At 40.9% G+C, this 144179-nt stretch overlaps 2 protein-coding genes and 1 long non-coding RNA gene across 10 annotated transcripts; 2 read left to right on the top strand and 1 right to left on the bottom strand.

The window, feature by feature from the left end:
* Positions 1-7065: 7065 nt before the first annotated feature.
* LOC147375443 (uncharacterized) lies at positions 7066-8220 on the bottom strand. Its single transcript, XR_015160109.1, has 2 exons — positions 7582-8220; positions 7066-7268 (listed from the first exon to the last, which is right to left on the bottom strand). It is a non-coding gene; the product is annotated as an uncharacterized LOC147375443 (long non-coding RNA).
* A 6425-nt stretch (positions 8221-14645) lies between these two features.
* TACSTD2 (tumor associated calcium signal transducer 2) lies at positions 14646-16824 on the top strand. Its single transcript, XM_086390217.1, has one exon. The coding sequence runs from the start codon at positions 15132-15134 to the stop codon at positions 16089-16091; it is 960 nt and encodes a 319-aa protein (XP_086246343.1). The 5' UTR covers positions 14646-15131; the 3' UTR covers positions 16092-16824.
* Positions 16825-36629: 19805 nt separating this feature from the next.
* OMA1 (OMA1 zinc metallopeptidase) lies at positions 36630-128116 on the top strand. 8 transcript variants are annotated; one of them, XM_086390212.1, is made up of 9 exons: positions 36630-36767; positions 47317-47835; positions 51057-51285; positions 56958-57131; positions 57246-57353; positions 59957-60085; positions 63803-63877; positions 81145-81294; positions 101298-101750. In XM_086390212.1, the coding sequence occupies exons 2-9, from the start codon at positions 47336-47338 to the stop codon at positions 101502-101504; spliced, it is 1572 nt and encodes a 523-aa protein (XP_086246338.1). In that variant the 5' UTR covers positions 36630-36767; positions 47317-47335; the 3' UTR covers positions 101505-101750. The 8 variants fall into 8 exon arrangements, with proteins under 8 accessions (XP_086246338.1, XP_086246339.1, XP_086246335.1 ...); XM_086390213.1 differs by lacking the exon at positions 101298-101750 and adding an exon at positions 127958-128116 and having other exon boundaries at positions 36762-36823; XM_086390209.1 differs by having other exon boundaries at positions 36762-36823.
* Positions 128117-144179: the final 16063 nt, after the last annotated feature.

The raw sequence follows: 144179 nt of genomic DNA, 5'->3' as shown, positions 1-144179 counted from the left end.
GAAGAGATGGGGAGGGGTGTCAAAGACAGGCCACCATCTTTAACTCACCGCCCCATGTGTCCCACCCTCTCAGGGCTGCTGCGAAGACGTCGAAAGATGGCATGCTCCAAAGTCATTAGTGTAATCATGAAAGAGACGTGAGGTTACTGTTTCAGATCCACCCCTTCCTCTCTGTCCTAAATCAGGACCTCATCCTCTTTATTCTGTACTGGGAGCCTTCAGAGCCGACTCTTGTCTCCCCATCAAATGCATCCTTCATAAATGCCACCAGCCTTAGTGATCTCTCCAAATCAAGAGTGCATCTACATCTTTACTCTAGTGGAAAACTGTCATCAGCCCAGGGCCCTCTGTGCTGTGGCTCTCGCTTACCTGTGCAGCCTTGGCTGTACTCCAAACCCCACAGTCAAACTATTCCGTTCCCCACTTCAGTAGCTCGTGCCTTGGCCTACACCATTATTTCACCCCACAACTCCCTTCTCTTTGCACCTCTGCCCAAATCCCCACCTTTCAGGTAACAATTACTCCTAATTTAAAAAAAAATTTGGGCCACACCATGTGGCATGTGGGATCTTAGTTCCCTGATTAGGGACCGAACTCACACTCCCTGCATTGGAAGTGCAGAGTCTTAACCACTGGATCACCAGGTAAGTCCCTACTCCTAATTTTAAGATTCCCTTCAAAGTCACCTTCTCCAAGAAGACTGACACCAACTCTTTCCTTCTACTACTGTCCCATGTATCGGTTGGATTCAAGCATCCCTTCCATGTTCAGTGTCTACGTGGTGCCATGTGGCAGCTGGCTTGCACCAGCTTGCAAGAGCCATAGTGTGCATCTTTCTCAATCAGTGTTCTAACATGCCAGGTTGGTAGCTTGAAATTAGTCATGAGGAGAGTATTTTCAACAAGAAAATAACCAAATGCTGCATATTATGGTTCTCTTTTTCTGCAGAACCTGTTGCTACACTTCTACCAACACACTCTGCTGTGCTGTGCTTAGTCACTCAATGGTGTCTGACTCTTTGCTACCCCATGGACTGTAACCCACCAGGCCCCTCTGTCCATGGGGATTTTCTCCAGGCAAGAATACTGGAGTGGGTTGCCATGCCCTCCTCAGGGGGATCTTCCCAACCCAGGGATTGAACCCAGGTCTCCCGCATTGCAAGCAGATTCTTTACTGTCTGAGCCACCAGAGAAGCCCAAGAATACTGGAGTGGGTAGCCTATCCCTTCTCCAGGGGAACTTCCCAACCCAGGAATTGAAACCAGGTCTCCTGCATTGAAGTCAGATTCTTTACCAGGGAAGCCCACCAGCACATTACTGTATATATATTTTTGTTTTGTTGTTTATCTCCTGTACTAGATTATAATTTCCATGAAGGTAGAGCCTTTATTAATTCTGTATTCCCAGCATCTGTTGCAGTGCCTGATAAAACATGTATATTTAATAATGTTTGTTGAATGAATGAACAAATGCACAAACCAACTACTGAGTAACAATAATCACACTGAACTGTGAGCTGAGGTCCTTGAAAGCAGAAACTGGCTCTTTTTTCATCTTTTGCATCCAGTACAGAGCCTAGCCCATAGAAGGAGATCAGGAAATGTTTATAAACAAGAGAATACAGTCTGCAAAGGGCTGGATCCATGTTGACTTCAGTTGCACTCTGACGAGCACCAAAAGACTGGACTGGACAACTGCTCTGGTAGTTTCCATTATGAGCCAAAAATAGAAACCAGCACTAATGCAGGCAGGGGGAAAGCACTGACCTGGAAGGCAAGGCTAAAGTTTTCTAATCCCATTGTAGCTATCTGATCTTGTTGCAAGTCACTTCCCCAACCCAGGGCATAGTTTTCCTATTGGTAAAATGAAGCAGCTAGGAGTAGGTGATGGGGTCCATTCTAACTCACCAACTGTGATTGAGTTTGTGTCTGGAGCTTCCCCAGGAAAGGCTGCTCTAAAGTAGGGTAGGTGTGGGAAGAAGGTGGCTGACCTGGCAGAAATGCCCAGAAACCAAGGCCTGTGGTCCCCATTCCAGCCCCTCTTACCTTTCTCTGCTTCGTGATGGTGGCATCTGGCTTGAGGCTTCCCTGAGAATAATTATAGAGTGTTGGCCATTTTGCCTACTTAAGCTGGACGTGGATGGGGTCTCCTGCACTGGGGAGGAGCAGGAGACTCTACACACCTGGAAACCTGGGCTCGTTTGTGACAAACGTCTTGGCCGAGTTGGTCGCCCAGCCCTGTGTTTCCTGTTGCCATTTATGCTCCATAGAGGAGACCCTGGCCGCTGAAAGAGCCCTGAGTTGGATTAGGCTGAAGAGTAGAAGCTGGCACTCATTGAGGACACACTGCGTTCCAGGTGCTGCTCTAAGCTAAGGGTTGGCAAACTATAAATCTGTGACCAAATCCTGTTTTTGTGTGGGTATTTGTTTTTGTATGGTACATGAGCTAAGAATGTATTTTACATTTTTAAATAATTCTATATTATCATGTTAGTTGCACAGTTGTGTCTTTGCGACCCCATGGACTATAGCCTGCCAGGCTCCTCTGTCCATGGAATTCTCCAAGCAAGAATACTGGAGTGGGCTGCTGTGCCCTCCTCCAGAGGATCTTTCTGACCTAGGAATTGAACCCATGTCTCCTACATCTCTTGCATTGGAGGCAGATTCTTTACTGTCCGAGCCACCAGGGAAGACCAAATAATTCTATAGATGTCTTTAAAACAGCCTTGAATTTTGCTCCTCAGCCCACAAAACCTAAAATACTTAACATCTAGCCTTTTACATAAACAGTTTGCTCACCCCAGCTCAAAATTTTAATTTGGATGAACTCTTAGTCCTCACAATAACCTTATGAAGTAGGTTCCTATTATCCCCATTTTACAGATGAGAAAACAGGCATAAAGAAGTAAAGTGGTTTACTGAAAGTCAAGTAGCCAAAAAAATGCTCAACCTAAAAGCTGAGCATTAAGTTTTATTAAGTTAAGCATTAAGTTAAGTTTTATTTGGGAATCTTAATGAAGACTGTAGCCTGGCAGACAGCCTCTCAGATAGCTCTGAGGAACTGTTCCAAAAAGGTAAGGGAAGAGTTAGGATAAATAGGAGTTTTTCGTGGGAAAGAAAAACAAACAATAAATAAAATCCCAAAAAACATGTAGTTGAACATCAAAAGATTAGCCACACACACACACACACAAAACAGAACCTCAAATGAATGATTTCAGTGCTTTTCTGTGTATGGGAAGATGTACAGTAAGAATCCGGGCTCGTTGGAATAATTTCATAGATACAATGTATGCATCTTAACCACCTAGGGCCAGCATCCATGGCACAGACTGCTTCCTGTTTTTTTCCATCCTGAATTCCCCTCGGGGTGCACTGTGGGTGTGTGTGGGAGGGTGGCTGCAATAGCTGGTGGCTTGATGGGGTGTAGGGTGCAGGGACAGACATTCATTGTTTACTGGAACGGCAGGCAACATTCCCTTTCTACATGGTGAAGTCGGTATTTGATCCCAGGCAGCTGGTTTTTAAGTTCTTTCTCAAAATGAAACTGCCTGATGTTTTCACTAACCGGCACTGTGAGCTTTAAGAAGTCATTCCACTGTTTGTTAAACGAGGTGAGGGCACTGAACTCTACAGAAATTCTAAACTGAGAATGGGAGAGTCCTTGAGAGGAATAAACTCAGGGACTCTGTGGCCTCCACTGGAAACTACAAAGTTTAGTGTTTCTGCCTTTGTGCACAGCTATATTTATTTGAGGAGAAAACCCGCCACTTTTCTCAGACATAGGACTCCACAATTTAAAATAGATTAGAACGACTGGACTGGCTGCCTCGGAAACTCATTTCCAACTTCAACATCCTTTGATGTTCTTAATTAGGGCTGTCATTTTTGTGCCTCAAATGTTATCCCTTTAGGTTGTCTTTTATGACCACATGTTATTTATTTCAGGTGCCTTTTTAATGCAAATATTATCTATTAGATTATGTTTTTCTCCTTACCCTCAAAGCATTACATGTTCATCATTGACAAAAATGAGAAAAGTGGGAATTCCCTGGTGTTACAGTGGTTAGGTTTGGACTTGGCATTTCCACTACTGTGGGTCTGGGTTGATCCCTGATCTGGGAACTAAGATCCCACAAGCTATTTAGCACAGTGAGAGAGAGAGAGAGAGAGAGAGGCATACAAACGTAAGAGAAAGTTAGGTTTTTCTATTGAGGTATTCAGCAATTCTAGGTGCATAATCCATATAAGTGGAGAAGGCAATGGGACCCCACTCCAGTACTCCTGCCTGGAAAACCCCATGGCAGAGGAGCCTGGTAGGCTGCGGTCCATGGGGTCGCTAAGAGTCAGACACGACGGAGCGACTTCACTTTCACTTTTCACTTTCATGCATTGGAGAAGGAAATGGCAACCCACTCCAGTGTTCTTGCCTGGAGAATCCCAGGGACGGAGGATCCTGGTGGGCTGCCGTCTATGGGGTCGCACAGAGTCGGACACGACTGAAGCAACTTAGCAGCAGCAGCAGCAATCCATATAAGTGGGAAGGACAGGAACTGTGCTTTATAATCCTTTACTGTAATTATTCATATGTTTTTATGATATTTATTCAATATATTTGCATTGAGCCCCTGCTTGGCAGCCATAACTGTGTGGACTGTGAGCTCCTGAGAGTCAGGAGTTAGCTGCTATTTGTCTTTTATCCTCCCAGCCTGGTGCAGGGATGGTACATGGTGGGCACTCAAAGGGTTTGGAATGAATTAATGATGGCTGACTGACTGGCTGAATGGACGGTGAATGGATGTACAGGAAACCAGTCACATGGGTGGGAAAAGGAGGTGCCGGGTCCCGAGCAGGCTGGTTCTGTTGGCTCCCAGTTGCCTTCTCATCAGCAGACTCCATGTTCTTGGAGAAGCTGTTGAGGGCAGACCTCATTTTCCCATCAGTCATGATTTGAAAGGTTATAGCTGAAGTTTAGCTGACAGAGCCAGGACTTCCCACATGAATCCAAAGAAATGAGTCCAATTTCTTGCATCCTACTTAGGCCAGAGGAACAATGAGGGCTTTCTGGCCCTTTGTCTTGGACCCGTACATCCCCACACTGGAAAACAATGAGATCGCCTCTGTCCTGCCTGTACTTTCTCCTTCAACTTCTGAACTTTTCCCTTGTCCCACTCCTCCTCGCCTCTACTTCCGTCCCTGGTGTGAGTCGTGACTCACAACTGCTGAGAGCATACTCAGCTCCTGGGACAGACATTTGCAAATGATACATCCCCTGATAAGGGGTTAATACCCAAAATATACAAAGAAAGTCGGCATAAAAAAAAATTGAAAAATGGGCAGAGGATCTGAATAGACATTTTTACAAAGAAGACATACAAATGGTCAACTGACACACGGAAAGACGCGCCACATCACCGACATCAGGGAAATTCAAATCAAAATCACAGTGAGATACCACTTCACATCAGTCAGAATGGATACTGTCAAAAAGATGACAAATGTTGGCAAGGATGTGAAGGAAAGAGGCCCTGTGCACTGTTAGTGGGATTTTAAATTGGTTCAGCCACCATGGAAAGACAAATGGAGCCACCTCAAAAAATTAAAAATAGAACTACCACATAATCCAATAGTTTTACTTCTGGGTATTTACCCAGAAAAAACAAAAACACTATTAAAAAGATATGTTTTCCAATGTTCGTTGCATTGTTTACAATAGCCAAGATATAGAGGCAACCTAAGTGTCCATGGATATGAGCATGGACACTTAGTGAATGGATAAAGAAAATACGTTTTATATACATATAATATAGGTATATACACAATGGAATATTACTCAAGAATAATAAAAGAAGAAAATCTTGCCATTTTTAACAACATAGATGAACCTGATGGGTGTTATACTAAATGAAACAAGTCACATAGAGAAAGACAAAACTGCATAACCTAAATTATGTGGAATCTAAAAATATCTTAAAACAACAGGGACTTCCCTGGAAGTCCAATAGTTAAGAGTCTATGTTCCCAATGCAGAGTTCAATCCCTGGTCCAGAAACTAAGATCCCACCTGCACAGCCAAAAAAAATTACACAAAAAATAAAACAAAACAGAAAACCCAGTGAAAATGGACTCATAGAATCAGAGAATAAGCAAGTCGTTGCCAGAAGAGGGGGAGAGGGGCAGGTGAATAAAATAGATACATGGGATTAAGTGGTACAAACCTCCAGTTATATATTAAGTCATGGGGATATAATATATGGCATAAGAAATAATACTATAATAACTTTATATGGGGACAGATTACTAGATTTTTCATGGTGATCATTTCATTATGTATGCAAATATAAAATCATTATGTAATATAGTTGAAACTAACATAATATTGCATGTCAACTATATTTCAATTAAATTTTTTTTAAAAAGACAAATAGGCAGGGAGAAGCAGAAGTACAGACAACAGAGAAGACTGGGTACTTGAAGCTGTAGAAAGGACAGCACAAGAGCCAAGAAGAGCATCTACGGCTGGGAGGAGCGGAAGGTTCTGTCCTGCACTCTAGCTTTGGCCACCAACATGCTCTAGGCTGGACTTTCTTCACCTGCACAGTACTGATAATGTCTTATCTGTTTTTCTATAAGGGTGAATTCAGCCAAGATGTCAGAGCACAAAATTGTCTGCTGTTGGATAAAATCTAAGCCATATCATTACTTGGATTCAGTTGCGGGACAACTTTTTTTGTTTAAGTATTTTTTAAAATGTGGATCATTCTTTATTGAATTTGTTATAACATTGCTTCTGTTTAATGTTTTGGTTTTTTGGCCCTGAGGCATGTGGGATCTTAGCTCCCAAATCAGGGGTCGAACTCACAACCCCTGCATTGGAATGCAAAGGGGGAGTCCCTGAGAGACGATTTTGATGCCTTCATTTGGCAGCTGTAGAAGAACAAGAGGTTGGGATGTAGTTTGAACTTGTACATTAAGTGTGGTGGATTTTGAAAACCTGTGGGTTTGGGAAATTCACACGCTCTATAGCAGCTCGGTGTAAAACAAAGAGCATAATCTCAGAGCCAAAAGAATGTGAATTCCGGCTTTGCCGTTTACTGTTTATGCATTCTTGGGAAAGCCCCCTTTTGCCTGAGTTTTCATAAGTAAGAATAACAGAACATACCTCATTTAGATGTTGCAAGGATAAAGATAACACATGTTGAGAAGCTGACCATGACAGCCTCTCAATAAATTGCTGATATTATAAACACTGCCCAGGAATCATGTGTTCCTAGAAAAGAGGAAATTGGTAGCTGAGTAAGGGACAGTTTGAATTACACCCACCTTCCTAATCAGAGAGGTTAGACAACAGGAACAAGCCCTCCACACAGCTTCCCAGGGATCCTCTGCTGGCAGCAACCCAGTTACATGACATCATTTGCTGAACTGGACCACTGATGGAAACATCACAACCCAGGGGGTGAGGCTGGCACAGAGGCAAGGATGGGGGAGGAGGGATGTCTGTCCTAGACAAAGGCAAGGGAAGAGGCAGAAAGAGGCAGGAGGAGAACTGGGGGACAGAAGAGCTGGCTTCAAATCCATACCTGAGGAACGATGAAGTGGAGGGTGGAAATCATTTACTCTGTAGTGCTCTGAGTATGGAAATTTGGATCAGTCTGTGAAAATTACAGAGGCATAGAATTTTCCTAAATACGATGAGGAACTTTCTCATAAAGATTCTCAGGGCTGGAATGAGTTGTCTTGTGGGGGAGAATGGATGATTCACCGGCCCAGGTAATGCTTAAGCACCTGTTAGGGATTTGGAGAAGAGATTTCTCTCTTTGGGTGGGAGACTGGGATAAATGACCTCTGAAATCCTTTTCAATAATTCTAAGAAGCAGCACTTGGACCAGGCTTGCCCAGAAAAGCAGGTTAGTGTGGGGGTGAGACCTCGCACCACCTGCCTCCAACTCCAGAACAGCTAGAAGTGCTAAGAAACAGCATACACCTGCATTCCCCTCTGTGAGGAATCAGACATCACCTGGCCAGCTCAAGGAAAGGAAACGCCAACACCGTGATTCATAAACGTGGGGTCTGGGAAACCTGGCTGCCTGGGGAATGTTGTGACAACATTGCCCAATCACTCCTCATTTGTTGCCAAGTCTCACCGGAAACTGATGCACTCAAAAGCCAGTGAGATTAACTACACAGTTACTAAACATAGAACTACCATATGATGCAGCAGTTTTACTACTGGGCACATACCTTGAGAAAACCGTAATTCAAAAGGACACATGCACCCTTGTGTTCACAGCAGCGCTATTCACAATAGCCAGGAGATGGAAGCAACCTAAATGTCCATGGACAGATGATGGATAAAGAAGATGTGACACATATATACAAGGGACTATTACTCAGCCACTAAAAGGAACAAAATAGAGTCATTTGCAGAGATGTGGATGAACCTAGACTGTCATACAGAGTGAAGTAAGTCAGAAGGAGAAAAACAAATATCTTATATTGATACATATGTGTGGAATCTAGGAAAATAGTAGAGATGAACCTATTTCCAAGGCAGGAACACAGATGAAGACATAGAGAATCAACATGCGGACACTGGGTGGGAAGGAGAGGCAGGGATGAATTGGGAACTGTGATTGACATATATACATACCACGTGTGAAACAGCTAGTGGGAACCTGCTATAAAGCACAGGAGCCTCAGCTCAGTGCCCTGTGAAGATCTAGATAGGCGGAATAATTGGGGGCTGGGAGGGGTGGGAGGGAGATTCAAGAGGAAGGGGGTATATGTATACACATAGCTGATTGACTTCACTGTACAGCAGAAACTAAAACAACAGTGTAAAGCAATTACATTCCAATTTAAAAAAACAAAGTTACTAGGTGACTTTTCTCCAGTGCTAAAGCCCTGGGGGAAGAAGTCAGCTACCTCTAGAAGAAGAGACCAGAATGAGACGGGAGCCACTTAGGGTTTGCAATTTGTGGCATGGATATCATGACAAGATCATGAAAAGAAGACGGTTAGTAGCAGATACAGAAATGACCATGACACAGACTTTTCGGGTGAGAATGCAGTCAAAAAACAAGCAGAACCACAGACGTCATAGCCAACCTCTCTCCTAAGAAAAGGAGTTAAGCCCCACCCAGATGCGCACACGCAAACAGAGAAATATGTTGTCTTGCCAGAAAAGTGAGACATCAGATTCCATTCCCTAGGCAGCTGGGTCCCAAAACACACTCAGTTCGCTAGCCCAACATCTTCAAACTACTCTCACTCATTCAAGACTTCAGAAAGAGCCCAAACTGTGCCATGGAAAAGTGCAGATCATGTTCAAACCCCTCCCCTACTGATTTCTCGCTGAGTGACCTTAAGCCTCAGCTTCCTAATCAGATGAATGGGGATGAGAATAGTTCATAGAATTGTTGGGGGGATTATACGGAATTTATTTATAAATAATAAATAAAAGCATAAATAAATAAAAGCATTAAAGTGCCTGACACCATGTTGGTGATAAATAAGTGCTGGTTCATATTAATAAGAAAAACTATGGAAATGGAAAAAAAAACAAGTAGAAGCAAAAACAGAAAACTGTACTCCAAATATTTCCTCCAAAACTTAATTTGAGGGATTAACTAGATTTAAAATTTTTTATTATAAACATTTTCACAATAACAAACAAGAAAATACAGAGTTCCCATTGCCTGGCTCTTTTGAATTCTAATAGTCTGCAATACTTGAGTTGCATTTTTAAAAAAATGAAGCACTGAAGACTCTTGTCTATTTGCTTCTCTGCATCTTGTCCCCAGCCCTTGGATGACTCCCCGTTCTTTCTATGGTTTGTTTCTTGGAGCCTCTGTCCTCTTTCTGCCTAGTGACCATCACAGCCACCTTCTCTCTGTAGTTTCTGCATTCTGGCTGGCAGGACCACTTGATTCCTCCAGGACTCCAAGCTCCCTCCGAGGAAGAAGAGGAACCCTGACCAACCTTCAGGCCCTGTCCACCATTTCAATGGCTGCTCCTTATGAAGCCTAAAGCTGACGCTGGTCAGGCCAGAAATAAGAGTGAGGGCTCTTCCCAGCATGGTGCTAGGCAGCACCACAGACATTACACCACTGAATCCTCAAAGCTCTAAGACGCAACCATTGTCCCTGTTCTATGAGGGAAATACAAGGTGAAGCACCTGCTGGTAGCCTAGCAGCCCAGAATTCAAATGGAGGCCGCTTTTTCAGCAAAGCAGAGACATCAGGGACCACTTTCACTCCAGTGTGGGAGGAACGAGTGATTAGCAGACTAAGCCCTAGCGTTTCCAGGTATGAGCTCAACTGGTGTGCCCTACACAATTTTAATAGCTATTTTGTGCTCTTCACAAACCAGAACTTTCTAAAAAGTGTTTGTATAGTTAAGGGAAAGAAAAATAATAAAAGACAACCCAAGGAACATGAGATGAGATTCTAACCCCTTCATGCTTTCAGTTCCCTTCCATCTTAATTAATTGACATGTACATCTGTAGTCAGGAGACCTGGATTCTAGGCCTGGCCTCTCTACCTATAAGCCTGTGACCATGAACAAGCCCTCTTCCCCTCCACAGGTCTCTGTTTCCACATCAGTAAAATGGGGATAATAATATCTTCGCTACCTACCCCTAGGGTGTTGTAGGTATTCCAACAGAAAATGGGAGTAGAAATGCTAACACACTCTAGATCCTCTCTAGATACTTTCCGTATTCCTGCATCCGGTGGGGGCGGGGGAATGATAAGGGTTCTCGGGCAGCTCCCCTCCCTAACACCCAGCTCCTGTCAGCAATCCGCACAATCACCAGCTTTGTGCTTTTATGATCTCAAAGCATCCTCACATTCCAGAGAGGGCTGATAATAATAGCTAAGCTTAATTCCACCTAGAATATGCTAAACACTCTGTTGGGTTTTTTTTTTTATATTCTTTATCTTGAATCATTAAAATAATTATGGATGGTAAGTATTTTACTAATAAACACACTTTTATTTTTGTGTTTTGCTTTTGTGAATCACCTCCTTGAATATAAAACTGATGTGTTGGTATTGGTCTAATACCAAGGAAAACCAGAACATCAACAACAGATTAGAAAAGAGAGTACAAGAATAGATGAAGTATGAAGTTCAGTGGAGGGGGAAAGCATGTTCTCCATAATAAGATGGGAAATCATCCTTTTCCCAGATGTTGGGGAAATGTAGGCATTATTATCCCCATTTTATAACTAAGGAAATTGAGACTCAGGGAGGTGAAGTAATACACAGACAGTAAGTGATGTAAAACCAGAATTGGAGGCAAAGTCTTACTATAGAGCCAAAGCTCATTTTCTTTCAATCATACTACACTGATTGCCTCGAGAATCCTTGTCTATTCTAACCCTCATCAGACTAAACCTTCCTTCCTACAGTTATTAAATGTCTGAAAGTGAAGCTGGTCAGTTGTGTCCGACTCTTTGTGACCCCATGGACTGGGGCCTGCCACGCTCCTCCATCTATGGGATTTTCCAGGCAAGAATACTGGAGTGGGTTGCCATTTCCTCCTCCAAGGGATCTTCCTAACCCAGGGATGGAACCCGGGTCTCCGGCACTGCAAGCATTCTCCTTGCCATCTGAACCACCAGGGAAGTGTATTAAAAGCCTGGGATAAGAGCAAAAATAACACTCAGGTATCATTACCTGGTCTTCCTTGAAATGAGGTGCTAGGAAGGTAGGTTATGGTGAGGATAGAGGTTTGTGGCTGGGGTAGGTGATGAGAATTGGCCCAGAAGGGAAATACTGAATTGGTCAACGGGAACATTCCTAGGAGTATATGTTGATACTACAATACTCTGGGCACAACTCAACATTAATTAAGCCAATAAATATATTACTGAACACCTAACACATGCTGGCGCTGGGGCTACAGTGCTCAGATGTGGTTCCTGCCCTGATATACTCTTGTGAATCCTGAATTCATAGAACCCTTTTGTTAAATATTTAAAAATTAAAAAAGAAAAAACAGAACTAAAGCTAACACATGGTATTTTGCAGACCTAGGTGGGAAACAAAGAATGAAGCGGGTATCAGAGCTGGGGCTTCTCTTAATAAACCCATCTTGGTATTTGTGTGCTTGTTAGGAAAAGTCTGCCAGAACCATAGAATTTAAGAAAGTGTGTGTGGGGTGGGGAATAGGACAGGGGGCAAGTTGTCTTTGCTTCTGTCCATCTTCCATAGAAGTTACTGAGAATGGACTCCCGTTTATCCCCTTCTTTCCAACACGTGACACGGCTGGAAAAGCCAGAGGTTTGGAGACGCAGCACTAGCCCAAATAAGGCCCAGGCATTGGGGCTGTCCTAGCTAAGTAGACACCATTGTATACATTCTGCAGCTCTGAGACCCTTTTCCCTTCAGCTTTCCTTTTGCTGGTCTGGGAACCATTGGAATATCAAGCAGGTGGCTTTCAGTTATAGGGGATTGTGGCTACCTAGTCAGTAGTTGGAAGAGTGAGAAGATAGATATTTAAATACTAAAAAGGCAATCTACTATTTTTATAGTGTCTTACAGCTTATAAAGCTTTGGCATCTACCATCTCATCTATTTACACTGGATCCTCAGGATGACTTATGAAGTAGAGAATTGCTATTATCTCCATTTTAGCGGGGGGATCACCAAGCCCAGAAAAGTTGGTGTTGCCATTCTGGTGTTAGAGGAATTACTAAAGCACAGAGAAGGGGCATCATCCTGACTGCAGCAAGAGATCAATCAGGGAAGGCTTCCTGGAGGTGACCCAAGAGCTGAGTGTTAAAAAAAAAAAATCCACAAAATAGGTGAAGGAGTGGAGAGTCCAGGTAGATGACTTCACAAAGGTTTGAAAATATGACGAAGCCTGGAGAGGCAAGACGAAGCAAGATAAAGATGGTGATGGTGGTGACCATGACAATAGCTAACACCTGTCTATGCTTACCAAGTTTGGATACTGTTAGAACACACACTGTCCTAAGTGGTTTATTTAGGCTTATTTACATTAATTCTCACACCTATCTTGTTAGGTAGATACTTTTATTATCCCATTTTATTTACAGATGAGGATAGGTAACTAAGGCACAGAGAAGTTACATAACTTGAGAAATATGGCCAAAATCACATATGATCTTGTGTGCTAACTTAAGAAGTACGAGTTTCATCCTAAGAGCCAAGGGCACCTCCCACTCTGTGCATGAAAGATTCTCAGCAGAGAGAAGATGGGCACAGGTTTGTGATGTAGAAATCCTTCTCTTGTTCAGGGTGGACTGGGTGTTGGGGAGGGGAAAACTGAGGAGGATCCTGGTTCAAGAACCTAAACAGAGACAGTGGGAGTAGAGAGCAGAATGCCAGTTTCTTGTGGGTAAGAAACTGACCCCCACATGTTTCTGCTTTCTCTGCCTGTAAAGGCAGAATAATATATATCCACCTACTCCGCCTCAGGAATTGCTAGAAAATTAATGGGGTAGAAACCTGACTGGCTTTCATGTGTTAAACAACACCCTGAACCACTGCTGGTGTTCTTTAAATGCTGAGCATATAAAATGTGCTCTGACTGGAGGAGCCGGGAATAATTATAGCTTGCTAATCATTGTTAATTTTACCACAGATTTGAAATCCTGAACTTTCTCAATGATTCAAAAAAGAGATGGCAACACTTGCATCCCATCCCAGTAGCCACACAGAAGCAGACAAGTAATTTCTCACAAGCTCCATTCGTTATTTGCAGTGGTTCAGCTACTTACATGAGGCGTAGTGAAAGAAAAGCAATAATTTGTTCTTTTAGAATCAAATTATACAAGGAACTCCTTATAGTCTTGCTGGTTCTTTGAAAGAATGTGTTCCTTTTCATCTCCCTATATTGACTATGTGCATAAATATTCCCAGTTTGTGGTGTTTGAAGAAGAGGCGGGGAAAGTGTTTAACAGAACTTCTAATATCCTGGCCACCAGGACACTTGGGTTTTAACTGTGATATGGTAACAGACCTGTTTCTAAACCTTCCTTCAGATTCGGCACCACTATTTCCATAAGCACTTACTTAAGGTCTCAGAACAGCCAGGCAGAGTTGCAAAGGCATCTCCAAGGAATCTGAGGAAACTGTTGGCCCGGTGACTTAAAATTCTCTAAGCCTCACCTACACCACCTATGGAATGGGTCTGATAGACAGTGAATACCTGTCAGGACCTGACGTGAGGATGAGATAATGTTTGTGTACTGTAAACTATATGCTGCTGCTAAGTCGCTTCAGTCGTGTCCAACTCTGTGGGACCCCATAGATGGCAGCCCACCAGGCTCCCCCGTCCCTGGGATTCTCCAGGCAAGAACACTGGAGTGGGTTGCAAACTATATAAATCCATGCTATTAAGGGAACTGTAAGACTTAAGGGGGTTCGATCCCTAGGTGGGGAAGAACCCATGGAGGAGGGCATGGCAACCCACTCCAGTATTCTTGCCTGGAGAATCCCATGGACAGAGGAGCCTGGTGGGCTCCAGTCTACAGAGTTGCAAAGAGTAGGACGCGACTGAAGTGACTTAGCACGAAAGCAAGGGACTGAGAAAAGAAGTGAGGAAGTGAAAGAACTTAAAGGAGGGACAAGGGCTGGAACAAAACCTGACAGTCCCACGCCATCCTTCTCAATACAATTTCTGAGAACTCCAGCCCCGGAGAGCAGCCTGGACGCCCAAGGTTCTGGGCTGGAGGCCGCGCCTAGGGCGGGTCCCTTCTCGGGTGGGGCCGCGCGGGCCGGGGGCAGTACTCCGCTCCCCCCTCACCCACCACCCCCGCCCTCAGCCGAGTATCGGTTTTCCTTTCCCAGGCTTTCGGTCCAGAGGAGACGGGACAGCCTCCGCCTCCCTGATCCTATCACGGGAGGCGCAGGCCCGGCTGAGCCTTTAGTGAGAAGGGGACGAGAGCTCGGGAAGGGGCGGGCGGGGTATCTGTCACCCAAATACCAGTGGGTGAGTCGGCGGCCAAACCAGCCCGGCAGGTCCGGCGAAGTATAAGAGCTGGAGGGAGCGGCGGGCGGCAGACGCCTGGATACCGTCTCACACGCCGGAGCCGGAGCCCTGCGGAGTCTCCAGTCCTCGCCAGCCCGCGCCGGGTTCTCGCTCCTCCGCCCCACCATGGCCCGGGGCCCAGGCCTCGCGCTGCTGTCGCCGTGGCTCCTGATGCTGGCGGCGGTGATCGGCCACGCGGCCGCGCAGAACCAGTGCGTGTGTCCCACCAACAAGATGACCGTGTGCGACGAGCGCGACCCGAGCGGCCGCTGCCAGTGCCGCGTGCTCGGCTCGAACCAGGCGGTCAACTGTTCCACGCTCACGTCCAAGTGCCTGCTGCTCAAGGCGCGCATGAGCGCCTCCCACAGCGGCCGCTCGCTGGTGCGGCCGAGCGAGCACGCGATCGTGGACAACGACGGCCTGTACGACCCGGACTGCGACCAGCAGGGGCGCTTCAAGGCGCGCCAGTGCAACCAGACGTCGGTGTGCTGGTGCGTGAACTCGGTGGGCGTGCGCCGGACCGACAAGGGCGACCTGAGCCTGAAGTGCGACGAGGTGGTGCGCACCTACCACATCCTTATTGACCTGCGCCACCGCCCGGACGCCCCCGCCTTCAACCACTCGGACCTGGACGCTGAGCTGCGGCAGCTCTTCCAGCAGCGCTATCTGCTGCAGCCCAAGTTCGTGAGTGCTGTGCACTACGAGCACCCTACCATCCAGATCGAGCTGCGCCAGAACTCGTCGCAGAAGGTCGCCGGCGAGGTGGACATCGGCGACGCCGCGTACTACTTCGAGAGGGACGTCAAGGGCGAGTCGCTGTTCCTAGGCCCCCGCGACCTCAACTTGCGCGTGGGCGGACAGCCCCTGGTCCTGGAGCAGATGCTCATCTACTACCTGGACGAGAAGCCCCCCCAGTTCTCCATGAAGCGCCTCACCAGCGGCCTCATCGCCGTCGTCGTGGTGGTCGTGGTGGCGGTGGTCGCCGGCGTGGCCGTCCTGGTGATCACCAATCGCAGAAAGTCGGGAAAGTACAAGAAGGTGGAGATCAAGGAACTGGGGGAGATAAGACAGAAACCCAGCTTGTAGGTACCGGCGGGGCTGGGGTGGGGTAGGGTATCGTATTTCAGCAAGTTTCCAGACCCAAGTGAGTCAGTCACCTTCTTGATTCTTGGCCCCCCGCAGGAGACATTTCTCCTCTCACATTCCTGCCTCTCCCCACCGCCACCATATTTAATAGATCCTGTTCTCAGGGTTACCTCGCTTTCTGACTTCTGTCCTGAAGAAAGCATTTCTAAAATTCCTTCCCTTTCGGTCCAACCAGAAACCTGACTCCAAGAGTTAAGGGAAGTTTGGCATAGGGTTATGTATAAGAATCAAGTGTCTGTATGACAACCCAGCCTGGTTTACAAATGCGGAAATCCATGCTGAAGGCTTAAACGCTTTTAGCTGGGAAACAGCTGCTGTCTTGGGTTTAAGTTATTTCATTAGCTCCACTTGTCTCCTGGCCTTCCTGATGAGGAGTTCGCTAATTGGGCCCATGCTGTATCTTCATTTCCCATCGTTTGTATTACTGACCACACATCCTTGTCACCGGGAAAGAAGCCTGTCTGAGCTGCCTGCACATTTTAGATGTCTTTATTTGAGGGCAGACTTTGGCCCAGAAACTCAGCATCTGTTCCTCAACTTGCCCTTATTACAGCTGATACTAGTAATGTTTCTTTTGTAAAATGTTTGTACATAGGTTGTCTTTGATAATGCTGTTGTGATTTTTTTTAAAAAACATGAATTTAATAAAATATGGAAAAGGCACAAACCAAAAGATGGAATTTGTGAAAACTTGCTCCATATTTAATATGATTTGGGACTGCTCTAATTTCCTATGACTCAGATTTCTTATTTCAAATTCTAACACTTCTTAGCAGGATGGGCCTTTTCCCATAGCCACTCTGGTGTTTCTGAGATCCCTGAGCTGGCAAGTGTAAACACAGGTGTTTCTAAATAAGGTTGTTTGGAAACCCACTGCTTGAGGGTAGGTCTGAGGGAACTGCCTAGAACCAGGCAGTGTTGTCAGGAAAGGGGACCAGCCTAAGGTTATCACCAATGAGAATTCTCCCCTGAGAAAACTCTACCTTTGTCTCTGAGTTAAATGACTTTCCCGCATGGCCACAGCCAGTCTGTAGCGGGCTCCTGCTCTGGCTGTGTGTGTGCATGTGCCCACATAGTCTGTTTTCCTAAGATTTTACTAGTAAGGTGCTTTAAAAACTTACTGCGTTTTAGCTGCCAAAAATCTTGTCTCACATTTATCTTCTTGTTTTTACTCATTCACGCTTATTTATGTGAAACAGGGTGTGTTAGAAGGTCACAGTGGGGTAGCCTAGTGGTAAACAAGTTACTGCAATTCTGGGAGTTGCTGCAAGCACGGGCATGTTCGAGGATGGAGTGATACATCCAACCCCAGATAGCTAGGTCTAGGACCTCAGTTTCTTCCCCAGAATACATCTCACATTCCTCCTCTGACTTGCACTCTGGTCTATGCCTGCTCCTCAGGAATGAAGCACCAGTAAGATTTGGGGTGAGAGAGCTCTAAGCTGCTGCCTGGGCAGCTTGGCGCCGTGACGGGTGTGTGTTGAAAGAATGATACCTTTTGGTCCCCAGAGTCTCTTCAGCCTGCAAGCACTCCTGCTAAGGGAAGGCTTCAAACATCCTTTCAGGTGAAAATAGGGCTTAAAAAGCGGAGAAGGCTGATGTAGGCTGGCTGTGGAAAGGACAGCTGACGTGCCTGAGGTTAGAATGAGAACCTTAACAACGAGTGAAACAACTCTCAGGCCACCTTCCCACCCCTCACCCACCCTCCGCACCCCCACTCCCCCCATCACTGAAATACCTTAGCTAAAGAGACCTTGGCAATCACTTCTATCCTAACCTCTCATCTTACGGATGAAAGGGTGAGTGACTTCTCAAGATTAATGTTTCTGTGACCCAGCTGAAACTAGACAGATTCTTGATTCCTCATCCAGTATTCTTTTCACTGCATCACACTGCCATTGTTTCGAGAGTCACTTCAGAAAACTATCACTTGACTGCCCAGAAAGTAAACAGATTAAGGACTGAGTGGGCGGCTGAACAAAGGACAAAGTTCTGAGCAACCCCATTCTTCATCAGAATGTGGCTTTTGGATAATTTCTGAATGTCTGCATTAATTCTGGGCTGAGTCATTGATTGCACTTTATTTACAGTTTGTAAAGCACTTTCGCTTGTATCATCTCTGAGGCGCTGGGTTACTGACAATCAAGTGTTGACAAACCTGGGTTCAAATCCTGCTTTACTGGGCAATAAGTCACTTAACTCTCCAGTTTCCTCATCTGCTGAAAACTACAAATCTCTATTATAAAAATTAAATGAAGGTAATTGATAGGAGTGCCTAGAACTTGGTGTTCAGTTTTTCCCTCTCTTATAGATTAGGTCCCCCGTAGCTCAGTTGGTAAAGATTCTGCCTACAAACGATTCCTGGGTTGGGAAGATACCCTGGAGAAGGAAATGGCAACCCACTCCAGTATTCTTGCCTGGAGAATCCCACTGACAGAGGAGCCTGGCAGGCTACAGTCCATGGGGTCACAAGAGTCGGGCACAACTTAGGACTAAATCACGATGGATTATGTTCATTTCACATGTCAGAAAACAGGTCCACAGAGGCTGAGGCTGAGTGACTCATGATCACACATCCTCCATGTGCCAAAGCCAGAATGTAGAACCCTTGTTTCAGCTTTCTAGCCCAGGTTTCCACCCCAGGCACCAAGCAGGTTCCATGCCTGTGTGCTCAGTCGCTAAGTCATGTCTGATTCTTGGTGATCCCATGGACCGCAGCCCGCCAGGCTCTTCTGTCCATGGGATTTTCCAGGCAAGAATACCAGAGTGGGTTGCCATTTCCTCCTCCAGGGGATCTTCCCCACCCAGGGATCGAAGCCAGGTCTCCTGTGTCTCCTGCATTGCAGGTGGATTCTCTACCCACTAAGCCACTTGGGAAGCTCCAGCAGGTTGAGACATCTTTCCTATTCACTTCTTCCAAGGAAGAGCTCCTCATACTCTGTTCTGTACTCAGCTCACTTCTGTCAGTCACAGAACTATACTATCCAGAATTGGCTCTCTCCAGGGGTTATAGCCACCACCGGATTCCTCCTTCCCACCCCCCTACCCCAACTTAACATTTACTATTTTGAGCTCTGGCCTGGGGCTGCTTTTGACAGGAATGTGAAGAGCAGGTATGATTCACCTTGCAGGTCACAACTTGTCTTCTGAGCCCTGCCGGAGGTTTCATTTGATTTCCTTGTTTTGGTCACCAGGGCTGTCTCCACTCTCGCTATTTCCTTAATTAGAGCAATTTTTTTGGACCCACCTCATGGCTTGTGAGATCTTAGCTCCCCAACCAAGGATTGAACCCATGCCCTCAGCAGTGAGAGCATGGAGTCCTAACCACCTGTACCACCTGGAAATTCCAAGAGCAGTTATTTAAATCACATACTTTTTACCTGCTTACGTACTTTTGGCGTCACCGTTTTTCGAATAGAATCACAACGTCAGAGCTGGAAAGAGGATCATTTAGTCCAAGAGTTCATTTTCTGGATGAAGAAACTGAGGCCCAGAGAGGAGAATGGGTTTAACCAAGTCTTGCAGATAGTGGCTGAGCTACCCTATAGCTCCAATACCCTGACTTCTGTCTTGTCTAATGTCTGTTCCACTTGTCTCCCTAGTCTCCTCTTCATTTTCACTCTATCATTTCTGTTTTTAAATTGTTGTGCGTTTCCTTTAGTTTCTTAATATCACTTAAATGGGAGCGATACTTTGGTCGAGTGTAAAATGTGTGGGTTTTGAATTTACCTGGCCTTTCAGACCTCTTTTTTTCTTGTTTGTAAAACAAGTGAGTCTTGTCTACTATGCTTGGTTTTAAAGATTAGACATAAGAAAAGATTGAGTACATATTTAGTAAATGATCAGTCTTGATAGAATGACAGCAAGACCCCTCAAGATCCAAAAAACTAACTAGTCACGGTTGAACTCTCTCCAATGCAATGCAAACAGCACTTTCAGCCTGCTTCCCTAAAGGGACTTCTCTGTCCATAGGCGTTTGCTCTCAGGGAGATGAGAGCAAACTTTGAGGTTACCTGTTTATAGAGGTGAAGTCACAGTCTGCCTGGTTTGTATGAAATGGCTGCCAAAGCTGAGTGAGATGCCTTCGACTCTGATGTGAGAAAGAAATAAATGCTTTTGTTTTTAAATTATGTCATTGTTGGGTCTCTGTAAGAGTCTTTTATTTTAGCATAATCTTTTACCCAAACAAGTATTGGTGGCCATATTATTATTCCTGTAACAGACAAAGGGAAAAAAAAAAGACATTGAAAGTTAAATTACTTGCCTGTAGTCACACATCTAATAAGTGGCATATCTGAGTTTAGAGCCCAGGCAATGCTGCTGCTGCTGCTGCTGCGTCACTTCAGTCGTGTCCGACTCCTATCGACCCCATAGATGGCAGCCCACCAGGCTCCCCTGTCCCTGGGATTCTCCAAGCAAGAACACTGGAGTGGGTTGCCATTTCCTTCTCCAATTCATGAAAGTGAAAAGTGAATGTGAAGTCGCTCAGTCATGTCCGACTCCTAGCGACCCCATGGACTGCAGCCTACCAGGCTCCTCCGTCCATGGGATTTTCCAGGCAAGAGTACTGGAGTGGGTTGCCATTGTCTTCTCCCAGAGCCCAGGCACATTGGCTCTTAAACCCAGGTTCTTAACCAATGTATTATACTGTCTCCTAGGGTTTATAAATTTGCTAGCCAGAGTATACTAGCTTCTGTTACAACATATTACTGCAAATCTAGTGGGTTAAACAGTACACATTTATACATAGTTATTACCTTACAGTTCTCTAGATAAGAAGGCTAGAAAGGACACAGGTTTCCTTAGGCTAAAATCAAGATATCGGCATGTTGCATTCCTTTCTGAGGGTGCCAGGGGAGATTTTGTTTCCTGCTCATTCAGTTTATTGGCAGGATTCAGTTCCTTTTCAGTTATGGGACCTAGATGTTTGATTTCTTCTCACAGGCTGTAAACGAAGTGCTTTCCCCAGTTTGTAGTGGCAGCCTATGTTTCTTACCTCATGCCCCACTTTCTTCATCTTCAAAACCAGTGATGGCAAGTAGAAACTTCACACTGAATCTTTCTCCATTGTCCCATCTTTTTACGAAAAATGTCTCACTTGTGAGGACCCACGTGATTAGGTCAGGTCACCCACACAGTCCAGGATAAGATTATCTTCCCTCAAGGCCTCTAACTTTAATCATATCTGCATAGTCCCTTTTGCCATTAATGTAACATATCCACAAATCCTGGGAATTAATTTGTGGGCACCTTGACTGGGGAGGGCATTATTCTGTCTACCCCTCAGAGAATGCCCTGTTCCCCACAAATCCATGCTCTTAACCATTATACTCTACTGCCTCTGTAAAATTTCAGGCCTGAGTGCAATTCTGTATTTTGTGATAAAAGAGCTCTTTCCCCCATGACCCTCTGCTTTGTCCCTTTTTGAACAAAGCCTTCACAAGGAGCAAAATGAACTCTTGGGAGAATTATTCCTATATCACACATGGGGTCATGCAAGATGCCTAGCTCTGAATAGGCTCTCAAGAAATGTGTGTTGAAATGAAACCATACCAACTACTGGCATTTACTGAACATGTATAATGTGCCAGACACTGTCCTACAACTTTACAATGGATTATCTCATCCATTTCACAACAATCCCATGAACAGAAGATATGTTCTGTTGTTCCTGCTGAGGAAACCAAGGTATTAGTAAGTGACTTGCCAGAAATCACATTGCTGGTAAGGAATACAGCTAGAATGTAAATCCAGGGCTACCTTCCCCAGAGTCTGTGCTTCTATCACCACGCTCTACAATACCACAGGGTAAAGAACCATGTTCCGTGCCAAAAAGAGATGATGCAAGTTGAGAAGCTTATTCTCAGGGACCCAGAGGGAATCCCCTGAAGGACCACTTAGGAATGTAACACATTTCTTTTACAATCAACAGCATACCCTGATGGGCATCTTCCAGTTGTAATTTCCCTCCTGGAGCCATTCTCTGTCATTGCTAAACACCATCGGCGGTGTCGTTACTGCTCTGTATGATGAACTCTAGGAAGGAATTACTGGAAAGGTGGGGATACATAAAGGGTTCTAGTTTCATTCAGCGTTAGGAATTCCACTGAGCTCAGGAGAACTGTGTCCCCTGATTCCACAGTAAGCTAAGATATCCTCAATGTCAGTGGAAACTCTCAGGTCCATGCTATACCAGGAGGGGATGGAGGGGAAGAGAAATGTCCCAGAGCAGCAGTCTGAACACTCAGCTTACCAACACATCATGTCTTCTTGGACAGACAGGGCCAAGAGTCTCTTGACTAGATCAGTTTAACATTTCAGTAGCCTTAGGTCCTCGTGGCTCCCACTCTGGAGCATCGCAGCCCCTTTGGGGTCCCACTACTCTCAACTCACTGGTTGGTTGGTACTGTTGGAGGAAATGTTCCGATCACCCAACATTTTGATGGGAAGCACATTATCACGTGCTATCGAAACACAGCTTGATACAGGTGTCAGTTCAACTAGGTCAGCAAGGAAGCTTGATGTCTTGGTTCTCTCTTTTTAGCCCTGTGATCTTGAATCTGGTAGTTTACCTCCCTGGTCCTCACATTTACATCGTCTAATGGATCTAATAATATCCAGTCACTCTGGTTCATAGCACTCTTGTCTTCTAATCTCACCTCAATGGGACTAAGGTAAGTGTGACCAAGAGGCTAAGTTTGGCCAGTACTAGCCAAACTAGTACTAGGGAAGAGGTCTTGAGTAACTGTAAGTGTTACCTGGACGCCCTCCCAAATTGGACGACCTATGTCCTTAAGGATTCTGAAGTTTTATCATTCACTCATTCTCTCAAATTTTTTTTTGTCTTATTTTATGCCAGATATTGTACTAGCTTTTGGAGTGTTTGATGCACTGAATAGACATGGTTTCTCTGGTGTTTGTTTTTTGCTTGACTGGCAACCCTGCAACCTTCTCAATGAGGAGACACACCCATTATTATGTGAGTCTTGGTGAGAGGCTCAGTGGTCCTGCTCCTGGCTGATGGAATACGCGTGTGTGACCTGGCTTAGTCAACTGAACTCTCCTGCCTGGGACATTGATCTAGAGGACAGGAAGCCATCCATCAGCCATCCATCACCTGATAAATTAGTCCCAGCAGCGTTAACTTTGCCAACTGTACAACCGCTTTATAGATGTCAACTGTCCAGTAGCAGCATACCAGTGGGCCATACTGATTAGACTGTCCCATTGCTTGCCTCTGGCTGTATTCCTACTGCCCAGCCAACCTACTTCCTGACCATTTTCTGAATCTGGTTCTCCAGTCTTCCCACTGATTCTGTATATTTACCCCAAACCCTTCAATAAATTACTTTTATGCTTGCGTTTAGCCAGAATCAGTTTCTGTTGTTTACAACCAACAATCCAAGGTAGAGTCCCTGACTTTGTATAACTGAAAGTCCAGAGACCAAGACAGTCTTTAAGTATATGATCATAAAGGTAAGGGCACAATTGAAAAATGAGATAAGTGCTCTGAAGACAAACAGCACATATGGAAGTTCTGACTCTGCCTTAGAGGGAGTCACATCCTTAAGGAATTGATGCTTGATCTAAGAGTATGGGTAGATGTTATTTATGCAGGGAAGGAAGAATTTTAGCAAAGGAAAGTAGCAGGTGGGAAGGTCCTGAAGCAGAGGGAATATGGCTTATCTGAGAACCTCAGAGTAGACCGGCACCCTAGAATGTAGATAGCAAGGAGAAGGGTGGTGCTGCTTGAGGCTGGAGAAGCAGGCTGGGGACAGACTTGTTTAGTGGCTCACTTGTGTCCAACTCCTTTGCAACCCCTTGGGCTATAGCCCACCAGCTCCTCTGTCCAGGGGATTTCCCAGGCAAGAATACTGGAGTGGGTTGCCATTTCCTTCTCCAGGGGCTCTTCCTGACCCAGGGATGGAACTCATTCTCCTGCATTGGGCAGCAGATTCTTCACCACTGAGGGAAGCTCCAAGGACACACTAAGAAAGGCCTTTCAAGTGAATATTTTGAACTTTGTGCAAATTAGTATAGGGCATGCCTCTGTACAGATAAGCAGAAACGGGCTTCCTGTCTAGTTGGACTTGTAGTGAAGGGCTTGACAAATGGGTGAGTGGGGACCTTTGTATGAAGAAAAAGGGGCTCCCTTCTCCCTACTGACACCACCTTATCCCAACCCCATTCAAGAGTAGCAATTTTACAATGTATTGTTGTTCAGTTGCTCAGGCGTGTCTCTTTGCAACCCCATGGAATGCAGCATGCCAGGCTTCCCTGTCCTTCACCATCTCCCAGAGTTTGCTCAAACTCATGTCCATTAAGTCAGTGGTACCATCCAACCATCTTATCCTCTGTCATCTCCTCTTCCTCCTGCTTTCAATCTTTTTCAGCATCAGGGTCTTTTCCAAGGAGTTGGCTCTTCTCATCAGGTGGCCAAAGAATTAGAGCTTCAGCTTCAGCATCAGTTCCTCCAGCGAATATTCAGGATTGATTTCCTTTAGGATGGACTGGTTTGTTCTCCGTGCTGTCCAAGGAACTCTCAAGAGTCTTCTCCAACACCACAGTTCAAAAGCATCGGTTCTTCATCACTCAGCTCTCTTTATGGTCCAACTCTCACAGCCATACATGACTACTGGAAAAACCATAGCTTTGACTAGGCAGACCTTTGTTGGCAAAGTAATGTCTCTGCTTCTTAATACACTGTCTAGATTTGTCATAGCTTTTCTTTCAAGGAGGAAGAGTTTTTAAATTTCATGACTGCAGTCCCTGTCCACAGTGATTTTGGAGCCCAGAAAACAGTCTGTCACAGTTTCCCCATCTATTTGCCATGAAGTGAAGGGACTGGATGCCATGATCTTCATTTTTTGAATGTTGAGTTTTAAGCCAGGTTTTTCACTTTCCTCTTTCACCTTCATCAAGAGACTCTTTAGTTCCTTCTTTGCTTTCTGCCATAACGGTGGTGTCATCTGCATATCTGAGGTTTACAATATATACTAAACATCAAATCATTATGTTGTATACCTGAAACCAACAGAAGATAGAAAAGCCCAGAAAGTAAACGTACATTTCAAACAAAAATAAGTAGGGTTCCATGAAAGTTTTGTTTCTACTGTATTTATGTGTATAGGTGGGTAGGAGAGTTGGCTGACAATGTAAATTGTATTTTGTCTTGTGGATTTCTTGTTCAAAAGAGTCTAAATCCTTTGATATAAAGCTTCTTAAATTCCTGTGCAAAGTGACACATGAGCTGCATTAGTAACACAGGACCATGTAGTTCATAATGTGTTCAATAAGCAATTCATTTAGTGAAAAAAAAAAAATAAGTGTAGTAAAAATCATTGAACATGGAGAAGGAAACAGCAACCTACTCCAGTATTCATGCCTGGAAAATCCCATGGACCAAGGAGCCTGGTGGGCTACAGTCCATGGGGTCGCAAAGAGTTGGACACGACTGAGCGACTTCTATGTTTTTGAAGCTCAAAGGGATATGGGCCACTGAAAAGGATATAAACCAGGGCAGAATTTCTTAAAGAAGTAACAGATTAGTTAGTTACAACATCAAGATAAATGGAATTGAAAGAGAGATGCTACCAAGAGAGTTGGGCAGTACTGCTTAAATAATGCTCAAGAGTTTCTATTCTTAAATTGTTTCCTCTTGAGAGAAGATGAGCAGCACTGGGCCCACTCACCTCTGCCTTTTTTTTGTTCCCCACTTTGGTTATGTGTTGTTACTTTCAGAATTGCACTTTTTTCACCTTGTCATAGTAGCTGCCAAAGTGTGTTTTTATAAACATGGGGTTCTAGAGCGCTGGATTCCTGGGGCAGAGGAAAGAAAGAAATACGTGTTGTACAAAATCAGTACGTTCATATGTTTAATAAAATAGTTCTGTTATTGAAAAAAAATAAAAATAAAAATCATTGAACATACATATATATGTGTACACACACACACACACACACACACACACGTTTACACAGATGTGACATGGGCTGCCATCCATGGGGTCGCACAGAATTGGACACGACTGAAGCGACTTAGCAGCAGTAAACATAATCCAATTTTGGGAAAAAAAATCACTCTGGCTGGAGTCTGGAGAATAGACTGAAAAGGAACAAGAGTAGAGGCAGGGAAACAGGAGAAGACCAGATTCTCAGGTGAGAGATAAAGGTAGTTTAGACTGAGAACAAGTGTAGAGGATAGTGATGGTGATGGAGAGGAATTAGTGTATTGGAGGGATACCCAGGTCACAAAATCAGTAGGAGTTGGGGCTGGAGTCCACCTGGTGGTGAGGAAGTGGGAGGTGTCAACAACAGTTCTCTGGTTTCAGGCTTTCATGACTGGTTGGAGATAACATTACCCACGATAGAGGACTCAGGAAAGAGAATGTGTTTGGTGGGAGGAAAATAATGTGTGCTATTGGATATGTTGAGTTCAGTTAGGAGTTGGATATAGATGTCTGACATATTATGTATGGGCAGCAGATGGGGATTTGGGAGAAGCTGGCATATAGGTTTTGGGAAGCACTAGTATGTAGGTACGGAGAAGGCAATGGCACCCCACTCCAGTACTCTTGCCTGGAAAATCCCATGGATGGAGGAGCCTGGTGGGCTGCAGTTCATGGGGTCGCTAAGAGTCGGACACGACTAAGTGACTTCACTTTCACTTTTCACTTTCATGCATTGGAGAAGGAAATGGCAACCCACTCCAGTGTTCTTGCCTGGAGAATCCCAGGGACGGGGGAGCCTGGTGGGCTTCCGTCTATGGGGTCGCACAGAGTCGGACACAACTGAAGAGAGTTAGCAGCAGCAGCAGTATGTAGGTAGGACAAAAATCTATAATCACAGATGTAAGTGGCTAGAGGAAAGCGATAAATGGAAAAAGGGGAGAGAACTAGTTCCAGGCCTCTGAAGACTTCAGCGCTTCAGGACATGAAAGAGGAGGATGAGCTGGCAAAGGAACCAAGAATGGTCAAAACCAGGCATTGAGATAAAAGGACCAGCCCAGTTTGGCCTCAGGAGATGAGACTGAGTCAGAAAGTGGTGGCTACTGAACAGATGGTTGAAGGGAGCATTGGTGGGAGCAAAAGCCCAGATCAAGAGAGACCTGAGTGTCTGACACTTACAGTTTTTGTCCACCAGCTGCCTGGTCTTTGGGGACAGCTATATGGGAAAAAGGAGAGGTTTTGAGCAGACAGTTCAAGAGACTAATCTGTGAGCTGCTTGGAGGGACACAGGAGGCTGAGATTGCCAAATGCAGCTTCTGGTAAAGTTCCTTTTCAGCATATGATCTTGGACCAAATCGCTTAAACTTCCTGAGTGTCATTTCCTTACTTGTAGAAGGGCTTCCCAGGTGGCTCAATGGTAAAGAATCCTCCTGTAATGCAGGAGACCTGGGTTTGATCCCTGGGTTGGGAAGATCCTCTGGAGAAGGGAAAGGCAACCCACCCTAGTATCCTGGCCTGGAGAATTCCACGGACTGTATAGTCCATGAGGTCACAAAGAGTCAGACATGACTGAGCAACTTTCACTTCACTTCACCCCTTGGCCTTGGCGTAGCACATACACAGAATAACTTTACAAGATGGCCTGTTTTCAGTAAAAAAAAAAAAAAAAAAAGACAAAGGTCACAAATAGACAATTCTGGAAGAGAAACTAGAAATGATAATAAACATGTTTTAAAAATATTGCTAGGACTTCACTGGTGATGAAGATAAAATGGAGGAAGTCCTGTTCAGGTTTCAGAAGCAGGAGAGCAGAACTTTGAACTTGCTTCTGACCTGCTTGGACACAGCCCAGATTCTGTGCCTGCCCGCAAGCACAGCTAGCCAGGCGACACTTTAGATAAGAGAGAAATGGAGTGTGTCTTGGAATTCTTGAGCCCCTGGAGGCCTAGCCAACCCCCCAGGATCTAGTGAAATCCTATGACTTAAAAGGTGAAAAAAACAGCATTGTAAAAATGTTACAGGAAAACCAGAGCTGCATTTTTGCACGCAAGATCCTTGGGTCAGGAAGATTCCCTGGAGAAGGGCATGGCAACCCACTCCAGTATTCTTGCCTAGAAAATCCTATGGACAGAGGAGCCTGGCAGGCTATAGTTCATGAGGTCACAGAGTCGGACACGACTGAAGTGACTTAGCATGCATGCACAAAGGTTTACATATAAGACATGTTCCCTGCAGCAATTTTATAATAACAAAAAGCTGAAAATAATCGAAATATCCAACAACAAAGGGACGGTTATACACATCCACGACTCTGAGATCCAATGTGTTTCAGAATCTTTGAATTTTCAAAAAATAATTTTGTGCATATACTATTTAGCATTCTCAATAAGGTCTGGAGCAACATCATCAACACATCCAGATTTCTGCCATGAAACTTACTAATAGCCACACTAATTGGTATAAATAGACCATAAATAGCTATAGGCCACTTCTGGTCATTGGTCATCAAATGAGTTGGCACTAAATTTTCAAAAGTTTTCAGAGCATTCTGAATTTGTGGATAAGGGATTGGGGATCTGTATAAATTATAGTATAATCTTTTAGGACTTTTTAATATGAAGAAATGATTACAATATATTGTTAGCTGAAGGAGCGAGGGAGGGGAGAGAGTACCAAAGTGACACAGTGGCCCCTCTCCACTTTAAAAGAGAAAAATGGGAACAAATTTGTTCATTTAAATGCAAAATTGGCTGTTTTAAATCCAAACTGACCACAGCTGCTTTTGTTTTCCTCTTTTTTCTTTCTGTTTTTAATCTTCAAGAGCAATAGTATAATTTTTATCAGTGTAGAAATCAGTCATTACTTCACTCAGCTTTCTTTGACTAATTTTTCTCTTTTGGCCCCAGTGCCTGGCAATATAGAACTTCTCTGACCAGGAATCAGATCCATGCCCCTTGCAGTGGAAGCACAGAGTCTTAGCCACTGGACCACCAGGGAGGTTCACTGGTTTTCTTTGAACGGTCTGCTGGGGCGGGAGGAAGGGAATCCCTCCATCCCATCTCCTACTTGGTGAAGCAAAGGATAAGGTCAGCTAGTAAAGAATCCACCTGCTGTGCAGGAGACCAGGGATTGATCCCTGGGTCGGGAAGATTCCCTGGAGAATAGAATGGCAACCCACTCGAGTATTCTTGCCTGAAGAATCTCCTGCACAGAAGAGCCTCGTGGGCTACAATCTATGGGGTTGAAAAGAGTCTGACATGAGTGAGTGACTAAACCCTTGCTCCGAGGACTGGAAAAAGAAACTAAATTGCTTTGCACAAAGAAGTGGGAGGAAATCTGGAGGCATTGAGTGGAAGCAGGGGGGTGAGTGTGGGGGTAGAGAGGGTGGAGAGGTGGGGAGAGGAGATCACTCAGCATGGGGTTGACCCGTGTATTAGTTTCCTGGGGTTGCCATAATTATGCACAATAAATGTAGTGGCTTAAAATAATACAAAGTAAATTTCTCACAGTTGTAGAGGCTAGAAGTCTAAAATCAAGGGGTCAGCTGGGCCGCATTCTCTCCGAAGCCTCTAGTGAAACAGCCTTCCTTGCATTCTCTAGCTTCTTTGTTCCTTAGCTTACGGCAGCATAATTCCAGTCTCTGCCTCCTTCCCACACCTGTCTTTCCTCTGCGTGTGCTGTGTTGTGCTCAGTTGTGTCTGACTCCTTGTGAGCCTGTGGACTGTAGCCCACCAGGCTTCTCTGCCCATGGAATTTTCCAGGCAAGAATACAGAAGTGGGGTGCCATTTCCTTCACCAGGGGATCTTCCCCACTCAGGGACTGAACCCACATCTCTCGTGTCTCCTGCGTTGGTGGATGGATTCTTTACCACTGCTGCCACCTGGGAAACCTCTCTTCTGTGTGTGTGTCTGTGTCCAAATTTTTCTCTTCTTATAAGACACCAGGCATTGGATTGGGCTGTGCTGCAATTTAGTATGACTTCATCTTAACTTGATTGCATCTATGAAGAGCTTACTTCCAAATAAGAGAACATGTACAGGTTCAAGGTGGGCATGAATTTTGGGGGGATACTTTCCAACTTCATCCAGACTACTAGTGTGTGATTTGGCTAAGGAATGGAAGTTCTAATATTCCATTTTTAAACGGAATGAATGAATGAATGATAAATATGGAACTGTGATATAAAATTTCTCTTTGTCTTTACCCCCAGATTTTTAGGGTAAGTTGGCTATGCAAGTGTGGAAATCAAGGAAAAGGCATCTCTCTGTTTCTGTGAGATAAGAAGGGGACACACATGAGAAGTGAAATCAGGAATGCTGGAGGGGGGATCCTGAGAAGGTAAGGCCAGGAAAGTCCCTGGGGACAAGAGCCAGGATCTGAACTGATATCTGGTTACAGACATGCAGAGAAATAAAACACAAAGATTCATCAGTGGGGATAATGGGGCTTCTCATTTTCTCCAACTGTACTTCTATGTATATTCCAAATTTTGTATGATGATTATAATTTGTTTCAACAATCAGGGAAAAAAGCAAAAGTTATTTAAAAGAAGCCCATTCAAGGTAATGGATTATTTAGATTTAAATTCAGATCTTCAGAAAATGCCTAAAGAACTGCAAACTGAGTTCTTCCTTTCTTTAAGTCTCATCAGACGGCTCAGTATTATTAAAGCCGTAATCTTCATCCTCCGTGAGTATAATTATCCTTTTCAAATTATTCCCTTTGATCAGCTTGGGAGTTTTCAAGAAATTATTATGATGATTTTATTAAGAAATCCCTAAGTTAAAGCAATTAGTAGTTTCCATACTAAAAATTAATCAGGACATATTACAGTTGTCCAGTAGCCACACAGACACACAGACACACACATGAAGTAGCTATGACTTATAATTGGTCATAGTCTATTTTACTTTGAAAAACAAATGAAGATTGAAGTTGTGAATGAACAGACAATAATCACCTACTACTTTTCATCACTATGCTAGAAACTGGAATATAGCAATAAACAGAATTTTTTTCTGTTCTCAAAGGTCTTACATTTCAGCACAGTGGAAGTGTTAGGATTGTTGTTGTTTAGTTGCCAAATCGTGTCTGACTCTGCAGCTCCATGGACTGTAGCCCACCAGGCTCCTCTGTCATGGGATTTCCCAGGCAAGAATACCAGAGTGGGTTGCCATTTCCTTCTTCAGGGGATCTTCCCTACCTAGAGATCAAATCCACCTCTCCTGCACTGGCAGGCGGGCTCTTTACCACTGAGTCACCAGGGGGAGGGGGGGGGCAACAGAGGATGAGATGATTGGAGGGCATCACCGATTCAATGGACATGAGAGCGCAAACTCCAGAAGACAGCGAAGGACAGGGAAGTCTGGTGTGCTGCAGTCATGGGGTCGCAAAGAGTTAGACATGACTTAGTGACTGGGCAACAACAACCAGGGAAGCAACCTTAGGATCGGGGAATAAATTAAACAGACAATTACAAGGACATGGTATAAGTGTTATGATAAAGGAGTGCCAGGCTATGAGAACATCCATCTGGTAGAACTGATGTAATCTGGGGTGGAGGCGGGGGAAGTTTAGGGAAGGTCTACTCCAGAAAGTTTGAACTGAGCTCTAAAGATAAATAGGACTTTGTCAGGTATAAGAAGAGAAGGGAAAGCAGATCCATCAAGGAAGAAATTAAATGTGTAGTACTTGATTGTATTAGTAAGTAAGAACTGTTTCAGTTGCTGGTGTTAGTGACTCAAACTAGTTAAGCAAAAGGAATTTGTTAATTCATGTAACTTGAAGGTGAAGAGGAAGTGTTAGCTTCACGCGTGTCTGGATCCAAGGGCTCAAATAATGTCAGGTTTCTGTTTCTCTCTTTATATCTTTATTATGCTCATGACTTGGCATCATTTTCTAGGGCAGCTTCCTCCTCATCTGGAGCAACAGGGCCACTAGCAGTTCAGTCTCTTATTCTACTAATTCAAGAACCACACAGAATGTTTTCTCCTTCCAATTTCCACTGGAAATAGTCTTTGTAGATGTTAACTCCTCTTGGTGATGTTAACTCTGGGAGATGGTGAAGGATAGGGAAGCCTGACATGCCGTAGTCCATGCGGTTGCAAAGAGTCAGATACAACTGAGCAACTAAATAAGAGCAACAACTCCTCTTGAGAGGAGATCATCCTGACCGAAGGAGGGCCCTAAATCCAATGACTGGTGTCCTTATAAGAATAGAGGACACAGAAACACAGAGAAAACAGTGGTATGAAGACAGAGGCAGAGCTTGGAGCTGTGTCTCTACATCCAAGGGGCTCACTTGTATGGGAGCATGTTAGTGGTTTCATCCTGGGGTTTGGAGTCAGGAGCCAATTTGGGTCTCAGAGCCACTTACAATCTCTTAGTAGGAGAGACATGAGAACAAAGTGCTGCTGGTGCACAGAAAATGGCGCAACTCACCAGGCTGGCTGCATAGGCACGCGGGACTTTTCAGAGGGTGACTTCTGCCCTGTGTTCTAAAGAATGAATTAGCTGGGTGACAGTAGAAAAGGCATTGGTAGCAGATGTTAGTGGTGCCCACTTACACCTCCCTGGATGTTGCTGCCTGGCCCAACAGGTGTATTTCTGCACATGCTCATTATACTTGCAAAAATCAGCATCTGAACGCCTCTGCTTGAGACTTCTGGACCTCCCAGAAACATATGCAAGAGGCTGGAAGTGCAGAGAATTAATCAGCCTCGGGACAACTTTCCCTCAGTGACTGGTTAGAGTTGGTAGATAAAAAACCAAGCAAATTCATCCTTCAGCTGGGAAAATTCTGAGTGTGTGTTACATAGTACCCCCATACTCATTAGAGAAACTCCGCTTCATTTGACTCCATCTGTAACCAGTTTGTTAATGCATCATTTATTGGCTTCCCTTCCTTTCCCTGCCTCACTTTTCTGCTTTGAACCTCAACTGGTACTTCCTGGGATGGTCTTCCAAATAAATCACTTGCATTTGATTTCTTGTCTCAGGGTATCCTTCTGAGGGAACCCCAAATTAGATAACATTCCACACAGAAAGGACAGCATGTACAAGAGTGTGAGAATGTAAGCATGGACATCTCACAACATATTTAAGACATTATCCCAATTATTTGAGAATTTGCTGCCTGGTCTTTTGGTCTAAAGTGTAAAGAATTATCCGGAGCTTAGAAATAAATGTGTACCATGTTATAACGACCCCTCTTTAATTCTGGAAATTGTTGGAGTCCAAAAGAAAAGCTGGGGATTGTTCATTTTCCCTGGAGCCCTCAGACCTACACAGGGCCCAGCACATGGTGTGCACTCAGTAAGTATTTTTTAAAAATACTGTATTGTTGATTGACTGATTTTTGGCTGTGCTGGGTCTTTGTTGTTGTGCGTGGGCTTTCTCTGGTTGCCGTGAATGGGGGCTATTCTCCAGGTGTGGCGTACGGGCTTCTCATTGCAGTGGCTTCTCTTGTGGACGCACAGGCTCTACGCATGCAGGCTTCAGTAACTGCAGCTTGGATGATCCAGAGCGCGGGCTCAGTAGTTGTGGCACATGGGCTTAGTTGCTCTGCAGCATATGGGATCTTCCCAGACCAGGGATCAAGCCCCCATCCCCTGCATTGGCAGGTGAATTCTCAATCACTGGACCATCAGGGAAGTCCAATAAGTATTTTTGAAGTGATGATTTTATTGTGCTGAAATTGGGGTATTGCAAAATTCCAGTGCTTAGTATACAATCAGATCAGATCAGATCAGTCGCTCAGTCGTGTCCGACTCTGCCTACTATACCCATCTGATAAATACTTTTTGAACAGAACTAAAGTTCACTTTTCACTTTCGTGCATTGGAGAAAGAAATGGCAACCCACTCCAGTATTCTTGCCTGGAGAATCCCAGAGACGGGGGAGCCTGGTGGGCTGCCGTCTATGGGGTCGCACAGAGTCGGACACGACTGACGCGACTTAGCAGCAGCAGCAAAGGACTCTTAACAGCCAAAAAAATTTTAAAAAAGCCTTTCTTTGTCAGGCATTGTGCCACCTAGTGGTGACTTTGAGGAGGGGGACTTTGCAGGCACTGGTTGTGTGGTCTAGACTCTCAGGAACTTCGATTTTAGTTAGGGTGCAAAGTTGTAAACTGAGTTCTTTGTAAGATCAAAACAATAGAAATAGTTAAATGTCCACAACAAGGGAATAATAAATTAAATGATGCAATATCATTTCCATAAAACATTACGCAATGATTAAAATGAATTAACTTGATAAGAAATTTCTCCAAGACTTGCTATTCAAGTGATAAACTGAAGTCACAGAAAATACATATAATATGATGTCACCATATCAAAAAAACTCACCAAAATACACCCCATATCTTTGCTTGTTTGATTGAGTGGGGTGATGAGATGATTTTTAAGTCCTTTCCAGTTCTGAGATTCTGTAATTTTAAGACAAGTCAAAGTCTATAGTTTCTTTAAAAAACATACTGCTTTGACCCATCATATAAGAAAACTGTAAAACTTTACGGAGGGACATAAAAGAAGATCTGTATAAATGGAGACACATGCCAGTTTCCTAGATTGATAGAGTCAACACTGCAAAGATATACTTTTTTTTTCAAAATTAATATAAATTTAAAAACACAGTGATAACAAAACCAAAGTCTCAATGCACTTTTGATGGAGAAGACTTGAAAAAAGTTCTAAAGTTCATCTTCAAGGTCAAATGTATAAGAAGGGGCAGAAAATATTTGAAAATAAAATCTGTATTGTAACGTTAGAATAATTAGAATTGTATACTAGTGCCAGAACAGACAGACAAGGGAACAAAGAGAAAGTCCAGAAACAGATGCAGGTATTTATGAAAATTTCGTATGTATCAAAAGTAACACTTCAACTGAGTCAGGAAAGGATGGGCTACTCAGAACTGTTGGGACCACAGGTATCTTGGTGGTCCTTACCACAAGAAGGGCATATGCATGTGTTTGTAAAAGCTCCACGGGCCTAATCATTCAGAAAATATTTTAGAATATTTTCTAAATATTCTAGCCAACTGGTTTCTGCTTAATATCTATGACCAGAAAAACACAAGAATGGAGGAAGAGGAGTCTCAGTGTGGTTATCCAAATAAAAAGTCATGTTCCTTTCTTAACTCTCATATCTGAGTAAATTTTCAGACCTAGACCATGGAACCCATTGATCAAAGGAGGTGGCTAGGTCCCTAGGAAGAAGGACCCTGCAACACTGAGACAAGTATACTGGGGAAAGAGGAACATCCAGATATTTCTCAGGATTTGAAAGGATCTTGTTACCCAGAAATACAAAGTACCACCATGGCTCCTCTGTAAGAAAGGGGACTTCTGAGTGTCAGGTAATGAGCAGAGTCCTTGATAACACAGAGCTTACAATGGTCCCTGGGCCTACAGACCCACCCATTTCCCCACTCTTGAATTCACAATTGGGAATATAAATTGGGCAGTTGGAGCAAGCCTGCACATTAGGTTCTTGGCCTTTAGTTCTCATGTGGGGAAGTCCAAGTGAACACCTTTGAAACTATCCCTTCTCTATCAAGTTGAAAAAATAAAATAAAATCAATATTTCATCCAAGGGGATGTGGAGGTGACGGTGGAATTAATGCTGCCATGAACAGCCTAAAGGATGCAGGAATGGTCACCCCGTAAGTGGTCACGTTTCCATTTAGTTTGCCTGTCAGCCCTCTTCAGAAACCAGGAGGATGGCTTACAAACTACTGCAGACCTAACCATGTAGGAGCCCTGATCACAGCCATCCTGTCAGCTCTGTGACCAACATAATACAGAATCTGGACCACTTGGGCATGCCACAGAACACAGAACACCTGTTTCACTGATGACATGATGCTAATCAGGCAGAATGAGCAAGAGGTGGCTAGTATATTGGAAGGATATTTCCTTGGTAGAAAACATGCCCTTCAGAGGGTGGGAGATAAATCCGTGAAGATTCAGGGAACTGCCACTTCAATTTTCAGGGAACCAGTGGTTAGAGATATGCCAACATAGTTCCTTTGAAGCAAAAGGCAAACTACACAATACAGACAAGCAAGATAAAAGAAAAAATTATTTTAAAATGCTCTAAAAGTGATACCTAAAAATAGTGTTTCTATCCTTTAAGATGTTCTTCACTGTGCATAGAATATAACAGACTAAATTTGTAATTAAAGTATATCACTATCTGGTATCTTGAAGTCTACTATACACATCACTTTGTAGCCAGTTATTTTCAACTAACTTCCAGATGCCGCAGGTTATCCCTCATCTTCCTTAAAACGTGCCATGTGAAAGCAGACAGATCTCACACTCCGAAGACTACTTCTATCTGTGCAACTTCTGAACCAAGAAACCTTAGCGTTATGGTAGCCTTCGAATCACTTTCCTTTCGGCCAGCACAGCAGGCCGTATCTACAGCAGGCACACCCTTGACTGGATCACACTAGTGAAGATGTTCCTAGGCAAGCGGCCTAGCCCATAGTCACGTCCCTCCTCCAGCCACGCGGGGGCACTAGAGCGCCATAGTTCACACGGGACCCCGGCCCTCTGGGAGGACGATCTGGGCGGGTGTGTTGACTGCCCGGTGTGGGCGGAGCAAAAGGCGTCCCGGTCCTTGCCGAAGGCAGGAAGTGAAGAGGCCGGGCTTCTCTGGGGAGGTGTGCGCGTGCGCATAGGTCGAGTCGGCGGACTCTTCGCTTTTGCTACTGCTGGGGTCTGTCCTGGTGGGGACGCTTTTGCTATAGAGTGGGCCGGGCGCCGGGGAGGGGACAGAGTACTGGAGTTGGGCCGGAGAGAGCTTTCAGGGGCGCTGAGGTGCGGAGCGAGGACCCTGTGTACCCGGCGGGGTGGGGATGGCGAGGCCTGGGGTAGGGGAGGGACGACAGGGCGCCCGGGCGGGAATAGAGGGGGCGGCGTGTGGAGTCGGGGAAGAGGGGCGAGGGGGAAAGGAGGACGTGGGAGTAAAGCCTCCTCTCCCGCCTGGTCCCCTTTTGGTGTGAATTGCAGGGACTCCAGGGCGCTGCCGTGTAGCGCGGGAGTTCAAATAGACAGGTGGCTGTATTTCCGGCAAGATAACCTCCCTCTCCCAGCCTTCTCGTTTAGGCGTCCCTTTTTAAAAGTTGTGTTTCTAATTAACGTAATATGGCTCACAGTAACACCTTCTCCTGTGGAAAACTGATTCCAATCGATTTAGGCATCTTGAGACTCAAACCTCTTGTACTTCCTCACTCTTAAAGTAGAGAAAAGTTTTCCTACCTAAAGCCCAGTGAAAAATAGGAAATTCCCTGTCTGAACAGCTGTAGGGTATTGAAACAATTTCTTCATGAACTTGTCTACAAAAATCACTTTTTGTGCTCTTTAAATAATGTCTCTTGTTTGTGTAATGTGGAACAACAGTTAACAATGTGCATGAGAAATTTTAGTCCAGGGAAATGAAAATACTTGCATTGAGAATTCAGGGATTGATCAGCTATAGTGGCTCCAACCAAAGCAATCAAATCCTCACTAAAAGGATTTGGGTTCGTATCCATCATTCTCAGCTGTGGTGAAAGGATGTAGGCTGACATTTGGAAGCCTAAGAACCAAGTCTGTTGCCTTCCTATTTATTATTATTTTTTTAAGCCTTCCATCATGTGTGTACTTTGCTTGAATGATTATTTTAAAGTACATGTCCTATTTTTGCCGATCCGACAGCTGTTGCCATAGAAACTAGAGAAGAAATAGTCATTTTCAGCAGAGTTGTTAAAACTGTCTTCTAGGCTTCAGCTGTGAGTGCCAGTGAGGGCTGTACTTGTGCATTCTGAGATGGTACTTAAAGAATTAAGGATCTGAAATGTTCTTAGAGGCTAACAATCCAAATTGTTTAATTTCCTCACATCATTAATTTAATAATCCTAGAAGTTTGCCAGCTATGTTTGTTGACCTGCTGCTGTTCTTTGAAGAGGATATGTAAGCCCGGATTCTTCTGCTCTGTGTAGTCTAGTCATTGGCTCTTTGAAAATGTATAAATAGACTCCTTCTCCCATTCTCTATCCTTTCTTAAGGATAAAGCAGGGATTACAAACTATCAGGCACTATTTCTGTTCTAAGTGACACTTGTCGGTGATATAAATGATAGTGTTTTTGCTTGTATGTGTAATAGGTATGGTGTTGGGTTTTTGCTTATACCTTCTGTGTCAGTAGAACACTTTACATTTCACGGAAGTCGAGAGTGATGAGCAGGAGTTTGCTTGACATATGAGCAGAGCTAAGCAGTGTAAATAGATACGCGCAGACAGAGATGAGAGGTTTTTTTCTTTCTTTCTGCTGAGAGGTGTAAGTAAATCCGTGGGTCTGGAACTTAGGAGTTGGTGAAGAAAGGGTGGGGAAGGTGCCTGGAGAAATAGTGGGAAGTGGTAATTTGCAGGGTTCGGTCCACAATATGTAGGAGTTTATTGAAGTGCATGGAAACCAATGAAAATTACAAATACAGTTGGCTTTATTGGCTTGAGGCTTACAACAGTAGTCACACATTCTGTAAAAATGTAAATAGCACAGAAATACAGAAGATGGGAATGCTGAATCCTTACAACCATCATCCTGCCACTCCAGATAACCACTGTGAATGCTTTGGTGTATATTCCTTTAGATTTATTTATATTTGTGTATACTGCCATATTTTAAGCTTTACTATTTTTGCAAATTAGGTAGTGATTTTTGTCTGGTTTGTTTTCTGTGGTATCCCTGGCATTCAGAAAGGTATGTGGTATGGCATGTAGCAGGCACTTATTAAATATTTAATGTATGAATGAATAATAAATAATAAATAATTCAGAGGTCAGAATCAAAAGGGACAAACATGGCAGTCTAGGCCTATGCCCCAAATTTAGGCTGTAGAGTGTACTTAGAAAAAGGGAGTGTGGTTGATAAGTGACTGAAACTGGTCCCCCAGAGTAATGAAAAGAGAATGTTTGTTTTTGCAGTTTGGACTTTTGGTAGAAGACGTTCTATATATAAACCTTAAGTACACTTTCATATTTGAAATCTTAAATTTTTTTTTATGCATCTGCCCAAATGGTGTGCATAATAATTGCCTTCCTGAACTATTTTGCTACTCAAAGATATACTTTCTTTTTTAAAATTCATACAGTGTATGGCACTTAAGGCCATGTTTTACTGTCCTTTAATAGTCTTACTAAAGTACTTTCCCCCCAGTCCCAACTAGATTATAACCTCTGTGAGGTCAGGGATTGAATTTTATGCTGTGTCCATAACTCACATACCACCTAGCCAATGAAGAATCTTCCTAGCTACCCAAATACTAATTTTAAAATGATTTCCAGGCCTAAAATATTTTACCACTTTTCAGTTAGGTTCAAAGGAGAAGAAAACTAGAAAATATCTTGTTATTAATATTAAACTATTATATACAATATCAGCTTCAACTCTACTGATTTAGAATTGGTAGGAATTCAAAAAGGGTTAACTAGAAGTTAACACTTGCTTAGCATGCTCTTTATTCAGATTATACATTAATGCAAGGGCAGAATGTATAAAGTATGTAAAAATGTTGAACAGTATTCAAATAGTTTGATATATAGATAATACTATTTATGAAAATTGATGTTCTGAAGCATCTTTCCAGATAATAGTATATTAACCTAGATGAATTAGATTTATGTATTTTTACCTTCAAGTTTTATTGGGCTTCCCCAGTGGCTCAGCTGGTAAAGAACCTGCCTGCCAATGCAGAAGATGCAATTTTTATTATGAAGATTTTGAAACACTAAAGAAAACTGAAAAACAAATTTAATGGCACATATATAACCACCACTTTACACAAAGATTGCTACCATTTTTAGTATATCAGCTTTGTGTCCTGTGTGTATGTATGTAGGTAATTTTATTATAAAATTTGGAAGTTTCATTCATGATGAAGAGAGTGTTCAGCAAGTATTTCAGGTATAAGATACTCACCTCCATAACCACATCTTTTGTCAACTAAGAAAATAAGCAGTACTTACCTAAAAGAATCTAAAAGCAAATTCATATTCAGATTATTCCAGTAGTTCCAATTGTCTTCTAAGGCTAATTTTTTTCTTTCAAAGTAGGATCTAATCAGAGTTTACACATTGTGTTTGGTTGCCTCTTTTTAGTATCTTTTAAAAAATATCTTAATTGTATAGTTTATACACAGTAAATTGGACATATTTAAACTGCATATGTTTGGACTTAGTGTATATTTATGAAATCAGCAACACAATCACAATAGTGAGCATTTTAATTGTCCCCCAAACTTTGTAATTCCTCCTCTTGCCCCTCTTTACCTCTCCAACCTCTGATTTCTCTGTAACTATAAATTAGTCTGCATTTTCTACAGTTAATATTATAAAGCTGGAATCATAGAGTATGTTTTTTGGAGGGAGAGTAGTGTTTTTTCCTGTGTATGGGTCTGGCTTCTCTCACTTGCTAGTATGGAGAAATAAAATTGTTTTTGTGTACTGCTCTTGTATTCTGCCACCTTAAGCTCATTCTAATAGTTATTTTATTTATTTATTTTTTTGGTTTGGTTTCTAGATTTCTTTGGATATTTTGGATAGACAGTCATGTTATCTAGGAATAAAGATGATATATATTTCTTATCTGGATGCCATTTATGTACATATTTACTCAATTCAATCACACTCACCAACATCTCCAGTAAAATGAATAGAAGTGGTGGGAGTGGACATCTTTTTCCTTGGTCGTGATCTTAGGAGGAAAGTATATCCTTTACCAGCAAACATACTGTTGGATATGCTGCTGCTGCTGCTGTCACTTCAGTCGTGTCCGACTCTTGAGACCCCAGAGACGGCAGCCCACCGGGCTCCCCCGTCCCTGGGATTCTCCAGGCAAGAGTACTGGAGTGGGGTGCCATTGCCTTCTCCACTGTTGGATATAGATACCTGTAAATATCTTAGTTTACTGAGTGTTTTTAAAAGATTGGTTGTTGACCTTTTTGGGGGCTGTGTTGGATCTTCGTTGTTTTATTCTAGTTGCAGTGAACAAGGGCTGGCTCTTCTCTTGTTGCAGTGTGTGGGCTTCTCATTGCAGTGGCTTCTTCTGTTGCAGAGCACGGGCTCTAAGGCCTGCAGGCTCAGTGTTGCGGCTCCCAGGCTCTGGAGCACAGGCTCAGTGTTGGCGGCTCCCAGGCTCTGGAGCACAGGCTCAGTGTTGCGGCTCCCAGGCTCTGGAGCACAGGCTCAGAAGTTGCGGCTCCCAGGCTCTGGAGCACAGGCTCAGAAGTTGCGGCACGCAGCCTCTGTTGCTCCTTGGCATGTGGGATCCTTCTGGGTAAGGTATTGAACCCATGTCTCCTGTGTTGGCAGATGAATTCCTTATCACTGAGCCACCAGGGAAGCTCCTGGTTGTTGGGTTTTATCAAATGCTTTTTCTGTGTCTTCTGAGATGATCACGTGGTGTTTTTTCAGTTAGGGTGAATTACTTTGATGTATGAATTTTTATTCAGCCTTACATTCCTGGGACAGATGTTGCTTGGTCATGATGTATTGTCTTTTTAATATATTGTTGAGTTACAATTCCTAAAATATTAAGAATTTTTGTATCTATACTCATGAGGGTTATTATTTTGTGGTCTTTTTGTAATTATCCTTTTTTTTTCTGTCTTTGTTATCAGGTGATGCTGGTCTTAAGGAATGGGTTGCAAAGTATTCCTTTTTAATTTCCTGAAAGAGTTTATATAGAATTGTTATTTCTTCTTTAAATACTTAGTAGAATTCCCCAGTGAAGCCTTTTCGTTCTGAAACTTTCATTGTGGGAAGGTTTTCAACTACAAACTCAATTTAAAGATCGTGTATAAGGTTCTTTAGGTTATTTATTTCTTCTTGAGTGAGCTCTGGTAATTTGTGTTTTTCAGGGAATGTGTCCATTTAATCTAAGGTGTCAAATTTAAGATTTTCTCTTTCATTGGTTTTAAGAAATTTTATATACCTTGGAGTAATTTTCTTTGTGTTTCCAGTGTGTGTGATTTGTTAAACTTCTTGATTTGCAGGTTTACAATTTTCATCAAAATTTGGAAAATTTTCAGTCAGTCAGTCACTTTAGTCGCTCAGTCGTGTCTGACTTTGAGACCCCATGGACTGCAGCACACCAGGCCTCCCTGTCCATCAACAACTCCTGGAGTTTACTCAAACTCATGTCCATTGAGTCAGTGATACCATCCAACCATCTCATCCTCTGTTGTCCCCTTCTCCTCCCACCTTCAGCCTTTCCCAGCATCAGGGTCTTTTCAAATGAGTCACTTCTTCGCATCAGGTAGCCAAAGTATTGGAGTTTCAGCTTCAGCATCAGTCCTTCCAGTGAATATTCAGGACTGATTTCCTTTAGGATGGACTGGTTGGATCTCCTTGCAATCCAAGTTACTCTCAAAGGTCTTCTCCAACACCACAGTTCAAAAGCACCAATTCTTCAGCACTCAGCTTTCTTTATAGTCCAACTCTCACACCCAGACGTGACTACTGGAAAAACCATAGCCTTGACTAGACAGACCTTTGTTGGCAAAGTAATGTGTCTGCTTTTAAATATGCTGTCTAGGTTGGTCATAACTTTTCTTCCAAGGAGCAAGTGTCTTTTAATTTCATGGCTGCAGTCATCACATGCAGTGATTTTGGAGCCCCCCAAAATAAAGTCAGTCACTGTTTCCATTGTTTCCCCATCTGTTTGCCATGAAGTGATGGGGCCAGATGCCATGATCTTAGATTTCTGAATGTTGAGTTTTAAGCCAACTTTTTCACTCTCCTCTTTCAGTTTCGTCAAGAGGCTCTTTGGTTCTTCTTTGCTTTCTGCCATAAGTGTGGTGTCATCTTCATATATGAGGTTATTGATATTTTTCCTGGCAGTCTTGATTCCAGCTTGTGCTTCATCCAGCAAGACATTTCTCATGATGTACTCTGCATATAAGTTAAATAAGCAGGGTGACAATATACAGCCTTGATGTACTCCTTTCCCTGTTTGGAACCAGTCTATTGTTCCATGTCTGGTTCTAACTGTTGCTTCCTGACCCGCATACAGATTTCTCAAGAGGCAGGTCAGGTGGTCTGGTATTACCATCTCTTTCAGAATTTTCCACAGTTTGTTGTGATCCACACAGTCAAAGGCTTTGGCATAGTCAATAAAGCAGAAAGGGATGTTTTTCTGGAATTCTCTTGCTTTTTCGATGATGCCACAGATGTTGGCAATTTGATCTCTGGTTCCTCTGCCTTTTCTAAAACCAGCTTGAACATCTAAAAGTTCACGGTTCACGTACTGCTGAAGCCTGGCTTGGAGAATTTTGAGCATTACTTTACTAGCGTGTGAGATGAGTGCAATTGTGCAGTAGTTAGAGCATTCTTTGGCATTGCCTTTCTTTGGGATTGGAATGAAAGCTGACCTTTTCCAGTCCTGTGGCCACTGCTGAGTTTTCCAAATTTGCTGGCATATTGAGTGCAGCACTTTCACAGCATCATCTTTTAGGGTTTGAAATAGCTCAACTGGAATTTTATCACCTCCACTAGCTTTTTTCATACTGATGCTTCCTAAGGCCCACTTGACTTCACATTCTAGGATGTCTGGCTAGGTGAGTGATCATACCATCGTGATTATCTGGGTTGTGAAGATCTTTTTTGTATAGTTCTTCTTTATATTCTTGCCACCTCTTCTTAATATCTTCTATTTCTGTTAGGTCCATACCATTTCTGTCCTTTATTGAGCTCATCTTTGCATGAAATGTTCCCTTGGTATCTCTTAGAATTTCTTGAAGAGATCTCTAGTCTTTCCCATTCTATTGCTTTCCTCTATTTCTTTGCATTGATCACTGAGGAAGGCTTTCTTATCTCTCCTTGCTATTCTCTAGAAAATTCTGGCCATTATTTTTCAAGTGTTTTTCCCTGTGTGCTATCCCTTCCCACTTTTCTTGGAGTCCATTTACTCCTTTTGAGTTATCCCACACCTCATTGATGCTTTATGCATTTCTTACAGTTTATTTTTTCTCTGCATTTGATTTTCGATGGGTTTTATTGTTATTTCAGGTTCATAAGTCTTTATTTCTACAGTGTCTAATTTGCTGTTAGTCTCATCCAGGGTAATTTTTATTTAAGACATTGTATTAATAGTTTTCCTATCTGGAAATTCAATATCAGTCTTTTGAAAAATTATATTCTTTGTCTCTATATAACATGCTCAAACTTTCCTTTAAGATTTAACACATGTGCAGTGTATATAACTACTTTAATATCCTTGAATTCCCATCTTCATCTCTTTGATTTTGGAGGACCATTGGGCTGCGCTAGGTTTTACCTTTTTGCGTAGTGGTCTCCAGGCAGGAGATTGGGGTGGCCATGAGGTTCCTTTATCTGTTTTCTCCCTGTCTCTCAGGGATGACTGGTCTTCATTGCCTAATGTCCATATGGTGCAACCTTTGTTTTCAGTTCGGTCGCTCAGTCGTGTCCGACTCTTTGCTACCCCATGAACGGCAGCACGCCAGGCCTCCCTGTCCATCACCAACTCCCAGAGTCCACCCACACCCATGTCCATTGAGTCAGTGATACCATCCAGCCATCTCATCCTCTGTCGTCCCTTTCTCCTCCCGCCCTCAATCTTTTCCCAGCATCAGGGTCTTTTCAAATGAGTCAGTTCTTCGCATCAGGTGGCCAAAGTATTGAAATTTCAGCTTCAACATCAGTCCTTCCAATAAACACCCAGGACTGATCTGGTTTAGGATAGACTGGTTGGATCTCCTTGCAGTCCAAGGGACTCTCAAGAGTCTTCTCCAACACCACAGTTCAAAAGCATCAGTTCTTCGGCGCTCAGCTTTCTTCACAGTCCAACTCTCACATACATGACCACTGGAAAGATAGCTTTGACTGGACAGAACTTTGTTGACAAAGTAATGTCTCTGCTTTTTAATATGCTGTCTAGGTGTCATAACTTTCCTTCCAAAGAGTAAGCGTCTTTTAATTTCATGGCTGCAGTCACCATCTGCGGTGATTTTGGAGCCCAGAAAAATAAAGTGTTCCACTGTTTCCCCATCTATTTCCCATGAAGTGATGGGACCGGATGTCATGATCTTAGTTTTCTGAATGTTGAGTTTAAGCCAACTTATTCACTCTCCTTTTTCACTTTCATCAAGAGGCTTTTTAGTTCCTCTTCACTTTCTGCCATAAGGGTGGTGTCATCTGCATATCTGAGGTTATTGATATTTCTCCTGGCAATCTTGATTCCAGCTTGTGCTTCATCCAGCCCAGCATTTATCATGAAACCTTTGTTTTATTTACTCTTTTTAAAAATTATTGAGGTATAGTTGATTTACAATATTGTGTCAGTTTCAGGTATACAGCAAAGTGGTTCAGTTATATATGTATATTTTTTTTTTCAGATTACCTTCCATTGTAGTTTATTACAAGATATTGAATGTAATTTCTTGCACTATATAGCAAGTCTTTGTTGATTATCTGTTTTATGTATGGCAGTTTATAACTGTTAATCCCATACTGATAATTTATTCCTCCCCTTTCCTCTCCCCAATAATCTTCAGTTTGTTTCCTGTGTCTGTGAATATGTTTTTGTTTTGTATATAGACTCATCTGTATTGTTTTTTTAAGATTCTGAATATACGTGATGTTATGTAATATTTATCTTTCTCTGTGTGACTTATTTCACTAATATTCTGTAGGTTCATCCATGTTGCTGCAAATGGCAGTATTTCATTCTGTTTTATGGCTGAGTAGTATTTCATTGTGTATACATATATATACCACATCTTCTTAAGCCAGTTATCTGTTGATGGGCACTTGGGTTGTTTCCGTGACTTGGCTGTTGTAAATAGTGCTGCTGTGGGCACTGGGGTGCATGTATCTTTTTTCAATTAGAGTTTTTTCTTTTCTGGATAAATAGCCAGGAGTGGAATTGCTGGATCATATGGTAGCTCTATTTTTAGTTTAAGGAAGCTCCATACTCTTTCCCATAGTGACTGTAACATTTATATTCCCACCAACAGTGTAGGAGGGTTCCCTTTTCTCCACACTGTCTCCAGCATTTATTGTTTGTGAACTTCTTAATTATAGTCATTCTGAGCAGTGAATGGTGATACTTCATTGAAGTTTTGATTTGCATTTCTATAATAATTGGTCCTTGTTGAAAGGACTGATACTAAAGCTGCAGTATTTTGGTCATCTGATGTGAACAGCTGACTCATTGGAAAGTCCCTGATGCCGGGAAAGATTGAGGGTAGAAGGGAAAGAGGGTGTCAGAGGGTGAGATGGCTGGATGGCAGCACCGATACAATGGACTTGAACTCGGGCAAACTTTGGGAGATGGTGACGGGCAGGGAGGCCTGGCATGCTGCAGTCCGTGAGGTCACAAAGAGTTGGATGTGACTGAGTAAACAACAACAATAATAATTATCAGTGTTGAGTACCTTTTCATGTGCTTGTTGGCCATCTGTATGTCTTCTTTGGAAAAATGTCTATTTAGGTCTTCATATTCTGTTCTTTCAGTTGTTTTCAGTGAGAAGATAAGTCCCTTTCCCTCTGTCTTGACCTGAATCAGAAGTGTCAGCATAATATTTGAAAGGAACAAATTGGTATTTTAAAAAATACATTTTGTGTTAGACTTTAGTATTCCATTAAATGCTCTTTGACCTGGTTACTACCAATTACTGAAACTTTCCCTGGTGGCTCAGCTGTTAAAGAATCCCCCTGCAATGTGGGAGACCTAGGTTCAATCCCTGGGTTGGAAAGATCCCATGAAGAAAGGAAAGGCTACCCATTCCAGTTTTCTGGTCTGAAGAATTCCATGGACCGTGTACAAGTCCATGGATTTGCAAATAGCTGGACACGACTGAGCGACTTTCACTTTCTTTCAGTCTTGTTTTTGTTTAATCTATTTCTTGTTCCCCAAATAATTTAGCTGTTAAAATAAAAACAGACTTCTTTCAACTAAAATTAAAAAAATGAAAAGAAGCAAAAAGGTCAGATTTGTTGGACATTGGAGGTACATGTTGCTGAGTTTAAAAAAGTTAGTAAAACCTCTGGTTTTTGTTGTTAAGAGGAATTGCTGCGTGAGTGGTGAGTAGAAACCCAAGGTAATTTGGTTGGAGACGTGTTGAAGGAAGAACTTTTCAATGTGTTATATTTCCAGTTTGGTAATAAATATTTTGCTGGGATTATTTATAGTTTATATTTTGTGTTCCAGATAATCAAGTAAAACAAAAATGAGCTTCATCTATGGACTGCAGTCTGCTGCTAGAAACTGTTTTTTCTTCCGATTTAATTTACTGACCAACTGGAGAAAATGTAACACACAAGCTGTAACCTCACGAGACTTTCATCAAGTGAAAATTAACCATATAGTAAATAAATCTCTGGGCCTGGGAGTAAATCACGGTGATAGATGGACTCCTTTGCCTGAAAACTTTCTCTTCTATAGGACTTTTAATACCAAAAGAAAAGGCTGCCTTTTGAGTTCCAGAAGTAAGGAAATTTGGATGATTAGCCGAAAATGTACTGCATGGACTGACTCTTTTTCAAGACAGCTACCGATGAAGAATGTTCCCGTAGTTCCTGCTCATTCAATGTCGCATCCCTTGAACTGTTTACCCACAAGAGACATCAGGAGTTTCCACACTTCTCCACGGTGCCAAGCTGCTCCTGCTCCTCTGTTGTTGATGATTCTTAAGCCAGTGCAGAAACTGCTTGCAATCATTGTGGGCAGGTAAAATGCTTTTCAAAATATAAGCTTTTATATTAAAAGTTTGTAAAACTGTACTTTTAAAGAACAATTGGTAGATTTCCCTCCCATGATTAGCTCAGTTCAGTTTCTAAATAGTTGGTGTGTATATATATATATATATATATGCCTTAATAATCTTGAAATCATTTGCTGCATATATAATACAGAAATGTGATCTGTAAGAATTATTCTTATATATATTATCTAGACACTATTTTAAAGATCTTATAATTACAAAAATCAAAAATATTTATTACAGTTCATGTGTAAGAACCGTACTTAAAACATTCCTTTTTAGTTCATGAAATTTGAAGCAATGAATCATGAAACTGAAGAACTTTGCTCATTTAAGAAAGAACTCCTAGCCAAGTTAACTCTTAATTAGTATTTGTTTATTTTTCTATTCTGTTTCCAACAAATCTTTATTTTCTTTTGGTGATCCTTTATAGCATTTAATGTTTTTAAAGCTAAATAATGCTTCGTATTTAACTTAAAACTCCTCCCTCATAATTAATCTTGTTTTCTCTTATTTGCTCCATGAAGATTGAAGAAAGGTAAAGTTAAGCATTGTCTCCCTATAAACTTATTTCATATTTGATAGCTATGAAGTGCCTTCTAGCTTTTTTACTTCCATAATTATCCACCCAGTTTTCTTTTTATCCAAAATCGAGAACTTGTACTCTAATTTATTGTGTTCTTTATGACTAAGCTTTGGCACTCAGAAAATACACAGTTAATTTAGCTCTCAATTTAAGTATGACTTCGAAGAAAGCTAGGGTTAGGCAGTAGTCAAAGAAGTAAAACCAGCTTTTATTCAGAACTTTTGTGGTAGGAGAAAAGAGACCTCAGTATAGAACCAGAGTCAGTTTTGAATACACCATGGGCTGTGCAGGTAGTGTGGTGGTTGGTAGATGGAAAACTACAGAGGAAACATCAGGAGCCAGGAGGGATTCTACTCAATCTGGTCTACCAGAGTTACTGCCGAAATAGGTGAGAGTGATCAGATACCACCCAACCATGGTGCCTATCCATGGCCTGTTCAGAAATACAACTTCACAGCAAGAGGTGAGCAGTGGGTGAACAAGCAAAGCTTCATCTGTGTTTAACAGCTGCTCCCCATCACGTGCATTACTGCTTGAGCTTTGCCTCTTATTGGATCAGCAGCAGGATTAGATTCTCATAGGAGCATGAGCCCTACTGTGAACTGGGCATGTGAGGGATCTAGGTTGCGTGTTCCTTATAAGAATCATCCCGAAACCATTCCCTCACCACCACCCCAGGTCCATGGAAAAATTGTCTTCCACAACACCAGTCCCTGGTGCCAGAAGGGTTGGGGACCACTGACCTGGGGGATACTGGAGAAGGCAATGGCACCCCACTCCAGTACTCTTACCTGGAAAATCCATGGACGGAGGAGCCTGATAGGCTGCAGTCCATGGGGTCGCTAAGAGTCGGACACGACTGAACGACTTCACTTTCACTTTTCGCTTTCATGCATTGGAGAAGGAAATGGCAACCCACTCCAGTGTTCTTGCCTGGAGAATCCCAGGGACTGGGGAGCCTGGTAGGCTGCCTGTGTATGGGGTTGCACAGAGTCGGACACGACTGAAGCAACTTAGCAACAGCAGCAGCAGCAGACCTTGGAGATGATGAACGATAAGTAACAGGTTAGATATCACGAGTAATCAGATATGGAGGATGAGGGATTCTGACTTAACTGACCTGTGCAGAGATGAACACAGGAGTCTCGAAGTCAAAACATTCATGGGCGTCTAAGTAGAGTTTGGTCCAGGAGAGAATCTTTGTCACAACTCAGCCCAGGCTCTTGGGCTGATAGATCTTTTTCCTCTTTTAAATTATTTAACTTTTTGTTATTACCATTATAAATCACCTGACATTTTGTTTTAGGTTATGTTTTCATACATTTTAAATAATGGTGTCATAAATTTTTAAATTGGAAATAAGTATACTTCATAGCTTGATCTAAGTCTTTTTAGGTTGAAACACTTTAAGGGCCTTTTAGGTATATCACTTAGCAGGACTAAAATAACTTAAATTGTTTTATAGAATAAATTTTGTCTAGAGAATGATGTATATATTTTAAATATTTGTTGTAATTTCACAGATGAACTCATGGGGGAAATTTTTTGTTCAGGTACTGAAAACAGCATTATTTTTAGTTGCTAAGTCGTGTCCAACTCTGCGACCCTGTTGATTGTAGCCCGCCAGGCCCCTATGTCCATGGGTTTTCCCAGGCAAGAGTATTGGAGTGGATTGCCATTTCCTTCTCCAGGGGATCTTCCAAACCCAGGGATTGAATCTGGGTCTCCTACTTTGGCAGGCAGGTTCTGTACCACTGGGCCACCCAGGAAGCTACTGAAAACATTACTGGTTGTCACAATGTCTGTGAATCCTAGGAAGCAGCAGAGAACGTTGTTGCCTGGTAGAGTTGGACCTCCTCAGATGTTATCATAAAATCTCTGATTTCTGTGTTTACAGTGCCTGTGCTCTTATTACCTCTCCTTTGTCGTGTTCTCTGTAGCTTAGTGGAGTTTCTGCTACTGTGCAATATTTGTTTCTAAAATCAGTGCTGAGATAGTTTCCCTTGCATCTGACTGAAGTACTGGCAGATTGTGCCAGATGTCTGATGTCTGATGAGCAGTGGGGGGACTGGTGGTTAAAGGTGAAGATTCATTGTACCATAAGCCTTCAGTTGTTTATTTGCAAAGTTCATCCCTATTATCACATTGCCTTCCTGATTTTCCTCTTATTAACTCTGTGACCTTGGATAAGTTGTTTAACTTCTCTATGCCTCAGTTTTCTCTTCTGTAACAGGGTTATTATGAAGATTAAATGAGATGACATATGTACAGCAATTAGAAGAGTACCTTGAATGTGCTCATTAGTCAATAAATGTGAACTAATGGTAGAGTAAAACAACTTCTCACTTAGCTCGTTTAAAATAACCGAAGAAGAAAATTCAAATGAACATTAGAATTTTTAACTATAGCTCTGTATAATTGATTGCTTTTTTATCATTCGGCTAAGAATTTTATAAACTGGAAAAAAACCCATCTATACAGAGATATATGAAAATTCAAGCCTTTGATGACAAAATTTTAGCATAAGCATAAAGTTTTGGTGGTATGTACTGATTTTGTTATCAGAACTTTTTGTTATCAGAATTTTTCTTTTTGCTCTAGGGGCATAAGAAAATGGTGGCAGGCACTTCCTCCTAACAAGAAGGAACTATTTAAAGAAAGTTTAAGGAAGAATAAATGGAAGCTCTTCCTTGGCTTGAGTAGTTTTGGATTGCTTTTTGTAGTGTTTTATTTTACACATCTGGAAGTGAGTCCAGTCACAGGAAGGAGCAAGCTACTGATATTGGGGAAAGAACATTTCAGACTTTTATCAGAACTGGAATATGAAGCAGTAAGTAGAAAGACTCATTTTTTAATTAGATTGCTTGATATAATATTCAAAGCAGGAAAGTTTCTTAAACATGAACAATGCACTACTTTTTAATTTTAATTTCTGATGGGGAATTAGCCTTTTTTCCAAAAAGTCTCAGACCTTTCATGCTTTGTATTCCTGCCATCTACATTGCCTTTCCTCACAACCACCCAGCCAATTCCTGATTGCAACATGTCACCTTAAATGTCACTTTCTCAGGAAAGCCTTCCTCGATTATCCTGACTGGGTTAAGCAGTGAGGCTGTGTTAGGCCCTGGGGGGCATCCTTCATAACAGACTGCATTATGAATCAGTCATTTGTAGCTTGATCACTGCTTGGCTATATTGGGGCTAGGTATCCTACTTTTATTTTCTCTTTGCATACTGTACTTTCCTTTTAAAAACCACTTATCATGAGGGTAGAAGCATCATAATTATTTGCATAATTATCTATTTGCTGATCTGTCTCCCTTGCTAGACTAACTCCAGGGGTTCAAAGAGCCTGTTTTTTCTGTTTATCATTTTATTTTAAGTACTGGTACAGTGTACAAAGTATGCTTACTATGTATTTTTTTTTAACAAATAGATCTATAATTTGAATTTTTGTATCTTGAAAATTAAGTAGAATAACATAGTTCCCCATCCCCTAAACATCAATTGGGGCAGTTTATTATGTATATATTTTCTTTTTCATTAAAAAAAAAAAAAATCTAATCATCTGTTGGTTCCCTGGGCCTTCACTGCCGCATGAGGGCTTTCTCCAGTTGCAGCAAGTGGGAGCTACGCTCTAGTTGCAGTGTGCAGGCTTCCCACTGAGGTGGCTTCTCTGGTTGTGGAGCACAGGCTGTGGGTGCACAGGCTTCAGCGGTTGCTGTGTGGGCTCAATAGTTGGAGCTCCTGGACTCTAGAGCACAGGCTTCTGTAGTTGTGGCCATGGGCTTAGCTGCCTCGTAGTGTATGGAATCTTTCCAGACCAGGGATCGAACCCATGTCCCCTGCAATTGGCAGGCAGACTCTCAATCACTGGGCCACCAGGTTGCCACAGTTTATTATGTTCTTTTTAAAAGTTTTTTAAAAATTATATTCTTTGAATACAAAATAAAGTTGGATTTCAGAAGCCTTAACTCCTTGGAAAGTATAGTAACTCAAGTGAACATCTTACACCCTTAGTGAGTTCCTTGAGGGCAGATCATCTTTCTGTCCCTCATGCTTAGCACACATACGGTATACACACTTCATTTTATTGTGATTTGCTTTATTGCACTTTGCAGATACTGCATTTTTAAACTTAGGAGATTTGTGGCAACCTTGTGTCAAGCAAGTCTGTCGGCTCCATTTTTCCAGCAGCATTTGCTCACTTCCTATTTGTGTCACTTTTCAGTGAGGCAGTATTTTGAGTCTTTTCATTATTATTTGTTAGGCAAAAGAGATTATGTCTCTCCCAAGGCCTAGGTGATGCTTAACATTTTTTTTAAGCTATAAAGTGTTCTTTAAGGTGTGTGCATGCACACAATAAACAGTGGGAAACCGAAAATTCTTGTGACTCGCTTTACTAAGACATGCACTTTGTGGTGAATATCTCAGCAAAGATATTGAGAACTGGAACTGAACCCACAATATCTCCAATGTGTGCTATATATGCTAAATTAATATTTGTTGAATTTATAGCCTCACTTGACAACTTTGCTGTGGTTAGATTTTTATATATCAATATTTTTATTAATATATAAAAATACTTATTTATTTTTATTGATATATAAAAATATTTATATATTTTATAATATTGAGCTTCTGAGTTTGTCAGTGGAAAGTTACCATAAAAAAGAAATAACAGATTTTTCGCTAAAAAGATTGTTCGATTGTTCTTAATAAAGATAAGACCAATCTCTTTTATACAGGTTATACAGAGATTTGAGATGTTTCTTAGAATAGTCTAGTCAGAAGCAAGTTTGACAAAAGTGTTTTATTAAGGTTGATAAAGGCCTAGTGTTAAATTAGTGTATGTTCTACCATTTATATCACTAAGAAGTTAAAAAAAATTACATACATGTACATATATTTTTAACTTATTTTTAGCCTATGCATGTAATACCTGCTTGATATGAAAATTCAAGCACATATTCTTATGGGATTATTATAAAGTACTGTAATTACATATAATCTTGTTGTATCTACTTCAGTAGTGTTCTTTTAAGACAGTTTACATTGGTGACTTGTGCTTTTAGAAAATACTATGTAAAGATTTTAAAATTCATATTCTGTAAAATCTTGTTTGTAATGTATTATCAAGGTTACAGACTTCTTAATTCATATATGAAAGAAATTACACTTTTTTGGAAATTTAGTAGTTTCAGAACATCCTTAATTTTCAAATGGATGTCTGAGGAACTTTACAAATAGCTGCTGCTGCTAAGTCGCTTCAGTAGTGTCCAACTCTGTGCAACCCCATCGACGGCAGCCCACCAGGCTCCCCCGTCTCTGGGATTCTCCAGGCAAGAACACTGGAGTGGGTTGCCATTTCCTTCTCCAATGCATGAAAGTGAAAAGTGAAAGTGAAGTCGCTCAGTCGTGTCCGACTCTTAGCGACCCCATGGACTGCAGCCTACCAGGCTCCTCCGTCCATGGGATTTTCCAGGCAAGAGTACTGGAGTGGGGTGCCATTGCCTTCTCAGTACAAATAGCTGAGGAAAGAAGAAAAGCGAAAGACAGAAGAGAAAAGGAAAGATATACCCCTCTGAATGCAGAGTTCCAAAGAATAGAAAGGAGAGATAAGAAAGCCTTCCTCAGCAATCAATGCAAAGAAATAGAGGAAAACAATAGAATAGGAAAAACTAGAGATCTCGTCAAGAAAATTAGAGATACCAGGGGAACATTTCATGCAAAGCTGGGCACAATAAAGAACAAAAATGGCATGGACCTAACAGAAGCAGAAGATATTAAGAAGAGGTGGTAAGAATACATAGAATAACTATACAAAAAAGATCTTCATGACCCAGATAACCATGATGGTATGATCTCTCACCTAGAACCAGCCATCCTGGAGTCTAAAGTCAAGTGGGCGTTAGGAAGCATCATTATGAACAAAGCTAGTGGAGGTGATGGAATTCCAGTTGAGCTATTTCAAATCCTAAAAGATGATGCTGTGAAAGTGTTGTACTCAGTATGCCAGCAAATTTGGAAAACTCAGCAGTGGCCACAGGACTGGAAAAAGTCAGTTTTTATTCTAATCCAAAAGAAAGGCAATACCAAAAAATGGTCAAACTACCACACAATCACACTCATTTCACATGTTAGTGAAGTAATGCTCAAAATTCTCCAAGCCAGGCTTCAAGTACGTGAACCGAGAACTCCCAGATGTTCAAGCTGGTTTTAGAAAAGGCAGAGGAACCAGAAATCAAATTGCCAACATCTGTTGGATCATCGAAAAAGCAAGAAAGTTCCAGAAAAACATCTGCTTCATTGACTACTCTAAAGCCTTTGACTGTGTGAATCACAACAAACTGTGGAAAATTCTTAAAGAGATGGGATGCCAGACCACCTTACCTACCTCCTGAGAAATCTGTATGCAGGTCAAAAGCAACAGTTAGAACCGGACATGGAACAGCAGACTGGTTCCAAATTGGGAAAGGAGTTCGTCAAGGCTGTATATTATCACCTGGCTTATTTAACTTCTATGCAGAATACATCATGAGAAATTCTGGAGTAGACCAAAACAAGCTGAAATCCAGATTGCTGGGAGAAATATCAGTAACTTCAGATATGCAGATGACACCACCCTTATGGCAGAAAGCAAAGAGGAACTAAAGAGTTTCTTGATGAAAGTGATAGAGGAGAGTGAAAAAGCCGACTTGAAACTCAACATTTAAAAAACTAAGATCATGGCATCTGGTCCCATCACTTCATGGCAAATAAATGGGGAAACAAAGGAAACAGTGACAGACTTTATATTCTTTGGCTCTAAAATCACTGCAGATGGTGACTGCAGCCATGAAATTAAAAGACACTTGCTCCTTAGAAGAAAAGCTATGACCAACCTAAACAGCACATTAAAAAGCAGAGACATCTCTTTGCTGACTAAAGTCCGTATAGTCAAAGTTATGAATTTTCCAGTAGTTGTGTGTGGATGTGAGAGCTGGACCATAAAGAAAGCTAAGTGCCAAAGAAGTGATGCTTTTGAACTCTGGTGTTGGAGAAGACTCTTGAGAGTCCCTTGGACTGCAAGGAGATCAGACCAGTCAATCCTAAAGGAAATCAATCCTGAGTATTCATTGGAAGGACTGATGCTGAAGCTCCAGTACTTTGGTCACCTGATGCGAAGAGCCAACTCACTGGAAAAGACTTGATGCTGGGAAAGATGGAAGGCAGGAGGAAAAGGGGACTACAGAGGATGAGATGGTTGGATGGTATCACCGACTGAATGGACATGATTTTGAGCAAGCTCTGGGAGATTGTGAAGGACAGGGAAGCCTGGTGTGCTGCAGTCCGTGGGGTCACAGAGTCAGAGATAACTGAGCGACTGGAACAGCAAAATTTTTCAAAGTATACTTGGAAGAATCTCTCATGCATATAGCTTCAGAAAAAATGTCTTTGTATGGTGGTTAGTCTTAACACAGTAAAAAGAAAATGATATGCTCATTAGTTCTACAGTTTCAGTAATTTCCTTTCAGTCGGTGTGAATAAGACATTTTAAAATTAATGAAATGTTGTCCTTTTTCTGGTAGAAGTTTAGCTTTCTTATTAAGCATAGGGTGTTTTATGTTATGAAAGAAAGTTTTCATTAATTTTTATTGGAGTATAGTTGGTTTACAGTGTTGTGTTAGTTTCTGCTATATAGTAATTTTTTGTGTGTTTTGCTTTCTTATATAAAATCTTTATGTTCTCTAGGAAATGCTTTGTTTTCTAAAATATTTAGGAAAGTAGAAATAATATTTAAGCATTTTATTTGTTTATAAGCTAATAGAAAAGATGAATGAAATTTTTATTTCAACCAATTTATAGGAAAAATCTTAAGTTATTAGAACTTACTCCATTTGTGAAAAGCCAAATTTTTGCCTTTGCATAAATAATTCAAATTTGAAAAATTTGAGTATTTACTATATGCAGATTTTTCCATATTTAAAAATTAAAGTATTCAACAACATAGTGCATATAAATCACTCCTTAAAATAAAGGCTTCCCTAGTGGCTCAGTGGTAGAGAATCCACCTGCCATTGCAGGAGTTGAGGGTTCCATCTCTGGGTTGAAAAGATCTCCTGGAGAAGGAAATGGCAACCCACTCCAGTGTTCTTGCCTGGAGAATCCCAGGGACAGGGGAGCCTGGTGGGCTGCCGTCTATGGGATAGCACAGAGTTGGACACGACTGATGGTACTTAGCAGCAGCAGCAGTGGCTCAGTGGTAAAGAAACCTGCCATTGCAGGAGATGAGGGTTCCATCTCTGGGTTGAAAAGATCTCCTGGAGAAGGAAATGACAACCCGCTCCAGTGTTCTTGCCTGGGAAATCCTATGGACAGAGGAGCCTGGTGGGCTACAATCCATGGGGTCGCCAAGAGTCGGGTACAACTTAGTGACTAAACAAACAACAATAAAAGCAATATAAACATTTTGTAGAGCTAGCACTCTCTTAGAGACTACTTTTCTTTTTAACCTTTCAGTGGATGGAAGAATTTAAAAATGATATGCTAACTGAGAAAGACGCCCGATATGTGGCTGTTAAAGCAGTGGTTCATCATTTAATTGAATGCAATCAAGATATTCCAGGGATCTCTGAGATCAATTGGATTATCCATGTGGTTGATTCCCCAGATATAAATGCCTTTGTACTTCCAGTAAGTAAATGTTACCCAGCCTAATTTTTAATTGTTAAATTTAATGTCCTTATTTGTTTGTTTTTTTTTTTAAATGGTGTTCTCATTGCTTGCATTATTTTCATTATGGTGCAGAATGGACAAGTGTTCGTCTTCACTGGACTTTTAAATAGCGTGACTGATATTCATCAGCTTTCCTTCCTTCTGGGCCATGAAATAGCACATGCAGTACTTGAGCATGCTGTAAGTATCTGAAGTGAATGTTCAGTTATTGAAATACTCCTTTGAAGTTAGCAAATTAAATCTTTTAGAGAACTGCATCTTTTCAGTTTTTTTAAATTGATGGTATTTTAGTTTTTAGTAATTGACTTATTCTGTTGCCTCAAAAAGTATGACTGGCTAATTTTGAGAATTTCTATGGTCTTTAGTGTTTGATTCTGAATAATTAGTGTTTCTCTTAAATACTGTTTTTATCACCTGTCTTTTTTGGTAAGAAGTAATTATTCTCAACATCTAATTATTTCAAATTAGATTTTAAACTTTCCATAATTATTAACATACTTACAATCTAGTCAGAAAATTAACTGTAGGAAAGTGATATTACTATTTAAGTGGTAAGTCAGTTTTCTTGCTTTTCAGAGAATAACTTAGAGCATCTTGGAAAATGTCTAGAATGATATGCTGTATATAATGAAAATGTCTAGAATGATATGGTATATATAATGAATGCAAAGTAATAATGATGATACCTTGCTATTTTACAGTTTACTCAGCTTTTTAATATATGCCTTCTCATTAATAATTTTAATACTGTCCTCATGAGGTAGGTATTTAATATCCTTATGTTATATACAAGAACACTAACATTTAAGAAGACCTTAAATGAAATGACTAATCTGACAAACTGGCAGAATTGGAACTTTAATCAAGGCTTTGTCTTTGCAAGTCCAGCACTGCTTTCTGTTACCACAGTTACCTGGTTATTTTCAGGTCAATTTATCATACAATATAGGTTGATTAATGCTCTTGTGAATATACACATCTGTTTGACTTGGTATGAATCTAGAAAAATATTTGTTTATTCATATTTTTATTTTGATGCACTAAAAATGTACATGGCTCATTTGTCCGCATGAGTAGAAAAGGTATATTTTCTAATTAAAAGCACAAAGGTAAATACTGAAAGGATTGTAAAATGTTGTATCAGAAATGCAAGTAATATTAACTTCAAGTGGAAAAGATAATGTTATTAATCCTTCTAAAAGTCATCTCAAATTCTGTCTTTTCCTTAGAGTATTAATAAGATGAGGTAGGCCAAAGTTGTGCTCTTCTGGAGTACAAATAGTAATTATTACCTTTATTTCTTCTGAGTTATAGGAAAATTAAAAAAAATTTTTTTCCTTAAACAGATACATGCAAGAATCAATCTAAACAGTTGAAATGCATTATATCTTTCTAGAAATGGTTTCATAACTGCAAAATCAATTTTGGTCATTTTTAGCTTTTAAAAGGTATTCATTTCAGTACATTAATTTTCCTGAATCTAGATCAATGTGTTATTCAGCATAATGTTGTCATCTCTGTCTCTGCAAGAACAAAAATTAGATGAGACATAAAAAGCAAATAGCAGGCTCAAAAATAGGAAATAGTTATTAATATTTCTTTGTTAGGCGTCTTAGCCATTGTCTGTACTATGTTTTCTCTTTCAGGAGTCTCCATTTTTATTTGATCTCGCCTTTTATGTTGTTTTTGTTATTCCACAAATATGGATTTAAAAATTTTTTTTTAGTTTTCTAAGATTATGTAATAGCAATTATATTCTTTAGTAATTACAAGGATTTTCTCTTCTATAATGACTTCATCACTTGGACTTGTATTTTCTAGTGCTAAAATAATTCCGTAATTGTTTTTCATGACTCTCAGTTCTTATAATGAAGCAAAAATTGCTTAGTGAGGGCAGTTTGTATTAAGAAGTATTCTAGGTGGTTATTTTTAGTTGTCAGCCATGTTTTATACACTCAAGTAATGTTTCCTGTATTGTCAGTGTCAGCCTGACAGTAACATTTATTAATCAACAATAGTGGGGAGCGGTGAACAGTCCAGTGCCTTAAACTTATATTTAGATATCGCTATTCAAAACAACCACTTTAGAACTTTTTTTGGTTACTGCTATAAGTAAATACAAAAAAATCTTGTAACTAAATTTCTTGGTGGGCAATATCAGACTGATAAAATTTCAGACTTGCTTGACTTTTCATATATTAGCTCATGAAATCAAAAGATTTTTATTTAAAATAATTTCCAATATTTTCCTGAATTGTTCTTGTTTTAACTTCTTCATATGTTCAATAGTGTTTGGTCTCTGTCTAAAAGTAAAAGCATAATAAACACATTTATTTGATTTTTAAAAAAGATTTAGCGACAATATTAGAAACTAACTTCCTGGGTTTGATTCCTTGTTCTTTTTACTAGCAGCTATGTGAATTTGGGCAACTCTTTTAACCTCTCTTCATCCTAGTTTATCTATAAAATAGGAAACGATTGTACATATTTTACAAAATTAGTATGCTTGTTAATATAAGACTCTGTAGGTTAATGAACCTGTCATTATATCTGAATAGTGGTAATAGTTGAAGCAGATATTAGTTGTATGAGTAAATGAATACATAATGTGTAAGCAAGAGACAGGAAGGATAAAGCTCACAGAAGGAAGAGAACTTGCAGTCTTACTTGGCGAAGTTCAGTTAAACACATGTAATTATTTAATGTGGTTACACACAGTGAACTAGAAAATGTAAGCCTGTCTGAATTTATTAAGTATAATTTATTGTTTTGATTTTTCTCAGGCAGAAAAGGCTAGCTTGGTTCATTTACTGGATTTCCTAGGTCTGATTTTTCTTACGACGATTTGGGCCATTTGTCCTCGAGATAGTTTGGCACTTTTGGGCCAGTGGATACAGTCTAAACTGCAGGAGGTAAGTCCAAGACAAAAACTTGAATTTGCAATAGCTTGTGGTGCGGATATTTTAATATTACTGTAAAGAAAAAAAAATCAGAAATCTTTTCATATTTTATCCTTACCATGACACATGGCTACTATGTTTTAGTGTCTTACATTTTCTCATTTGTAGTGGATACTCTTAATAATAGGCATTTAAATTAGAAAATACTGCTTCTCTTAAATGATGGAGATGGATGGGTAGGAAGGGCTTGGCAGCTTCTGGCGAACATAATTTTTTTGGCATCTTTATTGTTGCTACAGAGAGAAAACCCAGTCACAACCCTTTCTTTCCTTCTGTTGTTTACCTTCAGATGTTCCTTTTGTCTCTCATAGTGACAGTGGTGTACTCACTGGATGACTCTTCCTTTCCCCAAATGTTTACGTTTCGATGGGGAACTTTTTTTTTTTGGAGGATAATTGCTTTACAGTGTTGTGTTGGTCTCTCCTGTACGACAGCGTGAATCAGCCATAATTATACGTATATCCTATCCGTCTTGAGCCTCCCTCTCCGTCCCATCGCACCCCTCTAGGTCATCACAGAACACCAGGCTGGGCTCCTTGTATTGTATAGCAGCTTCCTACTAGTTATCTGTTTTACACGTGGTAGTATATATATGTCAGTGCCACTTTCTCAACTCTTCCCACCCTCTGCTTCCCCACCTGTGTCCAGAAGTCCTTTTCTGTCTTCATTCCTTTCCTGCAAATAGGTTCATCAGCACTCTTGGGGAGCTCTTAAAACCTGTAAACTTTTATGGATACAGGGTTGGCAGAAGCTGCCTAATTTCTCCCACCACCTCATTCCAGCTAAGCTAGTATTACCTGGTAAATATTGAAAGGACAGTTTTAGTAGGTGTTTGTTAACTTTTTCTTTATGCATAATGATAGTCATCTGATAAAATTTGTGGGGTCCTCCATCTTGCTCAAAACAGTACACTATTGAAAGGAGGTCTTGCAGTCTTAATATTTGCTTTCCTGGCTGTGATTATTTTATTTTACATCTTTACATCTTGTCCTGGGAGGTTTGGTTATTTAGGAACAATCTGTTATTTGTGTATATTCAGTGATTTGTGGAGCACCCATCAGAGTGCCATCTGGGTGCTGTTTAAATCTAATCTGTAAAATTCTTTGAGACAAATTGCTTTGGAAATTGAATAACTAAATCTTTTATTCAGTGTTATTGTATCATTTGGTTTCATTTGTATTGAAATAAAAGTTCTTAAAGGGAAAGAGAAAAAATGGTTATTGCTTAAGTTACAGAATCTCATATTTTGAATTTTATTTTTATCGTTCATGTGCTGGGAAGTCAAAGAAGGTAATGCAGGTTTTCCACCATTTATCAGTAGATAGCATTTTGTGTAATGGAATCAGAAGATTAAGTCATAAGGAAGATAACTGGAAGCTGTTTCTCTGTTGAAATGCTTGATGATCCTGTTGCTTGAGTATAATTCTTTAATAATTACACTGAAACTCAAGTAAGGATTACTTCTGTTTGAACTCTTTTTTTTTTTCCTCTATTTTTTTTCTCTGAATCAAGGCCCCCTCCCAATAATTTTGGTGATGAGGAAATGCTTCTTTCTCTAGAAGTCTTGCTCATGGTGATGGGAGGGCAGAGAGGATTCTGATAGTGAAGTTACTGAGGGGGAAATGCTGACATTCTTTTGTCAGAGAAAGGAAGAGAGGAAGGAAGAAGGAGGGGCTCTCACTTAACCATTTGGATATAGTGTAGCAGCCCTCATAGAGCGCTACCAGTTAAGGTTTTGAGAGCTATTAGTAATACAGTAGCTAGCATGTATTGAGTACATACTATATGGTAGGCACCACGATAAACACTGTAACTTAATTTTGTACAGGGGCTAAGAATACAGGCTCTCATCAGATGGATCTATGTTTGAATTTAATCTCTATTAGATTTAAATTCTGTAGAACTTCAACAGATGGCTGCACTTGTTATAGGTCTCAGTTTCTTTATCTGTAAGTTCAGATAGTAGTAGTGGCTAACTCAAAGCATTACTGAAGGTTTAATGATAACATTTAAAGCAGTATTTCTCAATATAAGCACTATTCACATTTTGAATTAACAAAGAATTGACAAGATAATTCTTTGTTGTGGGGAATTGTCCTCTGCATTGCAGAAAGTTTAGTAGCCTCCACACATTTAGATGCCTCTACCCACTAGATAGGGACTTCCCTGGTGGCTCAGATGGTAAAAGCATCGGCCTACGATGCGGGAGACCTGGGTTTGATCCTTGGGTTGGGAAGATCCCCTGGAGAAGGAAATGGCAGCCCACTCCAGTATTGTTGCCTGGAAAATCTCATGGACAGAGGAGCCTGGCAGGCTGCAGTCCATGGGGTCGCAAAGAGTCGGACACGACTGAGTGACTTCACTTCACCCACTAGATGCCAGTAGCTCTCCCCACTTCTTCCCACCCCTAGCTGCAGCTGTGACAGTCAAAAATATCACCAGACATTTCCAAATGTCCCCAAGGGATAAAAATCACATTCTGTTGATAACCACCGGTTGAAAGCATTTAGCCCAGCACCTGGTATAAAGTAAGGACTCAACAAATAGGAGTTATTACTTGCTCATTTTAACCCTCTGCAACTCTAGGAGTTTGGTACTATATGAAGTACTGCTATACTTTGCCACTATATGAAGTCACTGCTTCATTTTACATATGGTACTATTGGGCTTAGAAGGGTGGAAAAATACAGCCCAGAGGTAATAGTTAATAAGCACTCAGGCTTGAACATGTTTCTCTCCTTTCAAAGCCAATGTTTTTCATCAGTTTATAGTAGTTATACTATTAGTGCCAGTCAGTTTGTGGGGACACCTGTGGAACAGCTTTTGGTGATGAAGCCAGTATATAATACAGCTCAGCAATCTGAAACAGGCATGATCGAGAAGGAAGCAAGTCATACCTAATGGTCATGTACTGTGGACTAGATCGACTTAGTTATTTCTAGCCGTCACTGACAGGTAATTAATTGCTTCCCCAATTAATAGCTCTTTTCTCAAAAAGTCCTGCCTATCCATCTTCTACAAAGTTTTAGTACTTACTGAAAATTAGTATTTAACTGGAAAGCATTCACATAAATACAAGTAATTAGGAAAATTAAAGTTACAATATCTATTTGTATTTTTTTATTGAAGTTGGAAGAAAGGTTCATTTTCCTAACTAATCAATACTTAGAAAACAAATAAGAAATTAAGATAATACATCAAAGAAAGAACATTGTGCTATATGGTTAATTTTCTAACTGAAATAAATCTCCTAGTAGTGTCACTGGCTAGTATATAGCTGCAGTTTTTCAATTTTCTTTTAAGACTGAAAAATCAGGATGTTTCTTGGCCATAATTAAAAAACCTATGTCAATAAACTTTCTCAGGGAATCCTCTACATAGTAAGTGGAGATTATAATCAGAAAAAAATAAAAGGACTCTGATACTATGGACTCTCCCAAAATTTGTAGGCATGGTTTTTTCCTATTTGTTCCTTATTTTTAAAATATTAATCTCTGATGGGGGAAATAAAGGTTGTATTGTTTTATACCATGGTGTGCTTTAAATGTTAATCATAGCATAAGAACTATATCCTAGATAATCCATGAAATTTATTTTAAAAATCTCATTTTGTTGCTTTTTTAAATGAAATAAATAGCCTGAATGGAACCTTTCTTTCTTATTTCTTAGTTTTTGTTTGATAGACCATATAGTAGAACGCTGGAGGCTGAAGCTGACAGAATTGGACTACAGCTTGCTGCCAAGGTAAAAAGTTTAGAAGTTGAAAATACACTATCTCCTTCATATAACAAAATACAATTGTATGTTGTCTTAACAAGGTTTGGCGTGGGCGTAGAATGAGAGTTTGACTATATATAATTTTTCACTAATACCTTTCTAAAAATAATTTTATTTATTTATTCTTGGCTGTTCTGGATCTTTTTTGCTGCATGGGCTTTTCTCTAGTTGTGGCGAGTGGGGGCTACCCTGTAATTGTGCTGCATGGGCTTCTCATTGCAGTGGCTTCTCTTGTGGAACACGGGCTCTAGGGCACATGGGCTTCAGTAAATTGCCACATGTGGGCTCAGTAGTTGTGGCTCCTGGGCTCAAGAGCACAGGCTCAGCAGTTACGGTGCACAGGCTTAGTCTCTCTGCAGCATGGGGGGGTGGGTGCGGGGAGGGTCTTCTTCCTGGACCAGGGATCAAGCCCATGTCTCCTGCATTAGCAGGTGGATTCTTTACCACTGAGCCACCAGGGAAGCCCGTCATCAATATCTTTTTAAGTCTGTCCTCTCTGGAAGCTATTGCTATCTTTATTTGACTCTTTTCCCTTGTTTTGCTGATCTAAGGAGGCTTTCTGAATAAGATGATGTATAACTGTTCTTCCCCACTTGGAAAAGGGTTTATCTTGTAGCTATAATCTCAGCTGAACAAACTGAATTTTTACCATTTAAATAAATGGTAGAAGAACAGTCTTATTACTTTGTATCTTTTAGGTTATAATTTTTGTTATAGCAGATGACTTATTTTTGCTAGCCACAGAGAGCAGCTCTGGGGTCTTATTTTGGTTTATGTCGGGTTTATTTGAAGCTACTTTTATGCCTGGCTACTGTTTTTTATCATGTGTGATAAATGTGTATTAGTAGGATTTAACATTAGAAGTAAAACTGCATTTTTAAAAATTGGTGAAAACAGTGCCACTTCAAATGTTAAATTCAAATTGTATTTGATTCTTTGTTGAGTTTTCAGTAGTTATCAGAAATCCTAACTATTGAAAATCACTCTTACCTGAATTTCTCATTATGAGTTTTATGTATTTAATTTCATAAATCGAGATTAAAATTCAAAGTTCAAAAAATTCAATAAATCCAAAAAAGCTATGTTCTTTGAATGTTGCATAAACAGGATTAAATGAATTCTCAGACCTCATAGATTAAGGGGTTCCCAAATAGTGGGCCACAGGTTAACTCTTTCAAGAATTTCCCAATTTTAATGTACTATGGTCTGTGAAATTTTCCCTCTAGGTAAGTGCCTTCTGTGTTCTGGCTCAGAAATATTTGCTTATTTCAATAAGTTGTTCCTGTTTTATTTCCAAGAAGTTTTCTTGTTTTTTTAAATATAAGGAAGAGGTCAAGATAATTTTTTCCCCATGTGGATATCTAATAGACTCAGCACTGATTATTGCAGATTTTCTTTTCTCCACTAAACTTCAATTTCTGTGTCATGAATGTGGGAGGCTATATGAGAGTCTGTTTCTGGACTCCCTGTTGTATTCCACGGGTTCGGTATTTATCTTTGAGCCAATACCACCTTTTCATTATAACTGTGTAATAAATTTCGACATCTCATTTCTTGATGCTGAAGCTGAAGCTCCAATCCTTTGGCTACCTGATGTGAAGAGCCTACTCAATGGAAAAGATACTGATGCTGGGAAAGATGGAAGGCAGGAGAAGGGGGCAGCAGAGGATAAGAAGGTTAGATAGCATCACTGATTCAATAGACATAAATTTGAGCAAATTCTGGGAGATAGTGGATGACAGAGGAGCCTGGCATGCTGCAGTCCATGGGGCCACAAAGAGCTGGACATGACTTAGCAACTAACAACAACAACATGCCCAGTAGTGGGAATACTGGATCATATGGTGATTTTTGGAGAAGAAAATGGCAACTCATTCTGGTGTTCTTGCCTGGGAAATCCTATGGACAGAGGAGCTTGGCAGGCTACATTCCACGGGGTCGCAAGAGTCGGACACAACTTCGCGACTGAAGCACCACCATGGTGGTGTTAGGCGTAACTTGTTAAGGATCTCCATGCTGTTCTCCACACTGACTGTATCAGTTTACATTCCCATAGCAGTGCAGCATGGTTCCCTTTTCTCCACACCCTCTCCAGCGTTTATTGTTTGTAGTTTTTCTGATGATGGCTGTTACAATTGGTGTGAGATAATGCCTAAAAGTAGTTTTGATTTTCATTTCTCTTATAGTGAATAATGTCGAACATCTTTTTATGAGCTTCTTGGCCATCCCTGTGTCTTCTTTGGAGAAATGTCTGATTTCTAAGTTTTGACTCTCTAGTCCTGATAGACAGTCAAAGGCTCTTCTACCTCCTTCTGCTTGGGTTTCTTTTGATTTCTGCATATATTCTTAGTCTCTTGCTCTTCACTGCTTAAAATTTAATAAGATTTGCTGGTTGGAATTGTGAAACAGAGGATCAGACTCACCTCAGTGAGCTTTCCTTCTTTCTGGGATTTTGGCTTTTCTAGTCTTGGTTGACTTGATAACTCTCCAGTACCTTTGAACAAGTATTATTTATGTTTTATCCAAATTTTCTAATCACTTTTGATGGAAACTTTGGTCTGCTATAATAAGCTACTTGTCTCTATCACTGTTAGGAGAGGAACTCCCTAATGCAGTCTTTTAAATAGCTATCTAATATTCTGTAATTTGGATAACTCATTTAACTATATGCTTATCGATGAACTTCTGGAGGTACTTGTAGTTTTTGTTGTTGTTACTGTTTTTATTGCAATAATTCTGAAATTGACAACCTTATACACATATCCTTCTGCTCCTTGGGCTTTTATAGCTATAGGGTGGGGTTGCTGGCATTTCAATGTTTACTTTAAAAGACACTCTCAATTATTTCAGAATGTTACTAGCAAGTCTTACCAGTGACAAAACCAGAATGCCTTTTTAAACTCCCCTCAACAGCACTGTTCTTAATACCTTTTTTGTTAATTTGGACAAAAAATGAGATCTCAAAAATTGCTTTTAAAACTTGAATTTTCTTGCTTAGCAGTAAAGCTGAGCATAATGTTTTATTTTCATTGGCTCTTTTAAAAACGATTTCTTCTTTTGTGGCTTGCCTTTTATTGTGTAAAAGGCAATCTACTTTTGATGAGTAGATTTTAAAAATACATATTCTAGCCTCCCCCCTTGGAAATTCAGAATCAGTAGCTAGGTGACCAAGGTCTGAGTCTGGAGTGTCTTTAGGAGCTGCAAGTGATTCTGATATCCAGTCAGATTTGGAAATTACTACTTTGAGTAATCAAATGTCAGTTTTGTTTTTTGAGGTCATTTGGTAAGTTAAATTTCCTGTTTTATTAAAAAAAAGGAATTAAACTAGAGAAGTTATTAAAGAAATATTGATATTCCTTTGATTATTTATGATATGCAATCCATATTATATATATTTTAAAGAGTATATCTGGGTAGATAAAACTATGATTTCACTTTCTTTGTGTTGTGGACTAGTGACCTTTTACCAGTTGTGATATTATGGTTTGTTTAGTTCAAAGGAGAAAACAGTATTGCTGCAGATGTTAAGTGATGAATCCATAGTGATGAAGTAATATCTTTATTATGGAGCACTTAGGATATAAAAATGCCATCTCTGAATACAAGTATTTCTTTTCCTTCCAAAGGGAGAAATAAGTATGAAAACCTCAATTATGTTCATACTACCACTTTATTCTGTGTCACCTTTATAGATAGTAACACCATTATCTGCCATTTAATATTTATTATATTTTTATACTTTGCTTAGCATTTTAAATGATCAGATTGATCATATTCTTTGCAGTCAAAGGTGGAGAAGCTCTATACAATCAGTAAAAACAAGATTGGGAGCTGACTGTGGCTTAGATCATGAACACCTTATTGCCAAATTCAGACTTAAATTGAAGAAAGTAGGGAAAACCACTAGACCATTCAGGTATGACCTAATCAAATCCTTTGTGATTATGCAGTGGAAGTGACAAATAGATTCAAGGGATTAGATCTGATAGAGTGCCTGAAGAACTATGGATGGAGGTTCATGACATTGTACAGGAGGCTGTGATCAGGACTATCCTCAAGAAAAAGAAATGCAAAGAGGCAAAATTGTTGTCTGAGGAGGCCTTACAAATAGCTGAGAAAAGGAGAGAAGCGAAAGGCAAAGGAGAAAAGGAAAGATATGCCCATTTGAACGCAGAGTTCCAAAGAATACCAAGGAGAGATAAGAAAGCCTTCTTTAGTGATCAATGCAAAGAAATAGAGGAAAACAATAGAATAGGAAAGACTAGAGATCTCTTCAAGAAAATTAGAGATACCAAGGGAACATTTCATGCAAAGATAGGTACAGTAAAGGACAGAAATAGTAGGGACCTAACAGAAGCAGAAGATATTAAGAAGAGGTGGCAAGAATTGGCAGAAGAACTATGCAAAAAAGATCGCCACGACACAGATAATCACGATGGTGTGATCACTCACCTAGACCCAGACATCCTGGAACGCAAAGTCAAGTGGGCCTTAGGAAGCATCACTATGAACAGAGGTAGTGAAGGTGATGGAATTCCAGTTGAGCTATTTTAAATCCTAAAAGATAATGCTGTGAAAGTGCTGCACTCACTATGCCAGCGTATTTGGAAAACTCAGCAGTGGTCACAGAATTGGAAAAGGTCAGTTTTCATTCCAATTCCAAGGAAAGACAATGCCAAAGAATGCTCAAACTACCACACAATTACACTCATCTCACATGATAGCAAAGTAATGGTCAAATTTCTCCAAGCCAGGCTTCAGCAGTATGTGAACCATGAAATTCCAGATGTTCAAGCTGGTTTTAGAAAAGGCAGAGGAACCAGAGATCAAATTGCCAACATCCGTTGGATCATTGAAAAAACAAGGGAGTTCCAGAAAAACATCTCCTTCTGCTTTATTGACTATGCCAAGGCCTTTGACTGTGTGGATCACAACAGACTGGAAAATTCTTAAAGAGATGGGAATACCAGACCACCTGATCTGCCTCCTGAGAAATCTTATGCGGGTCAAGAGGCAACAGTTAGAACTAGACATGGAACAACAGACTGGTTCTAAATTGGGAAAGGAGTTCGTCAAGGCTGTATATTGTCACCCTGCTTATTTAACTTATATGCCGAGTACATCATGAGAAATGCAGGACTGGATGAAGCACAAGTTGGAATCAAGATTGCCGGGAGAAATATCAATAACCTCAGATATGCAGATGACACCACCATTATGGCAGAAAGAGAAGAAGAACTGAAGAGCCTCTTGATGAAAGTGAAAGAGGAGAGTGAAAAAATTGGCTTAAAACTCAACATTCAGAAAACGAAGATCATGGTATCTGGTCCCATCACTTCATGGGAAATAGATGGGGCAACAGTGGAAACAGTGACAGACTTTATTTTGGGGGGCTCTAAACTCACTGCAGATGGTGATTGCAGCCATGAAATTAAAAGACACTTGCTCCTTGAAAGAAAAGTTATGACCAACCTAGACAGTGTATTAAAAAACAGAGACATTACTTTGTCAACAAAGGTTCGGGTAGTCAAAGCTGTGGTTTTTCTAGTAGTCATTTATGGATGTGAGAGTTGGACTATAAAGAAAGCTGAGCGCTGAAGAATGGATGCTTTTGAACTGTGGTGTTGAAGAAGACTCTTGAGCGTCCCTGGGACAGCAAGGAGATCCAATCAGTCCAACCTAAAGGAAATCAGTCCTGAATATTCATTGGAAGTACTGATGGTGAAGCTGAAACTGTCAATACTTTGGCCATCTAATGTGAAGAACTGACTCATTGGAAAAGACCTTGATGCTGGTAAAAATTGAAGGCAGGAGGAGAAGGGGATAACTTAGAGAGTCAGATGGTTGGATGGCATCACTGACTCAATGGACATGAGTTTGAGTAAATTCCAGGAGTTGTTGATGGACAGGGAGGCATGCTGCAGTCCACGGGGTCGCAAAGAGTCAGACATGACTGAGCAACTGAACTGAACTGATCCTCGATGGTCAGTTTGAATATCCGGAACTTGACTCTTATTTGTGGCGTGTGTCCTCTTTTTGGACACTGATGCATCAGACTCCGTTGACTTCTTGCCACTTAATAGTCAGATCACGTAATTCTCTTATTCCTAATCCTTTCCTTATGAAGCAACCTTCTGATTGTAGTCGGACTTCCTTTACCTGGACTGCCTTGCCTGCGAGGGAGAGAACATGCTGACTTGAGGACACACATGCCCTGTGCCCTTGTAGTTTGGGTAGTTATAGTTACTGCTGTCACCTAATAGGTTGGCATTCTGATTTTACGTCTGTCTAGTGAGCTTGGTTAATGGAAACTGTTCCTGAAAGATGGATCTATTGGTCATGTGCTGTCCCATTGGATTTATGAGCTTTTAAGGCCAAGGGCTAAATAGAAATATGGAAAATCCATTAGAATCAAGTTACTCGAGATGCCTCTTTCATGGTAAGCAGCTTCTCTCTTCTAGAGACACTCTTTGTCTACTCTGCTATTGGCTGTGAGTGAGTTTGTTTTTTATATTTGCATTCTTATAGTTTTAATTTTTCATTTAATTTTTATAAAAATTAAAAAGTTTTAAATTATCACTATATAAATAACCAGAATGACAAATACAGTTGTAAAAACGGATAGAACTAAGGTGTCCTAAGCACAGAGTAACAGCTAACTGTCCAGCTGACAAAAAGATAGCCTGATTTTGTTGTGTGTTTATTCATTTGTCCCTGTAAAAAGAATTTGACACTTTACCGTCATTTACAGAAATGACTCTTGTTTATTTGATTTCACAAAAAGCTGTACCATGTTCATATATTTTTTGAGTATCTGTTTCTTAAATATGAGAAAGAAAACTAGTTTTCTTTTGTTTGTGCTAAGCTGGGGGACAGCCTCTTGATTATTTTTGATTGTCATACTGACTGTGGATTGCTGATGTTTAGTGGGCATGCAGTGGGCAGGGATCTTAAATACCCTGTAGTGGCCCAGAGAGCTCTCCAGAATGAGGTATTGTCCAGCCCCCAAATCTTGAAAGTGCCCCTCTTAAGAAACATAGTTGGCTGATTGCTTCAAGTGATCTGAATAACTGTGCACATAGCACCATCTAGTGGGGGAAATATCAATAGGTAATAAGCAAAACTTCCTTTCATAGCAGGAGTGAGAAAATTAAAAAATCTGAACTCTCTGTAAAATGATAAGTTATAGAATCCCAGATTTTTGAAGCAGGAAGGAAAACTGGAGATAATCTGATCCATCTTCTCCTTTTACAGATGAGAAAATTAGGGCCCAAAGAGGTGCAGTGATTTGTCCAGTAACATACGTGTGTGTGTGCGTGCTAAGTCGTTTCAGTTGTGTCCAACTCTGCAATCCTATGGACTGTAGCCCACCAGGCTCCTCTATCCAGTTGTTCAGGCAAGAATAATGGAGTGGGTTCCCTTGTTACGGGCTTCCCAGGTGGCTCTAGTGGTGAAGAACCCGCCTATCAGTGCAAGAGATGAAGCACACGCAGGTTCTGTGCCTGGGTCGGGAAGATCAGGGCCATGGCAACCCACTCCAGTATTCTTGCTGGAGAATCCCGTGGGCAGAGGAGCCTGGTGGGCTGGAGTCCATAGAGTCGTAGAGTTGGATACAACTGAAGTGACTTAGCACGCAGTTAGTACTACAGCAAGAGCCAGGGCTAGAATTCAGGTCTCAGTTTTCCAGGTTGGTAATCTGGCCTTTTACATAGCGAACTGACTATCTTTGTGTCCTATTTGTGTTAAAGTCTTATGTTTTTAGTGATTTATTTAAGAAAGAAAAAATAATAAATGAGAACGTCTCATTTACTAGGTGTGCCATGAAGTCAGCTCCCCTAATGCACGTGTTATAGATTACATCTTATTTTGAACCTGATTGTTTCACCTAGAGAAAAGAGACAAGCTGTTGTGATTTCATTTAATTTTTTTTTAGTTGCTCTGATTTCAGCACAAGTTTTTGAATCTTATGATAAAACATTTTAGGATAGATAAATAAATGCATGAAAATTTATTAAAATTATGTAGAACTGACATGTTGGCAATCAAAAATGCAGAAAACTTTAAAATGAAATGAATTATAGAATAATGGAAGTTGTCATTTTTCCTCTTTGTTAGGGTACATAAAATTGGTTTTGATAAGTCATTGTTTTTCTTTTTAAGTGAGTGGGATTGGCACATATTGAGAATAGTTTAGCAATAACCATCTCAGGACTATGTCACATTTAGTTGGTTGTAAAAGAGCAGTTTTTAATTATTGACTGGAGAATATTGTTTAAACAAGAAGTGGGTTATAAGGTGAGCTTTAACAAGTGGTACGATATTGGCAAAAGGAACCTGTAAGAGACTGAAATAAACTGAGACATCCTGGTAGATGATGATGGTAATGGTAGTGATGGTAACAATGATGATGATTTTTGACAACAGTGATAATAATAGTTCACATTTCTTTATGTATTGCTCATGTTCTGAGTGTTTTTAAATATGCTACCTCTTTTAATCTTCATAGCAACCCTGTGAAGTACAATTATTCTTTCATTTTTATGGATGAAACTGAGGGATGGAGAAAGCAAGTAACTTGTCAAAGGGCTCACAGATAATAAAGTTTTCTCCTCCTCCTTCTGAAATGGAACTTTTTGATAATATTGGTTTGGCCAAAAGTTTTGCTCTGTAAGATGGTATGGAATAACTCGAACAAACTTTTTGGTCAACCCAATACTTTAACCTGCTAGGAACAGTTTTGGACATCTGTCCTGTTGTCCGTAAAATGACCATTTTTATATATGTTTTCAGTTCCTTTAAATTTAATTTTAATATAGCCTCAGTGTATTCTTCTACATCTAAGAATCCAGTTACCCTTCTGCTACAGTTCTTTATAGTGTTATCTCAGATGGCTGTTTTATCTACCACATGTCTATGTAGAATACAGGGGAGAATGCCAGAATGACTCAGATAAGTGTAGGGTGTTGTTGCCATTCCAAAGAAAAATTCAGAACTGCTAGTGTCAGAATTTACCTCTTAGAGAACATGGTATCTGGCAGGAGTTTGGTTGGAGAGTCTAGGTGAATAGAAAGACCAAGATTTAGAGATATTTTTCTTCTGCCGCATTTCTCTTTCTCTCTTCCTCTGGGACTTCTATAATGTATAAATTGGTCTGCTGATGGGTAATATTGCATAAATTCCTTAAGCCTTCTTCATGAGATGATTTCTAATGCCTTGTCTTCGAGTTCACTGATCCTTTCTGGATCTAGTCTGATGTTGAATCCCTCTACTGAAATTTGTCAGTTTATTTATAGTATTCTTCAGTTCCAAGATTTTTGTTTGGTACTCCAGTAATTTCTATCTCTTGGCTGCAATTCATGCATTTCTCCTGACCTCGATGAGCAGCTTTATAATGGCTGGTTTGAATTCTCTATCAGGTAAATCGTCATTAGGGTTGATTTCTGGAGATTTAGCTTGTTCCTTCAGGACTCATTTCCCCATTTCTTCATTTCTCTTGACTTATGGTATTGGTATCTTCACAATGGAAAAAACAACCACTGCTTTCAGTCTTCACAGACTGGCCTCAAACAGGAGGAGATCTTTGCTGATCAGCCCAGCCAGAGACTTAGGTAACCTCTCAAACATTCAGGCTAGTCTGAATCTGTCTTTGGTCCCCGTGCTCCCCAGGCATCTAAAGTACTCTAGAGTCTATCAGTGCCTTAGATAGATGTGACAGTGGCTAGTCCCTTGGGCAGCTCCTAGAAATGTAGGAGCATTACATGTGTGGTTCACCTCCTACTGCCCCAGGGCACTGGGATTTTTGTTGTTGTTGTTTATGTGGTGTATCCCATTGCTTTATTTGTGGACATTGAAAAATCCTTGCATCCCTGGGATAAATCCCACTTGGTCATGGTAAATGATCTTTTTAATGTATTGTCGGATTCAGTTTGCTAGTATTCTGTTGAGGATTTTCGCATCATGTTCATCAGTGACATTGGCCTGTAATTTTTGTGTATATGTGAGATCTTCATCTAGTTTTTGGTGTCAGGGTGATGCTGGCCTTACGGAATGAATTAGGAGGTGTTCCTTCCTCTTCGGTTTTTGGGCATAGTTTCAGAAGTATAAGTGTTAACTCTTCTCTATGTTTTTGGTAGAATTCACCTGTGAAGCCCTCTAGTTCTGGACTTCTGTTTGTTGGGCGTTTTTAAATTATTAATTCAATTTCATTACTGGTAATATATTTTCTGTTTCTTCCTGGTTCAATCTTGGGAAATTGTACCTTTCTAAGAATTTGTTCATTTCTTCCAGGTTGTCCATTTTATTGGCATATACTTGTTTGTAGTAGTCTCTTATGATCATTTGTATTTCTGTGATATTGGTTGTAGCTTCCCCTTTTTCATTTCTAATTTTATTGATTTGAGTCCTCTCCCCCCTTTTTTTTTCTTGAGTCTGGCTAAAGGTTGATCAGTTTGTTAATTTTTTCAAAGAACCAGCTCTTAGTTTCATTGATTTTTTTTTTTCCCCATTGGTTTTTGTTTTGTTGCTGTTTCTTTCCTTCTACTAATTTTGGGTTTTGGATTTTATTCCCCTTTCTCTGGTTTCTTTATGTGTAAGTCAGAGTTGTTTATTTGAGAGTTTTCTTGTTTCTTGAGGTAAGTGTGTATCACTATAAATGGCCCTGTTAGAACTGCTTTTGCTGTGTCCCATGGGTTTTGGTCCATTGTATTTTCATTTTCACTTATCTCTAGATATTTTTTGATTTCCTCTGTGATTTCTTCAGTGATCCATTGGTTGTTTAGTAGCATAGTGTTAGACCTCTACTAAACAGTATACTTTTAAACAGTCAAAGAATTTAAAGAAGAAATCACAAGGGAAATTAATAAATATAGAGATGAATGAAAATGAAAACAATATACCCAAAGTTAGCTCTCAAATATACAACTTAACTTTACAACTTAGCTAGAAAAAGAATAGACTAAACTCAGAGCTAGTAGAAGGAAATTTAAAAAAGATTAGAGTGGGGATAAATTAAATAGAGAATAGAAGAACAACAGAGAAAAATCAACAAAACCAAAATTTTGTTCTCTGAAAAGATAAACAAAATTGACAAATCATGAACTAGCTGGACTAATAAAAATATAAAGATGACTCAGATTACTAAAATCAGAAATGAAGTTGGGGACACTTTTACTGATTTTGTAGAAATAAAAAGATTATAATAGTGTGCTGTGAACAATTGTTTGCCCCAGATTGGATAGCCTAGATGAAATGGACAAATCCCTAGAAACACAAAACCTACCAAGACTAAATCATGGAGAAATAGAAAATCTGAATAGACCTGTAACTACTGGTGCTAGTGGTAAAGAACCTGCCTGCCATTGCAGGAGACGTAAGAGACACAAGTTCGACCTCTGAATTGGGGACATTCCCTGGAGGAGGGCATAGCAACCTGTTCCAATATTCTTGCCCAGAAAATCCCATAGACAAAGGGTCCTTGTGGGCTACAGTCCATGGGGTCGCAAATAGTTGGACATGACTGAAGTGACTTAGTACACATAACTAGTAATTAGATTGAGTCAATGATCAGAATCTTCCAACAGAGTGAAGTCTTGGATCTGATAGCATCACTGAAGAATTCTGCCAAATATTTAAAGAATTAATATCATTACTTCTCAAATTTCCTAATAAGATTGAAGAGGAGGGAATACTTCCTTATCTGTGAAACCCGTATAATCCTAATATCAAAGCCAGACAAAGATGAACAAGAAAAGAAGGATTCCCTGGTGGCTCAGAAGGTAAAGCGTCTGCCTGCAATGTGGGAGACCCAGGTTCGATTCCTGGGTCGGGAAGATCCCCTGGAGAAGGAAATAGCAATCTACTCCAGCAGTCTTGCCTGGAAAATCCCATGGACGGAGGAGCCTGATAGGCTACAGTCCATGGGGTCGCAAAGAGTCGGACACGACTGAGCTACTAGCTACTACTATGAACATCGGTGCAAAGATTCTCAAAAGAATACTAGCAAATAGAATTCAGAAGCCTATTACAAGGATTTTACACTGTGGCAAAATGAGATTTATCCCTGGAATACAAGAATGGGTCAATATACAAAAATTAATCAATGATATGCTATTAGCAACAAAATGAAGGAAAAAAGCTGTGTGATTATCTTAACTAATACAGAAAAAACATCTGACAAAATTCAGCACCCTTTCATGATAAGGAACAGGCAACAAAATAGAGACAAAAAGAAAACCGTATCACTGCAATGAAAACCATACATGAAAAACACAGCAGCAAAGACTGAAAACTTCCTTTAAGATCAAGACAGGGATGCCCAGTTTCACTTCCACTCAACATAGTAGTAGTAGAACGTTTAGCCAGAGCAAGAAAAAGAAATAAAAAGCATCCAATTAGAAAAGAAGAAGTAAGATGATATGTGTGTAGAAAATCCTAAAGACTCTCCCAAAAAAGCTGTTTAAACTAATAAGTAGCAGGCTACAAAATCAGCACACACAAATCAGTTGTATTTCTATTCATGAACAGTGAATAATCTAAAAATGAAAACTACAAAAATAATTCCATTTGTAATAGCACCCATAAGAGTAAAAGACTTGGGAATTAACTAAGGAGGGAAAAGGCTTGTACAGTGAAAACTACAAAACATTTCTGGAACAACTTAAAGATGACATGAATGAATGGAAAAACATCCTGTACTTATGGATTGTGAAACTCAATATTGCTAAAATGTCAGTACCCAAACCAATCTACAAATTCAGTGTAATCTCTGTAAAATGCCAGTGATCTTTTTTTTTTTTTTTTTTGAGAAATAAAAGAACCCATCCTAGAGACTTCCCTGGTGATCCAGTGGCTAAGAGTCCACATTTCCACTGCAGGGGTTTCAGATTCAGTCCCTGATCAGGGAAGTTCCACATGCCACATGGCATGGCCGAAAAAAGAGAAAAACCTATCCTAAAATTCATGTACAATCTTGAGGAACCTGAGTAGCCAAAACAATCTCGAAAAAGAACAAAACTTGAAGACTCATGTTTCCTGATTTCAGAACTTACTCTACAAGTGTGCAGTAATCCAAGCAGTGTGGTGTTAGTATGAAAGACTTATAGACCAATAGAATAGAGTAGATAGCCCAGAATTAAACTGTCATGCATATGGTCAAATGATTTTTTGCCAAAAGTGGAAAATGGGTAAAGGACAATCTTTTCAGGAAATAATTCTTAAAAAAAGAGGATCAGTTCAGTTCAGTCACATCTGACTCTCTGCGACCCCGTGGACTGCATCACACCAGGCTTCCCTGTCCATCACCAACTCCTGGAGCTTGCTCAAACTCATGTCCATAGAGTCGGTGATGCTATCCAACCGTCTCATCCTCTGTCATTCCCTTTTCCTCTCGCCTTCAATCTTTCCCAGCATCAGGGTCTTTTCCAATGAGTCAATTCTTCGCATCAGGTGGCCAAAGTATTGGAGTTTCAGCTTCAGCATCAGTCCTTCCAGTGAATATTCAGGACTGATTTCCTTTAGAATGGACTGGTTTGATCTCCTTGCAGTCCAAGGGACTCTCAAGAGTCTTCGCCAATACCACAGTTCAAAAGCATCAGTTCTTTATCACTCAGCTCTCTTTGTAGTCCGACTCTCACATCCATACATGACTACTGGAAAAACCATAGCTTTGACTGTACGGACCTTTGTCGGTAAAGTAATGTCTCTGCTTTTTAATATGCTGTCTAGGCTTGTCATAGCTTTTATTCCAAGGAGCAAGCGTCTTTTAATTTCATGGCTGCAGTCACCATCTGCAGTGATTTTGGAGCCTAAGAAAATAAAGTCTGTCACTGTTTCCATTGTTTTCCCATCTATTTGTCATGAATTGGCAAATGGGTTCAGATGCCATGATCTTACTTTTCTGAATGTTGAGTTTTAAGCCAACTTTTTCACTGTCCTCTTTCACTTTCATCAAGAGGCTCTTTAGTTCCTCTTCACTTTCTGCCATAAGGGTGCTGTCATCTGCATATCTGAGGTAATTGGTATTTCTCCCTGCAGTCTTGATTCCAGCTTGTGCTTCATCGAATCCAGCATGAAGCATAATGTACTCTACATATAAGTTAAATAAGCAGGGTGACAATATACAGCTTTGATGTATTCCTTTCCAAATTTGAAATCAGTCCATTGTTCCATGTCCAGTTCTAACTGTTGCTTCTTGACCTGCGTACAGATTTCTCCACAAAAGAGTGGAGCTGGACCTTTATTAATACTGTATACAAAAACTAACTCGGACCTAAGTGTAAGACCTAAAACAAAAACTCTTAGGAAAAAAGCACAGGGCAAAACCCTTCACAGCATTCGTTTTGGTAATGATTTCTTAGATGTAACTCCAAAGGCACAATTGACAAGAGAAAAAGTAGACAAATTGGACTTCATGAAAATTAAAAAAAAAATTGCATCAAAAGACACCATTCACAGAGTGTTAGTTGCTCTGTTGTGTCCAACTCTTTGTGACCCTATGGGCTGTAGCCTGCCAGGCCCCTCTGTCTGTGGGATTTTCCAGGCTAGAATACTGGAGTGGGTTGCGATTTCCTTCTTCAGGGGATCTTCCCAACCTAGGCATTGAACCTGGGGCTCAAGCAGATTCTTTACCACCTGAGCCACCAGAGAAGCCCTATCTCCAGAGTAAAAAGAGACAACTCACAGAATGGCAGGAAATATTTGCAAATCATGTATCTGATAAGGGATTAATATCCGAATATATAGAGAACTTCTAAAATTCAACAATAAAAACCTAATTCAAAAATGGGCAAAAGACTTGAATAGACATTTCTCCAGAGAAGAACTATGTGAATTGCCAATAAGCACATGGAAAGATGTTCAACACCACTGATAATTAGGGAACTGCAAGTTAAAACTACAATGAGATACTACTTACCATTCATTAGCAAAGCTATTATCAAAATAACATAAAATAACAGGTGCTGGCGAGGATATGAAGAAATTGAATGGAAGTGTAAAATGGTCCAGACACCATGGAAATGAAATGTTGGTTTCTGAAAAAATTTTAAATTAAAATCACCATATGATCCAGCAACTCCACTTATGGGTGTATTCCCTGGGAGATTGAAAGCTTGGTCTTGAAAAGGTATTTGTACACCCATGTTCATAGCAATATTTTCACAATAGCTAATGTGGAAGCGACCCAAGTACCCACTGACTGTTGAATGGATAAACAAAATGTGGTACATACATACAATGAGATGTCATCCAGCCTTTTTAAAAAGGCAGAAAATTCTATAGTATGCTATAACATGGATGAATCTTGAGGACATTATGCCCAGTGAAATGCCAGGTGTAAAAAGACAAATACTGTGTGATCCATTTATTTGAGGTATTTTAAGAGTAGTCAAAGTCATAAAGACAGGAATTGTTATAGTAGTTGCCTGGGGGCTGAGGGGAGGGGAGAATGGAGGGTTGTTTAATAGGTACAGAGTTTCAGTTTCACTAGATGAAGAGTTATGAGTCTAGTTATGGGTACAGATGACTGTACAATAGTGTGAATGTATTCAGTACCACTGAGCTGTATAGTTAAAAGTGGTTAAGATGGTCAACTTTGTTATATGTATTTTACCACAATAAAAAAAGAATGGTGTTGCTTTAAACATTGAATAAAACTTACTTGAATTTCAAATCATTTTTTCTTTTCATTTTCTGAGTATTTAAAAATGGCTTTAATGGTGTTTATTAAAAATGATGTGGCATAGTTGTTGACTGTCTAAATTAGCGTACAGTATTCTTTATTTGTCTTTTTGTTTGTCACAGTTGCACTGTTTTAAGGCTGATAGCACATTAAGGCTTTTGATAGCACATTTTAGTCAATACAGTGTAATTTAAAAAATTGTTTTAATCAAAAGTAAAACTGGTTGGGAAATACAATATAACTACTTTTTTCCCAGCCACTTTTTATAGGAAAAATAAGTTAAGAAGTGTGAAAAAATTGAATAGGTTTATAATAATATTTACTAAATCACTTTATGTAGGATTTAGAAAATAAATTTTAGTATAAAATAAATATATTTTAATACATTTCAGAAATAACCTCCTCCACCATCAAACACCCCATTTATCTCTTAGGGTAGCTACTATTAATGTTTTTTAAATAGCTTTCCAGAAATGATCTATGAATAGATAAGTATATGTATGTGAGTATATGATGGAATTGTACACACACATACACAAAATCTGTATACCCCATCTTTTTTTTTAAAGATTCATTTTTTTGTAAGGTATTTTGAATGGCTTAATTCAAATGTTCTTCAGTAAGTTCAAGGAAAAGTAGACAAATTGATGTGTACATTAAAACTATAACTGTCTTTAACAGAAAACAACAAAATTCTGTAAAGCAATTATCCTTCAACTAAAAAGTAAATAAATTTAAAAAATACATTACTCATACGTTGATAAATGTTCACTTCAAGTGAATTGACGAGGTAAATGTAAACAGATGTATTAAAAATAAATCATAGAGTAATATCTCTGATTTCAAACTTGTGAAATCCTTCTTAAGAATAAATACAATAAAAGAAATTTGTAAAGGAGGAAGTTAAGCTTTGGCCAAAAAAATGTCAACAAATGAAACCTATAGTGTAGGTTTAATATCCTTTAAAAAAGATTTCCAAGAGGGAATGACTGATTTTAAATGTAAATGAATGCTAATAGTGGGTGGAATCAAACAGCATAAAAACACTAAATTTTTTCTGGAGTCAGCACTTTAATCTTATATTCTAAAACGCAGAACCATTTTTGTAGTAAGATATAATGCAAATAAAATTGGAATTTCACATAAAAGTGTAACTGTCTTTATTTGAGGTCTTCTAATTATTCTGGTAGTATAGATGAAGAGTAAACTTTCTTTATTATAGTTTGTTAACAGATTAGATTTTAAAATCTTTTTATGAAAACCTAAAAAATTTTAATTTGTATGGAAGATTTTTGCCCTCAATATACATTCTTAATATCCACCACACTTCTTGGGAGTGGGATTATTGTGACGTTGTCTAGTGGGAGGGAGAGGGAGGAGGATGCTTTACCATATTGTTGAGAGTTGTTGTTTTTTTTTTTTAAGCAATGAGCACATTTTACTTTTATTAAAATGATAATGGTAAATATTTTTAAGAAATGTAATGACATAAAGGTAATTTAAAAATAATGTCCTCATTACTAAGCTTACGTTGTGCTTTTATTAATTTTGGTTTTAGGCCTGTGTGGACGTCAGAGCCAGTTCAGTGTTTTGGCAGCAGATGGAATTTGCAGAAAGCCTCCATGGTCATCCCAAGTTGCCAGAATGGTTGTCTACACACCCTTCTCATGGCAATCGAGCTGAGCACTTGGATAGGCTCATACCTCAGGTGAGCTAACACTGCATAAGGCAAGACTTTATTGTTATGGTATCATTTATTTTTAATACTGTTACTTCCTGTGCCTAGAAAAAGAGCACTAGCCTGTCAACCATTTTTATTACCATCAGTTTTCAAAGGATTTCACTGAAAAGTAAAAAATCCTGCTAGTCCACAAGTCCTGGTGAATAAATTGGTATGTATAGTTGACTTTTCATGATAGTCAAGGTTTAGCACTTTTAGTATCATACTTTTTAGTTTTAACTGATTCGGTGAAAGTCTAAAAGTCAAGGTATATTTTTCATCATACTGATCATAATCTTAGTGATTTCAGCTTATCATTAAAAATACCAGTTAATGAATTGTGTGAAATTTCGGGTTGAGTATTAATTCCAGTAGTGATGCTGGAATTTGTTTTGTTTTGTTTTTTAGGAAAAAAAAAAAAAAAAAACCTTCAGATTAGTTTGCTTTCTGGTTAGTTCTCTTAAAAGATAGAATAAAGTGTGTGCTGTGTGCTCTTTTTTTTTTTTTTCCTTTGTAGAATTCATTAATGGATCAAGCTGAAACAGCTTTCTCCCAAGTAGTACTCACTCTCTTTTAAAACTCTTTTGATTTAACATATTCAGAAGTGCTTTCCACATAGGTACAAAATGAATGTCAGTTGTCTCTAAGGCAGCCTGCATCCTCTCTTCTGCCTCATGTGCTTAAAAGCAGAATATTCGTTACCAGTTTAAGAATTAGTCTTGGGCTAATTGCTAAAGGGATAACACAACAGATACAGATATATTATAAACGTCTCTTTAAATATGACTTCAAATTCAGAAGAACAAACATTGAGTACCTGCTATAAGAAAGATGCAAAAGAAATAATACATAGTCTTGATATTTTAAGATGCTAAAATAAGTAAAAAATGATTCTTAATATAATAAGGAATATTATTTATCATAAGAAAAGTAGAATACAATGGTATACATTGTGAAGGAAGAATAACCTTATTACTTGGTGTAATAATAATAACCGTATTTTGGGGGTAAGCCTCTTATTTGTGGTAAGAAACTACCACAAGATTCATTCATTTATTCATATGATCAACATTTATTAATATTCATTGCTAATGTACTGTTCTGTGTTGTATTGTGCCGGGGAGTGAGCAAGGAACAAAGCAGCCTCTTGTTTTCTTAGAGCTAACATTCTAGTTAAGGAATGCAAATAATAAACAAGCCAACAAACATACATATAGTATGTCAAGCAGTTATAAGCACGTTGCAGAAAAACAAAGCGGATGAAAGGTGGGAGAGAGGCCTGGGCAACAGAAGGTATACTAGTCAGTGTTCATTTGTCAAGGAAGACCTTAATACACAGAATTTGGAAAGAAGCAGGGGAGCAAGTCCTGTGGATATCTGGAGGAAGAGTCTTCTAGGCTGAGGAAGCAGCTAATGCCCAGGACCGGAAGTGAGACTGTGCTTGCTTGGTATATTCAAGGAATAGCAAGACACTGGGGCTGAATGGAGTAAGGGAGGGGAGAATGGTTGAGGTGTGAGGCGTCTTCTAAACCACTGTAAGGTCTTGATTCTTATTTCAAGTGATATGGGAAGCTAAGCGAGGGCTTTGAGCAGAGGAGGCTTGATCTGGCTCAAGTGTTTTATAGTGATCACCGGGTCTCTTTTGTGGACTATAGGGGAGCAAGGGTGGAATCAGGAAGCCTATTTAAGAGGCTCTTGCAGTAATCCTGGTTAGAGATGATGGAGGCAGAAGAGCGGGAGAGAAATGGTCAGATTTTGGACGTATTTTGAAAAGAATGATGACTGGATTTGTTGATTTTTTGAGCTTACTTTATGCCTTTTATGAGCACCGGGTCAGCCAGACATAGGTTATTGAGACCTATCCTAAATACATTTCGTTTATACTCTTAACTTTAAGGAAAAATACGTGAGAAAGAAAGAGCAGTGAAATTTACTTGATATAACGTGTAGTAGTTATTGCCCTTGAGAGACAACATGGGACTGGGACAGTCAGTTTCATAAGTAGCTGATTTGTATTGAAGAGCGCTGACTCTGAGAGTCTTCTTAGTGGCACCCCAGACCCAGGAACCTCATACTACCCTGGGAATGGCTTAACCTATCTCTAAATCCATAATAACCATATGGTTTTCTCTTAGAATTTCCTTTGCTTTTTGCTTAATGAAATTCTAAAAATACATGGTTTGCTTAAACTGGATAATGAGTTCTACCTAACTTTTATCTGAAGCCTGTCCTAAATTCCGGGTTTTTGTTTCATCATCAGATAACTAATGATCTTTAAAGAAGTAGTAAATGTTCTTTAGAGAAGTCTTTAAAATAATAATAAATTGAGTAGTGAGTATGAAAAAAAAAATGGTTGGAGAAACAGATATGTTATTTGGAAGCCAGTGATGAAGAAAAAATTAAGAGATATTTTTCTTCTAAAAATAAACTATTCTAGTTCGGAAGCTTAATTTGAAAACCTCATACAATTTCTTGTATTTTTCCCCCCAAGTGATTAAATTCAATTTGAAGGTAATAAAACTCTACTACAATATTGGGAGTAATTCAGTGATTGAAGTGAAACTGATAGTAGAAGAGTATATTGTTAATTAGAATACATAGTCATAATTCAGAGATCGGAATTCCCTACTATCATAGGTCTAATTTCTGTAATGAAAGAAAACGATTCCTCAGGCAGTATCTGGAATTATGTGAGTCTGTGTCGTCTTAGAGACTATCTTTTTTGGGTTGGATTTTCTTTAAGGTTTCTTTCCTACTAAAGTGAGGACAGTGTTGGGTTGCACCTAAAGCTCCTGTCCTTTGCCATTTCAGACAGTGATGTACATCTAAAGGGTGGTTGGGCACCAGTGTGCAGAGGTGTCTCGGTCAGAGATGAGGATTTCAGAATCACCAGGAAATGCTGGTAGTTGAAGTGGTGAGAGTGAGTGAGTTCACTTAGGAGGTAAGCACAGGAAGTGCTCTTGGACACTTAGCTGTGTTAGGTAGAGTCCATGCTTAATTGGTAGGAGGAAGAGCCTGTAGTAGATTAGGTTCGTAGGAAAAGACCAAGAAAGTCAGGAAAATGAGGTTCTTTGGTCCTCTGAGAATACAAATCTTGGTAACTTTGATGTTTTAAAATTTAAGTTTTTGAAGATTGTATATTTTTCTTTTTTATTGTTTTCCTGTAGATCATTACAGAAGTGTATTGTCTTACCATAGCATATTAATGTTTATGATGTTTTAAATCTATATTTGAGCATTTTTCAACAAATATTTATTGATTACCTCTTACGTGCTAGATTATAGGTATTGTAGGTGTTGTGACCAAAATAGACAAAACCCCCTGCCCTCAGGAAGTTTATTTGGCAGTAAAGGGTGAGAGACAGTGAATAGAATAAATTAGTAATATACAGAATAAATCACCAGTATATTGCATGTTAGTAATAAATGTAAGGGAGGGAAATAAAGAAGGAGGAATTGTGTATTATCTTGGGCTGCCATAACAAAATCCATAGACTTGGTAGCTTAAGCAACAGAAATTAATTTATTCACAGATTTGAAGGCTAAAAGTACAAGATCAGGGTTCTGCCTTAAGCAGCAGAAATACACTTTTCTCAATTCTGAGGGCTGGAAGTTCAATACTAAGGTTCTGGCTGGTTCAGTTTCTGGTGAGGTCTCTCTTCGTGTCTTGTATGTAGCTGTCTTCTCGCTGTGTCCCGCGTGGTATAGAAAGAGTGATTGCTTTTTGTGTCTCTTCCTCTTCTTAGGAGGCACTGTTCCGTCACAAGGGTCATACCCTCATGACCTCATCTAAACATTACCTCCCAGAGGCCCCATCTCTAAATACCATCACAATGGGAATTAGAGCTTCAGCATACACATTCCCAGATGACACAGTTCATTCCATAGCAGATAGGTAATGTGTGAGCAGAGGTAGTCATGGTTGCTGGAATAGCTGTTTGAAATGGGATTGGGTCAGAGAAGGTTTTACTGGGAAGAAGGTATTTGAAGGAAGACTTGAAATAAGGGAAAGAGTGAGCCATGTAGCTTCCTGGGAGGAGGAGCTGTCCAGGCAGAGGGAATAGTAAGTACAAGTCCTTGAGCAGAAGTGAGCCAGCTATATTTGAGGACCAGCAAAGAAACCAATGTAGCTGCTTGGGGTTAAACAAGGGAAGGTGGAGGGAGCAGGTTTTATAGGCCCACCAAAAAAAAGAGGGGGGGGGCCTAGGTTTTACTTAGAGATGGAGCAGCAGTGGGGGCTTCCTTGGAGGCTCAGTGATACAGAATCTGCCTGCAGTGCAGGAGTTGTAGGGGACTCAGGTTTCACCCCTGGGTCAGAAAGATTTCCTGGAGGAGGGCATGGCAACACACTCCAGTATTCTTGCCTGGAGAATTCCATGGACTGAGGAGCCTGGTGGGCTACAGTCCATAGGGTCACACAGAGTCGGACATGACTGAAGAGAGCCTCAGTGGAGTGTTTTGAGCTGAGGACTAGAGGAATAACAGGATCTGTGTTGTATTTGAAAAGAGTGTAATCTACAGCTCCTACAAAACAGTATAATCATGTAATTTTGGAGTGTTTTAGTTTAGTATATTGTTCAGAAAATAAGCCAATTCCTTTTTTTGTTTTGTTTCTAAATCAAGCCTTCAAATTGGAAAAAAATATCCTTGCTTTTTAAAAAAATGTGAATTATGAGATAATGCATGTGTAAACGCCTAGTTAAATATAGTCCTGTGATCCACTAGTATTTAAAAAGGATAAATAAAGAGTTATAGTAATGATATTATTTGTAGTTAATGATACGGTATGTTATAATTTTATTTACTTGAAATAATCAGTTAAATTTAGGAAACACATATCCCACATATTCCGTTACCATAACAACTTGGGTGAAAAATTGAAGAACAGATGTTATATCAACCTGTTGATGTTTAATAGTATGACAATTTTAAAATTATATTCAAATTTTAAATTTATATATACCATACATAATCCTTGAAAGAGATAACCTTATTTGATTTTTTCTGTAAGTATCATTATACTATATGAATAGATGTTAATAAGAAAAATTGTATAATAACCTGGGGTTGAAATTTACTTGGCGGATTTATTTTACAACTGAAAACATTTATACTAAATTTTTTATATTTCTTCTCTTAACAACTCTCTGTCATCCTTTCCTTGGCATGGGGAAGGGGATAGAGAATAATAGAGTAAATAGGGAAGGCATTTAATTTGGAATTACTATTTGTCTGGGGTTATGTTATTATAATCATAATTTTGAATAGGATTTATTTTTTAATACTCTTAGAACTTTCAATGTCAGCTTTATTTGTAAACTGTTTTTTAAATCTTGAGTTTCAGATTTACTACATTTAATTTTTAGGTACAAGAATCACTCAGTGGCAGACCATAAATGCATTCATTTTAATCTCATTTTACTTCAGATTCTTTAAACTTTCAGGAAGCTGGGGGTTTTAACTCACGTGTAAATCATTCTTACATATTTATAATTGGACAAAGTAAATGCATAAATCATTAATATTATACATTGCATAAGGAGAAAATATGAGAGTGTTTAACATTGAAGTGAAATGTCGTTGTTGGCCAATGTACACAAACACACTGCTCACCTCACAGAATTTCATTTTGTCTGACATGAAGAGTGTTGAGGAAAAGGCAAATATCATAGCAGCTACTGTAATTGAATTGGCCTCTGAATCATATAAAACCAGTAAGCCTGACAGTACCATTGTCTTAAAACCTTAAAAAAATATTATGGTGCATTTGATGTGTATCTACTTGAGGCTGAAATGAATGGGCTATTAGAAAAAAATTGCTTTTAGGAGGAAAGGGGAGAAAAGTAATGATATCTTTAGAAAAACATGTTTAAAAAATGGAGGTGATTTTTTTTTTCCCCTTGAAATGTCTTGGTTTCTGTTTTCAAAGGAGGCTTTTAGCCTAACCATGAGGCTTCTTGGCATTAATTTTTTTCCTGTTCTTTTTCCTTTTTCTCTTTTGAACTTAGTTTATTTTTTATGCATATGTAATTGCTGTTTTACTTGATATGTAGTACCAGATATCGTTCATTTCCTTTTCTGTGGCCAAGTGTCATTTACAGTGTTGTAAGTTTTCTACAACTTACAGTATGGTAAAGTAGCTCTAAGGCCATGAAAGACAGAGATAATACCCAAGGATGCACTTGACAGGGCACCGAATGACCGTTTACTGCCCGTTTCAGAGTCTTTCACAGCTTTTCTCTTTGTTTCCTATTGTCTCCTGTTAACCTTTCAAGTAGACACCAGATCAGATCATCCTGTCAGACTAATAAAAACAAGTTTTTTGGTTGTTTTTAAGTAGCCACACACTGTATTGTGTTTTCTGGTGTATTTCCTATTCCTTGAAGTGGTAACCTACTATTCTTATTATTTTCTCTTAAATTTGTTTCTAGTGAGTTTTTGCACTGAGGTTATTGATACTAAAATTTTAGATCTTTTGAAAAGTATATGCTTACCTTCAGAAATTAAGGTAAAGAGTTGGAAATTCAGAGGGTGTAAAGGGACTGCTTTCATATTTCAGGAAAAACATTTAAACCTCTCATGAGCCATTTAGAATTAAAAGATATTGATGTAAAATCAAGGTTGAAGTTATAGAAGTGTAAAAATGACAAAGGAAAAGTAAGGTTGTTTTTTTTTTTTTAAGAAAAGATTTTTAGTTTTATTTTTGATGGTAAAAATGTTAAAACATATATAAAGATAGAGAATAATTTGAATAATTTAATGAACCCCCATTTTCAGTCACATTCAGTAGTATTAAGTTTTTTATACATTTGCTTCATTTGCCCCTTCTCTTATTTCTTTCCCCTGAAGTATTTTAATGCAAAACTTATACATGAGGGCTTTCCCTCCTAATACTTCCATATTCATTTTAGAAACTAGTACTGTTTTCTTCTGTAATCATACCACCATCATAGCTAAGAAAACTAAGTAATTTCCCCTTAATAAAGTTAAATATCCTTTGTATACTCAAATATCATCCCAAAGTATAGTTCTATAATTAGTTTATTCAAATCCAACAAATCCATATAGCATTTCCCTGCTTTGTCCCTTAAGTCTGTGATTTTAGAACAGTCTCCCTGCCCTTTGTTTGTTTTTAAACGTGTTATTGATGTGTTGAATAAATCTAGACCCACATTCTGGATTTATCTGATTACTTCTTTGTGGCCTTGACCAGCCTCTTTCTCTGTATGCCTATAAGTGGAAGTTAACTTTTGGCAAGAATATTTTATAGGTGGTGCAGTTATGCTTCATATGGCTTCACATCAGGAGTCTCTTAATCTGGCTGCCCCATGTTCAGTGATGTCACATTTGATCAGAGGGTTTGGAGGGTGATACCGTCACCCCTCCTTTGGGAATGTGGTTTTCCCCCTCATAGCCAGCAAGTGATTGTGAGGTGGTGAAACGGCACTCTGCCAAAGATCCAGTTCTTCAGCAATCTGAGAAGTGTCTTTAATTGAAGAAATATCCTCCTCTCTCTTAAAAGGCTAAGCTGATTGTGTCTTCAGAAAGTGAAAGTGTTAGTCGCTTCAGTCGTGTTCAACTCTTTGTGACTTTATGGACTGTAGCCCGCCAGGCTCCTCTGTCCATGGAATTCTCCAAGCAAGAGTACAAGAGTGGGTAGCCATTTCCTTCTCCAGGGCATATTCCCAACTTAGGGATTGAACCCAGGTCTCCTGCATTGCAGGCAGATTCTTTACTGTCTGAGCCAGCAGATAAGCCCCGTGTGTCTTTAGGAGGAATCTACCTAAGTAGAACAGTGAAGAAGGAACTCAGACCAGCCAAGTCAGCTCTAATGGAACAAAAGATGTTGCAGGCACATTTTTCTCCTATTTAAGAGTAGATTTAAGACGTAGGTAAGTGAGGTTTTTTTTTTTTTAAATCACAATGATGATTAGTGCATAAGAGTTGAAAGGAAGGTTGGTCACAGATAATTGTATCGATATTTAATAAATAGGTAGTGTCTGAGAGTCCTCAAATAATACCACAAAGATCTTCATCTCAACTAAATCTAGCATTAACGACAAAAACCAAAGCCCCCCAAATGCCCATTTTCCTCGAATAAGATAAGCTTTAAATAATAGAAAAACTAAAAAAAAAAAGCAAATCTCAAGCTAATTTAAAAAATTTGCTTCATCAGAGATGCTTTCCTGGTGGCTCAAGTGGTAAATAATCTGCCTGCCAATGCAGGAGACTTGGGTTTGATCCCTGGAGCAGGAACATCCCCTAGAGGAGGAAATGGCAACCCACTCCAGTATTCTTGCCTGGGAAATCCCATGGGCAGAGGAGCCTGGAGTGCTACAGTCCATGGGGTCACAAAAGAGTTGGACACAACTTAGTTTAGTTGCCCAAATTAGTTGCACATGCAGAGGCAGCACCATGTAAAGCTGCATGATAAGGCTGATTCAGCTACATTGAAAGTGACAGGAAGAAGAAAGAATGACTTTACAAATGTAAGACACACCCACTTCAAAAAGTTACTTCACTTGTGAATACTGCAGAGTAGCTATTGGAAAGAACAGAATTGATGCTCCAGAGCAAAGACTTACTGATGCTCAGAGATAGAGCAACATACATAGCACAACCAAATTAAAACATCTGAAGCTAAAAAAGGTGTTTAAGAAAATGGAAGCATATTGAAGACACAAGGAAATCCAAGCTGCATGTAACAGTGATAAGGGTCATTTGTTTGGTCTTTTGACAAGACAGAAGACATTTCTTTGACTAGTTTCTATGTCACATTTTTAATTTAGATAACATTTCTCAGGAAAAGTTTTTAGAAGAATCCCAGAGCATCATGCAAGAGAAACCTGACATGAACATACCTAGATACATACATTTATCAAATGTTTGCCCTTCATTGCAAGGATAGGCTTTTACGAGATGCCGTGGTATAAAGAGAAATTTTAAAAACACTTAAAGAGACTTTGGATCTTACTTTTCAGACTTTGGAGAAGTGTAAGAGTTTAAAGGGGAATGGAACAAAACCAACCAACCAAAAACCAATGGAACGAATGCATTTTGCTATGGTATCTAACCAAACCAACTTTCATTGCTTTTAAGATGGTGTGTGCTCAGTCACTCAGTCGTGTCTGACTCTTTTTGACTTCATAGACTGTAGCCTACCAGGCTCCTCTGTCCATGGAATTTTCCAGACAAGAATACTGGAGTGGGTTGCCATTTCCTACTCCATGGGATCTTCCTGACCCAGGGATCAAATCCGCGTGTTCTGCATTGACAGACAGCTTCTCTACCACTGCACTACCTGGGAAACCCCTTTTATGATGAAAGATCCCTTAATAAATGAAACACATACAATGAAGTGTCAGTGAAGTACTCAGTAGCAGTGGTGAACTTTCCAAATCCACTGATGCTTGAGAATTAGATAAAATATATAGTTTAGCTTGCTATTTAGCAATATATAGGATTGTGATTATAGCTTGCACTCTGCTCTTCTTAGAAAACCAAAGATCATGTAAAGAAATTAACAGAGAATTGAGTTGAATAGTACAAAAAGAAGATTTAATGGACATTAGAAACTAAATGCTTGGGAATGAATGTTTATTTTCTTCTTTACTGCCTGAGTGCTCAGTTGTTCCAGTTGTGTCCAATTCTTTGTGACCCTTTGGACTCTAGCCCACCAGGCTTCTCTGTCCATGGGGTTCTCCAGGCAAGAATACTGCAGTGGGTAGCCATTCCCTTCTCCAGAGGATCTTCTCAACCCAGGGATCGAATCTGGGTCTCCTGCATTGCAGGTGGATTCTTTGTCATCTGAGCCACTGGAGAAGCCCTGGTGGGGCTAGTAGTAAAGAACCTGCCTGCCAGTACAAGAGACATAAAGAGATGTGGGTTTGATCCCTGGGTCAGGAAGATCCCCTGGAGAAGGAAACTGAGATAGCAGTGTCTCCTGGATGTTTAACGAATGTTTTATGTATTTGTGCGGAGATCATGCCTCCTTCCCTCTTGGCCTAAGAAAGGGAAACTTTCTCCTTCCCTCCCTCCACTATAAGATACTTTAATGATAAGTATTTAACACTGAGCCCAGGATTTCAAAGTAGTTCATATCATAACCCCAATTTAGATAGAACACCTGGCACAGTGCAAGACACATAGAAAATGAATGGTAAATGTTAGTTTCTTTCACTCCTAGTGGGAATCTTTAGGCTGGCTAATCCCATATTTAATGCTACGTCTTCCATGGGATTCTTAGAACTGTATATTCTTATGTGAATGCATTCCTGCTTTCTCTTAGGCTGTAAAAACTCTTAAGAATGTTTTTCCTATGACATTTATCATAATGATTTATTCATAGCTTGTGTTCTATAAATGTTTGTTTAAAATTCAGCATGCATTTATTAAGTACTATTATGTGCAGTGCATGGAGTTAAATACAGAAAACAAAGTAAGGGAAAAAGCATATTCTAGTTATATAGTAGGAAAGCATTGCTTACTTTAAAAGAGAGGAAGGCATATTTAATAAGATAGATTTGAATTTATAAAAAATAAAAGATGTTGGTACCACAAAGCATAGTGAAATAAATGTGGAAAGTAAAGTGAAAAAAAGAATGTTTTACCAACATATGTGATAAAAATCTTACTATGCAAAACAGATGAAGACTTGATGAAAATATACGTGGTCTGTAACAGGATTCTGCTTGATAGGTAGAGGAGAAAAACAGTTGACGTGTGAAGAAATACTAATATAAACCTTTATGAAGTATATATAGTTTTTCTAGCAGTTAAGGAAATGTAGTTCAGATGTTGCCAAAGTACGTTTTATTCAGTAAAGGATTACTCAGGAAACATAATGTGCAAAAAAAAAAAAAGAGAGAGAAAAAGAAACCACATTAGTTCATGTAATGCAGAAGTATAAAAAACAAAAACAACAAAAGTGGGTTCCGATTCCTTTTTTCTAAACCTTTTTGCTTTTCCATGTGCTGTGCTGTGCTAAGTGGCTTTAGTCATACCTGACTCTTTGAGGTCCTGTAGACTGTAGCCCGCCATATGCCCCTGTCCATGGGTTTCTGCAGGCAAGGATACTGGAGTGGGTTGCCATGCCCTTCTCCAGGAGATCTTCCCAATCCAGGGATCGAACCTTGTCTCTTATGTCTCCTGCATTGGCAAACGGGTTCTTTACCACTAGTGCCACCTGGGATTACTTCCATGCCAGCTTTTGAAAAAGATAGTTTTGTTTTTAAGACAGATCTTAGGTTCATAACAAAATTAAATGGAAGGTACAATTTCCTATCTACCTCTTGCTTCCATGTGGGCACATCCTTCCCCTCTATCAAAATCCTGCACCAGAGTGGTACATTTGTTACTATAGATGAATGTACATTGCCACCATTATTATAGCCCAAAGTCCACAGTTTACATTGGGGTTCACTCTTAGTTGTACATTTGGTGGTGTTCTGACAAATGTATAATGCCGTATTTATCCTTATAGTACTACGTAGTGTAGGTTTCATTACCCTAAAAATACTCTTTGCTCGTCTGTTCATCCTTGTCTCCCTCCTACCCCCTAACAGACAAGGATCTTTTTAGTGTCTCGATAGTTGTGCCTTTTTCTGAATGTCACATATATCACTGGAATCACACACTATGCAGCCTTTACAGATTGGCTTTTTTTTTTCCTCTTAAAAACACGCATTTAAGGTTTCTCCGTCGCTTTTTATGGCTTGAAAATTTTTCTTATTAGTGCTGAGTAATATTCTGTTGTCTGCTTGTAGCACAGATTATTTATGCGTTCACCTACCAAAGAACATCCTGGTTGCTTCCAAGTTTTGGCAATTACAAATAAATAAACAAATACTAGGCAGTGTTTTGTTTCCTGCCAGTCACTTAACCTCTCTAGGGTTCAATTTTCTTCTCTGTAAAATTTAACGCATGATTTCCAAGAATTCTGAGATTTGAAATTATGTGGTTATCTTGATAGAAATCATGCACTCTTACATGGATTAGGTCAGATATGATTGCATGATGATGATATTATAGGGTGATAAACCCTTCCTAGTGAAAGCAGTCTGGTCCTATATCACAAGAATTACACTCTGTTCTTATGCTTTTGATCAGATCATTTTATTTTGGGGAATTTTCCTTCCCAACTGGAGGTTAGAAAATAACATCTTTTTTTTTTTTTTTTTAAACAAAGATTTTCATAGCACGGTAACTTATAAAAGCCACATAAAACAAAACTATGGAAACTATTCACAAGCCCAGTAATGGGGAAATGCAAAGTGAATTGCTTGAGGGCAGGGATCATGACTGTTTGTTCTGATTCGGGTGTACCTAGCACTTTACTCAGTATTGGGTTCTAAGTTTCTGTTGAAGGCAAAAGTATTGACGAAAGGAAAGAGAAGAGCTTTTACTGAATATAAAAGACTATTGGAGATGGTATTCTCCTCTCTTTGTTTGCTTTTTCACATCTCTTATTGTTAAACTCAGCTGTACCCCGTTACCTGCTGAACCCCACACTTGGGCCTTTACGGACACCCAGGAACGCCTTGGGCGTGTGATGTAGCAGCCGTGACAGGATGGCTTCTCACTTGGGAAAGAACATCAGCCTGGTTATAAAGGAGTTAAAGCAAGAGTAGCATGTCCCAGTTTTGCCAGGACAGTCTCAGGTTGTGCCTGATGTCTTGGTGTAAATCTTATTTTAATAGCATTTCCTTTCACTCTCAGAGGTATCCTTGTTTGGACAGTAGGTCACCATTTGGCTGAGGGTCTGAATTTCTGTTTACTTTAGTGCTGTAGCTGGGAAACATTGTTTTTCTTTTTTCAGTTCAGTTTAACAAACATTTACTTAACACTGAGTACATATCACATTCTGTCATATTGTGAGATACAAAGAAAATTCAGACAAGACCTCTGTCACCAAAGAATTTCACTTCAGTGCTTTTTCCTCTTTATTTTGGTAACTCACAGCCTCATTCAGAGTCCTAGACCCAAGCTCTTGCCCTGACCTCAGCCAATTGGAAAGACCCTTTTCTGACTTGCCTCTGGTTGTATGCCCTCCTCTCCTGTGAGACCTAAGGGAATAGTCCCTTTTAAGAACCTATGCTGTCATCATTTGGCATAATGGAATTCCCCACCCAGATCCTTTGGAGCCTGTTTCCAGGGCCTGTGTGGACCTCTTCCCTTGGACATGCTCACACAAGGTCCCTCCTAGTGCCAGGTGGGCGGTTGTGGTGGGAGAAGGGAGTGGACAGCAGGCCAGTGGCAGCAGCCAGGGTAGGCTCCCTGCAACCTTACAGTGAATTCAAGGATGCTAATTTTGTGTTTGGCCATCAGCGTCATTTTGATTGTCTGTTCCTCAAAGTAGAACAGAACATTTTTTATGTAGTCATTTTAGATATTTAAATATATGGTGTCTGAGCCTCCGTTTGCATTCTTGCCATGGACCCCACAGATGTCAGAAACAGGCGCACTCAGAGTAAGACCCAGATCCCTTCCCTGACCAGTGAGATCCCACACGATCTGCACCTGCCACATACCCACTCTGCTGCAGCTGTCCTGGCTTCCACACTGTCCGGAACATGACTCTCCCATCTCAGGTTCTGGCACTCACTGCAGCATTTTGGAAGTATCTTCTTCTGGATACCCGAGTTACTTCTTCCCTCAGGTCCTGTCCTCTACGTCTTCCCTCCACCCCTCCAGGTCATTATTTTTTCAGTGAGACCTAGTGAAATGTTCAGTTTAGTCCCTCAGTCATGTCCCACACTTAGCGACCCCATGGACTGCAGCACGCCAGGCCTCCCTGTCCATCACCAACTCCCGGAGCTTACGCAAACTCATGTCCATCGAGTAGGTGATGCCATCCAGTCCTCATCTTCTATCGTCCCCTTCTCCTCCTGCCTTCAACCTTTCCCAGCGTCAGAGTTTTTTCCAGTGAGTCAGTTCTTTGCATCAAGTGACCAAAGTATTGGAGTTTCAGCTTCAGCATCAGTTCTTCCAATGAACATTCAGGACTGATTTTATTTAGGATTGACTGGTTGGATCTCCTTGCAGTCCAAAGGACTCTCAAAAGTCTTCAACACCACAGTTCAAAAGCATCAATTCTTCAGCACTCAGCTTTTTTTTTTATAGTCCAACTCTCACATCCATACATGACTACTGGAAAAATCAGAGATTTCACTAGACAGACATTTGTTGGCAAAGTAGTGTCTCTGCTTTTTAATATTCTGTCTAGGTTGATCATAACTTTTCTTCCAAGGAGCAAGCATCTTTTAATTTCATGGCTGCCGTCATCATCTGCAGTGATTTTCAGTTCAGTTCAGTGGCTCAGTTGTGTCCGACTCTTTGCGACCCCATGAATCGCAGCACGCCAGGCCTCCCTGTCCATCACCAACTCCCGGAGTTCACTGAGACTCACGTCCATCGAGTCAGTGATGCCATCCAGCCATCTCATCCTCTGTCGTACCCTTCTCCTCTTGCCCCCAATCCCTCCCAGCATCAGAGTCTTTTCCAATGAGTCAACTCTTCATAAGAGGTGGCCAAAGTACTGGAGTTTCAGCTTTAGCATCATTCCTTCCAAAGAAATCCCAGGGCTGATGTCCTTCAGAATGGACTGGTTGGATCTCCTTGCAGTCCAAGGGACTCTCAAGAGTCTTCTCCAACACCACAGTTCAAAAGCATCAATTCTTCGGCTCTCAGCCTTCTTCACAGTCCAACTCTCACATCCATACATGACCACAGGAAAAACCGTAGCCTTAACTAGATGGACCCTTGTTGGCAAAGTAATGTCTCTGTTTTTGAATATGCTATCTAGGTTGGTCATAACTTTCCTTCCAAGGAGTAAGCGTCTTTTAATTTCATGGCTGCAGTCACCATCTGCAGTGATTTTGGAGCCCAGAAAAATAAAGTCTGACACTGTTTCCACTGTTCCCCCATCTATTTCCCATGAACTGATGAGACTGGATGCCATGATCTTCATTTTCTGAATATTGAGCTTTAAGCCAACTTTTTCACTCTCATCAAGAGGCTTTTGAGTTCCTCTTCACTTTCTGCCATAAGGGTGGTGTCATCTGCATATCTGAGGTTATTGATATTTCTCCCAGCAATCTTGATTCCAGCTTGTGTTTCTTTCAGTCCAGCGTTTCTCATGATGTACTCTGCATATGAGTTAAATAAGCAGGGTGACAATATACAGCCTTGACGTACTCCTTTTCCTATTTGGAACCAGTCTGTTGTTCCATGTCCAGTTCTAACTGTTGCTTCCTGACCTGCATACAGATTTCTCAAGAGGCAGGTCAGGTGGTCTGGTATTCCCATCTCTTTCAGAATTTTCCACAGTTTATTGTGATCCACACAGTCAAAGGCTTTGGCATAGTCAATAAAGCAGAAATAGATGTTTTTCTGGAACTGTCTTGCTTTTTCCATGATCCAGCGGATGTCGGCATTTTGATCTCTGGTTCCTCTAACTTTTCTAAAACCAGCTTGAACATCAGGAAGTTCACGGTTCACATATTGCTGAAGCCTGGCTTGGAGAATTTTGAGCATTACTTTACTAGCATGTGAGTTGAGTGCAATTGTGCAGTAGTTTGAGCATTCTTTGGTATTGCCTTTCTTTGGGATTGGAATGAAAACTGACCTTTTCCAATCCTGTGGCCACTGCTGAGTTTTCCAAATGTGCTGGCATATTGAGTGCAGCACTTTCACAGCATCATCTTTAAGGATTTGAAATAGCTTAATTGGAATTCCATCACCTCCACTAGCTTTGTTCGTAGTGATGCTTCCTAAGGCCCACTTGACTTCGGATTCCAGGATGTCTGGCTCTAGGTGAGTGATCATGTCTGGCTCTAGGTGAGTGATCACACCATTGTGGTTATCTGGGTCATGAAGATCTTTTTGGTATAGTTCTTCTGTGTATTCTTGCCATCTCTTGTTAATATCTTCTGCTTCTGTAAAGTCCATACCATTTCTGTCCTTTATTGTGCCCATCTTTGTATGAAAAGTTCCCTTGCTGCTACTGCTAAGTCACTTCAGTCATGTCCGACTCTGTGTGACCCCATAGACATCAGCCCACCAGGCTCTCCTGCCCCTGGGATTCTCCAGGCAAGAACACTGGAGTAGGTTGCCATTTCCTTCTCCAATGCATTAAAGTGAAAAGTGAAAGTGAAGACGCTCAGTCGAGTCCGACTCTTAGCGACCCCATGGACTGCAGCTTACCAGGCTCCTCCCTTGGTATCTCTTATTTTCTTGAAGAGATCTCTAGTCTTTTTCATTTTATTGTTTTCCTCTGTTTCTTTGCATTGATCACTGAGGAAGGCTTTCTTATCTCTCCTTGCTATTCTTTGGAACTCTGCATTCAAATGGGTATATCTTTCCTTTTTTCCTTTGCCTTTAAAGTGAAAGTGAAGTCGCTCAGTTGTGTCTGACTCTTTGCAACCCCATGGAAGGTAACCTACCAGGCTCCACAGTCCATGGGATTTTTCAGGCAAGAATACTGGAGTGGGCTGCCATTTCCTTCTCCAGGGGATCTTCCCAACCCAGGGATCGAACCCAGGTCTCCTGCATTGCAGACAGACGCTTTACCGTCTGACCCACTAGGGAAGCCCTTTGCCTTTAGCTTCTCTCTTTTTCTCAGCTATTTGTAAGGCCTCCTCAGACAACCATTTTGCCTTTTTGTATTTCTTTTTCTTGGGGATGGTCTTGATCACTGCCTCCTGTACAATGTTATGAACCTCTGTCCATAGTTTTTCAGGCACTCTGTCTATCAGATACAATCCATTGAATCTGTTTGTCACTTCCACTGTAAAATCGGAAAGGATTTGATTTAGGTCATACCTGAATGGTCTAGTGGTTTTCCCTACTTTCTTCAGTTTAAGTCAGAATTTTGCAATAAGGAGTTCTGAGGCACAGGCAACTCTCAGTCTTGTTTTTACTGACTGTATAGAGCTTCTCCATCTTTGGCTACAAAGAATATAATCAATCTGATTTCATTATTGACCATCTTGTGATATCCATGTGTAGAGTCATCTCTTGTAGTGTTGGAAGAAGGTGTTTGCTATGACCAGTGCATTCTCTTGGCAAAACTCTGTTAGCCTTTTCCCTGCTTCGTTTTGTATGCAAAGACCAAATTTGCCTGTTACTCCAGGTTTCTTGACTTCCTACTTTTGCATTCCAGTCCCCTTTAATGAAAAGGACATCTTTTTTGAGTGTTATTTCTAGAAGTTCTGTTAGGTCTTCACAGAACCGTTTAACTTCAGCTTCTTCAGCATTACTGGTTGGGGCATAGACTGGGATTACTGTGATATTGAATGGTTTGCCTTGGAAATGAACAGAGATGATTCTGTCATTTTTGAGATTGTACCCAAGTACTGCATTTCAGACTCTTTCATTGACTATGGGGGCTACTCCGTTTCCTCTAAGGGATTCTCACATCCCCTTCCCTGCTTCTCTTCCCTTAATGTGCATCACTGTCCAAGATTTAGAAGCCGTAAAAGACTAAACTAATTTTTTCCCTCAAATATGTTTTTTTCAAAATCCCTTAAGAATCAAGACTTTCTTCTCTTAAAAAATTTCTATTTTGGTTTTCGTGTTTTAAAGTCGTTCATGTACCCGCTTTAAAGAAGCACGTAGTTCTCTGAGGCTAGTATGTGAAGCAGCAGTCTCCCTATCCTGCTTCCAATTTCAAGGGTAACTGCACCTCTATAAAGTGGTTCTTTCAGTATTTCCTACCATGTCCATGTAACATGCTTTTATGGCTATTTCCTAACTTTTCAGTATTGGGTATTATATGTTTCTTTTCTCCCCATGGAGGATGAGAATTACTGGGGTCCAACCCCAGTTGGATCCAGGGATTCCCTCGAGAGGACTGCGTTGGCAAAAAGGATAGAAATAGAGAAAGAGATAAGGAAAAAATTCTGCAGTTAAGAAAATAGAGGAGAGAAGAGAGGCTGATACTCCTTGGTTTACGCAGAAAGCCAATAAAGCCCCAGCACGGGACTTGCTCTGTTCACGTAGGCTGTAGGCGCCCTCTCGAATCGCGGAAGGTGCCCCACCTTAGGCACCTTCTCTAGTGGGTCTTAGAAGCCCAAGGCAGGAAAGTGAACGCAGAGGGCCCCTGCGCCTCAGGGGATCAGCCTGAAAAGGAAAAGGAAAGAGAAAGAACGACATGGGGAGACCAAGCTTCAGTGAGCAAGGCCCGCAACTTTATTTTCCAAAGTAGCTTTTATACCTTAAGTTGTGCATAGAAGATAATGGGGTGGGGCGGGGGGGTAGAGTCATGCACGGAGAAGGCAATGGCACCCTACTCCACTACTCTTACTTGGAAAATCCACTGGACGGAGGAGCCTGGTAGGCTGCTGTCCATGGGGTTGCTGAGAGTCGGACACGACTGAGCGACCTCACTTTCACTTTTCACTTTCATGCATTGGAGAAGGAAATGGCAACCCACTCCAGTGTTCTTGCCTGGAGAATCCCAGGGACGGGGGAGCCTAGTGGGCTGCCGTCTATGGGGTCGCACAGAGTCGGACATGACTGAAGTGACTCAGCAGCAGAGTCATGCAAGGTCAGCAGTCCTTGATCCTTATCGAAGCCAGGCTTTCTTTCTGCAAACTTATGTACAAAAGCTTTAGGTGATTTACATCATCTTCTGGCCAGGAGGCCTGTTAACATTTTATGACCCTTTCTTCAGAAAACTTATTTGTCTCTAAAGGTGATTATTCTAAAGTCAGGTGCCACCCTCTGAAAGCATTAAAGTTGCATTCCTATAGGGCAAAAGTGTGGTGGGCTATAACAAGAAAAGAATTAACTCAAGGGTCCAAGGTTACAAACATTAAAGCTACTACTTACATTTCTATACACCAACTATATTAATCAATACACTCCCAGGGACACAGTAGGTAAGGGATATGGAAACTTGGAAGCAAGCATTAGCTCAACAAAGAAATCCTGTACTAGTTCTATTCTAACAATTTTAACTCTCTAAGAAGCTCTGCATTGTTAGAATATCTTAAGCTTCCTGTGCCTCTTGTGATTGGGAGGCTGTGAACAATCACATGCGTAGCTGTAGGAGTCCAAACAAACCTGTCAGGCAATGTAGAAAGTCATCAGAGGGGTTTGAATTGAAATAGTCCTATTATGCCCAGGAGACTTATTAACTAGAGTTTTAAGTTGATTTTCTTACAGAGAAAGGTGGTCAGGGATAGCCCCCCGTTAACGTCAGAAGAGTTGGTGAAAGTTGTGAAATAGTGAAACAGACAGATTTTGGTTTTGGGGTAGATGCTCAGGCTGGTCCAGGCGGGGGCGCTCTTGAGCCCTGACTCGCCTTGCCCATCAGGGCGCTCCTGCATGACCTTGTCATGGGTGGGAACTCCCGTGCTGGCTCCCGGCACACTGTCACATCCTCTGCATACACAGGCATGAATATAGCTCTCCCCCTTTTGGTTAGATAAAGATCGATTTTTTAAACACTGTAAACACTAATCACAGCTGAGCCGTTTGTATACTGTGCTTACTTTTCTTTTTCCTGCAGCATTTTTATTTTCCCTGGAGTTAAAAGGTGTCATGATTTTGATTTGCTTACTTGTCTAGGTTATTAGCATCATTTCCACCCCAGACTGTCCCACTTATGTATATCTTCTTTCAGTGTGTTCACATCTTTTTTTTTTTCTCTCTCGAAAAAAATCTGAGTCTTCAGATCTTTTTGATTGGAATATTATTCTCAGGATTGGCTCGAGTTTGACAAGTCGTAGAGATACCTTCAAGAAGCCTTGTTTATCCCCAGTAGAACAGTGGGCAGTCATTGCAGATACAGTTGTTTTTTGCAAATACCTTATTGTATGGATAAATCATGTAAATACGACTATTTACTATGAATTTACATATGTTCTCTTTTACATATTGTATTTAAGATCCCTTTATTGCAGAAATATAGAATGTATTCTTATTTTTCATTGTTTTAATTAATTTATATGTGTGTATATATTTTGTATTGTATTCTTTCTTTATAGGCTCTCAAAATTAGAGAGACCTGTAATTGCCCACCACTTTCTGGACCAGACCCTCGATTACTATTCAAACTCAGCATGAAGAATTTTCTTGAAGCAGAGAAAGAAGACCTAAATATCACTGTTAAACAGAAAATGGATGCTCTTCCCATCCAAAACCAGAAGCAAATACCATTAACATGCATAGTGGACAAAAGAACTGGCAGCTGAATTAAAATTTATGAGACACAGGATACATGAAGAATGCAGCAGTCCTTATCATTTTCATGTTATTTTTAAAAAAATGATGTTTGAAAGGAAAAAAATGGATACTCAGGGTCAAATCATGTATATTACAGGTATTATCTAAATTCTTATACTAGGTATTTATTTTTCATGAAATGTTGATATATTTAATCAATTTAAAAATATCTTTAATGAGGAAAATGCCACAGAATAAATTTGTATTACACTTTTTTTTGAATCTTGATTTTTTTTTAATCCACAAAAGTGAACTAGCAGTTATATTTCTTATTTTCTTTGATGTTTTGTTTCATTACCTTGTGGTAACTCAGATGTTAAGGGAGTTGAATCAGGCTGATACCAGTATGAAGATAATTTAACTGATGAACTCTTTTTAACACAGAATATTGAGCCTGTTGTGTATCCTTGTCATTGGTTCCAGCACTAGATCTACTTTTTCAGTTCTGAAAATAAAACAGACTAAGAAATCATCTTGGTGGTTAGCTATCAAATGCAGGAGTTTGGTTGACTATTAAAGATAGCTGACTATAGGTGGAGGGTTTTCATGCACAGTGAATGATACTGCTGAATGATAATTTGGTAAATATTAAAGAAATGGTGGAGATGGATTTCTTAGCTCACTGTTTTGTTCAGACATTGTGGTCTCAACATATTTGAATATCTCCAGATGTTTAATATCACTGATTGCCCTTTAAAAAAATTTATATAATGTTTGATACATGGAAAAGGGTATACAAATACCCTATAAATCTATAAATTGATAGAACAGTATCAACACATTGAAGCTACTGTGTGAGGAGGAGCTTAACTCATTTACTTCATTATTATAGCTTACTAAACATTCGTCCATAATTAAATACTTCTAGAACGCCACTTCTGTGTCATCTGCCAGCTGTCTGGTGTGAACCTGTGTACTTTATTGGTCAGTTGGTTCAGTGTTTGAGAAAAAAAGAGCTAGACATGGACCAGAGGGGTGTTAGGATGGGCTGGAACTGGCAGTGTCAGTATCTGTGACCACATCTAACCAAGAAGAGAAATCCTATGGCTGCTTCAGTTCCTCCTCTGGCATCTGAAGTGAATTCCTCTTTTGGCCAAATCTGCCTGGAGCCATTTGTGACCAGGGATTCTGGGACATGTAGTTCCATATAGGTCAAATTGCTACAGTACAAATCTGCACATGTTCTGTTCCTATACTTGTTTGTTGTATTGTAAACAAGAGACATTCATCATTATTTCTGCTTAGAAAATATCAGAAGAGTTATTTAAGATATCAGAATAGTTTAAAAATAGTTTAACTTGATTATGTCATTGTTTTGTTTTCCATTAAACCATATCTTTTATTTTCAAAGCCATGAGATAACTTAAAATAGTAATGTAATCTTACCTTCTGTTGAAAGAAAGAATTCTTTTAATTTGATAAGTAAGTTGAACCTTGAGCTAAAAAATTTTTTTAAATTATCCAGTACAGTGCCATCTAGTGATAAATAATTTACTTTCTGGTTGAAGATCACTGCTACATTTTACTTCTTGATAAATCAAGAACTTCACTTTTAATCATGCCTAACTCCTTTTTTTTTTTTTAAATTCTGTAACAAAAATACATTTTATTTATTTTAATTGGAGGCTAATTACTTTACAATATTGTAGTGGTTTTGCCATACATTAACATGAATCAGCCATGGATGTACATGTGTTCCCCATCCTGAACCCCCCTCCCACCTCCTTCCCCATCCCATCCCTCTGGGTCATCCCAGTGCACCAGCCCTGAGCACCCTGTCTCATGCATCAAACCTGGACTGGCGATCTGTTTCACATATGATAATATACATGTTTCAGTGCTATTCTCTCAAATCATCCCACCCTCGCCTTCTCCCACAGAGTCCAAAAGACTGTTCTATACATCTGTGTCTCTTTTGCTGTCTCGCATATAGGGTTATCGTTACCATCTTTCTAAATTCCATATATATCTGTTAGTATACTGTATTGGTGTTTTTCTTTCTGGCTTACTTCACTCTGTATATAGGCTCCAGTTTCATCCAGAACTGACTCAAATGTATTCTTTTTAATGGCTGAGCAATATTCCATTGTGTATATGTACCACAGCTTTCTTATCCATTTATCTGCTGATGGACATCTAGGTTGCTTCTATGTCCTGGCTATTATAAACAGTGCTGTGATGAATATTGGGGTACACGTGTCTCTTTCAGTTCTGGTTTCCTCAGTGTGTATGCCCAGCAATGGGATTGCTGGGTCAGATGGCAGTTCTATTTCCAGTTTTTTAAGAAATCTCCACACTGTTCTCCAGAGTGACTGTATTAGTTTGCATTCCCACCAACAGTGGGATGCAAATTTCCCCTTTTTCCATTCCATCTCCAGAATTTATTGTTTGTAGACTTTTGGATAGCAGCCATTCTGACCAGCATGAGATGGTACCTCATTGTGGTTTTGATTTGCATTTCTCTGATAATGAGTGACGTTGAGCATCTTTTCATGTGTTTGTTAACCATCTGTATGTCTTCTTTGGAGAAATGTCTGTTTAGTTCTTTGGCCCATTTTTTGACTGGGTCATTTATTTTTCTGGAATTGAGCTGCAGGAGTTGCTTGTATATTTTTGAGATTAATTCTTTGTCAGTTGCTTCGTTTGCTATTATTTTCTCCCATTCTGAAGACTGTCTTTCACTTTGCTTATAGTTTCCTTCATTGTGCAAAAGCTTTTGAGTTTAATTAGGTCCCATTTGTTTATTTTTGTTTTTATTAACATAACTTTTGAACTGTGGTGTTGGAGAAGACTCTTGAGAGTCCCTTGGATTGCAAGGAGATCCAACCAGTCCATTCTGAAGGAGATCAGCCCTGGAATTTCTTTGGAAGGAATGATGCTAAAACTGAAACTCCAGTACTTTGGCCGCCTCATGCAAAAGTTGACTCATTGGAAAAGACTCTGATGCTGGGAGGGATTGGGGGCAAGAGAAGGGTACGACAGAGGATGAGATGGCTGGATGGCATCACTGACTCAATGGATGTGAGTCTGAGTGAACTCCGGGAGTTGGTGATGGACAGGGAGGCCTGGCGTGCTGATTCGTGGGGTCGCAAAGAGTCGGACACGACTGAGCAACTGAACTGAACTGAACTGGGAGGTGGGTCATAGAGGATCCTAGTGTGATTTATGTCAGGGAGTGTTTTGCCTATATTTTCCTCTAGGAGTTTTATAGTTTCTGATTGTACATTTAGATCTTTAATCCATTTGAGTTTATTTTTGTGTATGGTGTTAGTAAGTGTTCTAGTTTCATTCTTTTACAAGTGGTTGACCAGTTTTCCCAGCACCTCTTGTTAAAGAGATTGTCTTTTCTCCATTGTATATTCTTGCCTCCTTTGTCAAAGATAAGGTGTCCATAGGTGTGTGGATTTATCTCTGGGCTTTTTATTTTCTTCCATTGTTCTATATTTCTGTCTTTGTGCCAGTTCCATACTGTCTTGATGAGTGTAGCTTTGTAGTATAGCCTGAAGTCAGGCAGGTTGATTCCTCCAGTTCCATTCTTCTTTCTCAAGATTGCTTTGGCTCTTTGAGGTTTTTTGTATTTCCATACAAATTGTGACATTATTTGTTCTAGTTCTGTGAAAAATACCATTGGTAGCTTGATAGGGATTGCATTGAATCTATAGATTGCTTTGGGTACTATACTCATTTTCACTATATTGATTCTTCCAATGCATGAACATGGTATATTTCTCCATCTATTTGTGTCCTCTTTGATTTCTTTCATCAGTGTTTTATAGTTTTCTGTATATAGGTCTTTTGTTTTTTTAGGTAGATATATTCCTAAGTATTTTATTCTTTTCATTTAAATGGTGAATGGAATTGTTTCCTTAATTTCTCTTTCTGTTTTCTCATTATTAGTGTATAGGAATGCAAGGAATTTCTGTGTGTTGGTTTTATATCCTGCAACTTTACTATATTCATTGATTAGCTCTGGTAATTTTCTGGTGGAGTCTTTAGGGTTTTCTATGTAGAGGATCATGTCATCTGCAAACAGTGAGAGTTTTACTTCTTCTTTTCCCATCTGGATTCCTTTTATTTCTTTTTCTGCTCTGATTGCTGCGGCCAAAACTTCCAAAACTATGTTGAATAGTAGTGGTGAGAGTGGGCACACTTATCTTGTTCCTGACTTTAGGGGAAATTCTTTCAGTTTTTCATCATTGAGGATAATATTTGCTGTGGGTTTCTCATATAGCTTTTATTATGTTGAGGTATGTTCCTTCTATTCCTGCTTTCTGGAGGGTTTTTTTTTTTTTATCATAAATGGATGTTGAATTTTGTCAAAGGCTTTCTCTGCATCTATTGAGATAATCATATGGTTTTTATCTTTCAATTTGTTAATGTGGTGTATTACAGTGATTGATTTGCAGATATTTAAGAATACTTGCATCCCTGGGATAAAACCCACTCGGTCATGATGTATGATCTTTTTAATATGTTGTTGGATTCTGTTTGCTAGAATTTTATTAAGGATTTTTGCATCTTTTTTCATCAGTGATATTGGCCTGTAGTTTTCTTTTTTTTGTGGCATCTTTGTCTGGTTTTGGTATTAGGGTGATGGTGGCCTCATAGAATGAGTTTGGAAGTTTATCTTCCTCTGCAATTTTCTGGAAAAGTTTGAGTAGGGTAGGTGTTAGCTCTTCTCTAAATTTTTTGGTAGAATTCAGCTGTGAAGCCTTCTGGTCCTGGGCTTTTGTTTGCTGGAAGATTTCTGATTACAGTTTCAATTTCCGTGCTTGTGATGGGTCTGTTAAGATTTTCTATTTCTTCCAGGTTCAGTTTTGGAAAGTTATACTTTTCTAAAAATTTGTCTATTTCTTCCAAGTTGTCCATTTTATTGGCATATAGTTGCTGATAGTAGTCTCTTATGATCCTTTGTATTTCTGTGTTGTCTGTTGTGATTTCTCCTTTTTCATTTCTAATTTTGTTGATTTGATTCTTCTTCCTTTGTTTCTTGATGAATCTGGCTAATGGTTTGTCAATTTTATTTATCTTCTCAAAGAACCAGCTTTAAGCTTTGTTGATTTTTGCTGTGGTCTCCTATGTTTCTTCTTCATTTATTTCTGCCCTAATTTTTAAGATTTCTTTTCTTCTACTAACCCTGGGGTTCTTCATTTCTTCCTTTCCTAGTTGCTTTAGGTGTAGAGTTAGGTTATTTATTTGACTTTTTTCTTGTTTCTTGAGGTAAGCCTGTATTGCTATGAACCTTCCCCTTATCACTGCTTTTACAGTGTCCCATGGGTTTTGGGTTGTTGTGTTTTCATTTTCATTCGTTTCTATCCATATTTTGATTTCTTCTGTGATTTGTTGGTTATCCAGCAGTGTGTTGTTCAGCCTCCATATGTTGGAATTTTTAATAGCTTTTCTCCTGTAATTGACATCTAATCTTACTGCATTGTGGTCAGAAAAGATGCGTGGAATGATTTCAGTTTTTTTTAATTTCAAGGCTAGCTTTATGGCCCAGGATGTGATCTATCCTGGAGAAGGTTCCATGTGCACTTGAGAAAAAGGTGAAATTCATTGTTTTGGGGTGAAATGTCCTATAGATATCAATTAGGTCTAACTGGTCCATTGTATCATTTAAAGTTTGTGTTTCCTTGTTAATTTTCTGTTCAGTTGATCTATTCATAGGTGTGAGTGGGGTATTAAAATCTCCCACTATTATTGTGTTATTGTTAATTTCCCCTTTCATACTTGTTAGCATTTGCCTTACATATTGTGGTGCTCCTATGTTGGGTCATATATATTTATAATTGTTATATCTTCTTCTTGGATTGATCCTTTGCTCATTATGTAGTGTCCTTCTTTGTCTCTTTTCAGAACCTTTATTTTAAAGTCTATTTTATCTGATATGAGTATTGCTACTCCTTCTTTCTTTTGGTCTCTATTTGTGTGGAATATCTTTTTCCAGCCCTTCACTTTCAGTCTGTGTGTGTCCCTTGTTTTGAGGTGGGTCTCTTGTAGACAATATATATAGGGGTCTTGTTTTGGTATCCATTCAGCCAGTCTTTGTCTTTTGGTTGGGGCATTCAACCCATTTACATTTAAGATAATTATTGCTAAGTATGGCCCCATTGCCATTTACTTTGTTGTTTTGGGTTCGAGTTTATACACCCTTTCTGTGTTTCCTGTCTAGAGAAGATCCTTTCATATTTGTTGAAGAGCTGGTTTGGTGGTGCTGAATTCTCTCAGCTTTTGCTTGTCTGTAAAGCTTTTGATTTCTCCTTCATATTTGAATGAGATCCTTGCTGGGTACAGTAATCTGGGTTGTAGGTTTTTCTCTTTCATCGCTTTAAGTATGTCCTGCCATTCCCTTCTAGCCTGAAGTGTTTCTATTGAAAGATCAGCTGTTATCTTTATGGGAATCCCCTTGTGTGTTATTTGTTGTTTTTCCCTTGCTGTTTTAATATTTGTTCTTTGTGTTTGATCTTTTTTAATTTGATTAATATGCATCTTGGGGTGTTTCGCCTTGGGTTTATCCTGTTTGGGACTCTCTGGGTTTCTTGGACTTGGGTGACTGTTTCCTTCCCCATTTTAGGGAAGTTTTCAACTATTATCTCCTCAAGTATTTTCTCATGGTCTTTCTTTTTGTCTTCTTCTTCTGGGACTCCTATGATTCGAATGTTGAGGCATTTAACATTGTCCCAGAGGTCTCTGAGATTGTCCTCATTTCTTTTAATTCTTTTTTCTTTTTTCCTCTCTGCTTCATTTATTTCTACCATTCTATCTTCTACTTCACTTATCCTATCTTCTGCCTCTGTTATTCTACTGTTGGTTCCCTCCAGAGTGTTTTTGATCTCATTTATTGAATTATTCATTATTGACTCTGTTTTATTTCTTCTAGGTCCTTGTTATGCATTTCTTGCATCTTCTCAATCCTTGTCTCCAGGCTATTTATCTGTAACTCCGTTTTGTTTTCAAGATTTTGGATCATTTTTACTATCATTGTTCTGAATTCTTTTTCAGGTAGACTCCCTATCTCTTCCTCTTTTGTTTGGTTTGGTGGGTACTTATCCTGTTCCTTTACCTGCTGAGTATTTCTCTGCCTTTTCACAGTTTAGATTGCTGTGTTTGGGGTGGCCTTTCTGTATTCTGGCAGTTTGTGGTTCCTCTTTATTGTGGAGGTTACACGCTGTGGGTGGGTTTGGATGAGTGACTTGTCAAGGTTGCCTGGTAGGGAAGCTTGCATCGGTGTTCTGGTGGGTGGAGCTGGATTTCTTCTCTCTGGAGTGCAATGAAGTGTCCAGTAGTGAGTTTTGAGATGTCTATGGGTTTGGTGTGACTTTGGGCAGCCTGTATATTGAAGCTCAGGGCTATGTTCCTGCATTGCTGGAGAATTTTCCTGGTATGTCTTGCTCTGGAACTTGTTGGCTCTTGGGTGGTGCTTGGTTTCAGTGTAGGTATGGAGGCTTTTGGATGATCTCTTATCAATTAACATTCCCTGGAGTCAGGAGTTCTTTGGTGTTCTCAGATTTTGGACTTCAGCCTCCTGCCTCTGGTTTTCAGTCTTATTCTTATAGTAGCCTTAAGACTTCGCCATCTATACAGCACCAATGATGAAACATCTAGGTTAATGATGAAAAGCTTCTCCACAGTGAGGGACACCTGGAGAGGTTCACAGAGTTACATGGAGAAGAGAAGAGGGAGGAGGGAGATAGAAGTGACCAGGAGAAGAAGAGGGGGAATCAAAAGGGGAGAGAGCAAGCTAGCCAGTAATCAATTCCCTATGTGCTCTCCACAGTCTGTACCCCTCAGACAGGTTCACAGAGTTACACAGAGAAGAGAAGAGGAATGAAGGAGACAGAGGCGACCAGGAGGAGAAAAGGGGGAATCAAAAGGAGAGAGACAGATCCAGCCAGTAATCAGTTCCCTAAGTGTTCTCCACAGTCCAGAACACACAAAGAAATTCACAGAGTATGCTAAGAAGAGAAGGGGGAGGGAGGAGATAGAGGCGACCTGGTGGAGAAAAAGGAGAGTCAAAAGGGGGAGAGGGCAATCAAGCCAGTAATCACACTCCCAAGTTAAAATGGGTACTGAAGATTGGGTTCTTAAAGGTACAAAATTGATAACAAATACTAAAAAGCAAAGATTAAAAATCTAGAGTAGTGGTTAGACTCTCAAAAATACAATATTAAAAAAAACCCAAAGTCACAAAAATTATAAAATATATATATATGAAGTTTGCTTTAAAAATAGGGTCTTTTTTTTTTTTTTTGCAAGTTAATAGAACCTTATAAAAATGAAAATTAAAGGAGTAAAAGAGGACTTAAAAATTTTTTTTTTCATTTTTTAAAATTTAAAAAGTGATAATAGTAAACAGCTCTGGAGCTGTTGCAGGTAGTGTGTGGTCAGTTCAGTTTCAGATATTTCCTTGATCTGGCTTATACTTCCCAAGATCTATAGGCCCCTTCCAATGTAGTCGGTGCTAACTAGAGGTTTTAATCTGTTGCACCTGTCATTTCCAAAGTGATTCCCTCTGTTTATTTTAGCTTCTTCTGTTTGCTGGTCTCTTCAGTGTCTAATTTCTGCCCTGACACAAGGGGGCAAAGGTGGTCACTTAGGCTCACTTGTGCAGTCATGCTGTGGGGAGGGAGAAACACTGCAAACAAACATCACTGGCGTGTGTGGGCAGTGCTCACAGTGCCTGGGCCACACTGGGTTTGCTCCCGCTCATGGTGCATGCGCTTTCCCAGTCTACACTTCTCAGGCTCTAGGTTGCTCTGCCAGGAACTGTCAGAGGTGGGCCCTGGGTTGTACGCACTTCCCAGGTCTAAGCTGCTCAGGTTCAGGTTCTTGGGTACTCCACAAAGGCGCAGACTCGGTTGGGTCTGCATTTTGTGCCCTTCCCAGGTCTGAGCAGCTCAGGTGACCAGGTGGTTGGCGAGCCAGTCTCCCCAGGTGGGGTGGGGCGTCTTATCACCTCCCTGACCCCAGCAGCTCGGTTTCCTGGGTGGCAGCGGGTGCGCCCATCTCAGGTGTGCTGTGCGTCTCCTGGGGAGCTGATCTCTGGTGGCGACCGTCCTGGCAGATGTCAACCACCCAGAATCCCAAGAAGTCTTGGTTAGCAACTGGGAGCCTGCTTGCAGTTTGTTAGAAGATGCTGTCTCTGGGGCTGAGATTGCCCCTTTCTGGCTCTGGCTGCCCCCTCCTGCCTCCATGTCTCCAGTGGGGGATGGGCCAGTCCGCAGCCAGCTAGCTCTCCTCTGTTATTCGCTCAGTCCTTTGTTCTGTGAGCGGGCCTGGCAGTGCCTTAGGTTAGGGTTTTTTGCAAGATAGTTCTCTCTCTCTCTCTCTCTTTTTTCTCTCTCTCTGGCTATCCCACAGTTTGGGTTGCTATCTCACATTAGTTCCCTCAGATTGCCCTCAGAGCATTCAGGCTCAGTCCTTACCCTAAACAATGTAGCCCATGCCTCCCTGTTCAGTCCCTGCTTGGCGGATGTGAGCACTGGGAGTTGCCATTAGGCATGTAATCTGTGGGTTTTATTTATTTATTTTTCCTCCCAGTTATGTTGCCGTGGGAAAACTCAGTAGTGGCCACAGGACTGGAAAAGGTCAGTTTTCATTCCAATCCCAAAGAAAGGCAATACCAAAGAATGCTCAAACTACTGCACAATTGCACTCAATTCACATGCTAGTAAAGTAATGCTCAAAATTCTCCAAGCCAGGCTTCAGCAATACGTGAACCGTGAACTTCCTGATGTTCAAGCTGGTTTTAGAAAAGGCAGAGGAACCAGAGATCAAATTGCCAACATCCGCTGGATCATCAAAAAAGCAAGAGAGCTCCAGAAAAACATCTATTTCTGATTTATTGACTATGCCAAAGGCTTTGACTATGTGGATCACAATAAACTGTGGAAAATTCTTCAAGAGATGGGAATAGCAGACCACCTGACCTGCCTCTTGAGAAACCTATATGCAGGTCAGGAAGTAACAGTTAGAACAGGACATGGAACAACAGACTGGTTCCAAATAGGAAAAGGAGTATGTCAAGGCTGTATACTGTCACCCTGCTTATTTAACTTATATGCAGAGTACATCATGAGAAACGCTGGGCTGGAAGAAGCACAAGCTGGAATCAAGATTGTCGGGAGAAATATCAATCACCTCAGATATGCAGATAACACCACCCTTATGGCAGAAAGTGAAGAGGAACTCAAAAGCCTCTTCTGTGGCGGATTCATTTTGATATTTGGCAAAACTAATACAATTATGTAAAGTTTAAAAATAAAATAAAATTAAAAAAAAAAAACACAAAGTACCTCATATTAAAAAAAAAACAAAAGCCTCTTGATGAAAGTGAAAGTGGAGAGTGAAAAAGTTGGCTTAAAGCTCAACATTCAGAAAATGAAGATCATGGCATCTGGTCCCATCACTTCATGGCAAATGGATGGGGAAACAGTGGAAACAGTGTCAGACTTTATTTTTCTGGGCTCCAAAATCACTGCAGATGGTGACTGCAGCCATGAAATTAAAAGACGCTTACTCCTTGGAGGGAAAGTTATGACCAACCTAGATAGCATATTCAAAAGCAGAGACATTACTTTGCCAACAAGGGTCCGTCTAGTCAAGGCCATGGTTTTTCCAGTGGTCATGTATGGATGTGGGAGTTGGACTGTGAAGAAAGCTGAGCACCAAAGAATAGATGCTTTTGAACTGTGGTGTTGGAGAAGACTCTTGAGAGTCCCTTGGACTGCAAGGAGGTCCAACCAGTCCGTTCTAAAGGAGGTCAGCCCTGGGATTTCTTTGGAAGGAATGATGCTAAAGCTGAAACTCCAGTACTTTGGCCACCTCATGTGAAGAGTTGACTCATTGGAAAAGACTCTGATGCTGGAAAGTATTGGGGGCAGGAGGAAAAAGGGATGACAGAGGATGAGATGGCTGGATGGCATCACTGACTCAGTGGACATGAGTTTGAGTGAACTCTGGGAATTGGTGATGGACAGGGAGGCCTGACGTGCTGCGATTCATGGGGTCGCAAAGAGTCGGACACAACTGGGCGACTGAACTGAACTGAACTGAGATTCCAAAACTCCCCACAGACCTGCCAATGAGTGTTTCCTGGTGTTTGGAAACTTCTCTTTTAAGACTCCCTTCCCTGGATGGATCTTCATCTCTACCTCTTTTGTCTGTCTTTTTATCTTTTATATTTTGTCCTGCCTCCTTTTCAAAGACAATGGGCTGCCTTTCTGGGCACCTCATGTCCTCTGCCAGCATTCAGAAGTTGTTTTGTGGAATTTTCTGAGTTCAAATTTTCTTTCGATGAATTTGTGGGGGAGAAAGTGGTCTCCCCATCCTATTCCTCCGCCATCTTAGGACCACCCCTGTTTTACACATTTTACTGTGTCTTATACTTTTGATTTGGGGGGAAAACCTCTAGTGGGTGAAAAATCAGAATATCAGAACGTAAAATAATTGTTATCATCTAGAGGGTTCCAGCTGAGCCTAAACTGAATTTAAGAGTCTGGGTGGTTGCAATGAACTAGGAAATTGATGGTCTGAAATATGCAGAAATTGGTTTGCAATAGGACTGCAATTGTGTGGAGTAGGCACCTTTGACTAGAGAGTTTCCTGATCCTCATCTGTGGGCCATGAGTGATTAAGAAGAAGCTGAAGAAGCTCTTTCCATAGGCAGACACAAGTAGTGCTGTTTGAGGTCTAAGTGATCAAGTGAGAAAATGGGGAGAAGGATGTTCTCTGCAGACATGGTATGCTTCTGGTGCACTGAAGCCGTAGCAGGAAGTTGTGTCATCTGAGCTTGTTGGTGATATTATAGTCTCAGTACGTCGGGGGTTCTCAGAGAGCACAGCCAACCTGTTCTCACTGAGGTATCACAGAGACGCAGGCAGGGGCGAGATGTAGTCCCCAAGTTGATCTTTCTGGCAGCAGACATCGAAAAAGATCTGGATGAAGATGAAAGAAGCACAAGACACATCCCTAGTGATACCCAGAAATTACTATATTCCCTACATGTAGAAATAGGTTGTAAAAATGTATTATTGTTTTTGTATGATTTGTACTCCCAAACTGTGAAGTCTAGTGATGTTGAGGTTATATTAAGAGGGATATTTTTCTTATAACACATTAAATCAAATAAATAGTTTTATAGAAAATTAAAGGGAAAATAAGCTACCTTTTACCTGTGCCCATTCATCACACAACCCTGTGAAGTAGTTCTTATTACAGGCATACCTCAGAGATACTGCAGAATCGGTTCCAGACCACCACAAGAAAGTGAATATCACAGTCAAATGAGTCGCAATTGTTTTTGGCTTCCCAGTGCATATAAAACTTACGTTTATACTGTACTGTAGTCTATTACATATGCCATAACATCATGTGTAAGAAACAATGTACACACCTTAATTAAAAAATAATGCTGTGGGGACAGTGTGACACAGTCTTGCCACAAACCTTCAGTTTGTAAAAGACATGATAATGCAAAGTGCAATAAAGTGAAGCGCAGTGATATGAGGCATGCCTGTATTTTCATTTTATGATGAGAAACAGGCTTGCAGAGGTTCAATGATACACTCAGTGTCTCTCACCTAGAAGGAGCAGGGCTAGACCTGCCTGACTACAAATATGTCCACTTCCACACCCTCAGCTTTCTAAAAACTACCAAAAGGAACAAACTATTCTAGGTTGCTTGTCAGCTTCCTCATGTATGACTTTGATATCGGTAAAAAACCGCCTAAGCTTAAAATCAAGGATCACTTGTATCATCTATAAGACTGTTTTCCAGGTCCTCCTCTCAGACGTTTCTATCAGGCCTCATGTGAAAAACCTAGAATGAGGCAGGACGGAAGTGAAACCTCTCGCCCTGCCTGTGAAACTCTGTTACTTCTCACCGGGGATATGTTTGGATGCAGTTACATTTTCTTTGACAAAATATTGACCTAGTTGTTAAGAAGACCAGTCCAGAGTGTATTTATGTTTTTCGAGGCTTTGTATTTATTGCTCGGAAGGAATTCCCTCATCTGCCCACAAGACAACACTTGTAAGGCAGAGGTTTGGATTAACCATTCTCCCTTTGGTTGGTCTTTCCTCCCTTAGTGGTTGGAGTGCTGTCACTCCATGCCATGTAGCGGCATCTGGAGAAGGTCCCCTACAGGTCAACAGTAAAATGCAGTTTTAGATTTCCCTGTACATTTCCTAAGAAAATTATGTAGTGAAGACCCTAGTCTATTTGTTTTTCTTCTATTCTCACATCTAATTGTATTGTTCAGACTTCCTAGAAAACATACACAAGTTTACATCTTGTCAGAAAGAGCAGAGACAATATAGAGATGATAATTTTATAGTGTACATGAAAAAGATTTTTTTAAAAACTAGAATCAATAAATGTAAAAGAAATGTTACATTTCAGCTCAGGGTTTTAGGAGAAATTAAATAGTAATTGGAACATAATATGTGTACATATGCTTTAAGTTGTACATGGAAACGACCTCTCTATGTCCTGCATTTAGTTGCATAACTTACTTTCAGTGCTTTTTATGTGCTTGGAGGATTTAGATGCTGTTGGCTGGAAAATGATGCTGGTTAATCCAGAGCACAAATTCAATTTAATTTCTTTTATAATCCAATAGTTTTAATACTATACCCTCTAAAACTAAGCTCAAAGAAAAATGTATATTTACTGCTATATCTCTAATACCTAATCATTTTTAGCACATTTGCATTTTGATGATAATGTACAATATCATCTGGTCGAAAGATTAGAAAAAAGGAAAAGTAATGATATTTGATGAAATCTCTGCCTTTTGGTAGCCATGGGACCCTGGACAAGTCCCCTAAACCCTCTAACCCTCATTTCTTCATTTGTAAATGGAGATAGTAAATCCCACTTTATAGGTTAACATGATGATTAAGGGAAATGATGTACTGAAAGCATTTAGCACAATGTCTAGAGCTCCAAACATAATAAAAATAGCCACAATTTATTGAATTCTTACTTTGTACTAAGCACTGTGCTAAGCATTTTTCAAGCACTATTGAACCTCACTGTAACCCTCTATATGATAGATATTATATTATCCCCTATTATAGATCAGGAAACTGACGTTCAGGGGGTTAATGAAACTTGCTCAAGGTCACATGGTATATTTCTTAAGATTATTTTACTTGCAAGAACAGAAAAACCAACTCAAACTCAATCAAGAAAATTTATTGTCTCAGCCAGCAAGCCCAGAAGTGCACTAGCTCTGGACACAATTCAGTCCAAAGGATCATGATATCAGCAGAGCGATGGCTCTTTGTGATTTTTCTCAGCTCTGGCTTCTCTCTCTTCTGATGATAATCAAGATGGCTGTAGGCAGCTGCCAGGTTTACTTCACATCTAGATAGGAAGAGTGACTCACTTTGCAACTTTTGAAACAAAGCCTTCATTTCTAAGTGCGGCCTCTAAAGAGCATCCCAGAAGCAGTCACCATCACCATGGTAGAGGATGGTATTGTCCTGACTGGCAGGAGCCAAGGATGGGTACAGTCAACAGCACCCAAACAGAGCTCTATGACATGGTGGGGACATGCAACCGTAGGGTCTATTGAGTGATGAATAAAGAAACCTGTTACCTTTGCCTCTGAGCAAGTAAGGAAAAACGATCCTTTGAAGATTGGTCTGAAATGATAATCTGGACAAAAACACTGTAGCGAAATTTTATGTTGATATGATAGTGGGTTTGTGTTGAAATGTTTGCTTTTTCATTTATAATTTTTTTTTTTTTGGCCTGACCTGAATTATATCCTCAAAATCAACCTATGAGATTGGAAGGACAAGTGAGTTTTGCTCATAGGGGATAAAACTAAAGCTTGAAGGAGTTAGGCAAGTTATCCAAGTGAATGGCTGAACTGGGATCAGAAGGAAAAGATTCGTTGATTTATAATCCTGTGCTCATTCAACAGTAACACCACACTGTAACTCCACTCTCTTTGGAGAGGCAGGCCTTACCTCCATTTTTTATATCTCAAAACTGAAGCTCAAAGATACTAAGCAACTGCCCAGCACTGCTCAGCAAGTAATGGCAGAACTGAGATCCAAGCCTTCATCTTCTGATTCCAGAGTCTGTGCTCCTCATCCATTTACTACTTCAGCTGGCAAATCTCATAAAGGAAGTGGAAATGCACAGGGTTCCTTTCCTTTCACTCCTCACTTGTGAACAGCAGGGCCAATACCTTCTCTTCCCTTTCTTAAAAGCACTCATTTTAATGCTCTATGGCATGTGGTAAAAATATCTATTTTAAGCATATTCATATACATGAAGATAAAATTCCTGGTAATTGTTCTATAACATTTTTTTAAATTGAAATACACTTGATTTACAATGCTGTGTTAATTCTGCTGTACAGCAAAGAGACTCAGTTTTATATATATGTATACACACACACACATACATTCACACAAATCTTTTTTATATGCATCGCCATTATGGTTTATCTCAGGATATTGAATATAGTTCCATGTGCTATATAATAGGACCTTGCTTATCCATCCTAAGTGTAGTAGTTTGCATCTTTCAACCCCAAGTTCCTGGTCCATCCCTCCCCCATCTCCCTCCTTGGCAGCCGCAAGTCTGCTCTTTATGTCTGTGAATCTGTTTCTCTTCCATAGATTGGTTCATTTGTGTCATATTTTAGGTTCCATATATGAATGATTTCGTATGGTGTTTGTCTTTTTCTGATTTACTTCACTTAGAATGATAATCTCATTGCATCCGTGTTGCTGCAAATGGCATTATTTTGTTCTTTTTTATGTCTGAGTACTATTCATTGTATTTGTGTACCATATCTTCTTTATCCATTTGTCTGTCGATGGACATGTAGGTTGTTTCCATATCTTTGATATTGTGAATAGTGTCACTGCGAACATTGGGTTGTATGTATCTTTTCAAATTAGAGTTTTGTCTGGATATATGCCCAGTTGTGGGATTGCTGGATCATGTAGTAATTCTATTTTTAGTTTTCTGAGGAACCTCTCTACTGTTTTTCATAATGGCTGAACAAACTTAAATTCCCACCAACAGTATAGGAGGGTTCCCTTTTCTCTACACCTTCTCCAGCATCTGTATAATGTATTTTTATTGAAACCTAGAGAGTTCCTTTGGAGAAGGCAATGGCAACCCACTCCAGTGCTCTTGCCTGGAAACTCCCATGGATGGAGGAGCCTGGTAGGCTGCAGTCCATGGGGTCGTGAAGAGTCAGACACGACTGAGTGACTTCACTTTCACTTTTCACTTTCATGCATTGGAGAAGGAAATGGCAACCCACTCCAGCGTTCTTGCCTGGAGAATCCCAGGGACGGAGGAGCCTGGTAGGCTGCCGTCTGTGGGTCACACAGAGTCGGACACGACTGAAGTGACTTAGCAGCAGCAGCAGAGAGTTCCTTAATCTGTGGTAAAAACATATATATATATATATATAATTTCTCCTTTATTTATTTATTTATTTATTTCTGCTTTATTGACTATGCCAAAGCCTTTGACTGTGTGGATCACAATAAACTGTGGAAAATTCTGAAAGAGATGGGAATACCAGACCACCTGATCTGCCTCTTGAGAAATTTGTATGCAGGTCAGGAAGCAACAGTTAGAACTGGACATGGAACAACAGACTGGTTCCAAATAGGAAAAGGAGTTCGTCAAGGCTGTATATTGTCACCCTGCTTATTTAACTTATATGCAGAGTACATCATGAGAAATGCTGGACTGGAAGAAGCACAAGCTGGAATCAAGATTGCCCGGAGAAATATCAATAACCTCAGATATGCAGATGACACCACCCTTATGGCAGAAAGTGAAGAGGAACTCAAAAGCCTCTTGATGAAAGTGAAAGTGGAGAGTGAAAAAGTTGGCTTAAAGCTCAACATTCAGAAAACTAAGACCATGGCATCCGGTCCCACCACTTCATGGGAAATAGATGGGGAAACAGTGGAAACAGTGTCAGACTTTATTTTTCTGGGCTCCAAAATCACTACAGATGGTGACTGCAGCCATGAAATTAAAAGACACTTACTCCTTGGAAGGAAAGTTATGACCAACCTAGATAGCATATTCAAAAGCAGAGACATTACTTTGCCAACAAAGGTTCGTCTAGTCAGGGCTATGGTTTTTCCTGTGGTCATGTATGGATGTGAGAGTTGGACTGTGAAAAAGGCTGAGCGCCGAACAATTGATGCTTTTGAACTGTGGTGTTGGAGAAGAGTCTTGAGAGTCCCTTGGACTGCAAGGATATCCAATCAGTCCATTCTGAAGGAGATCAGCTCTGGGATTCCTTTGGAAGGAATGATGCTAAAGCTGAAACTCCCGTGCTTTTGCCTCGTCATGCGAAGAGTTGACTCATTGGAAAAGACTCTGATGCTGGGATGGATTGGGGGCAGGAGGAGAAGGGGACGATAGAGGATGAGATGGCTGGATGGCATCAATGACTCGATGGACGTGAGTGTGGGTGAACTCTGGGAGTTGGTGATGGACAGGGAGGCCTGGCGTGCTGCGATTCATGGGGTCGCAAAGAGTTGGACACGACTGAGTGACTGATCTGATCTGATATCTCATTTCACTGTGGAAATAAAGCACTATCAGGGCATCCCCACTTTACTCCTTGGCCCCCTAATTTCCATCAGAAAACCCATAGCCCTCCAAAGTAGGCCAGTGGCTCTAGCTTTTAAATCACCAAGAATTCTTTTTACATGATCTGGCTCTGTGTGCATGGATGTTTGCACCAAGTTCTCTCTGTCTTGAAGGGTTGGAATGTCTCAACCCATGACCAGGGTCTCTTGCTGCACTGGCTGCTTAGGAGCTGAGATAGTTGGGTAAGGGGCATAAGTCACAGTGTGGTTCTGCTTCCAGGTCTCAAAGTTTCTGTGATGTCATTAATGACCAATCAGGACTGCTGATCATCATGTTGATCTCTGGTGTTACCAAATTCCAGCCAAAAGAAAGATTTGTGATTTTAAGTAGTCTGTGTGGCCTAATTATATGAGAGAAAATATAAAGTTTTTAGTTAGGTTCTTTGAAAGATTCCAATAACATCTTTACAGGCCACAAGGGGCCTGGGACCTCTTCCCAGGAGGTTTACAGTCAGATTCACTTTTTTTTTCTCCAGAAGATGAAATAAAGTAAAATTAACATGTATTAACATTGACCAGTATATTAAATTATAGCCATATTTCTGTAGGTTAGGGGTGATGGACAGTCTACTGACGGTAGACAGGTCTGTTGTTCCGTATATAAGGATATATTTTTTAAGTATCATTTTTGCAGAAAGGCAAGTTGAATTTAATTTTTTCCACAACTGTTCCCCTCTGATGTTAGAATACCTTGAGAAAAATCAAGAACATGACTAATCTTATTTTTTCTTTAGGAAAATAGGATGATAACATTTTCCCTGCCTACTTCCTGCAGTTATTATGGGTTTTAAATATAGTTATGTGTCTCTGCTTTGTACTTTATCCAAAATGCTGCATGCAGTTTGGGGCTGGCTTTTTATCGTTTTGTATTTAAAACACCTACAATTTATTTTTGTATTCCAAGATATACAACCAAATTTATGCCATTATTTTTATTAAAAACTGCTTCATTTCTCTTTCAAAAAAAAAACCAAAACCAAAAAACAACACTGTATGCAGGCCAATTCTAGCATCATCTTAGTCTGGGTGATAAGTTTATTATTTAGGAGAGGTCATTTCCAAAAGGATGACCATTGCCTGATGTGATACAACCCAGAACTGATGATCATCTGTTCTTACCCAAGGGTAAGAAAAGGGAAACCTATCTGTAGCAGGTTTAGTGTGATTTATGAGCCTATAGATGTGTGTGTTTAGGCTCATGTCTGGCTCTTTACGACCCCATGGACTGTAACCCTCCAGGCTTCTCTGTCCATGGGATTTCCCAGGCAAGAATAGTGGCGTGCGCAGTCATTCCCTTCTCCAGGGGATCTTCCCGACCTAGGGATCGAACCCAGGTCTCCTGCATTGCAGGTGGATTCTTTACCACAGAGCCACCTGAGAAGCCGCATCACAGTTTTAACCCTGTCATTAATCCATACTGCAGCGGTTTCTCCCTCCCCGCTCTCTCTGTCCACTTCCTTATATGAGTTCCTGAGAGCAAGGCCAGATAAACCACCTCAGGCCTACCTACTTTACCTGGTGCCTGTGTTGGCCTTATTTTGGGGGAGACCCAAACTGGGAAGTTAGTTATCAAACACTGTTATTATTATTGAATGCCTATAACAACCCCACTTAGCAGATGACAAAACTAAAGTTCAGAGACTGGGGATTGGCCCATGGTTACACAGCAGGGCATAGTTTAAATAACCCTTGCCTCTCGGGGTTGTTATGAGGAGGTAATGAGTCAACACTTAAATATAAATGGGCTTCATAAACTGTAGTACTGGGCATGAGTGGCTTATTGTCCCTTCATAATGCCACCTCTTCTAATGATGGTGACACAAAAGTGATCATCTGATGCTCAGAGTAGCCATAAACATGCCCATATACAATAAGTAAACATCCCTCATTCAGGCCCATCATCAGGCCCCAGGGCAGCCTCGGAGCTGGAACCTATTATCTCTGATTCATACAATCTGGATCTGGAGTGACCCTAATAACCAGCCATGTAGTGGGAATTTTGACTTGGAAATCAGAGTCCAGACATAAAGTGGTTTTTACCACATGTGACAGCCCGTCCGGGAGCAGAAGTTTATTTAACAGCCAGAGCAGATGGCAGAGTCACACTCAGAGGCCTTGTCCGATACAAGGAATCTGTCAGGAGTCGAAACACGGAACATAGGCTGGGAAGGCAAACCAGTTTTGAGGGAGCCAACTCAGAAGTGCTCCAGCTTACTCTGCAGAGGACATTCAGGTTGGGTTGTTTTGGAAACCGGTCACTGGGGCTTCCCTGATGGCTCAGATGGTAAAGAATCTGCATGCAATGCAGGAGACCAGAGTTCAATCCCTGGGTTGGGAAGATCCCCTGCAACCCACTCCAGTATTCTTGCCTGGAGAATTCCACAGACAGAGGAGCCTGGTAGGCTATGGGGTTGTAAAGAGTCAGACATGACTGAGTGACTAACACTTTCACTTCACACTTCTCAGTTCACTTCAGGGCTCAGCAAGATCCAGTCACTGACAGTAAGACCAGTAAGCAGAGCAGTAATAAGAGCCACCATTGGTTAGTGGATGAATAATTAATCGCCTCTTACAAGCCAGGACCCAAAAGCACTTGACATCCAGGGGCTGATTTGATCAGTGCAGCCATTCTGTGAAGTGGATATGATCGTCTCACTTTATAGATGAATGCATGGGAATCAGAGCCTAGACAGCATGGGTGTTTTGACCCAGAGTCACAGTTTGGACTGTCCCCATCCTCCAAGCTAATGGGCTCCAGATTTAATGCCATGTGAAGGCATTCGATGAGGGTGGGTTGGCTATTTGACTGACTAGTTTATGATGAACAAAAATACAGTTTGATACATTGGAAAAGACTCTGATGCTGGGAATGATTGAAGGCAGGAGGAGAAGGGGACGACAGAGGATGAGATGGTTGGAGGGCATCACTGACTCAATGGACATGAGTTTGAGGAAGCTCTGGGAGTTGGTGATGGACAGGGAGGCCTGGCATGCTGCAGTCCATGGTGTCACAAAGAGTTGGACATGACTGAGCACCTGAACTGAACTGAACTGACAGTGTGATGTGGAGAAATGTCTTTTGAATCAGACAGACCTTAGAAAATTCCTTCACTTTCCCAGGACTGATTTCACGCCCACCAAATATTGGTGATACCTGCTTCACAGAGCAGCCAGGAGAAGGCAGTGGAGTTATGTGCAGAGGTGCCTGGCACATGGTAACTAATTACCATTGTTCTTATTCTTGTTCTTTCTCTTACCCCTCAAACATATGCCTTATAGTCCACTTACTTCCAAAGATGATTTGCAAAGGAAAGTTTGGGGCCAAAATCTGACTCTTCTTATCAGGCCTCAGATGATATAAGAGATTCTTTTGTAAGGCAGAGAATATCAAGAGACAAATACAAGAAAGGTTTTTCAACAAAGTCTTTTGTTTTCTACTCAAGATAGCATCAAGTAATATTCAGGAAATACCTGCCCTGGTTTCTCTACCCTTTGCTGATGAGTCTCTTTGAACTGTTTCAAAGGTGACAGCAGAACTGGAAAGCCTGCCTTCCCCCCAGCCCCACTGCCGTATGAAGGGCAGATAGAGGTCCCATGGTCAAGTTCAATGACCACAACTGGTCACTGACTCTATCCCTTAAAGGGAGCTGCCTGTCCCTATTTTCACTCAAGATATTGATAAGATGTTAATCCAGGCTCAATTCCTAAGTGAGACGTACAAGTAAGACAAAAAAGCTAAAGTTTTTGTAGGGTCAAATATACCAAGAACAGGAGGGGACTGCTTATGGGAGAAGATGGTATGGTGAAGACAGATGACACAGAAAGAACTATTTTACTTCTAGTAGGACCAAGGCTAGCAGTCACACAAGTTATATCCTGCACAACTCCAGAGGGCGCCATCCGCCCAGACTACAATGTGAACAACTCCCAGTAGAGTAAATGCAACAAGGCAGTCCTACCTTTAATGCTTTTATCTTTTCTGTCAAGAAGAATGATCCTCAAGGTAGAACATAATTAAGGGTGAACTGAAGTTCTAGGTGGAAGAAGAGATTGTCAGAGGGAAACTGGGTACCTTTGTTAATGTTTATCATCATAATAGGCAATAGTAAGAGTTAACAAGGAGTAAAACATGTCAGAAATTACTAAGCACTGTGCACATATCCCATTTTACCCTCAAGTGCAATATTGTTGCTGTTCAGCCAACAGCTAGCAGAGCTTCATTTTGTTTAAATGGCAATCTGCCCTGCCCAAGGAGATAAAACATGGTTGTCTAAGTCAATCATGGCAGTACTATCTCCCTCAGCTAGTGATTGGTCTAGAAGTAGGCATGTGACCAGATCTGACCAATGAGAAATAGAGACAAGTCTAATATTTTCCAGAATGGCAAATGTTTTCCACCTGATAAGAGAGAGGCCATGAAAAAGTCTGGTTGTTTTATTTTATTTTACATTTTCAATGGAAATATAGTTGCTTTACAATGTTATGTTAATTTTTGCTATACAGCAAAGTGATTCAGTTATACATTCTGAAATACATGCATACATATGTATATTCTTTCCATTATGGTTTATCTCAGGATATTGAATATAGTTCCCTGTGCTATACAGTAGATCCTTATTGTTTATCTACTTTGCTTTATTTTTAATCCTGTGTCTTCTATCCCTGCTTTGCAAGTTTTGTGTTAAGATATGATACTTGTTGCTGCTGTGGCCTTTTAATGAACTTGAGGGCAGGCCAAGAGAATCATGAAGATACTAACCTGAAGCCCAACATCACTGTGTTGCTGAGCGAGTGCCAGTGCTGCCTCCCTTGCAATTGTTTATGAAATGAAAAATTAAGTGTATTGTTTATGCCACTGTTAATTAAGTATTCTCTTGTTCAGTTGCTCAGTTGTGTCCAACTCGTTGCAACCACATGGACTGCAGTGTGCCAGGCTTCCCTGTCCTTCACCATCTGCCAGAGATTGCTCAAACTCATGTCTGTTGAGTTGGTAATGCCATTCAACCATCTCGTCCTCTGTTATCTCCTTCTCCTCCTGCCTTCAATCTTTCCCAGCATCAGGATCTTTTCCAGTGAGTTGGCTCTTCACATCAGGTGGCCATTCTCATACCTGCACCCAAATGAAATCCTACTGATAAAATATTATTGGTTGCATTTTGCAAATTAGTTAACTTTGCCAGTTCACCTAGCTAGTAAATGGAAAGTCCATACTTCAGGGCAGGTCTGCCTGAGCTTTTCACCTATGCTTTTATGCCTGCAGCAAAGTCTAAGGTCCAGGGGAATTACCTTCCTAGGGCACAAATAAGAGGAGCTCTCTTATGGACAGCTCTGGCAGGGAGGGAGCTCTTGGTTACTGGAAATATTCAGGCAAAGTCTTGTCAGACTACCATTTGTAAGGTTTGTTGGAGAGGAAAGTCTGGCTCTGAGTAGGCAGAAGTGAAGAAGTGGGACTGCAAGTGAGAGACAAATGTTCTATGTATATGTTCTGGAGTAGAACCAACTGGATCCAAAGACTAGGTAAAAATAAGTTGCAGCCTTGGCTGACTGGGCTTTCACTCTGAGCCAGTGTCTTAGGCATCTGTGCTCAAGGAATGGGTATGATGGCTCTGCTCCTGAACCACCAAGGGCAGTGGTGTGGTGACTGGTCAAGGTTAGGTCTGAGGCTACATCACGGTCCTAATTCTTCCATTTCTTACTTGCGAGCCTCAGCTTCCCCTTTTGTCAAATGTGAAGAATGAGTTTGGTACGCTTCACAGGGGCACTGTGAATATTCCATGAGATGACTGCATATGCCACAAACATTTATTGAGGACCTACTATGTCCCTCTGCTTATTTAACTTATATGCAGAGTATATCATGCAAAATGCCAGGCTGGCTGAAGCACTAGCTGGAATCAAGATTGCTGGGAGAAATACCAATAACCTCAGATACACAGATGACACCACCCTCATGGCAGAAAGCAAAGAACTAAAGAGCCTCTTGATGAAAGTGAAAGAGGAGAGTGAAAAAGCTGGTTTAAAACTCAACATTCAGAAAACTAAGATCATGGCATCTGGCCCATCACTTCATGGCAAATATATGGGGGAACAATGGAAATTGTGGCAGACTTTATAGTTTTGGGCTCCCAAATCACTATAGATGTGATTACAACCATGAAATTAAAAGACGCTTGCTCCCTGGAAGAAAAGCTATGTCCAATCTAGACAGCATATTAAAAAGCAGAGACATTACTTTGCTGACAAATGTCCATCTAGTCAAAGCTATGGTTTTTCCAGTAGTCATGTATGGATCTGAGAGTTGGACTATAAAGAAAGCTGAGCATTGAAGAATTGATGCTTTTGACCTGTGGTGTTGGAGAAGACTCTTGAGAGTCCCTTGGACTGCAAGGAGATCCAACCAGTCAATCCTAAAGGAACTCAGTCTTGAATGTTCATTGGAAGGACTGATGCTGAAGCTAAAACTCCAGTACTTTGGCCACTTGATGTGAAGAACTGACTCATTGAAAAGACCCTGATGCTGGGAAGGATTGAAGGCAGGAGGAGAAGGGCATGACAGAGGATAAGATGGTTGGATGGCATGACCAACTCAGTGGACATGAGTTTGAGCAAGCTTTGGGATTTGGTGATGGACAGGGAAGCCTGGTGTGCTGCAGTCCATGGGGTCACAAAGAGTTGGACATGACTGAGCAACTGAACTGAACTGAACTATGTGCCTAGCCTTCTGCTGAACCCTGATGTCTGTGTCAGCCATGAAGAGTTCCCCAAATTTAAAATGTTAACTATTATTCATTATTTTTAAAAAATCATCCAACTCCTCTCTCCTTCCAACCCCACCAAGGGAATAAAAAAAGGACCCCATTTATCTGTTTTGAAATAAATTGACCTCTTATCTGGGAAAGTAGAAGAAATGGCTCCAACAGACAGAGTTTCCAGCAAGACAAATCCCCCAATGGCCTCTCTCTGCCACCGCTCAATAATGGTGTTTGCTATAAATCAGAGAGCTTCTTTATCAAGTGCCTTGGAAGCTCTTGGGACTGATTTAGCCCTAGAGTGAGATTAATCACAAATGCTGCTTTAGAAAGAGTGATGGGTGTGAATAAGAAGGGTCAATGGAGACCATTTCTATTCACCCTGATTGCTATAGCTGGAGTTTGCAGAACTAGGGCTCTAAGTTTTAGCAGTTCTGTTTGAGAAAAATTGTTCCATCCAAGAATGTTGGGTGAGGAACCTAATGTTTTTTAAATCACCTACTATGTGTGCCAGGTGCTATGTTTACATCACCTCTTTTAATCCTCATAACAGCTCCATGAAATAGGTCTGGTTACCCTCATTTTTGAGACCTAGAGCAAGGTACAAAGGTCTTTGCACAAGTGACCAAGTGGCAGAGAAAAGAATAAAAACAGGTCTGTATGACTCCAAAATCTTACCCTGAAGACTCTTGGGACCTTGACTGTAGATCCCTGGCAGTAGAGCTCTATGTGGTCACCAGACAAAAATGACTTCCTGCGGCTGCTGGCCCCAGTGATGAAGTCTGAAACAGTCCTCTAGGGACCCAGCTTTCATGGCACTGTTCTGTGATGACCTTCTGAAACATCTCAATTTGTTTCTAAGATAGAGAATGAATGAACAAATGAATAAATAAGTAGGAATCTGCCTGTTCTCTGCTCATGCACAGTATGGCAGCCACAGAGGTTGTGGACCCATTCAGCACCCCATTCCAGAGAACCTGCTGTGTGGAGCTTAGCTGACTGATGCCCCAGCTGCCACACCTTCAGATCCAGTGTGACATTTCATCTGGATGGCTTCCAGCCAGTGACTGGACACAGTAGCAGTGCTAGAGCTGGACGGGGCCATTCTGGCCTCCCAGTGGGTACCTATAATGGACAACCTTTGCTTGAGGACTCCCTGTTGGCCTAGCTGAGACTTGCTTAGAGCCACGCTAGTCAGAAATCTTCCTGACTCAGTCCTCCTTCCTTCCCACTCTCCTTTCCTGTGTCAGACCTGCATTGTGGTCTGAAGGCTGTCCCTGCCTACTCCTCCTCCCCTACCCACATCACTCACCTGTGTCTCTCCAATTCATCTCTTTACATCTGATCCCATCTTGGTGTCTGCTTCTTGGAAGTCTCTAGTAGACAGAGTGACTCTATTTCCCCATTGCAAATGTTTATCACCAGGAACACAGATCAATACTGTGATATTGACATGCAATGGAATGCTACAGAGCAGTGAAAATGAATGAATTAGAGATAAAGGCCTCAATATGGATACATCTCAAAAGTACAGTATTGAGCAAAAACAACCAAAAAAGTTGCAGAGTGATACATACAGGATGTGACATTTATATAAAGTTTTAAAACATGCAGAACCAAGCAATACATCATTTGTAGATATGTGCATACATAATAAAAGTCTAAGAACACACTAGGGAGTGATTAAGCACAAACTTCCGGATTGAAGTTGCCACTGGGGAGAGAAAGAAAGAAGAATGCAGTCAGGTTTTCTGTTTTAAGCTGAGTGGTTGGTTCATGATTGCTCTTTGTACCTGTGCCTAAAGTATTCCATGATAAAAGTAACCCATATTAAATCATACTCCACAGATTACCTTTTTTGAAAATATATTAAATGACTTGAAATCGGCTCTGCTTCAGAAAATCTTGGGTCTTTGTTATCACATGTCAGCAATTGAGTCTTAGCCTATTGTGGCTTTTCCTGCCCTGAGTAGCAATTCTTTATTTTTATGCTTGTTTCTACTCTCTTTCTCTCTCAGACCCTCACTGGACCATGAACTCTAAGAAGGAAGATTTTCATCTGCTTATTTCTGAATCCCCAGTGCTGTTGACAAGCAATATGTGCTTATTATGTTTTTACTAATCAGGAGATGGAAAATTGAGGGAAGAGAGAAGGCGGGTAGAGCAGATAGTAGAACGTAAGTAACTGTTTTGAAAGTCAGGAAAGCAGAGCCTCTGCCTTTGTCTGAGCACTGCTGTATGAGGTGATAGATCTATAGAGGAGGACCTGGGGGGCCAGGTCAGACGGCCTGATGCCTGATTTCCTACTACTGTGACAGCCACTTTGTTAAATGCCTCATGTGTTTTATTTTCAGTCTTCACAACTTGGAGAGTTGAACATTACAATCCCTTTTTACAGATGAGAAAACTGAGGCTCAGCAAATTTGGGGTCACTCAGCTGCTAATTAGCAGAGCTAGGTTCACATGAAAGTCTTTCTGGTGTCAGGGGTCCACTGCGGTGCTCTGCCTCCAGGTTCTGTGTCTGTTTTATACAAGGCAAGTGATGTGTTTGCTATGAGGCCAATCATCCACTTATTGATGTGTTCGATCATTTCAGTCATTGATTTACCACTCCTACATTCCAGGCACCAGAATACAGTGACAAGTAGCACAGACTCTGACCCACCACCCAGGAGCCCCCACCCCTATCTAGCAGGAACACAGAGGCATGGACAGGTGCCCGGGCAGTGGGATGAAGTCCATGAGAGATGAAGGTCGGGGCAGTGGCAGCACTGAAAGTGACACATCACCCCATGTCATGGCATCAAGGCTTTCTGGAGGAAGTGACCTCCAGAAGAGAACCAGGTGGAGCCAGGGGAAGGAAAAAAGGATGGCGTGTGGCAGGGGAGAGAGATTGTTCCTTCAAGAAAGAACTGCACCCCCCCCCCCAAGGCCTGAAAAAGGAAGAGCAAAGTGACAGTGCTTCACATGAGACCACTCGAGCGTCCTCCCTTTCCTCTACCATCCGGGCTCAGAATCCAGTGCTCCGCAGACTTCAGCTGGGCACCACGTGGCTTCTGTTTACACTTACTTGATCTGTATTAGTCCAGGTCCGTAGAAGAAGCAGAAACCAGAAACAGACAGGATTAAATGTATAGGAAATCTGAAAAGGAAGAGAAAATGAAGGGGAAGTCAGGAGAGATGGGAGGAGCTACGGAGTGTGAAGTTGATGTGACCCTGAGTGAAGGACAGAGGGAAGGCAGAGGGTTGGGTGGAAATTCTTAGACAATCCTGAGTCTGGCAAAGCTGTCTGGGGGTCCTTGAACCCAAGTTGCCCGGGTGAGGAGGCCTGAGTCTCCCCTGAATGACCCTGCTGAGTGTCCCTCGCTGGGTTCTGCCTCTGGCTGGGAGCTGCCAGGAACCAGCATGGTGCGAAAGCAATGCTGGACTTCAGAGCACAGTGGCTGGGACCACTGGTCAGTTACGCTCCCTGAGGTTGGACATCTGAGAGGCACATTCTTACAGCCACCATACTGCTCTAGGTTTCTTCCTCTCCAAAATCTGGCTTCTCTCTTGGCCTCAGGTCCTGAGTTTTAATGGGGAAACATTTCTGACCAGAGGTAGTATAGGGGTACAGCTTGGAGTCATCCCCCCAGCTCAAACACTTACCAGCTGGGCACTTTAGCCAAGCTACCTAAGCCCCCAGTTTTCTCATCTGAAAATGTGGATTCCCACACTGTGTCATAGGAGCAAATGAATGAAAGCACATGGCAAGTGCTCCATAAATGTTATCCATTATAACTGTAGTGGAGCCATTTTGATTTGCAGGCTATTTCAATGCATCACCTTGACAGGACTGTATCAAATGTGAAACACCGTGTGTCCTACCACGGCCTATGTCAGATACACCCAACCTCACTCTGCCCATCTTTCTGCAAAGCTTCTCCTGACCCCAGGGGTTGGTTTTAGGATCCTCCTCTGATTCTACTTCCCTGGAGGCTTAGATGGTAAAGAATCTGCCTGCAGTGCAGGAGACCCAGGTTCGATCTCTGGGTTGGGAAGTCCCCTTGGTGAAGAGAATGGCTACCCCCTCCAGCATTCTTGCCTGGAGAATTCCAGGGACAGAGGAGCCTGGTGGGCTACAGTCCATGGAGTCACAAAGAGTTGGATATGACTCAGAGACTGACTCACAGCAACAAAGGTCTAAAGACAAGAGCTGCCTCATGTGGAGGTCTGGATCCTCCACATCCTCTCTCAGACTGTCACCTGGTCAGTGCCTTCTCAGGAGCCTGCTGGACTGAGCCCCACTCATCACATATGCTATGTACTGTATACTTTATTAGGTGACTTCATATTTCTTACTTCCTTTCATTGTCACAATTGCCTAGTAACAATAATTGGTATTATTATTTCATCTTGCAGATGAGGGAAATGAAACTCAGAGAGGTTAAATAACTTGCCTAAGACCACAGACATTCTAGGAATGTCGACATTCTAGGAATCAGTGAACTGAAATGGACTGGAATGGGTGAGTTTAACTCAGATGACCATTATATCTACTACTGCGGGCAGGAATCCCTCAGAAGAAATGGAGTAGCCATCATGGTCAACAAAACAGTCTGAAATGCAGTACTTGGATGCAATCTCAAAAAACAGAATGATCTCTGTTCGTTTCCAAGGCAAACCATTCAATATCACAGTAATCCAAGTCTATGCCCCAACCAGTAATGCTGAAGAAGCTGAAGTTGAACGGTTCTATGAAGACCTACAAGACCTTTTAGAACTAACACCCAAAAAAGATGTCCTTTACATTATAGGGGACTGGAATGCAAAAGTAGGAAGTCAAGAAACACCTGGAGTAACAGGCAAATTTGGCCTTGGAATACAGAATGAAGCAGGGCAAAGGCTAATAGAGTTTTGCCAAGAAAATGCACTGGTCATAGCAAACACCCTCTTCCAACAACACAAGAGAATACTCTATACATGGACATCACCAGATGGTCAACACTGAAATCAGATTGATTATATTCTTTGCAGCCAAAGATGGAGAAGCTCTATACAGTCAGCAAAAACAAGACCAGGAGCTGACTGTGGCTCAGACCATGAACTCCTTATTGCTAAATTCAGACTTAAATTGAAAAAAGTAGGGAAAACCACTAGACCATTCAGGTATGACCTAAATCAAATCCCTTATGATTATACAGTGGAAGTGAGAAATAGATTTAAAGGCCTAGATCTGATAGATAGAGTGCCTGATGAACTATGGAATGAGGTTCGTGACATTGTACAGGAGACAGGGATCAAGACCATCCCCATGGAAAAGAAATGCAAAAAAGCAAAATGGCTGTGTGGAGAGGCCTTACAAATAGCTGTGAAAAGAAGAGAAGTGAAAAGCAAAGGAGAAAAGGAAAGATATAAATACCTGAATGCAGAGTTCCAAAGAATAGCAAGAAGAGATAAGAAAGCCTTCTTCAGCAATCAATGCAAAGAAGTAGAGGAAAACAACAGAATGGGAAAGACTAGGGATCTCTTCAAGAAAATCAGAGATACCAAAGGGACATTTCATGCAAAGATGGGCTCAATAAAGGACAGAAATGCTATGGACCTAACAGAAGCAGAAGATATTAAGAAGAGATGGCAAGAATACACAGAAGAACTGTACAAAAAAGATCTTCACGACCCAGATAATCACGATGGTGTGATCACTGACCTAGAGCCAGACATTCTGGAATGAGAAGTCAAGTGGGCCTTAGAAAGCATCACTACGAACAAAGCTAGTGGAGGTGATAGAATTCCAGTTGAGCTATTCCAAATCCTGAAAGATGATGCTGTGAAAGTGCTGCACTCAATATGCCAGCAAATTTGGAAAACTCAGCAGTGGCCACAGGACTGGAAAAGGTCAGTTTTCGTTCCAATCCCAAAGAAAGGCAATGCCAAAGAATGCTCAAACTACAGCACAATTACACTCATCTCACATGCTAGTAAAGTAATGCTCAAAATTCTCCAAGCCAGGCTTCAGCAATATATGAACCATGAACTTCCTGATGTTCAAGCTCATTTTAGAAAAGTTAGAGGAACCAGAGATCAAATTGCCAACGTCCGCTGGATCATGGAAAAAGCAAGAGAGTTCCAGAAAAACATCTATTTCTGCTTTATTAACTATGCCGAAGTCTTTGACTGTGTGGATCACAATAAACTGTGGAAAATTCTGAAAGAGATGGGAATACCAGACCACCTGCCCTGTCTCTTGAGAAATCTGTATGCAGGTCAGGAAGCAACAGTTAGAACTGGACATGGAACAACAGACTGGTTCCAAATAGGAAAAGGAGTACGTCAAGGCTGTATATTGTCACCCTGCTTATTTAACTTATATGCAGAGTACATCATGAGAAACGCTGGACTGGAAGAAGCACAAGCTGGAATCAAGATTGCCGGGAGAAATATCAATAACCTCAGATATGCAGATGACACCACCCTTATGGCAGAAAGTGAAGAGGAACTCAAAAGCCTCTTGATGAAAATGAAAGTGGAGAGTGAAAAAGTTGGCTTAAAGCTCAACATTCAGAAAACTAAGACCATGGCATCCGGTCCCATCACTTCATGGGAAATAGATGGGGAAACAGTGGAAACAGTGTCAGACTTTATTTTTCTGGGCTCCAAAATCACTACAGATGGTGACTGCAGCCATGAAATTAAAAGACGCTTTATCCTTGCAAGGAAAGTTATGACCAACCTAGATAGCATATTCAAAAGCAGAGACATTACTTTGCCAACAAAGGTTCGTCTAGTCAAGGCTATGGTTTTTCCTGTGGTCATGTATGGATGTGAGAGTTGGACTGTGAAGAAGGCTGAGCGCCGAAGAATTGATGCTTTTGAACTGTGGTGTTGGAGAAGACTCTTGAGAGTCCCTTGGACTGCAAGGAGATCCAACCAGTCCATTCTGAAGGAGATCAGCCCTGGGATTTCTTTGGAAGGAATGATGCTAAAGCTGAAACTCCAGTACTTTGGCCACTTCATGCGAAGAGTTGACTCACTGGAAAAGACTCTGATGCTGGGAGGGATTGGGGGCAAGAGTAGAAGGGGACGACAGAGGATGAGATGGCTGGATGTCATCACTGACTCGATGGACGTGAGTGTGGGTGAACTCCGGGAGTTGGTGATGGACAGGGAGGCCTGGCGTGCTGCGATTCATGGGGTTGCAAAGAGTCGGACACAACTGAGCGACTGATCTGATCTGAAGACCACAGAGCCAGTAAAAGGTGGAGTTCAGACTTGCACACAAATCTATACAGTAGAATGCCTGAACACTTTCTTTACATTGCTTATTTTTTTCTTCATTGTATGTTTCACTCCTCCATTTAGAAACTCAGGCTCAAGGGACATGCTTCCACTTTGTTCCAATTCCTCCCAAAGACCTCGTGTATGCAATAGGTGCTGTCTAAACACTGCCTGAGTAAAAGCCAACATGCAGTCGTATCATATGTCAACCCCCAGAGAAGCCCTGTGTAGAAACACACCCTGTGTATGCACGCCAGTCCTCAGGCTGTGTGCCCTGGGCAATGGGTGTGGCGCCTTTAAGGAGACATCTCTGGTTAAAAAGCAAGATGCTCTTCTGTCTGTGCCTGCCCATTGGTGGTGGATTTGTCAGCCAGATCTCTGCTCCCCCCTCTTGCACTGTGTTCTTCCTTGTCCTTTCCTCCCTGCAGCCCAGGCTCCACATCTCCTCTCATTTAGGTCCACTCTTACTTGACCCCTTTGGCAGTGAGCTCACTTTCTCCCAACCACAGCTCCCTGCCAGTTCCTAGCTTTGGTGTATTCACCCAGAGCCCCCCAGACCTGACTCCACAGGTATCCCATGGGCAGCAGCCCCATAGCCTGCCCTGTCTCAGAACCAGGCAACAGTGAGATGCACAGTAAGAGCTGTACAAACTCATATATATTTGTGTTTAGACTTGAACACAAATCTAGACAGTGATGCCAGAATCTCACACAGATGGATCCACCTTGCCACAAGGATCCATGCCCACTGGGCCAAGAGCAGAGACCCAGACATGCATGTGTGCCCATGGGGGCAGACACAGAGCCCGCAGGCAAACCCACTTGTGTTTCGCATGCAATGTGTGCCCAGATGCACAGGTACACGCACACACAGACTCTCTGGTGTGCATATGACCTTATGCATCTGAGAGTTCATACCCTTGGGTTCATGGATACCAGTGTATGCAAACTCAGTGCCGTGTTCCCTTCCATGGTGACACACACAGGCATGCAAGGGCGAGGAAGGCAGCCTTAACTGCCTCCTCCCCCCGAGGGATTCCATCCCAGCTCATGGCCTTTTCAAAGACAGGTTCACACCTTCTCTTTGGGGTCAGCTCTGCCTGTGTCAAGCTGTCTGCCCCCAGGAACAGAGCCCAGGCTGGTGGTCTAGGATTCCCCAGGTGTGCACACGATGGCCCGTCACCTCCACACTCAGCCTCCCCTCCCACCAGGAGCTCGCTGCTCTCGGCAGGGAAGGTGGTGAGGCTGGAGGTAATTAAATCTCTCTTTTCACTTCAGCAACATTGATCTGTACAGGGACACACTCTGACTCCAAAGGAACAAAGCTTTTAATTTCCCGGCTGGAATGTGCTGTTCTCAGACTTGTTTCATGTGTGAGTCAGAAAACTGAAAAGTACAACACATTCTGTCATCTTCGGAGCACGCTGTAGCTTGTAAGGCACTATTGTACCGTTTCATTTGAGTCTCACAGTATGCCTGTGGGTAGTAGGTAGTATGTGCACTCTCCTATTTTACTGATGCAGAAACCGAGGCTAAAACAATAACGGTAGCTGTCACTGATTTCCTGCTAGATGTCAGGCACTGTTCTAAGTACTTTGCATGTTTTGATTTTTAAAAATCCCAACCACAACTCTTAGAGGTATGTCTGTCCTCACCCCTATTTTATAGTTGAGGAAACTGAACACAATAAGGTCTTATCAACAGCCTGAGGCATTCATTCGCTCAACAGCCCAGTCTGGCTTCACCAGATGCTATATGAAGTTGAAGGGACTTGATGCAGGGTACTTGCCATTTGGGTAAAAATCTAAAGCAATGACTTCCCCCATTTTGACCACCAATGACCCATACATGATTTTCATACATTGATTGACTCCACCCTTGAAAGATTTTACCCAGTACAAGCACTGTATTTATTGGTAAATAGCCTGTCTCATGCCATTTTTTAGACATTTTGAAGTTTGGAGAATACCCTGAAGTTTTGGGTACCCTGAACCTCTGAATACCTTCAGAATACCCTGAACCTCTGAAACACTGCTATAGACAGAGATTCCTTGGGATTGAGGTGACTCAGTCTGGGGACACTTGAGATGTGGCAGAGAAATTTTAAGGTACTTCCCTTATTGATCTGGGTCCAAATCCTGGATCTGCCTTTTACCCTTTAGGTGTCCTTGATCAAATAACCTGTCTGAGCCTCAGTTCGCTTCCTTGCAGTGTCAGATGGAATAAAGAGCACCCGTAATTGTAGCATCAAGGCACAGCGGGGTGATCACGGATGCCCCACAACACCACCGAGTGAGCAAAGAAGTATTTGTAATTGTCAGAAACACAGTGTAGCCAGCACAAGTATATGCAATCAGTTACGTAAATTGTAAACTATATGTCAAAGTTCTATTTGTCCTGAGACAGGGTGGAATCAGCACATTTCTCATCAAGATAGAAAATAAAAACAGAGAAAAATCATGAGCCCTTCTGAATAACTCAGTCTCAGGGAGACTCATTCTCTTCACGGCAGTACTACCCTTGTTCATGTCGATGCTTGCCTGCCTCGGTGTCCTTTAATGTACACCTTTTGACTTATTTTTTTAAAAAAGCTCTTGAGTAGTTTAGCTGGGTTCAGTTGCAGTTTCGTCCTTGGTTACTGTACTTATATGAAATCAACTTCAAAACAAACCTTGCTTTCTCCCTGGCAATCCCTGAGCAGCTCTGACTCTCCAGAGTGGCCATCTCTTGTCTGCTCTCCATCTCTGCTCTCTCCTTTCTCACCCATCCTGCCTATTCCTTACTTAGAAATGTTTCAGGAGAATGAGCACGAGTATAAATCACATTGGCAATAACGGGGCTCTAGATCAGTCCTTTTTGATCATGAGCCTCTATTAGCACTGGAAACTGAGCATCCAGGATCAATGTATGCACATTGCTTTGTTTAAAAATTGTATCGTTACATGTGTACTAATATTTTGTGTGTAAGACAAACACAAATGGAGATTTTTTTCTTTTTTGGCTATGCCACGTGGCATGTGGGCTCTTAGTTCCCTGCCTAGGGATACAATCTGCACTCCTCACTGGAATTTCAGAGTTTTAACCACTGGACCTCCTTCTCTGGTGGGAAGTCCACAAATGGAAATTTTTAAGATTGGAATTTTTTGAAAGCCTGAAATAAAAATAAACACTAATTGAAAAAGAATTAGTGACCCAGAAATACATACTCACACTAAAATATTGTGATTTTGAAAATCTTGCAACACTTTCTGAAATAGTTATGTAAACGTTTGGCCCAGGGCCTTCCCTGGTGGCCCAGTGGTAAAGACGCCATTGATTCCTCTGCAGAGGGTGCAGGTTGGATCCCCGGCCGGGAACTAAGATCCCTTAAGCTGTGCAGTGTGGCCAAAAAGTTAAAAAAAAAAAAATTGAAAGTTTGGCCCAAAGTTTAATATATCTGAGGGGTTGAATTTAATCATTGTCTTAGCTATAAGGGACTGCCAACAGCTGTTTTCATCACAGGAAATCTCAGTAAATTCCAAACCTTTGTCGTTTTTAAAAATAATTTCATCATCAATTTTTATCTCATCTCTCTTCTAGACAAGTCTTTTAAGTATTTAGCTCTGGGATAACTAGTGAGCCTCTGTTTGGTATAGAAGATTTTCATGATCTTCACCCAACTCTAGTATCTCAGACAATAATTTGTAAAGTCTCTTAATTATACTCATGTCCATACAGTAAACCCTTAAATGCTGAAAAGTAAAAATTGAATGAGGATTCTGTGGGTAGCCTTTCTGTCTTGTGGGACACTTACCTTTTCTTCAGAGAAAGAAAAGAGAGTAGAGAATAGGTGACAGATAGACCCAGTAAGAGCATCAGAGCTTATCTGCATATTCAGTTCAGTTCAGTTCAGTGGCTCAGTCGTGTCCAACTCTTTGCGACCCCATGAACTGCAGCACACCAGGCCTCCCTGTCCATCACCAACTCAGGGAGTTCACCCAAACTCATGTGCATCAAGTCGGTGATGCCATCCAGCCGTCTCATCCTCTGTCATCCCCTTCTCCTCCTGCCCCCAATCCCTCCCAGCATCAGGGTCTTTTCCAATGAGTCAACTCTTCTCATAAGGTGGCCAAAGTATTGGAGTTTCAGCCTCAGCATCAGTCCTTCCAAAGAAATCCCAGGGCTGATCTCCTTTAGGATGGACCGGTTGGATCTCCTTGCAGTCCAAGGAACTCACAAAAGTCTTCTCCAGCACCACAGTTCAAAAGCATCAATTCTTCAGTGCTCAGCTTTCTTCACAGTCCAACTCTCACATCCATACATGACCACTGAAAAAACCATAGCCTTGACTAGATGGACCTTTGTTGGCAAAGTAATACCTCTTTTTAACATGCTATCTAGGTTGGTTTCCTTCCAAGGAGTAAGCATCTTTTAATTCCATGGCTGCAGTCACCATCTGCAGTGATTTTGGAGCCCAGAAAAATAAAGTCTGACACTGTTTCCACTGTTTCCCCATCTATTTCCCATGAAGTGATGGGACCGGATGCCATGGTCTTAGTTTTCTGAATGTTGAGCTTTAAGCCACCTTTTTCACTCTCCTCTTTGACTTTCATCAAGAGGCTTTTTAGTTCCTCTTCACTTTCTGCCAGAAGGGTGGTGTCATCTGCATATCTGAGGTTATTGATATTTCTCCCAGCAATCTTGATTCCAGCTTGTGCTTCTTGCAGTCCAGCATTTCTCATGATGTACTCTGCATATAAGTTAAATAAGCAGAGTGACAATATACAGCCTTGACGTACTCCTTTTCCTATTTGGAACCAGTCTGTTGTTCCATGTCCAGTTCTAACTGTTGCTTCCTGACCTGCATATAGGTTTCTCAAGAGGTAGGTCAGGTGGTCTGGTATTCCCATCTCTTTCAGAATTTTCCAGTTTATTGTGATCCACACAGTCAAAGGCTTTGGCATATTATAGCTTAGTAAACGTTAATATTTTACTTATTTTAAGTTTAAACATATAAATAGAGGGCTCCACCAATGTGTTTTCCTCCACAACTCCCATGAATCATTAGAATAGGTCAACCTTATTTTGGAGACCACTCAGAGAACAATAGTCTATGGGTCTCAAAGAGTCGTGGACACAACTGAGCATGCAGAGAGCACTGCAGGTTGGATCCCTGGTCAGGGGGGCACCAACAGAGAACAATGAGATTCAGGACTATGGACAGGTATACACATGAATTGGGGGACACCATATCTAGGTGGATCAGTGGTAAAGAATCTGTCTGCCAATGCAGGGGACGCAAGAGATGTGGGATTGATCCCAGGATCAGGAAGATCTCCTGGAGTAGGAAATGACAACCCACTCCAGTATTCCTGCCTGGGAAATACCGTGGGTAGAGGAGCCCGGCAGGCTACAGTCCATGGGGATGAAAGAGTTGGATACAACTGAGCACACACACACACATGCACACACACATTTTAATAATCTGTCTTTGACACCTATCTGATAGGATATTTGTGAGAAATACAATGACATAGCAGCTATTCAATAAATATTAATTTCTTTCATCCCCTTCTCTGCTGCTCAACCTAGGGCCAAGTGAAAGAAAGGAGATGGATTCAGGGAAGGTGCTCTGGCCAGAAATAAAACAATGCAAGTTTGGAAGTGTTTCTGGTGCCTCGTTCCCCAAACACGGTGCCCCAATTAGGAGAAAGAATTTATATACAATTAGTGTATGTCCTATAATAATACAGGTGATGTGCCCTTCCTTCCCTGCCCCACACATATGCATAAACATTACTAATACGTCCTACTGCTGCCAACTTCTTCGTCTGCCTTTTGCTATCTTCCCAGATCTGACTCGAGCTCCTGGATGGTAAAGTGGTATTTATGTGCCTAGACTTTTTGTCTTTGACTCCTGGTCCATCCAGGCACTCTGCTCAGAGGAAGACCTGGGCACGCAGCCCAGTCCGTGCTTATGGTGGTTTTAATATATGTTCACAAATTCTTGGATGCTTCTCCTTACAAGCTGTAGAGCTTAATTCCTCTCTCAGTCCAATATGGGCTGGATTTAGTAACTTGCTTCTAATGAATAGAACATGGCAAAAGTGGTGGTATGTTCTTTTTGAGATTACCTTGTGAACAGACTATGGGTTCTCTCTGTCACTTGCTCTTTCTACCCCTTGGGTCAGTTGCTCTGGGGGAAAGCCAGCTTCCATGTCTTAAGAACTCTTATAGGGCCTTGTGTAGAAGCCCATGTGGTAAAGACCCAAGAAGACCAAACAGAGCTAAAGAGAAATGAGGCCCCCTGACAGCAGTCTTGGGACTAAATTCCCTTGCAAATTGATTCTCCTGCCCAGCCAAGCCTTCAGATAATACAGCCCCAGCCAACAACTTGACTGCCACCTTGCTAGATATCCCAAGCGAGAGGCACCCAGCTAAATTGCTTTCAGATTCATGACCCTCAGAATCTATGAGATAATGAATCTTTGTTGTTTTAAGGCATTGAGTATTTGGGTAATTTGTTACATAGACAAATAATGTAATGATCAAAATCTGGGGTTCATCTTTACTGTTCCTGGTTGTTCTGTTCTTGAATTTTCCAAAACGATTTCTGAGTGTTTCTTTATCTCTGGTTTTAAATCACTATTGTACTTCTGTCATTTAGAGCTCAGATTCATCATCCAAGGGGATGGAAGGAATTCGTATTTAATGAACACTTAACTATGCCATTTTATTTATTTGTCAAACTAACCTATCAGGTAGGTGTCAGATACAGATTATTAAAAGATGGTATCCCCTAACTTGTGTATGTAGCTGTGTCCATAGTCCTAAACTCATTGTTCTCTGAGTGGGCTCCAAAACACTGAGCATTTATCCCATACCAGGATGTGTACACAAACATCTTACCACAGAATATGAAGTGACCCTATTATTATCCCTACATGATGAATAAACTGAGGCCCAGAGAGGTTAAAAAAAAATGACCCAAATTTATACTTACATTTTAATAGGTCGTATTGCAAGTCACATGGTCTGAACCATTTTGCTTTTCTACCTGTAGCTTTGATCCTGTTTCCTTTACTTACTTATAGATTTTGGGGTAGGAGAAACCTGAGTTCAAACCCTGATTCCATAAGTGACCAGGTGGTCCCTGCTTCCTCCTCTCTAAAATAGGGGAAACTATGCTTACCTCAAAGGTTCTATGAGGGAGAGATGAAATAATATAAAGTGTCTGCCTGTCCCACTAGACCAGTGCTGTCTAACTGAAATTTCTCTGAAGATGGAGATGTTTCCTGTCTATCCAATGTGGTAGCTACTAGCCACATGACTACTGAACACCTGAAATGTTACTAGTACAATGTGAAGTGAAAGTCACTCGGTCATGTCTGACTGTTTGTGACCCCATGGACTATACAGTCCATGGAATTCTCTAGGCCCAATTACTGGAGTGGATAGGCTTTCCCTTGTCCAGGGGATCTTCCCAACCCAGGGATCAAACCCAGGTCTCCCACATTGCAGGCGGATTCTTTACCAGCTGAGCCACAAGGGAAGCCCAACTAGTACAAAGGAGGAATTGAACTTTTGATTATACTTAGATCAGTTTAAATACGTAGACACTTGTGGTTCATGATCACTACACTGGATAGCACAGAACTAGATTAGAAACTCCAGGAAGGCAGGGTCTCTACCTGTTTGGCTCACCAAGGTATATTCAGCTCTTTGCACCATGCCTGACGCCAAAGAGGCACGTGTAATTGTTGAACAGATGAATATACACAGGAATGTGTGTCCCATTGTGGGCATTTGAAGAATAGCTTCTCTGTGCTGGGCAAAGATAGATGTTTCTCAGAGCCCTCCTGCCAACGCACTTTTTGCCTTTTCTCCCCTCGTCCACAGCAGCCAATTATGCTCTTCTGCAGAAATGTCATTTGAGCCAAGAATCGGACAGAGACTAGATTTCAGGTGACTGGGGGAGGAGGGAGAGAAGCCCCCTGCATCTCTAATGGGCCACAGAGGACAGGAAGCCCCCTCCTCATCCCTCCAAGGCTGACTAGAAAGTTTGTCTGTAACAGAGACGGTTAAATTAATGATGAGGCTCAGTGACAGAGGCCAGAGCGGCCCCCCTAAATGTCACCTTCATTATTTTTCAAGCCCACACGACGAACTGCCTTCCCAGTCAGCATCCGTGTTGTTATTGTTCTGCCTCGGGGTGGAGGGATTTTTTTCCCCCTAATCCCTACAACATGAGCAGTATAAGTTCAGCGGGGGCAGGAGATGAGATGGTACAGGATGCTTAATAAGGGCTTTTGCTGTCAGGAGCAGGTGCTGTTGTGTAGACACAGGGAGGGGACAGGGTGGCCTGCTGGGGCTCTCTTTCTCGCTTCTTTCCCATAACATGGAGTCAGCCTTTGCAGACAGGAGAGTGAAGGAGCGCCCTCTGACAGTCTGACCCAGCGCTCGGATGGTTTTCCTCACTACTTCTTCTCTGTATCAGAATTCTAGTCTAAAACAGAACACGGCATGTCTGGGAGCAGTGAGTTCTGGGCTGGGGGTCCGGAGAGCCAGGTAGGAGTCTGATGTGGCACAGCTGGTGTGGGTGACCTCTGGCAGCTCCCTCCCTCCCTGGACCTCCATTTTCTTCTCTGTGAAATGGGGCTGGGCATGGCAATCTTTAAGACCTCTTTCAGCCTCTCAACCTACGAAGCAGCTGAAAGCATGGGCTTTACAGCTACATAAAGTCTGAAACTTGGCTCTTTTTCTTAGTTCTTCCTTAGCCTATCTGAGACAATAATAGTAGAACCTCATAGGGATGCCGGGGGGATTAAATGAGATAAGGAATTCCAGTGGTCTCAGCCCTGGCCGCATATAATAATCACCTGGGATGCTTTTTTAAAAATACCAATGCCCACAGCCTGAACCCCACAGATACTGACTTAATTGTTTGTGTCCAGATCTAAGTGCTGGGATTTAAAAAATAAACTTCTTGGGTGTTTCTAAATCATATTTAAGGCTTGGTGGGAGTTTTCGTATTTAGTAGATGCTTAATGAGTAGTAGCTCAATGGATTCCTTTTTTTAATATAAATTTATTTATTTTAGTTGGAGGCTAATTACTTTACAATATTACATTGGTTTCCATTTGTGTCATCGTCTTTTCCAAAACCTGGCTCTCTGGCCCTAAGTTACATATGCTAAAAATAGCCCCGGCCTTGGAAAATACAAATTCTTGTGGATTTCTCCTCTCTTGTCCTTTTCCTAGGCCTCAGAGTCCTCCATTGCCAGGTCTCGTCTGTGCATGCCTCCCTTCCACTCCCTCCTATGCCTGCTTTGCTCTGGACCGTCCATTATTATTGTAATTTTGGATGCTTTCACTAGCCTAGTATCTTTCTTTTTCCAGTATTCATTCTCAAACAGTAAGCAAAGCATCATGAGCATATGAACATAGACTCTGGAGCCACACTGTCTGGGCTCTAATCCCAGCTGAGCCATTTATTAGCTGTGACCATGGATATTTTTCTTAACCTCTCTGTGCTCAGTACTGTCATCTGCTTACTGAGGATCCCAAAGATCCCAATTTTTGAAATTAGTTTTCCCTCCCACCATTAGACCCTCTTATAGGGTTGCCTTAGATTAGGGGAAGGAAAGAAAATTGAGAAATGAAAGTATTAACACAATGTTGAATATTTTCCATACGTTTATGTCATTTCATCCCCATAAAAGTAAGCAAGGTAGATAGGCCCATTTTATAGACAACAAAAGTGAGCTGTTGAACCAAAGTGAGAACAGTGAGTGGAGCCAGGGCCAGGATGCTGCCCAAGCTGGTCTGACTCCAGAGTCTTTGTGCTGTGTGCCTCTGGGAGAAGGATCACCTCTTCGGGGATGTTTCTCTGCTTTGATTGACCCCATAGCTCTGAGAGGGATGCTGGGGCCATGGAGGTGGGGAGAAAGGAGACACCCACCCGTAGATACCCAACCACAGTTTCTGAAACAATTACCCATTGGGTGGCATATATAACATTAGAGGATGTACTTGTCTACAAAATATTTTTTTTTTATTAAAAAAGTTTGTACTGAAGTATAGTTGATTCACAATATTGTGTTAGTTTCACACATACAGTGGAAGTACTGTTAAGAGAAAATAGAATACTTTACTAACCATACTCTGACCCCTTGGCAAGGATTAAATGTCATGAAATTCATTCCTCCTTTTGTATATCAATCTTTGGTGATACAACAGCTGACTCCTAAAGATCTCTGAGTGACCTTAGTCGCTCATAATGCAGTAGATATTTGTTAAGCTCTGTCGCATCGCCCATATCCCCACCACCTTGTGACTTCATCTTCAGTTGTACCAAGTTCCACCGGCCAGTGCCTGTCTGTGCTGAGGGCTTTCTCCAGCTGCCAAAGCCTGCCTTGCCTGTCCTAGTGGTGGACTGTAATCCCAGGGAATTAAGGCCCCCTAGAAGCAGCCCTGGGCTTTCCAGTTGACTCACTGGTAAATAATCCACCTGCAATGCAGGGGACACAGGTTCAATCGGTGGGTCAGGAAGATCTCTGGAGAAGGAAAAGACAACCCACTCCAGTGTTCTTGCTTGGGACATCCCATGGACAGAGGAGCCTGGCAGGTTACAGTCTATGGGGTTGCAAAAAAGTTGGACATAGCAACCAAACAACAAGAAGCATCCCTGACCCAATGACAGATAGGTGTTGGTGTATCACAACCAGCTCCCTCCAGTAGGATGACTCTGATAAGCACATGTTTCCCTGCCAGAGTTCTCCCAGTAGGATTAAGCTTCACTTGTCCCTATTGGTAACTAAGTTTTAATGGACTCTTTCATTGGCTGCTTCCCCATCCTTCCCTCTCTTACTTTTCCATCCCCACAGGTGTTTCCTGGAATTCCATCCCAAATGAACTGCTACTGCTGCTGCTGCTAAGTTGCTTCAGTCATGTCTGACTCTGTGCGACCCCATAGACGGCAGCCCACCAGGCTCCTCCGTCCCTG

The sequence above is a fragment of the Bos grunniens genome, chromosome 3, assembly GCF_055505025.1.
Source record: "Bos grunniens cultivar Pamir isolate PY7600 chromosome 3, Bosgru_T2T1.0, whole genome shotgun sequence".
Lineage (NCBI taxonomy): Eukaryota > Metazoa > Chordata > Mammalia > Artiodactyla > Bovidae > Bos > Bos grunniens.
The sequence above is the reverse complement of the archived record's forward strand: the minus strand, read 5'-3'. Positions and strand labels throughout refer to the sequence as shown.

Excerpts from the sequence above, each read along its gene's own strand:
- TACSTD2 (XM_086390217.1), top strand. The coding sequence starts at position 15,132 with ATGGCCCGGGGCCCAGGCCTCGCGCTGCTGTCGCCGTGGCTCCTGATG.
- OMA1 (XM_086390212.1), top strand. The coding sequence starts at position 47,336 with ATGAGCTTCATCTATGGACTGCAGTCTGCTGCTAGAAACTGTTTTTTC. Across the intron at positions 47,836-51,056 it reads CTTGCAATCATTGTGGGCAG|GGGCATAAGAAAATGGTGGC; the intron begins GTAAAATGCTTT and ends TTTTTGCTCTAG. Across the intron at positions 60,086-63,802 it reads TACAGTCTAAACTGCAGGAG|TTTTTGTTTGATAGACCATA; the intron begins GTAAGTCCAAGA and ends CTTATTTCTTAG.